Genomic DNA, 139,623 nt, shown 5'->3' on the forward strand with positions numbered 1-139,623 from the left:
GGCCGAGCTGTTGGGAGGCTCGATGGATCCAGTGTTTTCCCGGGAATGTCCCTCCGGTGTCCCACGGCACCGAGACCCAGCAGCGTGTCCCACGAGCTTCTCCCTGGCGTGGTTTTCTCCAGGTGATAGCCCTGTCCATGGAGACGATGCAAAATCTGGGTATTTAAGAGCCCTGTAGGTTGTCTATTAAATAGCAGAGTAGCGTGTGTATGTGTGTGTATGTGTGTGCATGTGTGCACTAAAGGGATGCAACAGCACTAACTAAAAATGGGGATTTTTTCCAACTTCTGAGCTGTATCTATATTTATACAGCAGGAGAAACGGACGTTTAGCAATTCCCAAGTGGACACTCAACAGGTCACTCTGGATGCTTCAAAGTCCTTTTTTTTTCCTGCAGGAAGGAGATATTTAATGGCCAGCTGTCATATATTGAGCCATTTTGACCAAGGATAAATACGCAGGGATATAAATAGCACCAGTGGATACATATATCTCTTTCCCCTTTGCATGGATTTCAAGTTTAATAATTTAATAGAGAGGTTACTCATCCTTTCTGCATTAGTGAGCCAAACTAATATGTTTATGAGTCTGCAAAAATTTTTTTTTTTTAGATTTAGGAGCTTTAAAATCAGGTATTAACTCCTGATCTAGTGTCACTAGCTTGTTTTCAGTTGAATGTTTTCAGCTGCACCTGATTTTGTATTTAATTGTTTGGGTTATGAAAACACAGACCATTGCTGTAGAAATGATTGGGCAGATTGAAAGAATAAAGAAAAATTGAGCATTGCCAAGAGCAGACTAGCAACTGAGAGACCCTTGAAAGATTAACAGTATAATCACTATTGTTTTAGACTGTTGACAGAAGTTTTGCAAAAGCAATGAGAATATTTACTGAAATAAGTAACCCATGTTTCTGCTCTGCTGCCTGTCTTTAGGATATTTTAATGCTTTCAAGATATACATGCACTACTTATTGAAAGAATAGCTATAGTCCTTTTTTTAACAAAGCACTGAATAAAACCTATTTAATATGTGACAGATTATTCCAAAGTGTCATTTTTTGGCCTCTTTTACACTTCACTGCCCGGTGATCTGTGGGAATGAACATGATGGGGATAATCCTTTGTATTTAAACCTATAGATCTGCAATAAACCTATATCTCTTTTTCCTGTTTAAAGGCCTTTTGGCTTTATCGTAGCTTTTGTGGGGTTTCTTTAGGTCTTGGAAGGTGACATCATTTATTAGCCACTGATTTGAGGGATTGAGGTTGTACACAAGATCCCGTTATTTTTCCCGTCTAGGCAGGGAAGAGCCTTGCTCCTGGAAGGAGGTGGGGAGGAGGAGAAATCTTCCTGCATGTGGAGAGGTTTACAGGCTTAAAAGTACCCTGTTGATAGTAATAGGAATTATTAGACTTTTTCATACTTTTCCTTGGAATAGTGCAGCAATGTGTGTATCGAAAGGAAATGTAACATCTGTGGCTGTTGCCGTCCTGGCCCGTTCTCATTGCCTGCTGCAGAGGGGATGGTTAGGTTTTTTTTTTTAAATTGCGGCGGTAGAAAGAAGCCAAACCTTAGAAATGAGAATTTGGGCAAATTCTTTATTGCCTGTTGCAGTTACCACTCAACCCCTCTCGCCGGGGCTCGTGTCACCGAAATGGGTCCCCGCGCGGGGCTGGAGAGCCTGTACGAGCAGGAGCATCGCCCAGAGCAGAGGTCTCCAGATGTGCGCGGCGAGGGGGTCTCCAGCCCGTCGGCTCCTGTTCGAGGTTGCCTCCAGGAGCACGTTTTCCGCCATTGCCCCGGGGCTGAGAGGCGAAGCGGGCACCGTCCGCCGGCAGCACTGCTGCTCCGCGGTGGTTTTTCTCTTTGAGGTCACCACGACTTGCACGAGATGAGCCCACCAGGCGCTTCGGGGAAAAAGAGGTGGTTTTCTTGTTTTCGCAGAAGTCACCCGGGGTGGCAAGGTGGAGAGGGCTTTCCCTTTTAGGGAAGTACCTAGACCTCGGCCGTACTCGGCCCGAGAACGGGGCTCCCCGTGCTGCAACGGCCACGGCTTTCCTTGCGGCGACAGGGGGGCCGGGGGTGGGATTGCTCCTCATGCCCCCCCCCCAGGGGCAGAGGCGTGGGTGCCCTCCGTGCCGGAGGGGGACACTTGCTGCAGTCGGCTCGCGGAGCCTGGAAACCCCAAAAGTCACGTATTTGGCCCCCCTTGTGCTGCTCCGGGAAAATCTAAGCACATGGAGGAGGTGTTACCCACGGAAAGACCCAGCTCGAACAGCCTATATATTAGATTATGAGGCGTATTTGGGGGGAAAAAAAGGTTTTATAGAGTGCCGGGAAAGCTGTCGGCATGCTGGGCATCCCAAATCAGAGGTCCCGTGTGGGAGACTGGTCTCGGCCCCCCCAGAGCACGACCAGGCCCAGGGGACCCCCTGCTCCATCCTCGTCCCCAGGGCTGAGCCTGGGGGTGGTGCCCCGTGTTGCTCGGGACTTGCCCACCTCCGGGCAAGGCCGTTTGCACGGATCCAGCCCGGCTGGCTGGAGGGAGGAATGCTTTAGCTGGGAGGGGGGAAGCCAGCCGCGCCGCTTGGCTCAGCACCAGCCCCCGGCCGGCTTCGTTTGCTATCGGAGCTTGTGGTGCCCTTCCCGGCGCTGCCTGGAGCTTGGCCTTGGGCATATCGCCTTGTCTGGGCTCCCTCTCCCACTCCGGGCATCCTCCCGTGGGAACTGGGAACGGGCTGCTCAGACCCGGGGCCACCTGGAGGTTTTGCTCCCGCTTCACCCTTGCCGGGGAGGAGACACAGCCGACGTCCCGTCCCAGGGCGCAGGAGCAGATGCTGCTCTCGGCCCCTGGGTGACCACCCAGCAGTGCCCGCGCTCGGCACCGTGCCACAGGGGACCAGCCTGCACAACCACACTGCTAAACGATTTATTTGCCCTTTCTAAGAAATATGCCTCTACCAGCTACGCAGTGACCTGCCGGTGCTGTCCGCAGGCTGCTGCAGCGATTGGCGGGTTGGTTAGCAAAGTCCTATCAACCGGCTTTCGCAGGAGAAAAATAAAAGCGCCTACATGCTATTTTATAAGGTGAGCACAGACCACGAAGCCCTCAGAATACCTTCCCAGCCCACGGTACTGAATCCCTTTTTTCCATGATGTTGTGTGCGGCAGCGCACGGAGCACACGCGCAGCCTGGTCCCGCGCGGGGCAGAGCCCGCTGAAGGGTTTGGTCCTTCTCAGGCAGGTGGCCCTGGGGGCAGAAAGCCCTCAGCAGGTTTGAGAGAGGCTCAGCATTTTGCAGGAGCTGGCCCAGTCTGGTTGTTAGCTGCTGTGTGAAGGAAAATGTTAAATAAAGTGGTCCATCACGAGGAGCAGATCTGTGTCTCGCGCGGCACGTCCATGGCCGGTGTCCACCACGTCCTTCCTGGGCTGCAGGCAGCACCCCGGGGAAGGCGGGCAGGGTCCCCAGAGGACCTCTGCCCCATCCTCACCTCGCCAGTCGCGTGCTTTGGTTTGGGGGAGGTTGGCTATGTGCTCTACAGTGAGCAGAGGGCTTTTGGGTCAGGTCCAGGGAGGGCTCAGCGCCGTGCGCAAGAGGGGCCATGGTTTCCCTTGTCCCCAGCCGGTGCGAGGTGGCAGGAGGAGCCGGAAGGACTTACTGCTTGTGGACGCGAAGCCGCAGCCTCCTCCGCAGCCCTGCGAAGAGATGCTCTCCGTCACCCGGGGACCCCCATCCCAGCCTGTCCCCCTCCACTAAGGCCGCCTGGAGAGTCCCAGCATCTCCCCTGGGGGCTACAAAACCCTCCATCATCCCTCTGGGGAGGCACTTCTGGGGCGTTCCCATGGCCCAAACCGCTCCGGTTGGTGGGGACACCCTCCAGGGCCGGGGGGGAGATGCTCGTCCCGCTCCTCGCCCTCCCAGGCAGATGCCCCCCCTCGCTGCCCCGTGCTTACGGTGAAAGCGATGGCCGGCGGCAGCCAGGCAGAGCAGCAGGATGAGGGCACACGCGGCCAGCGGGGCCCAGACGAAGGGGCTGCAGGAATCTGGAGCACGGGAAGGAAACGGTGCGGCATGGTGAGACACTGCCTCTCGAGCTGGGCACCCGGGGGACCAATCCTGCCCCCGCCAGCCCTGCTGGGCTGACCCCCACGCACATACTCAGGACTGGAGGGCATCGCCAGCACCTCGGAGTGGCCTTTGGGATTGTGGTAAACCCTAGATCATCACAGGGAACGTAGCCATGAGCCACGTTAACGTTTTTGTGGCGTCCTCGTCCCGTCCCAGGGATGCCAGACACGTGTAGGCCTGCCACTGCCACCATGGGTCTACACACCAGCACTTGCTGGTCCTCATTCCTTAGGCAGAGCTAAATGGACATGTCTCCCGGCCCCATATGCCAGGGCCTAGAGCCCTGTGTACCCCCGGGGATCTCTCCTCAAGGGTGAGACCTGCTCCACCCTGAGCTGTGGGTCGAGATGGACCTAGGTGCCCAACCACATGGGGTCCCGTTGCCGCAGCCCGCTACCCTCGCACAAACTCAGGCTGCACCCCAAGGATCAGTGGGGAGCCAAGCACACAACAGGGCCCGAGCCGAGCTCGGCTCACACAGGAGTCCATCAGCCTCAGCGGTGCCGTGCTAAGGGCGACGAAACCCTCTTGCAAGGCAGCTTGAGCCAAGACGGTGCGTTACCTCTCTTGTCGGCGGGTTTGCTTTTGGTGATGGACCGTGTGGGCTTTTTGGAGGGTGGTGCTCGAGTGGGCTTCGGAGGCAGAGGCAAAACATCAACTGGTTGATAAAGAGGTAGAAGTTTGTTAATACTGCACTGAGCACAGTGGAGGTTTAGAACAGCAGGCAGGAAGGTCTGGAAATTTTAGCTTTTAAAACTATCCCCTTCTCCACCGAAGGAGGACTTTCAACACTGAAGGAGGTGAGTCTTTGCACACCAGCATTTCTGCCTGCGTTGGCTGATGTTTCCAAAAGTCGAGATTATACATAATGCGATCCAAGAACTTCTGGAGCTAAGCCAAGGCTTTCTGCGTGGGGGACCCAGCCTGAGACCCCTGCAAAGTGCAGGGTCTTCTGCAACCTGCCCTCTGGCTCGGCTAGCGTGTCTCCAGGAGGAGATCCCTCGCACTTGCTAACAGCTCAGTCCCCAAAAGCTTCTGAAAGCCTTGGCCTTGAAAAGAGTATTTCAAACAGCCTAAAAAAATTAGGGTGATAATTTGTGACTGCATGGACCGGATTTCAGGAGCTTGACCTGAGCCCTTCGGTGGCCACAGAAGTTAACAAGGGCCTTTAAAAGCATTAAAGCAACGGCATATTAGGCAAACAAGGGCAGAAGACTAAGCCAGAGAAAAAGAAAACTTTCTCGAGCTACATTTACTGCCAGACACAGTCTCATTAGCGCTGGCCGACAGCCAGTAATGAGCACGGGCAGGATTTGTTCTGAGAATGGGATTACTGTGTTCTGGGATATTTCCAAATCAGATTTTGTATTGCTCTGCCGACTAGAAACGCGGAGAGAGAGTTACTAGAAAGTTCCCGTCTGGTCCTGACAACGCCCAAAAACCCCCTCCTCTCCCGCTGTCTTTGCTCTTAATGCAGCCGAGCAATTTCCAAGCTGCCCATTTGTTTATTTGAAGGTTTTGCATCGCTGCCCGTTGTGCTGCTAACCACGCATTCGTTACACAAAATCAGAAGTAACAGGAGATCTCAATAGTGCTGGGAGGTTTTTAAGGGCTCCCTGGCTCTTTTCCATATTCGAGTTGCTATAATATTTGCTCAGAATTGGATTTTTTTGCTGATAAAACACGGCCACGATTTATTGTGGTCGATATGGATTATAATATAACACATTCATCTGTCTATCAAAGTTGGTCAGGAAAAAACCCCACTAATCAAGATGTACAGATGTACATCTGACTACTCATACTCCACTTACCCAGGATTCTGGGCAATTCAAAACTGATTTTTGTTCTTCTGTCTGAGACTGAAATTCCTGTGGAAACCACCGTTAATTTAAACAGAAAAGGCTCCAGTGTTCCAGAACTCATCTGAGACAGGAGGTAACTGGGGTTTATCTGGATTACTTCTCCCTTACTTAATAATAGATTTTAAAAAAGGGAAGTTAATGACTATTCATTTTATCCTGCATACTAAAGGGAAAGAGAAAATGTCCAGTGAAGTCCGAGTTCTCCCAGACCATCTGTTGGGATTTAGTTTTAAATTGCAGTGTCCTTGACCATGTTGAATTTTAGCCGTGTTTTTAATGCTTTGCTTTTGGGACATAGATATGTCTGTAGCTGATAAAAACAATACTCCTTTATCTCAAATTGGTTTTTCCTCAAGCCAGCAAGAATCCAAACAGGATTTCTGAGCCAGCTCAATGAATGCAAGTTGCAGGGTGCTATTTGCAAAAAGAAATGTACGGGCACGAGCGATGTTTTAGAGCCAACTCCTGTCACTGTGGCTTGGCTAAATAGGTTCTTCATCTCCCTCGCGAGCAGCAGAGAATGGGTTGAAGCCTGCTTCAAATACATTATTTTTTCTACCACCAACCCTCTGCTCTGTGATCAAGGGAAATGGGCTGAAAAGAACAGCTCTTGCTGTGCACGAGGTCCCCAGCACGTCCCTCCCGCAGCGGGACCTACACGGCAGGCCTGATTTCAGATTAGACGGTGAGCTGACAGCCTTCAGGATTAAGTCCTGATTTGGGTGTAGAACAGGCTTGAAACTTGCAGCCAGAGCCACTGGGCAGGAGAAACCCACTACCCCCACAGCAGCGATGCAAGGGGTGAAGTCCCCCAGTTTTGAAAGTATTGTAATTTGGAGAAAGGTAAGGAAGAAGGAGAATGTGGAAGGACCTGTGAGCCAAACAGGACACACATCCAAAGTGTCATCAGAGGTACCACAGGGGACTAGAAAAATGCAGGGCATCCCCATGTTTTGGGTCGAGTGGCTTCCCTTGGAAGTCCTAAAATGACAGGACCAACGCTGGGCCCAGGGCATGGCCAGCACAACCGCTGGTGGCAGAAGGACTGCCACATGCAAGCTGTCCTACGGTATAGCCGTTCGTTGTATTTTCTGCCTAGTCAGGTCTCTTCAAGGAAACCCCGGAGCCCAAACCTTTCCTGCTCTCCCTGCCCTCAAAGCTGGGAGGATCAGGGCACCCACTGACACCCACGTGGCTCCTTGAGGACCCCCTCACACCAGGCCATTGGCATGTCCCCGAGCCTGGGGCCAGCCAGGGCGATGCTTACCCACGCTGAGCCTCGTCCCGCTGCCGAAAACGAGCTCCGCGAACTGGGAGATGGTGCAGTAGTACGTGCCGTTGTCTGAAGCCTGGAGGCTGCGGATCTGCAGATTGTAGGAGTTCTGAGAACTTCCCCCGTGGACACTAAACTTCTCCCTGCTGACGCCTGTGCCGTACGCGCTGTTGCCCAGCGGGTTTGCAAACACCAAGAACTGGAAAAGTTGCCTCTCCTGGTTCCATCGGTACCAGTACACCCCAGACTGATCTTTTTTTATGTGACAGGTGATTTCTGTTTTGTTGTTAGTTTGGGCTAAAATTTGTCCTGGAGTCTGAGACAGAAGTAGACTTGTACAGAAACCTGCAAAAAAGACAGAAATACCTAGTTATGCTTTAGCCATTGCTTTTTTCACATGGTAAGCACATATTTCCTTTGAAGGTTAATAACGTCAGTAGTCCCAGATCGGGGGTTGCACCAGTGAGAGACGGGGGAGTCTTTATCAGGAAACCTGGCCAATATTGCACTGAAGGCCTTTTTGGGTCCCTAGCTATTTTTTGGCCAAAACTGAAGTATTTGTTGTCCCGCAGATGTTCACCTAGGAGGAAATTAAGTGTCCTGCAAATGTTCACCTAGGAGGAAATTAAGATGGAGGGATGTTCCCTAGGGTGTCCATGGGCCTGTGTGCTCGGGGAAGGGGCTCTGACGTCGTCTCCAGTGGAGGTTGCTCCTACCCTCCTGTTTCTCTACCATTTTTCAGAAAGGCTTCGCTTCTCTTTGACCAGATCTTTTTGAGCCTCTCAGCTTGTTCACAAGATATTTTTCTCAGAGAAGCAACACGCGGGATGAAGATAAACTTGAGACCACATCTCAAAGGCAGAGACAGCCCAGCCGTGCCAAATGCGACTGCAGAGGCACACAGGGCGGGGGGACTGACCAGGGGGTGCAGAGCCTGCATCTGATGCGTTAGACTGCTCAATTTGGTGTCCCTGGGAAGAGGACCCTCAGCTGGGATGAGTAACGGGTGGTGTTAATGCAGTGGGGCAGGTTTCCTGGGGGATATTTCTCCAAAATGCCCATTTTTTGCAGCTGCAGAGCGACAGGGCAACAGGCTTCGCCCGCCGTGTTGCCAGCTCCGGCCAGGTGACTATGAGTCTGTCCGTAGCCGGAGCTTCACTCCTGAGCCTGCGGCTCCTGGAGCTGCGGGATCACACGCCAGCCCCCTCTCACACACAAGCACTGCTGGTCCTCAGAGGTGCAGGAAAAATTTGGAAAGGGCAGCTCCAAAACAGGACAGTAAAATTAATATGAAGATAATTTCAAAACGAGCCAATTTTTTTTTCTATGAGTTTTCAGATGGCATTATTTTTGTACTGATTTCATGCTCTGGGGGAAGGAGAGAGACTTCGGGGTAGCTGATGGCTTTGAAAGCTTCGGTTTGGCATCCCCACGCTTGGTGGAAATTATCTCTGTTGTTCTCTGCCTCGGCGGACACCTGAACGATATCTGTGTGAGAGAGGAGAGCACTAACATGTCCTTGCGAAAGAATAACAGGGGCCTTACAGTCCTTCTTTTTTTTTCTTTTTTCCAAAAAACAATCCTACAAGGCTGTGAATAGTCTGAGACCAAGTGAAAAAAACTGCTCTGCAGATAAAGAGGGTCCCTTTTCCCCCGCCTGTTTCGCAGGTGCGTTTAAGCTCTTGCAGGAAGCTGAACATAACACATTTTTCGCTTCTTTGCCTTAAAATGTCCACATTCCTTTAAAATAAGTCACGTCCATGTTTTAGAGCGGCAACCTTCCAAGCTTTGCTGTGGGAAAGGCCTTGGTGTGCCGAGCCCCCGGGGCGATACCTGCCCGCGCTTGGGGCACGCTGCGGCAGGGGCCCTGGCTAATGCCGCGCGGTCCCGCGGCGCCGGGCTCCCGCGGGAAATTGCTCGGCTCGGGTCTAAGCCAGTGGTCGAACTCCAGCAGGTTGAGTTGGGAGAGGGTTAAAACACAGCTGAAAAGCTCAGGCTGCAAATGAATTCCCCATGCTACCCAGGGGAACGGCCAGGGCTTTGCCCCCATGCTCGTGGCGTGGGTCCTTGCGGGGGACCGAGGGGGGCTCGGGCGCAGAGGGCTCGCGGGGACACCCCGCCGCGTCCCTCTCCCTGCGAAGAGTCAGCCACGCGCCTCGGGCCAGCTGCTGGCAGATGTGCCACGATGCTCTGCAGCTGGATCAGCACCGTGCATCAGCATGAAGCTGCAGCGCGGGACGAGCCCCTGGAGCGGGCTGTGCCGGGATCAGCTCCCCAGGGCCGGAGAAATCTGGGAGCAACAGCTCGAGTTGCCGACCCAATATATAGGTTTCACGGGTGTTTCAAGCTCCCGGCACTTTCTATCTAAGAACTGATCAGGCTGAATATCGTACTGGGGGGGGGACACCCTGCAGAGCACAGTCCTGCATTAATCACACACACTCAGCCCACACTATCCACGATCCATCTGCAGCACTGCGTATTTTTGTAACACGCTAACTTTTGCTATGGCCCTTTGGAAACACTCAGTCCTTGGATGCAGCTGGAAGCAAGTCTAGCCGTATCGTTATCGTCTTTGCATTATGGAGACGGTGGAGATAGGTGCTAGCTTAACCGGCTACAGCGTCTGCACTTTGGAAAGTGGCACATGCTTCAACCAGGAGCTCCCCAAAGCGCGTCGACACTAAGGGAGCTACGGTGAAAACCAGCCTCTGCAGCGTCTATACTGGTATAAACTGGTCTATAAGTTATCAGGTCGATAGGAAATAATATCCTGCAATGTATACCATGCCCATATTTTTTAACCCAAATAATCCAGATGCTCTGTGACACATCTCACGGGATATTGTGGATAGATGGGGTGGCTGGGAAGGGTCTAATGTGGCTTTAGCTGCTCCCAGCCGCTGGTGACCTTGGCAGCGTTCCCGGGGGATCTTACCTGGGACCTGGAGGCAGAGGTAGAGATGGAGCCACTGCCGTGCCATGGCGGTGCGGGGGGCCGGGGACGCTGGCGGAGCCGGGGACCGGTTCGGTGTCACCAGAGGCCTGGGCGGCCCGGACGAAGGTGCCGGCCGCAGCTTTTCCCGCGGGGTCGGTCCTCCGTCGCCGTCACGCCGGCGGCAGCGCCGTGAAGTTCCCCGCTGCGAAGGAGGTTTGCACCCGTTCGGACGTGCCGGCGGCGGGGAAACCCTCCGGCTCGCTCCGGCCGCTCCCCCCGCTCGCCTCCAGCCCCCCGAAACGCCGGGGCCACGAGCCCCCGGCAGCCCCCGCCGCGGCTGGCGCCCGCCTCACCCTGCCCCAGGAGGTTTCCCGTCTCGGCACAGATGTTTCCCCCGCAGCCCCATCCCACCGCTCAGCCCTCGCCGCGGGGCCCGCGGGTCTGACCTGTCTCAGGGCGACAAAGCCACCGCTCTTCCAGCTCTGGAGCGCTCTGGATCACCGCTGGGGAGAGAAAAACGAGAACTCATGCAGCGTTTGCTTCCCGGAGCTATTCCTCCGCATTTCACCATTTGTGCTTTTTGAAATCTAGTCAATTAAGAAGCAACAAGCTGATTTTGGGGCTTGACGTTAAATAAACAAAGAAAAAATAAACTAATGAGCCCGCGCTGTTTTCTCCTCTGTTAAAAATCAGAATTTATTCAAAAGAAGGAGAAGATGCATTTTTAGAGGCGAAGTTGCTCAGCAGAGCCCAAAGCAGTAAAATACTTGAATGCAGCTGTATCCATCAATACAAAGCGACCAGGCACCTTTCAATCATTTACGGGAGGCATTTTTTGGGGCCTGGAAAAACGCCGAGTGCAGAGCGAGTTCTCCATAACGCAGATACACGAGGTATTGCAGAATTACAGCGAACTACAGAAAACAACAGCAAGAAACCTCAAACAAATTCAGTGGGTGACAAACCACAAAAGTAAGGAAATTGGGCTACAGCTCATCGCTTCGTGTCCGGGCGTTGCTCTGTGAGCTTCGATACCAAAAGTTTTATGCGCAGAAATATTTAAGTCATAGATAAAATATCACAGTAGCTTCTTTGAACCACTCAGGCTTTACAATTTCAATAGTGAAATACATAATGTGAAATTACGACCGGAGGAGACGTCAGCTGTTGTCACCAGCCTTCGATATTTCCATGTTTGGGGAAAAAAAGCTGCTGTTTGGTGTAATTTCCTTTATACACTGCCAATGACATTTTTGGTTCATTTTTGGTCCATGCTCCCATGCGCACACGCTCGTGGTCCTGATAAAGCCTTATGTCTCCCCGGGGGACCCTCGGCCACCGGCGGAGCGGGGGATGTCCCCTCCGTCCCCACGCTCACCGGAGGGAGGCCAGGCTGCTGCGGGGGCACCGGGAAACACCCCCACGCGGAGCCCGCAGAAGGGCAGGGAAAGTGTTTTGCTCTCTTTAAGAGCAATTTCATTTTGCATTTTTCACCAGATTTTTCCACGCTGCTATCACAGGGTTTTTCCTCCCTCCACCCCTCAGATTAAAATAATTTCCTGACTGCGGCAGTCCTGCTAACCACTGAAAACGCTGGTAAAGTGGGCGAAATAGCTCCTTAACTCTTCCCTGGCCAACCAGTGCCACATCCTGATGGAAAAATTGGGCAGGACAGGAGATGCTTGGGAAAGGGACGCTTGTCCCGAGCTTCGCTCTGCTTTTTCCTCTTTGTTTAGGTCTGAGAGGGGAAAAGGTCTCAGTGGTACCCAAAAGCATCTCGTATCCCGCCTTGCCTACGCTGAAGGACAAAGCCGAGGGGAGATGAAAGGAGGGGAAACTGCCCCAAAAGCTCAGATGATGCAGGGAGCAGATGGGCCTGACTCACTTTTTCTTACCCCAGTTATGTCCCGTTTGGTTTTCCCCTTTTGTTTCTGGGGGCTTAAGAAATAACCACCGTGAGTGAATTTGCTCTTTCACCCTTGGAGCAAACCTGGTGAGCTGAGCCCACCATCTCCTCCTGTTGCAAGGGCTTCTTCCCCCCCTTTTTCTCACCGTTTTTCCCAGCAGCAAGGGAAAAAAACCAAAACCGGGAGCAGACAGCAACAAGATAGCGGGCTCTCAAGGCCGGGAGTGGGAGGTGTTTGCAGCCCGCCCGGGCCGGCGGCACCGCTGCATGGGAGATACCCCCATGGGAGGGCTGCCAAAACTCCGCTTTTTCCCCCCGGGAGCCCTGGGAAACGCCAAAATGCCCCCTGAACACCCGCTCCCCGCACGGCCCGATGTGCAGCTTAATGCCACGGGGTAGAAACAGGTTTTGTCCGGGCCGCAGCGAGCTAAAAGGCAGGCGATGCCCCCGACACGGGGGGCAGCTTAATGCTGGAAGAGCAAGGGTTATTTCTTTGAAGCCGCTGTTTACACCCGCTTCGGCCATTTCCCGAAGGTCGAGCGCTTCTCGAGAGCGTTGCTCCTGCTGGAAAACATTTTGGAAGCGGCACCCCTCTGTCTGGCGGCCGATCAATAACAAAAATAAAAGCCCCGTGGGAACCCGCCGGCCGCCAGCTGCTGTTTGTGCCTTCCCCACGCTGTTTGGGGTTGCTCGCCTGGGAAGAAAGTAGCAGGGGGGGAAAGGGTGAAGCTGGGCTGATCTCGCTGCCAGCACGAGCGGCCCCGAGCCGCCCGTGACCTTGCTGCCTTGCACGGGCGCCCGAGCACGAGCGACGGCTGGGGCAAGTGGGGCATCCCCTCATTGCCCGGGGTCTTGCCAACTGCATTACACTTTAGGCTTTATTTTCTTCCTTTTTCCAGCTTCTTACGACAAAGTGTGTGCTTCGGTTGGAGGAAAGCATCGGGGAAGGGGAGAAAAAGGGGGTTGCAAACGCCGAGCAGCTCCCGGCTGTGTTTCAGCCTTCGTTAAATTCCCGTTTGGGCGCAGAGGCGCCGGCCAGGCTTGGCCCTGAGTGCAGAGGGCTGGAAATGAGCCAGCGCGCAGGACGGCAGGTCTGGTGTGCCGCGCGGGTGACTGCAGGATGAGCCCCCGGGATGCTCCTGAGCATCCAAAAATGCAAATATACAAATCCCGAGAGAACAAAAATGCCGTAAAAATAAGGGGAAAGCCGTGCCCTCTGTTGCAAGGGCTGGATTTCTGGATCAGGGAGGGCTGCTCCAGGTCCAGACACTGAGTTATTTTTCTACTACAGAGTACTCAGGATTTGGGGGAAACCTAGGCAATACAGGTAAAGAGGATGGAAGCACTACCCCTGTAGCTGTTGGACTCATGCTCATGGATAAAACTTGCATTTCTGCCTATGTGCATGGCTCTGGATGGGCCCCAGGCGCCGAGGAGCCTCAGCACCCAATGCACAAGGTCTGCAGGGAATTGCCCAGTTTCGGAAGGAGACCCCAGCTAGATCCTGGCTTCTTTGGGCAGTGGGAATTCAAAAGGGATCAAATGAGGGATGACTGTCTGAAAATGGGCATTTTTTGTCCTCTCTGATCATTTGAAATGTGCCCTTCTCAGCTGGCCACATCAGTGAGCCGCTCTGCCCCTTCAAACGCAGCCGATAGCGCAGAATCGCGGGAAATAAGGGCCGGTGTTGGGGAAAACCGGCCGGTTTCCAAATGGAAACTCCCTGGAGGCCAAGGAGACGCAGAGGAACGGCGTCGTGATCTGCAGTGTGGTTTTCCAGTGTGACTGGATCAATTTCCATTTTGCAGAAATGGCAGACTGAAAATTCCCGGTGGCTCTTACCTGAAAGCTTGAAGTTATCACGCTCATTTTTTTTGGATGAGTTTATTCCCCTGAAAGGTGTGGCTTTGGGGAGAACTGCAGAAGGAGGAAAAGCAGCAATCAAAACGACAGCGCTTTTGCTTCTCTGGATGAGTAATAGCTAGATGAGTAAAAGATGAGTTTTTTCTTTGTAATGGCATAAAAAAGAAAAGAAGAAAAGAACTCAACCGTGGAGTTTTCTAAAGCGCTCTTAGCTCAAATGTGGTTTTCGGGGCGAGGCTGGGAGGTCGTGTTTGCCTTCGCAGGTGCAGCTGCTGTTGAGCCCATGCGACACCGGGGTCTCGGCTGCCAGCAGCTGACACGGTCTGACCCAGATTGCGGGGGGCACAAATCTGCACCTTCAAAGGCACAAGGAGAACTGGTATTTGAGGCCCAAGTGCAGTTCTTTAGGTCCAGAGCTGGAATGGATCCTAACCTGAATCGTGCATTTTCCTGATGTCTTGCATCGACCTGGCAGGCAGATTTCTTTGCTAAGGCTCTCGAAAGCGCCCGTGCCTGCTCACGGGGGCCTGGGCCGCCCTCCGCTTGCCGGTGCCTGTTACAGGTGTCAGGTGCGAGCGGCACCGGGAGCTCTGGGGCGCTTGTGATCCCCCTTCAAAGCCCAGGTGCTGCCGTGAACATGCTGCAAACGACGCTGCAAACGGGGGAATTTGGGGGCGAGGGGTCCTGGCAGGCCGGGCTGCGGGGATACCTCCAGCTCTCCCTCTTCAGGCCAAGCGGCGTGCACTTGGCTTGAGCAAGAGTTAGCGTGAGTGCCTTGGGATGAATCCTGCCCCCCCGCCCAGCAAATAATGAGAAGAGCAGCTGCTCTTGTGTGGTTTCAGGCTCCCTAATCAGCACAGGAGAGGATAAGGAAGGGCAAGGAAAGTGTCCTTGGGAAGATAGGGGAAGGAATGTAGCACCTGAGGGAGGAAGAGCTGCCGAGGAAGTAAACAGCAGCACTATCAGCCTCAAACAAAGACCTGCAACGGCTATAAAAAGTGACCGGCACAAAGACCCTGTTAACACCTTGAACCCAAAGGTGCCGAATCCACACGGACTTCCGCAGCGACCCTCTCCAGGTTCCCGAGACTCCCAGGACGTCTGGCCAACGGATTGGTGAGATCTTCTTGTTGGGGGCCTACAAACCTCTGCTTCGCTTTGCCCGCTTGCGTGCGTACCCCGGCGAGCTTGTCCGATAGACAGACCACCATCTCGGGTGCTGCCGGCTCAGCTGCCTGCGGCCCCGGTTTAACGCTGCCAAAAGATTTGGCATCCCTGGGCGAGCTGCTGAAGGTTGAGCACTCGGAGATAGACAAGCTTTTCGGGGAAGATTAAAGGGCTGCAGCCTTCCTTCGGGGGTGGGACAGAGGTGCTGGTGTTATGATAGCTTTGCTTTGAGGCAGCATCGTTCGATCTCACCCCTTGCTATGATGACCGATATTGTCAGTAACTGGAAGCTGGAGCAATTCGTGCTCCAGAAGTGTCTCCCCCCTATCTGGTCCCCGGGAGCTTTCCAGGGACCGGAGGCCTACCAGCAGCTATGTCAGCAGTGGGAGAGCTGGTCAGAGGAATCAAAAAAGCCCAAGCCCACAAACAAGTGTAAGAAACGAGCTGCACTGCAGGGTTTGCTGATGGTGGGCAGGGAGTTGTCCAAATTGCTTAAGGAGGCACTCGAGAGTGTGCAAACACTGGAACAGGCTAAGGGCGAGCTCAAAATGCAAGTGGACAACTTGCGGGCGGAGGTGCAGGGCTTGTGCGGTGACTCTCTGAGGAGCGCGGTGGAAATAACCCGTCTAGAGAACAAGCTGGGCTACGAAAAGCTGAAGACTGAGGAACTAGAGAAGGAGGTTGGCAAGTGGATAGGCGAGACGCACGACGCGCAGAGCGCGGTGCGGGCGGTGCTGCAGGACGTGCAGCGGGACCGCGGCACGGGCCCCGATCACAAGGTGTGCCACGCTAAGATCCAGGAGCTGCAGGCAGAGCTGGGGGTGTCCAGGGGCATCGTAGCTGCGATCCAGGGGAAAAGGACGAGGTTTGGTAACGGTGACAGTGAGGACGGCTTGGACCAGCACCCGCCGCACTATGACTATGAGGATGACGTTTGGGGAGCAAATAGTCCTACCAGACCTTCTCCTTATGCCCCGCTGAGGGAGGAGATGTGTCAGCTGCAGGGAGCAGAAGTGGAGGCTGCTAAAACCAAAAAGAGCCCGGCTGACGAGCCGACCGCCCACGTCCCGCTCCAAGCCATAGATACTAACAGGGCTCTGCTGTGGTTCACCCCCGAGCAGCTAAAGACGGTGGGGAAGATGCTGGGACCCCTGACAAAGGAGACGGCCGTGAACTGGCTCTCCAGAGCCCAGCGGCTGCCGCGGTGTCAGAACGGCAATTCGGTCAGTGACCTGATAGACGTAGTGAGAAAGTGCATGAAACCGGACGACTTTGCGGCGCTGCCGGGCGACGTGCAGATGGGGAACGTGCAGGACATCGGAGACGTTCAGTCTGCCGTGCTGAAGGTGTTCTTCCCGGAGGTTAACCCCTTAGTGTTGTTCCACCAGGAGAAGCAGAACCCGGAGGAAAGGCCGGACGCGTACGTTAACAGGAAGAAGATGTTGTACCAGATGGCAGGGCTGCCCGGGTCGAAGGACTCCCCCCTTGACTTTGACAGACCCGAGTTCAAGGAGCCGCTGGTGGTGGGGCTAACCCCCCCGTTGCGGGTGATAGCGGGCGGTGATGCAGCCAGGAAACCGCTGTCTGAGCTGGAGCAGATCCTTACCCAGAATTTTGAGCTGCAAAAGCAGGCGTTCCCGGGGTACATGCTGGGGGGGAAGAAAGGGAAGTCAGCGGCTATGGCCTTCCAAAACGCGGGGGTGAGGAAAATGCAAGGAGACAACCGGAAAGATCCCGAAGGCAAGAGCAGTTCAGGGAAGGAAAACCAGCAAGGGCTGAGATTTCAAAAGTCCAACCCTTGGAGGGCCGAGCTGAGGAAGCGCTTGATAAAATACGAGAAGCAGGAAGACATCGACGGCTTGCCAGATGCCGAGCTCTTTCGAAAGCTGGCGCTGCACGAAGCCAAAAAGCACAGCAGCTCAAACCCGATAGACCCGGGGTCTAAGGCTCAGCAATAGGGCTGCCAGGCACCTGCATCGCCCCTTTTTGTGGCACCGATTAAGACCGATTCGTGGGGGCGCCTGATAGTTGATGTAACTATCGGAGGAGGGGTGCTTGGACAAGTGATGTTAATTGATACTGGTGCCTCTTATTCAATTCTGAATATGACCCCTGGTGAAACTGGGCTCTTTCAAACGTGTGAAATTATTGACGTAAATGGTTCAAACGGCCAAAAATCCTCCGTGCCATTTACAGGGCCCATACCATTTGAAATTGGCACTGCCAAGGGGTCAGAAAAATTTGGTAAAATGGAAATGAAAGGAAAGCCAGGAATTTTAGCCGTCTCCACACTTACAAAGATGGGGGTGGTGGTCGACCTGGCAAACCAAACGCTTTTACACTGCCCCCAAGGAGATGTACAGCTAGTCCCAGCCAGTCACAGAGTGATGTCGGTAAAAGCCCCCGAGCTCCTGGTCCACCCCGAATGGGAACCCCGCGTGAAACGGGTCACGGAGCAGTTCCCACAGGTCTGGGCAAGGAGCAAGCTGGACTGCGGCCGGATAGACGCCGTAGTTGTGATAAAGGGGCCCGACCCCCCGCCTCAGCAGCAGTATCGGTACCCCGCTGAGGCTGAGGACAGCTTGTGGGACACAGTGAAAGCCCTGCTGGAGCAAGGGGTGCTGGTAGAGCAGCAGAGCAGCAACAACGCGCCGGTGTGGCCCGTGAGGAAGGCGGACGGGAAAACGTGGAGGCTGACGGTTGACTACGCTGCCCTCAACCACGTCACCCCGCTGAGAACATCAGTGGTGGCCAAATACCCCGACGTCATGGCAGCCATCTCTCGGGGAGCCAAGTGGTTCTCGGTGCTCAGCCTGTCCAGCGCGTCCTTTGCCATCCCCCTGCACCCAGAGTCCTGGTACAAGTTTGCGTTCACCGTCCGGGGACGGCAGTACACCTTTGCCAGGGTGCCCCAAGGGTTTCACAACGCCCCTGCCATCTGCCACACGCACGTGGTGAGGATGTGGGATAAGCTAGGGCACAAAGCGAATGTGCTGTCCTGCGTCAGCGACATCCTCATCCACGCCCGGACTAGAGAGGAGAATTTGGAGGTTCTGGCGGAAGTGCTGGAAGTGATCCAGAAAACCGGGTTCAAAGTTAGTCCGACAAAGGCCCAGCTGTGCTGGAAGGAGGTGTCGTATTTAGGGGTGACGCTGGGGGAGGAAGGGCGGTCCCTGGAGAAGCAGAGGGTGGAGTTAATACAGAAGGTGTCGGCGCCTGCAGACGTCACTACCTTACGCTCGTTTTTGGCGCTCGTGAGATTCTCGCGAGAATTTATCGAGGGCTACGCAGAGAAGGCTGCCCCACTGTGCAAGCTCCTAAAAAAAGACACCTCGTGGGAATGGGGACCGGAGCAGGATGAGGCAGTTAAAACCTTAAAGGAGAGCCTGGTGCAAGCCCCCGTGCTGGCACATCCCCACGGGGACAGGCCCTTCGAGCTGCAGTTGGACAGCTCGCGGAAGGGGCTCCGGGCCGTGCTTAGTCAACGTCGCGGCGCCGAGCTTCTCCCCGTGGCGTTCGCGTCGCGGCTCTTGACACCGACAGAGCAGCAGTTTACGGAATACGAAAGAGAGGTTTTGGCCTTGATCTGGGCCCTGCAGCACTGGGAGTACCTGGTCGGGTCGGCCCCGGTGCTGCTACGAACGTCGCACACCCCGGCCAAGTACCTCTTGTCAGGGAAGGGCAGCGCAGGCCCCGTGTGTCACCCCAGGCTGGCCAACTGGGCCCTGACCTTGCTCCACAAAGAGGCCGCGGCGGAGACCCAAGAGCTGTCTCCCGGCGCCTACGGGTTGATAATCGGCGGGGAGAAAGGTGACGAGCAGGGCTGCGCCCTTGCTGAGCCCAGGGCACGGCAGCCACCCTTGTTCGAGAGCAGCATTAACCTGGCCGAGGCGAAGGCCGGAGGATATGTTGTTTGGTTTGTGGACGGGTCGAATTACCACGAGGAGGGAGTGCCTTACACGGGCTACGCGGCCGTGAACAGGGCGACGGGCGAGGTGGTCAAGGGAAAGTGCCTGCCGCACTCGATTCAGGCTGCCGAGCTGGTGGCGGTGACGGCAGCCTTGGAAAACACGCCGGCGGATCAGCCGCTGGCCATATTCTCCGACTCGGGCTGGGTGGTGAGGGCGGTGCTGGAGTGGCTGCCGCTCTGGAGGGAGAGGGACATGCAGTCCGCGGACGGCAAGCCCGTGACGTACGCCAAGAAGCTGCTGTACCTGGCAAAGCTGGCCGAGCAGCGGGCACAGCCAGCCCAGATAGTCAAGGTCAAGGCCCACAAGAAGGGAACCGAGGAGGCAAAATGGAATAAGGAGGCTGATGCGAAAGCCAAGCAAGGAGCTAAAGAGGGCCAAATGTGGAAGGCCAGCAAGCCCTCGGAGAACGTCCCGATTTCAGTAGCTCAAGGCAGAAACAGAGAGAGCGTGGACTTGCTAGGCTTGCAGGCGCAAGACCCAGCGCTCCGAGAGTTAATGCAGGGCAGGGAGTATAAAGGGTGCAAAGTGTGGAAGGATGTCTCAGGACTGATACTAGCACGGAGGGACGGTGCGGACTTCCCAGTGTGGGTGGTGCCTGAACTGGTCCGAACAGAGTTAGTAGCCCTGGCTCATGAGCAGGGGCATTTGGGAACGGACAAAACCTTGGTGAGGCTGCAGGGTGCTGGGTGGTGGCCCGAGATGCGAGATGATGTGGAGAGGTACGTTAGCAACTGCCTGACTTGTGCAGCCAGCAACCCAGAGGCAAAGGCGACCAAAGGCCTCCTGGGCTACCAGAGGATTTCTGGACCATGGAGCAAACTGCAGATGGAGTTTATTGGCCCTTTGCCCCAAACAGCGCAAGGAAACAAGTATTGTCTAGTAATCACTGACAATTTCACCAGGTGGGTAGACGCATTTCCAGCGCGAAACAACACAGCCAGCGCTACTGCTAAGATCCTGGTAGAGCACGTGTTCTCCCGGTGGGGAGTTCCCAAAGAAATTGATTCAGATCATGGCCAACGCTTCATCGGAGAGGTCACAAAAGGGGTGTGCCAGGCTTTAGGGATTAAGCAAAAGCTTCACATCGCGGGACATTTCCAGAAGCCTGGATCAGCAGAGGGGCCTAACCACACACTGAAGACAGCGCTGAGGAAACTCGTAAACCAGCAAAGGAAAGACTGGGATCAGAAACTCCCGTTAGTCCTGCTGGCGTTGCGAGGCACCGTCGCCTCTCACGCAATTTCTCCCCCCAAGCTAGCTCCTGCAAGAGACCCAAAGATGCCGGGACACTGGTGGCAAAGAGGGGAACCGCCGGACGAATTACAGCCCCGCGTGCTGACAGACAGGTGGATTCAGGAAACGTTGAAGACGGTGTCGGCCACGTACCACCAGCTGGCCTTGGCGCACGACGCCAGCGTCCCCAAGATGGACAAGCAACTGGGAGCGTTGCTGCGGCCCATGGAGTGGAACACGGGCGACCTGGTAATGTACCGGGGGGTTAGGGAGAAGAACCAAGTGCTGGGACCCCAATGGATGGGGCCCGTTAGGATCGTTAACAAGGCCAGCCCCACTATGTACCAGGTAGAAATAAAAAAGGGGAAGAAAAGACAGGAGAGGTGGCTCCACTCTTCACAATTAAAAGCATGGAAGGGAAATTAACGGGGCTGGAGAGCCCGCCTTGTTTGTGTTTTGCAGATAAAGAAAAATGGAAGGAGATTGTGACCGACGGGAAGGGCGAACTTCGTGGCATCACCAGCCCTGTTTGCACTACGGGGAAAATGCTTTCAAATTTGTGGTTGCAGGATTTGCTTTGATTTCTGGTATGTGTATAGCACTGAGTATGGAATGTGCCCAATCAAATTACAGAAACTTCAGAGAAAAAGTTAGTAGTTCCCTCTTAGAAAGACACTTTGACAAACGGGCCACAGCCCAGCACAGGGTTAGAAGATACACAAAAACTGGCACGGACTGGCCCTGGTCTCAAGCTCATGTAAAATACACAGGAAGCATGGGATTAAATTCTAACAAAGGCCTAAGCCTGTTGACAGTGGTTATGCATGGGTCTGAGGTTTACCTGGAAAATGAATGGAGCTGGGATAGCACAAACAGACTTCCTCAATTGCTGGGAAAGGTAGGACAAGAAATAAAGGTAGGATGCAGGGTAATTAACGGGTCCACTCACGAGCGGGTAACTCAAATCTCTGTAACCGAAGTAAAAACAAAGAAGAGTCAGAAAAAAAACTGTGCCGTGGAAAAATTGGATTGTTGGTGCAATTTCACATTGGTCCAACCAGTTTTTGTGGTCTGCCTCTGGGCCCATAACAGCGTGGGGCTATCCTTTAAATTCAAGATTAGCACCACGATACGCTCATTTAGTGCCGTTAAGATCTTGAAGTGCCATTTTTTGGCCTGGCACGCAGTCCAATATGCTGAAGTTGGAAACCAAGTAAAATTAGAAATTAGATACTCTCAAGAAAGTGTAACGGATCCCATGCAAATTAATGGTGCCACTGTGACTATCACTGCCCCTAATGGCCACAAATGGATTGTATCAGTAAACTGCATCCGCGAGAGCAAAACATTTAATAAATCTCAATTAAGCGCAGAGGGTGCATGGTATAATCAAGATTATGGACACTGTCCACACTCAATCATAAATCTTCAGGTGTGGTGTCGAGGAAATCTGAACGTACAAATGTCCTCAGAGCTTGGAGGAAAATGGCTAATAGAAGGCCCTGAAGGATTTAAAAAAGAGTTTACCATAATTGCTGTCTTGCGCCCCTTTGTTTCGAAAATAGGCCCGTATGTAGTGAAGCAAAATCACATCCAAGAGCTATTAACTGGGCCTGTCCGGTCACTTAAGAAGGTGGTATTATCCTTGTCCACCGTTAATGTTTCGTCAGTCAGGCCACACTGTACCCCCTTCCTATCCACCCTCTATACAGGATGGTTGGCTTGGCTTCACAGCCGGTCCATCCATGAAGTCCGGACTAAGCGTGACCTGCTGTCCATGGCCCTGGGAGGAGGAGGAACTGGGCTTGGAGTACTCAACAGCATGAACGTTGAAGTCCTTGCCAACAAGTTAGAGGCTGTAACTTCTGGAGTGCAAGGCCTTATAAATCCCATTAATTCGTCACTAGCCAACCTAGGAATGGGGCAATGGCTCGTGTCAGATGTGTTGCCTACCTGGGAACAAACAAGTGAGAAAGATCACCAGGTGTTGCTGCAAGCGTTGGGAATTGAACAAAATAACGTATCCCTTGCTCTTAGTTGCATCCAGGCCCAGACGTGGGTGCAGAGTGTCGTTGCAGGTATACTGAGAGATGGAGACAACGGCGTCCTCCCCACCGAGATCCGAAAGATTGTGTGGGACGCGGCCACGGAGAAAGAGCGCCAGCTCCAAGCGTGGTGGAGACTTGTGAACTTCACCCACGACCAAGTCCTCAATGCGGTCATCGCCTACGTACTGACCGTGGCGGATGCCACCATCGAAAAGGTGTACCCGATCGTAGCCCTGGGAATTAACACAAACGAGTCTGTGGTCTACCCCCTAGACCACAGAATGTGGGCAAGAGTGTCTGGTAAAAAATGGCAATCGGTAGATCTAGAAGCCTGCATTTTAGAACGGGGGCTGGGATTCATATGCGAAGATGATGCCCTTAAGGCGAGCGATGTTTGCTTTGACACCAAAGAGGGGGTGTGCCACTTTGAGATCAATCCGCAGAGTAATAATAAAACTGTATTAGCTTATGTAGGGAAAGGATGTGTGTGTTTTAGAACAATGTGTAAATACGTGCTAATTAATGAAATTTATAACCAAACTGTGTTTAACGACTCTAATATGTGTGCTTGCAATGTAGCTATTATTAGAGGCTGTGATTTTGTGTATAAGCCGCCTGTGTTTACTAGTCAGTTGCTAATTAGAAACTATACCCTATATCATAGTATAACCCCGACGCCAATCGGCATGGATTTGTCGCTTGTAAAAGAAATGTTAGAGCATGCAAATTTACAGCAGCTGTTAGAAAATGCTAAGGCAGAAGCTAAGAAGATCCTAATAACTGTGCATCATGATGGCAATGTTATAAAGCAGGTAATGGAACGAATTAAGAGGGTGGGAGAACACCACTGGTGGGAAATTTTCTTTGGCTGGTCACCCACAGCAACCGGCATCTTCAACGCATTGTTGCATCCTGTCGTAGTTATACTGCTAATGCAAATCTGCGTGTGTATTGCCATGGTAGCGACTTGTTACTGGATAAGGCAGGTGAGATGCTGCATTGACAACCAGCTAAAAGGACTGGGTCTGGCTAAGCGCCTCCTACCATAGTCAAGGGCAAGACTGGGTTGGCCGCTGTGTTTGCCACCAAGAAGAACTTTGCGCTCCGCTCTTGGCTGCAACCCATTAGGCGTTGAGCGGTGGGGACACATGCCATACCAGACCTTGATGTGAGTGATGGCCACCTCTGTTATAAGAGGGCCATCCAGGAGGGGAGTGTAGGCCAAGCAGCCTGCAGTTGGCATGAGTGACAGTTAGCATAAGTAACCTGTGATTGAACATCCCACCCCCAAATGATCAGAAGAAGATGCTGCTCTTGTGTGATTTAAGACTCCTTAAGCAGAGCAAAAGGGGATAAGGAAAGCCCAGGACAGTGTCTTTGGAAGGAAATAGAAAGGAGTGTAACACCTGAGCTAGAAAAAGCAGCCACTGAAGATGGTGGAGGTGTTATCAGCCTCAAAACCTTCAAAAGACGATAAAAGATGACCAGGAAAGAAAACCCCGGACTTAAAGGAGCTGAATCCACATGGACCTTTGCAGCAACCACCTCCAGGTTCCCGAGACTCCCAGGACGTCTGGCCAACGGATTGGTGAGATCTTGTTTTTGGAGCCTGGACACCCCTGCTTAGCTTTGCCTAGTTTGCATGTATTCAATAAAATTGGTCTGTTAAAAGATGAATTGTCTATTCAGTTGTTGACTGCTCAGCTGCTTACTGCCCAGGCTTGTAACTTTGGCTACGCTGGCAAAAAGAAATTGCAGAATGAAAAATATATTTTCTTCTTCTCTAGGTCAGTATAACTTGCTTTTTTTGTTTGCAGACTATTCACTAAAACACAAAGATGTCTGCTCCCTCTTCTTTAGTCTGCCTCTCCCGTCCTGCAGCCCCCTCCCCTTCCCCTGTTCCTAGCCAGGACTCTTGCACACACAGCCCCCGTACACACTCGAAGGGAGAGCAGCATCGAGAGACTGCCTCACCCAGACTTCATTTCGGTGCCTGGGGATTTGGGCACTGCAGAGTAGATCTGGGCCCTGAATCCAGAAGGAGCCTCAAAATAAATGAAGGTGGTGCCAAACTATTTTAAAACAGTGGTAATAAAACAAACAAACAAACAAACAAACAAAAAAACCCAACCAGCTAATTTCCAACCCATATGTCTGATCTCAGCTCCAAGATGCTGCTCTGTCTTAGAGTGTGTATTGGGGGGGGGTCTGTGTGTGCAAGAGTCCTGTCTGCAAAAAATCAGTCTGCACTTGTGTAACAACACGTATTGTTACTATGGTCCAGGTAATACAGGCAGTACCGGCTCTTATATGGGATACAATATATTTTGCAGGTGAAAAGCCCTTTGCAATCCAGACTGAAGTTAAAAGATTAAAGAACTGGTCTGGAACCCAAAAGACAACTGCGGGGTAGATCTAGAAATGAACTAAAAACCTACTCTTCACAAATACTGAGCTAAGATGTGCAAAGAAACTACATATTGTCCCACCAAACTTTTTTTAAAGAAAAACAAAAACTTAATAGACTGATTTGCTAAAGACACTTCTCCTTAAGGAGCACACATTATAACTAAGCCAGTGAAAACCTGAACACATAAACCCTGTTTTTCCCACTCCTGAAAAAAAAATCATCATCCTAAGGATGGGAGGTTAAACACTTGCCCTGTACCTCTCCGACTGCCTGGGAGAGGGCCTGTCACTAACCCCCTTTACACTCTGCTTCTCTGTGTATTTTACCCATATAAAAAACCCACAGAAACTCCCAGTCATTTTGGTTAAGCGGTGCTGACAAGAAAAATAAAGCACCCTTCTTACTTGCTAATGCCTTACAAAGTTCATTATAATTAATTTCCCAATGAATAATTACCCTGTTACACAAAACCTCTGCCCCTCTGTTTTGGGAGTCCATAAGGAAAAAAAAACATAGAAAAATTCACACATGTGACACATTCCCTATTCTGCCGCAAACTTGCTCTGGAAGAGAGCAGCACAGCAGCGATCAGCCCAGCTGTGCTGTGATACAGCCACACAAAAAAGGGGTTTCTAAGCACATAAACCCCAAGGGTTGAAAGGGAAGGGCTGCTCCTGCTTTTGCATGGTGCTCCCTGGCAGAGGAAAAGGTAAAACAGACAAAGATAACCGCCAATAAGAGAGGGAGGGAAGAGGGGTGGATTGCATTTGCAGTATCGCTGCTGCTGCCTAGGGCAGCTGAATGCGGAGGGCCCACACGCTGCTAGCAGAAGAAACCCACACCACCACGCTCTGCAGCTGCGACCAGCTGCTGCCCTCTGCAGCGCCGGCCCAGGCGTGCACGTGGCTTCGGAAAGCTGGTGAAACTCCAAATTCCCCCCCTTTTGGTGTCTGGTTTATCACAGCAACCTAGCAGGGCTGTTTTCAGGGGAGCAGCTGTGCTGCTGTGGTTGCGATAGACTTTAGGCACGGGCTGATGGGGGGACCCTGGGCCAGAGTTCTCATCCGTGGTGGCTTCAGTAGATCTGATAAAAGATCTTGCCAGGCCTCGTCTCCTTTTCTGAGGCAAGAGGTTAAGATGATTATATTTATTCCCTGGTGCTTTTGAACTGTAGCGGTCTGCAACACAACCATGTGTCCCTCTGCGACCTGGAGAGGAGAACCCGTCTGCTCATATCACACAAGCTGTGAAGGTCCCCTTAGACGGTAGCAGCCCCATGCATTTTGTAAGGCACCACACGTCACAGAAATCCCATAAAATCAAGAGTAATGACAGTCAGACTGATACCCTGGAGGATTTTGTCATGCTGCAGCACAGAGGCTGCCTGCTGCAATTCTCTGCTTTTGACCCCTCCATAAGATAGCTTTATAGTTAAGAACAACCCATTTATTCCTATCAGCCCTGCTTAGCAGCTAGACAAGCCATCCCTTGGTTCCTCCTACTCCTAAGTATTTTACTCTACCCAGACCATGCCCATGATTTACAGTATTTATAAAGAAACCAGATACCAGTTCCCACCTATTTACAATCTGTAAATTTACTGTAGACATGACCCAGTGTAACTGAGCAGTGAGGAGAGCCGGTATGAGAACAAAAAAGCTGGGTAGCTTATGCAGGATACAGGGACAGATTCCGGCTTGTGCTGTTTTTTCTGCTTTGTGGAGTCCCAGAGGAATTCTGTGACGTGCCAGCACTCAGTGTGAAGGAAGATGCTTGATTTCTTTCTCGCAGCAGACTGAGGAAGTGATCAGATAAACATCAGCCTGGTTAAGAGCCATCTCAGTAGGGAGTTGTTTCACTTTTAGGGGTGTTGAAATGACTGATGTTATATGCTGAAGAGGGAAATACAAGGAATACTTATGTGTTCACACATTTTCATGAAAAATCAAACACAATGGAAACAATTTCCTGTTTTGAGAGACATCTATCATTGGCAACAACTGTCGAGTTTAGCAAAACTAACAAAAATGCATACATGGTTTTAATTCATACACTGTAACTAACAATTAGGCTTTCTTCTACAGCATGGGGCAATCAAAATGCCCGTGCTCCTCCAGCTGCTCTCAGCAGTTTCAGTATCGGACAAGAATCACAGGGACCTGAAAGGAGAACAGCAAGATGTTACCTGGAATACGGCAGGTTAAGAGAAATGGGGAAAAAACAACCCCATGACCTTCTGACTACCTTTCCCTTTCTTCACAGCATCTACAGAAGTAACACAAGGCTTTATTCAGTCATGAAGCAGGGAAAGTTGGTGATAGCTCAACGAGTGAATGTGGATATGCCACTTGACCTGAGACAGGACGAAACTGTAGGGCATGGCTCTACGAGCTGAGTGATGGTGTAATTTAACAGCACATCAAATGCTCCATGGAAACTGCTCTCCTCCATATTCGTACTGCAGGGCACGCACATCTCCCTCAGACTGGGGCACGTTATTCATACTGGACCTGGGATAAGAGTACACACTTGGCCAGTAAACCCATGCCCCATCTTGCCTCCTGGTAACTTGTTTGTGCGACTTACAGGCCTGGTCCTCCCAGCTGACCTGCCCTGACGGGCTCTGTCCCCTGCATACCCACGGATCATGCTGCACTAGTCCATGCACAGCCACCAGCAATGCAGGAATGAGCGTCTTGGCTGAAGCCACACGCGTTGTAGGTATGTTACTCTCTCCATGCCCCAATCAGACGAAGGCTGGTCCAGCACAAGGCCATTAAGATCAAGGACATGGCTGATATCAGCATAGTGAAAAAGGGAAAAGAGAAGGACAACAAATTTCCTTGCCATTGGCTATATATTGCTTTAATATAACCCTTTGTTTAGCTTTTTCATGCAATTCTAGCAAATTATTCTAGCATAAGCCTAGCAAATGCATTCAAAGGACACATACAGGCGTGGATGGCAGTATATTCTGCACTGTGAGTAGCATACTTTCTGCAAGACAAACAGGCTTTGCTGTGCATGCAGGATGAACAGAAACATTCTCCGAAACCCAGATGCCATCAGGCATTACTGGGGACAGAAGAAAACAGCAAATCACAGGCTCACCTCACTGTAAGAGTCACATGTCATTTGGGGGGAGAGAGACAAACTGCAGTTGCTTATGCAGCACGCACTCCCAACGGAGAGAGGGTAGAGGCCAAGCTTCATGGATTCCCTGAGCAAGTAAGCAAACACAAGTACCATCAGTTGGTTTAGTCACTGCAGCATTTCCACAGCCACCCTTAAATTGATTAAAGATCAGACATTTCAAACCTGGATGCCTAATGCAAGGCACCCAAATCTTTTTTTAGGCAGTTCATTGGACTGTCTTTGACTTTTAGTGTTATTGAGCTGCAGATAGTCAGCCCTTCTCAAAACCAAAACACTTTGAGTTGCCTAAAAATGACATAGGTGTTTTTTATTAAAATTTTTAAGACTGCTTGGACAACATTGGCCTAGGCTTACATTTGCTGATCATCTTTAAAGTCTCCTGTACTTGTCATATGCCACATGAGCACACGCTGAAGCATAAACAGAACAAATTCATCTTGCTGGGGTGTTCCTGTTGCTTTATTCTTGCTCTCTGTTAGCAAATGTTGCAGTAATGCTTCAAAGAAGCCGGTGTGCCTCTGCATCAGCTTACTCTACAAAACTTTATTAAAAAAAAAAGGAAAAAAAGACTTATTTGCCTCAATAGCACATCCACCGATGCACAAGAAAGTATTTCCAGAACACAGCGTTACATTTATATGTCCATCCTCACTGTCTTTGTGCTTGCTCATAAAGCTGATCAATAATCTCAACGCAGTTGTTAGGGGAAATGTGGAGGCACATGTGAAAGTCGTAACAGAAGATGATGTAGAAAACGTGTATGAGTGCTGGAGAGTGGAAAAGCCCACGCAGTGGAGCTTGAGGTGGACATCAGCTCATGGGCACGTTCTCAGCTTTCTCCTCCTCGCTGCCTGGTACTTCTGCTTTGAGCGCAGAGCGGAAACATGAAAGCAGGCTGTGCACAGATGCACGTACCCTGAGCCCGGCGAGCCCCCGCTGTTTACAGCTGCGTGGCAGGCGCGTGTAGAGCTCTGCTCATGCGAGGTGACATAACACCTTCACCACACGAGCAGAGGAGTCGGCACACAAGCACTCCCAAGTGAGTGCGGCTGGCCTATGTGGTCTGATTTCTCCATTTGCCAAACTAGAAAAAAGAAGAGAAAAGAAAACGAAGCATAAGGCAGTCAGCTAAGGATCTGGCATAACCTTCCCCTGAGATTTGAGGATGATAGTGGATTAGTCCATGAATGAGTAGGTTTTATGGCTGTAGGACACAACTCTCTTATCATGCTCTTGATTTCACATCTGCTGCCCAGACTTCCTTTTCCACACTGTGCACAGCTTAGTGTGGAGAAGTGAAGGAGCTCAAGTGCAGAGGAATGGCTGAGGCACTCTCAAATTTGACCGCTACATGCAATAGGGGTGCAAAAGGTGCCCTCCTAAGGGGTGCTGAGGCCTCTGCATTACAGACACCATTGACATGAGCTATTTGGCCCAGGAACTTCAGGGAATGTGCAGATATCGCTGCTGAAGGCAAGTCTAGGTGTCAGCTGAGATAAACCCATTCACACTGGTTTCTCTCAGCCAACATGAGCACATCCTACACAGTGCCTTGATCTGGACTCTTCTGAAGTTAGAGCAATAAAACTTCCTTTGGCCTCAAAGAGCTGGGCAAAGAGCCAAATCTTTCAAGATGCTGAAAAGTCTCACGTTTCAGTGGTCAACACCTTGTCTGGGTGACGCATTTGACCACAAAGAGATGGAACTGGTCATCTGGTGGTGTAGCTACAATGGGGGAGCACAAGACAGAAGATGGGTCATTACCGGAATGAAGCTAGCAAGGCTGACTGACTTTTTTTAAGCACAATAGATGGATTTGAGAAAGGTTGAAGGCAAGGTAGGAAGATGCCAAGCTGATGCAGAAAGCCACTACAGCTTTTCCCACTGTGCTCTTGAAGCATGGACTTCTAGGCACAGATCTTCCTGACAACTGGCTCTCTGCAGGGAGGAGAGCTACAGCCAAACACTGCATTTTAGCATGACTTTGGACTAGAGAAAAACATTCAATTTATTTCCTCTTTCCCTTCCCTCCCTTTTAATAATTTGGGGAGATCTGTACTATTTGCACTAGCTCCTTGCTTACTGAAAGACGATTTGATTTACTTCTGAGAGAATGAATTAAATGCATTATGTACAATCTAACTTGCATATAAGAATACTAATAGGTCTATTAAAGTCAAAAAAATGTAAGGATACATACTTTGCAGTTTTGACTAACCCTGTGAGGAGAACTAGTATAAATACCATGGTATTTCAATGTGTTCTTTACCACTGACATATTAGTAGCATGAAGGAGTGAAAAGATGTTAAAAACTGGATAAATAAAAATTGTCACTTCTGCTAACTTGTACGCAAAGGGAAGGTTTTATCACTGTGGCTCAGAAATAGCATCAGAATAGGGAATGATATAATGCAGTTACAGGAGAAACATTCTCAGAGAAGAAGCTTGGCTATGAACATGAAGTATCGTATTTAATATAATATTTCTTATTATAGAAATTATATACAATATATATTTCTCTTATATTATATAGCACAGTACTACAGATGAATGGCGTCCAGTCCATGCAGCTACAATTTGTAAAACACATAATTTGGAAATGCCTAGTACTAAGCTTTGACATAAATAACCTTGAACTGTTTGTCAGATATCAAAAGGACTGAAGTGCAGCAGCACTAGCAGCATTCAGAACATTGCTTTGAACAGTTTCATTGTTAATTCTAAGAACTCCTGCTTCATTTTAGTTAATTTTCATTTTCATTTTGTTAATTCTAAGAACTCCTGCTTCATTTTACATTTCTTTTAAATCTCCTCCCTCTCTCTCTCACACACACACAGATTTTCAGTTTTCCCCACAAATATTGGAGAAAAATGCAATATGCTACCACTTTCATCTTTCCCCCCCTTGAGTTTCTGGCTTCATTTCAAGCTTTCATGTCTTCAGTGGAGAAACAACTAGGATCTGAGCCTGTCAATGCAAGAAGAAAAGGTCTGTGACTTGAAGGTCCGTATTTTTGCAAAATAGTGCTGTTGGGTACCAATTCTATAATGAGGCCTGACTGTGATGCAAGTGGTATTCAGTACATTGTGCAAAGTAGGCTCCTGCAGATATCCCTAACTTGGGAACTCAACACATCAGCCTCTTCTGGAAATTTAGATTTATACCTGTGCCCCAGCCTTGCACCCTTGAACAAGAGCGATTGCCAGCACACAACACAGTAGCAAGCCTAGGTAGGAAGTTTTCTTTCTGTCTCCGAAATCCAAGTACGTTGTTTACTTAAAGTTCAACAGGACTTACTGTCTAAACCTCACTTTGCTCTGCCAGAAAAAACTGCTCAAATAGCACTTCATTGCTTTCAGCTGTAAATTGAGCCCCTCAAAATAAAGAACACAAGCTTATTTGGAGATGGGGAAATACTGTTGCTTGCTTTCAAAGACTTCCTGCAGAAAGGCTCATGGCACTGCTCCTGTTTATGGTTTCTTATCTACACTGACTTTTGGGACCCAGATTTCTGATACCTGGATTCTTCACCCACTTTAAGGGTATAATTAGAATTGCTCTTCCTGGCCTGGCTTATAAAGATACTGCACCTAGCTGCTCACCACCTCGCCCTGAAAACACAAGCCGCACATTAGGAATATAAATATAAGAGGCAGGACAGGAAATAGGTACAGGTAGAATGATGCCAACAGATCTGACAGGGCTGTGACCTCCTCCCTCAGCTAATTCCCACCAGTGGATGTTAAGAATAGTCAGAAGTTGTGACATGTTAATGCAAAAAAAACTGCAGCTGGAAGAGCTCATCTGGCACCATGTTCCCAGCAAGTTGTAAATCACACTAGAAGGCTGTGGAAAAGCTGGAAGGAGACTCCAGATCTTCAGATCCTCACCCTGGTGCTTTAATCTCGGCATTCTAGCTGATAAACATAGTCATTAAACTGTCAGCTTCCATCTTGTAGGATGCCAGTATTGGCTGAGAGCTCTATTCTGAAAAACACACTTTAATTAAACAGTAACAGTCCTCTTAACTTGCTCAAAGAACAGTTTTGTAGTGTAATCCAATTCTGTAGAAACCTGGTAAACTTGCGATAGCTACAGGCACTGAATTCAGGTCATTTACACTGCTTTCAATGAATGCCTCTCAATCTTTACAGAAATACGCTTCAACAAGTTAGCAGATTAGATTTAAGGAGGATATATTTCATAGGCCAAGGGTATGGTGAACTGGCTTGCCAGGTGTTAGCCTTCCCAGCGTGCCTTGCCAAAACCACAGCCTGAGTTCGCAGCACGCAAGGCAACGTCAGTGGCTCTCCTTTCTATGGGAAGATTTTAAATGAGATCCCTCCACAGCTAGACCGACCTCTCATCGCATTACAGGATGCAGAAAGAGATGCCTTGTTTCAGCTATAGCCTTTTTCAAACATATCCAGCACTAGGATCTCACTAAAAATGTTTTCACACACTGCAGCCAGTCATAAAAAGCTGATGGCACAAGGAATACAAGCCCCAAAAAGGGACAGTGTTTTCCAGGCACAGCATGTTCATGCCCCTCTTCAGAGGGCACTGAACCCGGTAGCTGCTTTCAGAAGTGAGCACTGGGGCTCCCATCTGTGTTCATTGAACAAGCAGCTACGGCACTTTCAGATGTGGCTGGTTAAAGCTGATCCATTTGCCTGGGAATGAGAATAGCTGAGGCAGGGACACAAGCACCGGCTCCATCCCATCTCCGGGAGAAGGGAAGAGGACTGGCAGCGGCAGTGGCCTCCATAAGCGGTGGCATAAACAGCCAGGGTTAAATCTGTCAGAGTCCCCCTCTATACCACCAGAGACAAGGTGAAAAAACAGGCCTTAGAAGACCTAAGTACTTGATCTGGCAAACCAGGGACAGAGCTAAAACTGAAATGCAGAAGTCTTCACTCAGGCCCTTGTTTTAACCAGCAGATTGTGCCTTTTTTGTGCTCAACTACACTTACATCATTTAACTTGGTGATGAAGTTTTGTGTTCGGAACAAATGCCTGGCTGTAGCTCACATCAGCCTCTGGTGATATCCAGCAGCTCTTTCTTTGAAATGAAGCAACATGCAGGTTTACTCAAAGAGGAGATGGATCAAATTTAGTGCTGTTGGTCCTTCACAGATGAACCCTCATACCTGCATAAAACACCACTGCCTCCAAGGGGTCTCCAGGAAGATCTCCCAGTCTATCTGTTTGGATGTGACAGCAAGATCTGTGACTGTATGCAACTCAACTCAGCATCGTAATGCTTTGGTGGTTTTAATGAGAAGAACAGATGAGCAAAAATCAGCTTTCATTACAGCATGGATTCCTTTGCTACTAAGCAGAGGGAAGCAAACACTTAGAGTAAAGGGTAAATAAAGTCGCCAATCTTGGTACCTAGTATTTTAAAACATCTAGCACGTAGATAACTTGGCAAATATGTTAAAAGCTAGTAACAAAGCAATCAGGAAACATGTGAACAATAATCATTATTTATGACTTCAGAGAATAAGGTATCACTTATCTAAATTAGAGCTCTATGTCACATATGCCAGATGAGACAATCTGCTATGTCTCATTTGCAGCATTTACACCACAGATTAATCATTGCTTAATTACACTGTGGCAATAGCACTCCTTTTGGGATCTTACCATATTTCATGTTTGACATCAACAAAATTTAGAGCTATTCTACAGAGCTTGAGCAAGCACTTTCCAGTGGGTGGGGCAGGAGTGTATGGAGGTAGATCACTGGTTTAGGAGTGATCATTAAAGAACAGAAATTCTGTTCTGCCAACTTATGCTTTTAACATATTTTCAGAGCTGTTTAATCGCCTTCTCCTCACTTCCAAAAGTGCAATTCTCATTTGAAAAAGCAATTAAAGACACTTCTTTCCCTTCAACAAGTCTGTTCCTTGTATACGTGCAGAGTCCTACGTCATGGCCTTACTATCTACTGGAGGTCTTATTATTTTCTTAGACTGACTTTCTAAAGAAATGAAGAATATATGACCATATGGAGCAAGGGTTCCCTACTAATAATTCTGAAGGACGCTGGCCATATTTATACAGCCCTATTTGACAGGGTGTTAGAAATATCAAAGAGATCTTATAATGTCCCAAGATTTGTTAAACTTGGTGCCCTGGGAGAAAAGGAAGTCCCTACTATTTGTCTTCTGTAGGAGACAAGCTGCAGTGTCAGTCATATGTTATTCTCACAGCAAAGAGTATATGTAGGAAAGAGTGCTTGAAAATGGCCAAGCAGCCTGCAGCTGGCATGAGAAAAAGTTAACATAAGTGACTTACGACTGAACCTGCTCTCTTCCCCAACAAACGATGAGAAAAGCAGTTATTAATGTGTGACTTCAGACTCCCTCAACAGAAGAGCAGAGGATAAGGAAAAGCCAAGGAACCTGTCCTTGGTAAGATATGGGAAGGCATGTAATTCCTGAGTGGGGAAAAGGATCCACTGAAGAAAGCAGAGGCATTATCAGCCTCAAAGACCAGGGAAGATTAAAAAAGATGACCAGCACAAAGACCCTGTGAACACTTTGAACTTAGAGCTGAATTCCCATGGACCTCTGACTCCAGGTTCCCGAGACTCTCAGAACGTCCGACCAATGAATTGTTATTGGAGCCTATGTGTTCCTGCTTAACTTTGCTTAGTTGTGTATGTATCTAACAAACCTAGTCTGCTAGAGGATGAACTAGGTTACTTGACTGCTCAGCTGCCCACTACACAGACTCATAACTTCAGTAGCAGGGAGAAATAAAAACTAAGACCAAGGTTGCGATCAACCACACAACGCAAATCCTTAGAAAAGCAGCCTACATTATTTTCAGGGCTTATCAACCTACTCATTATTCCTGCAAAACTAGAACAGATCAGAAAGAATTCAAAGCTGAGGGCCATGGACTCTACTCCATCCCACCACACAACAGAAAATTTTAGTTGGACAAATTTACTTAAAGCAGCAGCTCAGCACAGTGGGCTCTACAGACGCAGACTACCCAGTGGAAAGTGTAGTCTGAGTAGTGTGGCTTGACAATATGATGGCTTTCAGATCCTACATCAATGCTAAGAAAAAGCTTTCTTGCAACCTGAATACATTGCTTTTAAATGATCACTTCTCAGAGCTAAAGTGATTTACTCAATCCAGCAGCTTTCCATAAGACGTCACACAACCCTCAAATCCTCTACACAACCCCAGCTCTGCACAGTGCAAGCAGACACATTACAACTCTCCTCTTCCTCTCGACCAGCCTGCCTACCCCCGGGTCTGTAAAGGCTGAAGAACTTCTAGCCTTCATGGCTCACTGAAGGTCTCATCTGAGAGTCCTGGGAACAACACAAAAGCTTTAACCCCATCATCTAAGTTTCTCGATTAATCTCACATATGTAGGACATCAGTTCTAACGCTACAACAATATGATCCGTATTGTGAATGGAGGTCTGGTGACATTGTATGTAAAACGGAAACACAAAGCTGTTTGATTTTTTTCAGCGTATTGTTTGGATTACAAATCAAGCATCACTAACATTCCTGGTTTGAGACTTCTTGTAAATTGCTATGACTGAATGAAGCAGAAAACAGCCTCATTTTAAGCAATTCATCTTGCATACTGCGCCTTTTCTGTGTTGCCTAAATTAAACTAAGAATTTGGACTGCAATAAGAAAAATGTACTAGACAATGGATATCTGACAACCAGTTACATGTTTAATAGAGACTCATTTTTCCACTCTCAGAACTGGGTGAAAAAGAATAACAATTGCAAATAAGATCTGGAATCAAAAGCCTTTGACATTCTCCTTTAAAACCTGTCAGTGAAACAGTTACAGAAATAGCTGGGAACACTGTAGTGCACTTATCTTACAAATTTATGTACTTTCCTAGAAGAATGATAGAAACCTCCATAGTAGGCACCATTAATATTAGAAAGAAGCTGTACATTTGGTGAAATTCCAAGAGAATTCTGTAGGCTACTGACTCATTTTTGGAGCATATTCCAGAAGAGATTACAGACTGTCAAACTTACATCACTGCAATGACTGCTGTATGTGTAAGGTAATTAAAAATGGATGCATACCTACTACCCCAAAGTCTCAGAAGACAGGATTTTTCTTGCTTCCAGATTGGAACAAAAAGTTTGTTTAAAAAAAAAAAAAAGTCATCATACAGTACACAATGGTTAAGAGAGTCTAGAAACAGAATCAGCTTCGTAAAGCTGACCAAAACCTGTATCAGTATCCCAGGATAGATTCATCCCAAAGCAGCTCCTCTTCTGTTCTGCTATCTGGCTGTGGCTTCTTTTTATCTTTTTTGTGCTTTTCTTTAAGCCTTTTGTCTTTGTAAGATTTTGATTTCTTCTCATTTATCAAGTCTATGTCCACTTTTACTCGCTTTTGCTTCTCACTTTCCTTTCCAGAATCTTCATCTTCGCTATTTTCCTTTCTTTTCTGCTTTGTGCCTTTTTTCTCATACTTCAGTTCTTCATTGATATATTTTTCCTCCTCAGCATGTTTTTCCAGAAGTTTCTGTTCTTTTCTGTAGGAGCTGATAGCAGTTTCAGCAGACACAAGTTCTGGGCCGTCGTTAGATTTGGCAACTGATAGGCCAAAGCCGTCATCTCTGATGGTGGTCACCTCAGATGCTTGCTTTTCTGTACAATATCCCACATTATAGTGACAATCAGGTGTCTTTTCTGGTGTATTCTCACAAGCTGATGACTTTTCCTCCGTATTTGTAGGTGAGTGTGTTTCTGAGCAGAGGCTGGAACACTGGGCTTGTTCATATGTAAAGTCTGAAGGTAAAACCTCACCAGGGTCACTTCTTCCTTCAACATCTTTATCTTGAAACGCTTCTGTCTTTCTAAAAAGCGCTTTAGACTCCAGACCTCTAGCTTTCTGCACTTTAATGTAATCTGCTAGTTCATCTTGAAAGGAGTCATAAGTTTTCTTTGGATTCTTCAGGAGACTGACGACCATTGTTTCTCTGCAAGAAATGGATAGAAAGGCTTAGCTATCAATACTACCTATTTGCTTATGGCCTGGTGATTTTAAAAAAGTCAGGAAGGTAGAAAGACATATATGATAATACACAATTTATATTTCCACAGTTAGGAAAAGAACATATTTCAAGTGTGTTGCTCTGTATAGCCACATGTACCCTGCTATATACGATCATAATTGTGAAGTCAGCTGAAGTTACAGGGGACAGATTCTGCCCTTTGTGAAACTGAAAATCTGGAGTAATTTCATGAAGACCAAAGGAGTTTTTTGTGATGTGGGACACAGAGTAAAACATGCTTTTAAAATGACTGCATACATTTTTAAAACTATTTTTTGAAAAGAAAATTTAACATCCTCTCTTATTAACTAATCTCTTATTAGCTGCAGATATTAAACAATTACATAACATACTGACTGTCAAGTTACAAAGATACTCATTGGTGTGGGAGGTTCATTCTATCGAACAGTTGCATTACAGTTATTTCAGGCAAACTGAGTGACTTCACAGTAGAATCAAAACAAAACGGAAGCTAAAAATCTGGATTGCCAGAAAAGATGACAGGCATGCTCCCAAGGCAAAACTACCTACCAGTTTATATTTTACTCTCCATTTCCTCAGGCTGGAAGATAGGGTGGTTAGATGACAAATATATCTTTGCTGAGAACAGCAGCTCCACAGACCCATCCCTTAAATGCATCTTGTGCTGTCTGAATTCACTAGCTTTATACATTCATTTTGTTAAAATATAAATAACCCTGTAGCATTTCCCCATACTTCTGTGTTTTTTGGGACTCTAATTTCATTGACTAAACAAACATTTAAAGTCGTACCAGTAATATGCCAGTTACATTATTGTGGTTACATTAATATTGCACCCTAGCTTAAAATATGTCTTATCAAAATACCCAATATGAAAACAATCTTGGTACTTGGCCTATGCTTACACAGCAGTCTCCAACAAGTATATCTTTACTCATCAATGGATACATCACCACAATATCCATCCTGCAATTAACACAACCTACAACCCCTTTTCTGGGCCAAAAGAAAAGTACAGAGCTATCATCTAACCCATAAATCATCTTATGCCAAACATACGATGAAACTCGGCTCTTTTCTGGATTAAGGCCTTATTTGCTGTGTCAACAGGAACCTTACAGCACAGACCACTTCCTCCTAGCCTGAGCACTGAAGTTGCCAAGAACAGATGCTGCTGTCCCCGGATAGCAAAATAAGCCGGAAACATTGTGTAGGTGTCAGGACCTTTCCTGTGGACTGCCATTGAAGATGTGACTGTGGGACCTCCAAGACTGAATTTCAGTTAGAAGTATAATGTTTAAATGGACAGTGTCCCTTAAAGCCAGCATAAAAAAATGCACAGTAACTAGTCAAAGTCACTGAACAGCAAACAGCAGGGCTAAAACAGAAGGCAAGCTCTTTCACAGAAACTTGAAAGTACAAACAACAGACGAACAGTGACAAGAGACTTACCTAGTCTGGTGCTTATGTCCTTCCATGTGGGACTGGTACATTTCTATAGATGTAAGTGTGATGTTACATATAGGACATATGTAATGACCAACCCCAACTGCTGAAAAGAAGGGAGCTGTAGGTTAGAGAGACTTCAAATAAAAAGGCAAAACTCAAAGCACATCATGTTCCCTCCCCATGCAAAAGTCATAATATAATGTCCCCATAAACAGCTTCTAGAGACGGATAAAGTTCTCTGCTATAATGTACAACTTAATACAAACATTAACAAAGACAATATTTCTGATGACAGAAATGATCCAAAATAATTCTTGTACACTGTTATCAACTTCTGATGAAAATGAACTATACTGAAAAATTAAATGCTATTGTAAATACCTGACTCAGGGCAAGCACCCACAGACACCAATCCTGTCAAATCTGAATTTAATTCAAGTAAGAGCAGTTTAAACATTAGCTGCTCAAATGTTCATGCAGTGTTAGTTTAACCCTGGGCAGAAGATGCTGAGGGAACTGTCAATACAGTACATTATGAATACAGCGTGCAGAGCCTCAGGCAAATATAAGATAGGAGATGAGGAAAACCTTGTGTCATTTCCCCCCCCTCCTACAACCTGTGCCATCCATAGATCTAAATATATGAAAACCAGTGAAACTTCCCCCCCACACAAACCCAAGAGCTTCATCCATTAGTAAAATGCAGCATGAATTCCAACAGGCTATTGTTTTGCAGCAAAATGTATTATTTTGTTTAAGTTACAGCAGGATTTACTTAGGGAGAGGTGGTTTACACTAATGACTTTTGATTAGCAACTAGGATTCTCAACTCCCTGTTAAAGAAAGGATTAACAGCTCTGTCACACAGGACCAGATGATGGTCCACTGAAGTCGATGGCAGTGACACTGCTACAGGAACAAAGTTTAGTCTTTGGACAATGCTTCAAGAAAGATATAGACTAACCAGAGACAGTCCTCAGGGGTCCTCAGGGACTAGAGGACAATGACAGTCTAGAAAACATATTTTGCTTATGTGAGAAGACCGAATTATGATGATCAGTTCGGTGAATAAAGGACTAAGGTAGGACATGATACCCGTTTTCAGTTATTTAAAGAATGTGAAAAGAGAAAAGGAAAGGAATGATCCATTTCCTGTCTCTATTTCTTGCTCTGTGCACAGTGAAGAGACATACTGTGGTCAGAGAGAGTAAGGTTAAATGTCAGTAGAGGGTTTTAAGATCGAGAAGATAAAGATTGAGAAGTCCTGGGATATGTTGCCTGTGGAAGCAGTGGAGTTTCCACCACAACCTTACACAAACTTCACAGATACATATATACAGATACAGTTGGTCAACCCTTGGGTTGGGAGACCAGGCTATTTTTTATGATCCTTTGAATTTGACTGCAGAGCTCAGTGAGGACTGGATTTGGGTCTCCAAGTCCATAGGAAGTATTTTCCAACCTAAAGCTGTCAGAGACAGATAAGTTTGGCAGTGCACAGAACAAACAGAAAAAAAGAAATAAATATGTTCTATAGCACAGGAGCACTCAAGTAACACTCAAAAGTCTCTGTAATACTTCTTCATGTCCTGCTTACCATTTGTGTTGGATTCTGCAGGGACAGCTTTGTCTCCCAGCTCCTCCATCATCTTTTTACGTGCTTCATTTCTTCTGTGTTTCTTACCAACATAGTGCTGACGGGCCATCAGTGGATTATTGAAGGGAGCACAGCAGAGCTTGCAGTACTTGTCTGGATAATTTAACTCTAAACTTGTGTTGGAGGATGATGAAGACTCTTCAGCTTTTGAAGTCCTCAAGGGCTTCTCAGCTGAGGGCTTCTGTAAAGTTGGAGACGTGGAAGTAGAAGATAAACCTGCTGATAGCACAACAAAGTAAAGGCTAGAACAATTCCATGGAACAAAATAGGTGACTGCAGAACTACAGGGCTGGAAAGCAGAACAACTTGCAAGAGACTATAAAATCTCTTGGTTCTTGCAAGGATGTGAGAGTGTAGACTGATAAGGGACACAACTCTGGAGTATTCAGAAACCCCACCATTAGACAACAGTATTAATCAGCTGTTTTTGATGACTGGTCACTTTAAGGTCCTTATACAGTCCAAGAGGAGGGATTCACCTTGTATAAAGTGATTCAGAGCACCTACGCTATGCTCCATCTTGTTCAGCATCTTGTACGTGACTAATTCCAGTTAAGGGTTGCTCATGGACTGATTGTTTTTTAATTTAACATATTAGTTTATCAAACAGATCAACATCTGCTTTGGGTTGCAAGGAAATTCTCAGAACAACAACAGACACTGTTCATTAATAAAAAATTTGAGATATTTGCTTTTAGTTTCGGTCAATGAAAAATGAGGAATTGGAAAGCAAGGCTCCTTTGTTGCAGAACTACACAGAGCAATGTCTTTGTTTATCCATCTAACGAGTTCTCACATGGCAGCTCCACAACTTTAGCAGAACAGGAAAGCATAGAGACATAGCAGGTGTAGGAAGATACTTCACCCTATTTGTTTCAAAGAGTGACAGGCAAACACATGCACTTGTAGGACCTAATCATTTAGTTCTCACCGGAGACAGGCTGCATTCGCTGAGCTGATATCTGGGCTTGGTCTCCTGAGAATTGCTTCAGCTTTTTAGCATGGATTTTTCCCAAGTAATGAGACAAAGCAACAATTGGGGAAGTAAAAATCATGTTGCAGAGATTGCAGTACTTGTTTTTGTCCACTACTCCACTTCTATCCATCTGAAACCAGGCAAAGGCAAGCTCAGTTACAGGCATTCGCTGAAGTACAAGGAAGCATTTTAGTGAGTGACCTGAAGGGGAAGAGTCACCTGAAAATTGATACAATTCACTGTCTTCTGTTTTCCAAGCTCCTGCCTCTGTTCCTTCTCACCGTGCATTTGGACGTAAAGCCGAACTTTCTGAGCATGTTTCTTGCCCTGGAAAGAGACTAGAGTTATCCCACTTTCATTAACAAGGAGCCAGGCACTGGTACATCCAACGACTGGGATTTCGTCTGTCAAAAACTGCTTTCAGCACTTGCTGATTGTATTTGTATAAAGCAGAGCCACCAGCAGATAAAGACCAGCTGCTGTAACAATCCTTTTTAGTCAATTATATAATACTTAGCATTACTCTTAACATTTTGCCTCAGGCAGCCCTCAGAGTCATCTACACTCATCTCTTCGGGGAACCAACAAATTCAGACATGTCCCCCTAAACAGTGGTTGAGACGACTGCACCCAAGCCACAGAGCAAGTCTGCTGAGCGTCCTTACCACAAAACCTTGGTGCTTGACATCAAGGCCATCCCATATCGTGGCACAGAGGACTGACAGGCAGCACAACTGAATAGGAAGCCTAGTCTGCCTCTACAGTGAATGGAGAGAAACTGCTTTCCCTTCTAGGTGAGTTAGAGTATTTCCAGCTTTGAATGACTCCAGCTTTTCCAGCTGAGGTGATTTCAACACCTCTCTACTGAGGATACCAGAGTCCACGTACCTAAAATTAGGTGTTACGTACACTTCCTTTAGTTGCAGTTAATTCTTAATTCTTAGATGCTCCCCCAACCCATAACCTTCAGACTCCTGCACTTCTACTTATCCACATGCCACAGTATACGCTGGTATCCTTCCAAGCAAAACAAGTAACTTGTCTTCCCTGATCTGATGCTTTCCAAGTGTCTTTTAATGATTCTGAGGTGCACTCCAGGGTAGTATAGCAATACTATCAAAGAGAACAAGGTCCTATATCACACCTGGCTAGCCAACGCAAACATGACTGAGGAGAAACAGTCAGTTATTTCCATATCAATTATTTCTGTAATGGTGAAATCAGGTAACTTTACAACAGCACCTATTACCATCAACTAGATTCAGATCCAAGAAACAGAAATTCAAGCTGAGGGTATGAACTCTGTGAAGTGCTGAGAGCGTAACTCCTGCCTAAGTTAAATGGAAGAAAGGAAACACTCTACCTTGCAAGACCCAAGTTCTAATTAATACTCTGAATGGTAAGAAAGATCCCCAAGAGCAACTGACATTTTAAATTTTAATTTTTACCAGAAGAGAGAGAAATATCTGTGCCTGCAAATCTGCACACACTCAAGACCAAGCTTCAAAATAAAGCATGCTTTCCCACATCTCTGGCAATATTCCAAGGCACACATTTGCTCTAAGAAATGCCTTCGGCATGATTCATACAACCTGCCTCGTGCAGACACAGATGCGCAGAGAGCAGCGTGTGCATCCCTTGGTGCAGAGTCAGAAAGCATGGCCTGTCTGCTGCATCGAGCATCGCCCACGCCATCCATACAACCTGGGTAACATGGTGCAGATCTGCTGCAACCACATCACGGCTTGCAGGAGTTTGGTTTCTTCTATAATCATGCTGCAATACACAGGTGACGACCCTTCACCACCTAACCCACAACTTTCACAACATTCAGTTCTGGGTAACGTCTAAGCCTAGGACAAGCTTCGAGAAATTCACTATTAAAAGCTGTAAATGGTCTTTTATAACACAATGTAAAAACCCAAAACGAACAAAAAAGCCCCAGTGCTTGCTCGGAGAGACCCTCCCTTGCTGCCTACCTCATAATGTGACATCCTTTGGGACTCAAACTGCAGCACTGCCCCGCAAACTTTACAGAAAGTGTCGGTAAAAAGGTCTTTCCTTGTTGCCTCATCTAACATGCCATCTAAATGCGAAAAGCAAAGGGAAAAACCATCAGTAGTTAGCACACAATATATTTGCACGTCTCTGCTTATACAAGATATTAACCACCGGTGAATATCCACACGCACCGCGAGATGAGAGAACGGGATGAGGTTCATCTACTGGATCACACTGTGCCTGGTTGTGGCTTCAAAGGAATGCTGTAAAGCCAACTAAATCTTCCTAGTTAAAGAAATATCACTCTTATGGACTTATAAAGTATTATTATAAGTGTACCTGGACTTTAATAACCAAGACAACAAAGACTCTTCATAGGATTCACAGTCCACTTCAAATAGTCAAGTATTTCTGACATTCTGCCCTGAAAAGAAGGATTTTAACTGAACTATGTCACACAGTTAGCTAAATATGGAAAAATTCACTTTTTGGCATGCCCTGCTCTTAAAAATAAGACAAAACTAAACCAGTTTAAATAAAATATAAAGGAAGCCACAGCTTTAACCAGGCAGTTTAACTAGACAATGTTCTTCAAATGAAACCAAGGTCCAAAGAAAAAATACAGGAGAAAGTATCATGTTGCCTTAATTTAGCCTAATCCCTCTAAGTTTATCCAATGTATGAAGCTGGCCTCCATCCTTGAAACCAGATGTGGAGTGGTCTCCAAAGGAGACCCTCGGAAGTGTTTCGCTGTTCCCTGGAGAGATCGCGGGGCAGGAAGGCATTGCGCCCCTCAGTCTCCTGCCTCTAGGTGCCAAGAGGCACCTAGACATCCACAGAGGCAATCAACCTTTACCATCATTTCTAAAGATTACTCTCTTGGCCACCTGCCAAAGGCACATAAAGTCCAAGGGAGCACGAAAGAGAAGAATGAAATACTGTGTAGTATGTCCTGTAACGCCAGGGTTGAGAAGAAGAACGGTGCTAAGCTGTGGGACGATCAGATCACAGGTGATTAAGGAAGGACGAGGTCAGAAGTGCAAGAGCTAGGAAACGATCTGATAAGTGTCTAGACAGGCCTCCACTCTCGCACTGGGCATGTAACTTCCATCTGTGCACTTCCACACAGCCTCTTAAAAAAGGAGCATGAACTTAAGTACAAGCTGTATGACGTATGCTTTAACCAAGCCAGCACCACCCCAGGAAAGAGATGCTGCTTGTGGCTCAGTAAAGTGGAAGCCTGGAACAAGGAATGTAAAATGGCTTTGACAAGCCAACAATTCCTGATACACGTAGCCTAACCCTTTCAAGCAGAGAAGGGAAATACGGGCACAATAAACAACTTCAGCAGATCCACACAAGAAAATCCAGTGAGCTGGTTCTGGGCGTTAGCCAAAAGCCTGCCTTGCACCTGAAATGCATGAATTTTCAGTGTCTGTAGCAGAAAAAGCCACTTAAAGAGGAGCCCATTGGTGTAACTTCCAGCACACCAAACTGCAAACACTTGGCTACCCAGCAAAAAATAAATGAAGCAATCCTGTCTCTTTAAAAGGAAAAAAAAAAAAAAAAAAAAGGCAAATTGCAGTGCAAGTAGGCACAAGTCTATGAAATACCACTACCATGGGCAACAGTCAGGGTATTTCAATTTGCATAACAACTCCTACTTACTAATGACCTAATGGTAGTATTTTCTCACGTGACTCTTAGGCAGTCTCATGGTCTGTCCTTGCCTCAGTTTCCCCAGCTGTATTACGACATCTATGGTGCCTCATACTGCCACAGACACGCTGTGAGATTTGGGGCTTCAATAATCTTTATGGTGCCCCGTTTACATGAAGATACATGACCACACGAGGCTGAAAATAACAGTACAATACTTGATTTCCAAGTGCCTAGAGGCACCAATAAGGATTAGAGCCCATTTCTGGTGAGCATAATACAAGCATTAAAAATCAGAGTTTCTGTTCCAACCTAAAAAGGCACTGGACATAAAAGGATGCACACACAAGGAAAGGAGCCAGGATGGCAGGTGACAATTACAGAAACACAAGGTTGCACGTATTAACTGTGTGCAATTACACATGTCTTATTTCAAGCAAACATTTGAAGTTATCAGCTCTCACACACGCTATCTACCTCGCCTGTACCATTTGCATTGCCCCATTATCCTCCATAAGCTCGTGAGAAATACATCTTTTCAGAGGAAACTGGGCTTGGGTAGGTACATGTCAGAACTGAGTTAGACAGAATGGGAGACATCACTTTGGACAAAATTCTCTACATATAGTGACATTTTAAAGGCTTTCAAGTGTTCCCAGTGCCAGAGATGCACTGCAAAACTGCCTTCTTAAACAGTCCATAGGATGAATAAACCATCGCTGACTTTGCAATAACATGCAACCTCGCTGTAAACAAGGCTCTTGGTCTCCCTGCCCGTTCAGTCCTTGTCCTCTTTACTGATACTACCAAAACGAGCCATTTCATTTCTGGTGCTAACTTGAGAACAATCTGCACGTTAAATACCCCATTTCATGCATGTCTCATGTGAAAAGGACACATCAGTTCTGGCCACATTTCAAATGAATGCAAAGACTGCTTGGTATCCCACGACTAACTCCCTAGCCATCCAAATCACTGTGTTAATAATGTGAATTTATAAACATGTACAAATATTGATCTTTATGGATGACTGTGTCAAATCAGTGTATGACTGCAATACAGTTTGTTCAAGACCAAAGGATAAAACTAAGCAACTGAACACCAAGTCTGCAGATAGCTATGGAAAAGAGGACTTAACTGGTAATTGAAATGTCATTCAGTTGCATCCAAAAATGATTTTAAAAAGTGTTTAGTGTGGAAAGTGGAGACCATGGTTCTATTCTCAGCTCTGCTACGGACGTGTTAAACTTTGGTCAACATCTCTAAACCTACATTCTCAAATGCAAACAAGTTTAACTGCGGCTACGTTCATACTGTATTTAGATATTTAAGTGTGAAGATCCTGGCTTTCATTTCTCTGCACCCCTTATCCTGCAACAGTGCTGCGGGAGAAATTAGTTACCTACTGCAAAGGGATGAGTTGAAACTAATTCTCAGGAGCACGAGTAACTGTGTGGAGTTCCTCACTTGGATGGGGCTTTCAAGCATTATCCTAAGCAACAGAATTAGCATAAGATGATTAACTTGAAATTACTATTTTTAGTTAGGTTCTGAATAATCTTGGCTTAAGTTCCTTGGTTTTCTTAGAAAACAAGTGTTACCAAATAAATGTTTTGTAAGTGATTCCAGATGTTCATCCATCTGCCAGCATCTTGCTCTTTAAGTACAACATAAGTAGAAAAGGTCACAGGTGGACTGAGTACCTCCTTCCCATCTAAGCTGGATATTAAAAATTACAAATTAGGTTCCGAGAAGCGTTCAGCGTGCTACTGCTAGCAAAACATGCCTTCTGTGTAACTTCTTACTGCAACGGTTGCTCCATCTTTGCATGGGAGACCGTAACCATTCCTCTTGCTAAGGGTGGTGTGGCCTAAAAAGACTACAACTCCCACCAGGTCCTGCTCAAATTAATAAACGCCAGCTCAGCTCAGCAGGGAGCAGTTTATACTGAAACCTTCAGCTTGGTGAGCTCTGGCTCTAGACAGACCCCTACGGCCAGCCCTGAGCACCCGCAGCTGAGGCAGCCGCCTTTGCAACCATCAACCCCACCTGGGGGGAGCTACCATCTTCACATTCCAGATGGTGAATGTAAACCTAAAAGGGAAGGCACAAGATCAGTGTAGTCTTAATTTGTAGCTAGTTATGGAAAATGATATAGTTCTAGAGGAAAAAAATAAGTATCTTTTTGGATGTCTGCAAAGAATGGAGAAGCAAGCAATGGAGAAGGATATGACGTGTTCTACTCTTATTCTAAGACATATAACCACATAAGAAAAAAACCCCACTCTATTTGCTGATTAATCACTCCCTCTAATTCAATGCCCTGTTATGGCACACTTGGAGTTCTGCTACTTCACAAGTCTTTTCCTATGTCCTAAGATGCAGATCAAAATGTAACCTAATAATCTGAATTCAGTCTCTGATCCAGATTTAATCTGATCCAAATCTAATGCTTTAGCAAGTTAGTCTCACTCTAAGTTCCCCATTAGTGAGGCAAGCCACAAGGTAACCAAAAATTTAATAATTACTGAAAACTGCTCACACTTTACAAAGACTGATGCAAGAAAACAGTTTCCCAAGCACATCTACCCTCACTCATAAAAACAACTGTTTGGTCCTATCTCCAGCAAAAGCAACTTATAAAAATGTCTTGAGTAAATGAAAACAATCTGTTACTAAAGCAGAAGAATATCACGGCCATAAATGTATGTTAAGAACCCAGCATACTTTTTATTTGTATATATTGCTAAAATTCAGAGCCTGCCTTTTGTCTTTTAATAAAGACATTTTAAGGGAATGCACTGAATATCTTTATTTTAAAGATATTCACAGAAAATATTAACAGATATCGTAAAAAGATCATTCATTTTATTGTAGCACTTTTCATCTCTGTAGAAAGTTGTGTGTGCAAGGGCAAGCTAATCCCCACTAGGATCTCCAGATCTCCACCTCCGTTTGGGAAGCTGTGGTGGAAGCAGCAATGCCGTGCATGGTATGACAAGTTATCATTCTGAAGAACGACTTCAAATTAATTTAAAGCAAATGAAAAAAAAAAACCCCAAGAGAGATACCCAACTTCCCTCAAGCAACAATATGTGAGTAATCAGTATAATCCTGTATAAATCCAGTAATGGGTGATGGAATCAACAGTTAATGACACTAACAAACAGCTAGTGGGCAGCTGCTAGCCAGGCAAGCAGACAAAATTATTGGAAATTACATATAAAAAAAACCCAAAATTGTCTTTTTCTTTTCTAATGACCAGTTAGTTAAAAAAAAGATATATTCTCTCCTAGTTTATAGCCCCAGATACTATGCAGGCCACCAATATAACCAAAATCTCCCGTGACACCACCACCTTTTCATAATTAAAATCACTCTCAACATTTCCTCCTCCAACAGGCTTTCTGAATTAAAAAAAACAAAAAACAAAAAACAACTTCTCCGTTATGACTACTTTAAACACTAGTATTCCATTTAACTCCATTTCTGTGAACTGCCTTAGTCAAGATTACCTTTACAATCTGATTGAGCAGATTGAGTGCAGGGTATCTTCGGTAACTGGTGCAGAACTGAAACCACATACGCGTGTTGCTATATGCCACTCGGGTTATAGACATTTGAAAATAAATTAAACCTTTTGACTAGAGTCTTTCGAGGACATTTAGAAAGAGCACAGAAGCGAAATGCTTCAAGCGAAGTTATAAAAGTGACCTTACATAACAGTGAACAACTTGGGTGAAAATGGAGAACAACAAATATCCCCTGAATATGAAAATGAAAGCAATTTTAGTTAAGAAATCAAAATCACAGAGGTGCATATCGGAAATCTGAAGCCAAACAAGTTGTCTTTAAAAACAAAAAAGCAACAACAAAACCCAGTTAGTGTCTGAATTGAAAGCCAATGATTTATTTACTGATTTTTGATTCTCAGTTACCATCTGAGAAGCACACTGAGCATTTTTCTGTTTTATTGCTTTAAATCTTCTTCACTGACACAGCAAATCAACAAAGCCATTAAAACACTGCTGCGAGAAGGCTCAGAGGCATTTTAACATTATTGCACTTTGATATTTTGATACAGGAGTGAAGTTCTAGGATGTTTTTCCACTTCAAACTTATTTTTTTTTCTGTGTTAATTTTAGAGGAGTCTTTGCAACATGCCACACAGGGAAGGCAGGGAAAAAAAGACCTCCCTCTAAGCAGGTGGTAGGAGAAGGTGGCAGGAAAAATACTGACATTAATTAAAATATCAGAAAGCAGGTTATTTAAAAGATAGCCTGTTTAGCCCAGGATTTTTTACCACTCCATTAAGAAGAAAGAGGAGGTGCATCCAGCCTTTGTCTATTATTAATTTTTCTTTCCTAATTCTCAAGGGTAGAGAAGACAGAAAGCAGAATAATGTAGTAAAGAAAAGGTATAGGGTAGACAAATCCATTAAGATGAAGATGTAAAGTTTCAGGTTCAAGGTGCTAATCCCACGTAATGACATAGCCAAATTCTGCCCTCAAATGCCAGCAGCAAACATAGCATTTTAATGAGAAATAGATGGATATGCATGAATTAAGTTCGATAACTACAAGTCCTCAAGAGCAAGTACTGCCCCACATATTTTCTTGCTGTCCGAGCCCTCTCCCATGGCTATCTCCAAGGCATATCCGCGCTCCATACCTGCACAAGTAATGGGGTTAGCGCGTCTCCCAAAGTTACCACCGGTCAGCCTCAGACACGGTAACTGACTGCATGCATGCTGAAGCCTGTCCCGACTGCAAAGTAAAACAGATTAATTTAAATCGCATGCACTGCACTAACATGCTTTACCCTGCAACCACGGAAGGCTAGAGCCCGCACGCAGTCAGTAATCTCATCTCAGCTGACAGGCAGTAACTTTATACCATGTGCAAACTCTACTGCTTGTAATTATGTGGTCGTACCCCTGCTAAATAACAGGGGGAAAGACAAGCAAAAGCTTGAATACACAAGAGTATCGCCTGTCCGACACTGCAGGCAAACAACATCGCTGCAATCCTGGCATTTTTGGTTATGGTACAACAGGCAAACACGTACCCCAGTCACTGCGCAGGGGGAGGCAGAAAGCAATCTTATAAATAAACGGGAACAGATATCCATCTTAGAAAGGCTGGACAAAGATAATGAACTTGAAAACCTGTATCAAATAAACTCAAGTCTGGTATGACAGCACAGGACTCCTGTGCGAGAATGGGAGGCTGAACCAGATCAAAATTGGTACCTGCTATTAGATGAAAGACATTTTTCCAAGGGAATGATAATGTAGTACTAGATTTCAACTTTAAGTGATTTTAGATCTTGAATATCCTTTTGAATGATTTTATCTTTCTTTTTTTCTTTTTTTTTTAATGATCAGGTGATTGTTAAAGAATGGAATTACCAAAGTGGGTTCTGCTGCTTGAAAATAAACGTTGTTAAGCTGAATTGCCAGTATTGCATGTTCTGGTAAACTAGTTGCATGATCAAAACTGTAAGATTGTGATGGTCTTCCACAATGTTTTAATATCAGCCTGCCTGCTTCTGTTGAAATCAGCATTAAAAATGCAGACTTGCACTCAAAAAAAGAATAAGGTATGGCAGATATTTCTAATAACCCAAAAAAACAACTGCACAAGTTCTGTTTTTATGCACTGACATTTGTAATAGCAACCAAGTTAACCTATAAACACTCACATGCATCTTTGAATCCTACAAATTATCGCAGACTTGTGCAAGACACGTGCCTAAGTCTGTACATCAGTACAACGAGGCCTTTGGAGCGCAGACCTACACTGCCAAAGCAGGAGTCAAACCCAGGGCTGCCCAACCATTCTCAACTGCACAAACTAAATCAAAACTCGGCTAAAAGCCTTTTATGGCCAGATGGATCTTTGATCTGCTTTGACACACAAGGGAAAAAACTTGCATTTCATCTGAATTGCAAAGCTCACCCTTCTCACGCCCAGGGTGAACAGTAACAAAATGCTTTGCCTGCTCCCTTAGAAAGACTCAGACTGGAAATAGAAAGTGTTTTAAAGCATCAAGATGGAAATACAACACATCAGTCATTACTCCAAAAATGAAGATGCCCACTTTTCACAATATAGTTCCTTGATTCTCTTTTTTTCCCCGTTTATTCCAAGTCCTCTTTTTTCCACCACTGTGCCTCTGCTGAGTATCACACTGGCCTCTGCTCCCTGCAGCCTATCACACCCATTGAGAGCTTGACCAGTATTTCACAGCTGAAGCAGACTGAAATCAGTTATTCTGCTTTTAGCAACACGAAGATATTAAAAAGTGTCAGCTCACTTTTGATGCAATAAACTGCACAGGACTTCAGATCTTGCTTTGAATTTTTTGAATTTCCCTGGGCATGGTTTGATCCAGCTGTCTTTTACATCTTGAAACACAAAGTCAAAGGATGCAACAGAAGGCTGGTTAACGTGTATGTGGGGTGACTAGTTCCTTTTAAAAAGGGAATCTAGTGCATTAGACTTCTTAAACATTGCACGGTAAGAGTTACTTCCCTTGCCAAGCATTCCCTTGTTTCCTTAAGGTAACAGACCCATTCTCCTTTTCATTTCTTGAGTCTTAGAAACACATAAGAAATACACCTCCCACCTCCTGCTTTTGTAAACTCTGAGGTAGGTTAAGACAACCTATTTTTATGCCCTACGTCTTCTTACACATAAGTGCTCCTGTAAGACTATATTGCAGTAGTTTGTGCAATATTATTTCTCAGCCTGCTTTCAGTGCTATTGAAGACTGGCTTGCAGAAAGCTGGGTGAGAAACATAAAACATGAACTGTTACCTGGCTTCCCCCTACCCCTGTAAGTGGAAGATGGAGATGTGCAAAATAAAAAAAGGAAGAAGGAGAAATAAATAATTTATAGCATGAGCAAGCTATACACTGAATCTTTGAAAAGGAAGCAGATTAACTATGTTCTTTAGAGGTATAAAGTGTTTTTATCTTTTGCTACTGAGTAATAAAAAAAGAACCCTTTAGGCTAAAAACAACAAGTTGGGGTGGAAACTAGAAGTAATGCTTGCCCAGAAGGTTTCCAAAAACAAAAGTCATTGCTTACTTCTTATTTAAGAAAAGGATGCCCTCCATCCCCCAATAAACTATCAAATCAAAAATTACAATATCCAGTTCCATAACACTGTTTGGCACAGGTATTAACTGAAAAACATAAATAGCAGCCCTTGCTATGTTTGGCTCAGAACAGAACCTCTATCAGTTATACGCTAAACATAAGGGTATGAGCTACATTGAAAATTTAAGGGTTTTGAGGGCAATATTTCTTAAAAATTCCTTGAAACTCCTGGGTGGGGAGGAGAAGCAAAGCATTTTTACATCAAAGGCTTTGGTGTTATGGCACTAAAGCACATTTTGAATTTTAGGAACGTGACAACTCAGTTCATGAAGTATGCATGAAAAACAGAGTTTAAACCTAAACATAACAAGATTGCATTCATACCTTTCCCCAAGTGTACTCCCTCGAAGACTGTACATACTCATGTTGCTTTTTCCTCCAAAAGCTGACTGCTTAACATGGCTGTCAGCTTTTTAAACAGTTAAGAGTGCCTGATTCCTCCAGTTATTTCTGTTCAACAGAGCACTACTAAATTTAACTGACAATGGGGAAATCTGCTGTCAATAGATGTGTCACATATTTAACAACAAGACCATGTTTATATAACAAAGTATGTGGCTAGCTTTTTCTAAACTTTATTTTCATTATACAACTGAATAGTCAATGCTTTTAAAACATTAACTGAAGCCCTTCAACATGTAAATATTTTATATCCATTATGAATGGTTTGGTGTTCCTGGAAGTACGCCACTTTTTTGTGCCATTTGCTAGATTTAAGCAGGATCCCTTCGGCATGGAAGAGTTTTATACCCATTATGAATGGTTTCTGGGAAGTAAGCCACTGTTGGGGAGGCCATTTGCTAGATTTTCACAGGATGATGTCCCACAGGAGAGATTATCTGGGAAGGAGAAGACATGGCAAAGTTCCTGTCACTTCTCAGTCACAACTTTAATACTCTGTATCACTGGACTGGTGCATAAAAGTACCCTGACATCTTAATATTCCAGAAGTATGGTGTTTCCTTTTCGGACAACAGGAAGACCTCTTTGCACCTAACAACTAAATGTAAGACTACGTTTCAAGAGCTCAGTATCAAACAGTTTGGACCTATTTTAGATAACATACCTGCTCCTTTCACATGAAAAATACATTTAAACTAGTCTCTCACTGCATTTTGCTCCTAAATTTCTGCTTTTGATTTCAAATTCCTATTGCTTTTCAACACAGGCATCAAGAGAAAATACTTTATTGCACAGAGGGAACTGCACTCCGGTATTCCTGCCACTTCCATCACCCTGGGAGTTATTTGAGCGTGTACCATGACTGCTGCAACCTGTATGTGCAAACTGCCACAAGACAGACACAGGAGGCATCTGAATCTGTTGGTAGACGTCACTGTAAGAATACCAGGCAGAGAGCATATAAAACAGTCCCCTTTTCAGCAGCAAGAATTTGACCAAGTGAGATTTTAAATGTCTCGCTGACACAAGCGGCACAACCCAGTCTCACAAGGAAGAGACTTCAAGCTCCAGCAGAAAATGAATAACTGAAGAGTGTCTCTGTCACCGCACTGAGCGGCACTTGGCAGGCTGAGAGGGGATATTTCTGCCTACACCAACTGCAGGATGGGTTCGCTATGTCCCCAGGTCAAGGGACCTACTGACAAGAGTCCCGTCCGAGGGAGGGGAGGGGAGGGGAGGGAGTCCCCGGGGAAAGGGTCAGGTTTTGCAGCAGTGCTTGAAATTTCTCCCTTCCTGAAGAAAGGTTTTGCTGCCTGAGTTGCACCGAGATTTAAGCTCTCTCTCAAGTCCTGCTGCCCGAGAGGCCTTGCAGGGAGCAAGCCCAGGCGAGGTGTCCAGGAACCCTCCCTCGCCTCGAGGCCTCCAGCCCCTTTCCCGTTGTTTACCCCCATCCCTACAGACCCTGCAGGGCCCCCCAGCTCCCAGGGGTCCGCTTGCCATCTTCCCTTCACTCCCTTGTGCTCCCCCCAGAGAAACCTCCATCCCCCCACAGACTTAAAAGTTCTCACCCTCTCCCCATGGCCCCCAGACCTCTCCAAAACTGCCTCTGCCCCAAAACCCCCCTACAGCCCTTCACCATCTCCCCATAGCCCCCAAGTCCCCTCCAAGCCCCAATAACTGCCCCAAGGACCCCCTACAGCCCCTCACCCTCTCCCCACAGCCCCCAAGCACCCCCTGGACCCCAATAACTGCCCCAAGCATCTCCTACAGCCCCTCACCATCTCCCCACGGCCCCAAAGTCCCCTCCAAGCCCCAATAACTGCCCCAAGGACCCCCTACAGCCCCTCACCCTCTCCCCACAGCCCCCAAGCACCCCCTGGACCCCAATAACTGCCCCAAGCATCTCCTACAGCCCCTCACCATCTCCCAAAGGCCCCAAAGTCCCCTCTGAACCCCAATCACTGCCCCAAGGACCCCCTGCAGCCCCCCACCATCTCCCCGGTGCCCCCCGCAGCCACGCGGGGCCCCCTACGGCCCGCTTCCCCCTCGCCGCCGCCGCCCCTGCAGGCCCCGGCGGCCCCTCCGCGGGCCGCACCGCCGCCGCCGCCGGCCCGTACCCGCCGCGCGGGGCCGGGGAGGAGCGCGGGGCGGCGCCGGGCCCCACTCACCTTCCGCGCAGCCCGCGGGCAGGGGGAGCGGGGCCGCCGCCGCCACCGCTTCCTCCCCGCCCGCCGCAGCCCGCCCCGCCGCCGCCGCCATGACCCGGGCGCCGCCCGCCCACCGCCGCCATTAAAGGCCCGTAACGGCGGGGCGGGACGGCGCCGCCCCAGGGGGCCCTGCGGCCTGGTCCGCGTCCCCTCGAGCACGGCCCCGCGGTCGTTAGGCCAGTTTAATTATAATTAATCATAACTACAGCGCGGCAGTTACCTGGCCAGGGCAAGTCCCAGGAGTACCGGACTACTGCACCCTTTAAAAAATTTTTTCTCTCTTTTATTCATGACTTTTGCCAATACTGCGGAGGGTTGCAAGGCAGCCCAGAGCCGCGGATCCGGCTGCGATTTAGTTTGATAACGTGCTGCTTTGGATAAATGTGCAGAGGGCGGCAGATGGTGCTGTTTGTTTCTGTTCTCCGGTTGGGAGAGCGGCGGCAGCCGTCGCTGCCTCCAGCTTCGGCCCTCGCACCGGGCCGTGGTGTTTCCGAAGCGAGAATAACTCGCTGTTAAAGGTCGGCCGTGCTCGGCGCCCCGAAACCCGTGCGCCTGGGCAGCTCGCGCTGGAAGTCACCGCGTTCCCCAGGGGCTGAAAGGAGGCTCGCTGAGCTGGAGAGATTTAAGCGGGAATTCCCATTATCCAGCCTCTTTTAGCCCTCTACAATTTTCCTAGTGATTTTGTTCAGATTGATAGTTTAACGCCTTATTTTTGCAAATAACGGGGTATCAAACCGCAGCGCGGTGGTACTGAGCATCCCAGTGCTTGTGCTTGTGCCAAGACCGGACGCAGCGTCCAGCCGGACGGCTGATCCTCTCCCGCGCGGCCGAGCTGGGCACGCACCCATGGGGCATCACCTGGGGTGGAAGGAGAGAAATGAGCTTTTTGGTACACCCCATCCCAGCTGAAATGGTTTTTTTTTTTTGGATTATACTAGATGCACAACTGCTGCCTGCTTGTGCAGAGAGTTGGTCTCGTGTAATTTCATCCTACGTGGAGTCTGATGTTTTGTTGTTAGCTTGCTGCTTTGAAAATATGTAAATGTTTTCTTTGTTATCCAGGAATCAAAAACAGCATGTATTGTTTAACGACAGGATTCGATATAGCGACACTCCAATTTCTGGGGGAAAAAAAAATCAGCACCCAATTTTGAGGTGCTGACACCCAGGGGAATTAAACACGGCTAGCAGAGCATCCCAAAATCACATATTATATAGCACACAGGTAGAGCACTGTGATTAAAATTGTGATCGCCGTGCAGCGTAAATGCAGGGAGGTTTGTGCTGCCGGCTCTGCCACAGCTCCAGCCCTCCCCAGTGAGGAACGGAGGAGTCTGGTTTTTTGGGGAACACTGCTGATAATCACATGAATACTCACATCACCCTGAATTTATGGAGTTGCAGAGTTATACTGTTCATGCTTGGCACACTCAGAGAAGCTGTAACGCAGGATATTTCTTCTAACATGTGATACCATATTTTTTTGTAGGAAAGGAAAATTGCTAGCAGCTTTTAGCAGTGGATGCTGAGCAGTTCTGTGACTGTCCTGAAGATGACAACAACACTTCCCCCTGCCTTGGCTAGGTAAAGTGTATCTAGGGATGCACAGAATTATCTTCTTTACCTCCCAGCACCTCGTGTTCCTTATCTGTTAATCAGCTGTATTTCTCTGTGCAGCAAGGAGGTGTGGGAAGAGGTTTGCAAGCATTAACGCCTGCAGAGTGCTTGGCAATCCAGGATGAAGCAAAATCAGGTTTACTCGTGGTGGAAAGGTGAGATTGCCATGAATTAGCCACACGAAGTGTTGCTAAATGATAATAAAATGCCAAATGACAATCTGGGCTGGGTTAAATTTCCACAGTGAGATTGTCTGTTATATCTGGAGGCCTTTCGCTGTGCCACCTTGAACTTACAGTGGCCACTGGGAACAGTGAGCAAAGCAAGGGCCGGTGTTCCCATGGGCTCGATCTCTCCAGTGTCTCCTCCTTTTATATTAAGGTGGGCCAAATTCCCCCATCTCTTCTGCGGTTGTGTTTTGGAGGTGAAGAGCACCCTCAAATGCACTACAATCTCAAAGAGTATAGTGCATCCAAAATTGCGTGAATATCTAAGATGTCCTTCTTGCTTCTGCAGCCCGTGCCAGGCTGCTCTGTGAACTCTCTGCTGGCATTTGGGAAGCGGCTCCCCTTTTCCAGGCTCCGGTGGCAATGGAGGAGGCGTGTGTTTCGCTGTTCTCCCTGCCTCAAATCATGGGCCATCTCCTCGAAGGTAAAAATAAAGCAGCATTGTTTAGTTTCTGGAAAAAGCCAGATGACAGTAGAAGGGGTCAGAAATATGTGTTCCAGCCCTCCCCGTCCCACTGTCTCAGCTGTTGCTTCCTGAGAGACAGAAGCATGTGGTTGCTAAAAATACCTTGCAAAGAGAATACATTCCCTCTCCAATGGGAGAGCATAAATTAATCTCTGAGTCCTAACATATACAACCGCTTGTGACTGCAAGAAACAATTCCAAACGTGGTTTTTGGAGAGGGGTTTCCTAACGCAGCAGAAGTCCCAGCCCTTTGATTTCCCTGCGTCGGTCGGCACCGTTGTGCCGAAAAGCTTCGCCTCCTGCTCCCACCCCCTTGCCCTCCTATGGGAAACGGTGGGGGTAGGAGTAGGCCAGCTGCTTATAAGCGCGGTCCTGTGGCACGCTGAAGTTGACGGGAGTGACGGGAGGTTTGGCGCGCTCCGAGACACCCACCTCCCATGCCACAGGGTCCCTGAGATGACCAAGGGGGGAATGGAGTCAGTCGAAGTGTTCGTGGCTGAAGGCAAAGGCCGCGGCTTGAGGGCGCTGAAGGAATTCCTGCCTGGGGATGTCATCTTTGCGGAGCCAGCCTACGCCGCCGTGGTTTTTGATAGGTAAGAGAAGACCACTTGTAAAACAAAGATCAGAAGCTGTCTCGGTGCAAAGCCTGATCTGGCTGGGTGGGTAGAAGTTTGAGAGTGTCTGGATAGCATCAGCGAAGGGTGCGAAGGGAGATCAGAAACACTTCTGTAAAGACGCATCTGCAGCTTACAGTCACTGTCCTTCTCGCAGTTAGATGAGGCTTCTTATTTTTAATAAGGCACAGATAGTTTCCAGGATGCAAGCTTGCAAAGTGCTCGGTGCCCTCAGCTTTTACCAAATGCAGTGGAAGTTGAGTGTGTTCAACGGCTTCCCAAACTAGACCCACGTTGCTCTCCAGTGGGCTGCCAGGACTAAGTGTGGTTCAGTTACAGCCATCTCTGGCTTTGCTGAAGCCCCCACTGTACAGCGTGGGATGAAGGGGAGTTATATTGTGCTGTGCTCACAGGTACGACCTCCCAGATGTGTATTCTTCAAGGGCATCGTGATAAGTCCTGAGACTGTATTTTGCCCCAAATTGCCAGTGACTTTAGTGAGTGTTCTGCAGACTTAACAGGGTAATGAGTGATTCTGCCTGTCTGAGCCTTCCGTGAATGAATCAGCTCTGTTAACGAGGTCTAGGATGGAATCGGATGAAGTTGATTTGTGCTACTGTGTGATCTGTCAATAGCAGAGAATTAGGGATCAAATGGACAGAGCAGGTAACAAGTATTTTTGTGTCTTTCATTTGCTTTTTCCTTGCCTTTATGGTAACAGTGGGAGAACATGTTCATGAACCTGTACAATAGCAATAATGATATTGTTTTTAAATTTAATATGTCATTGCAAGAGCAGACCATTAAAACTGAGTTTTTTTCAATTAAAAATGTTAAATTCCTGAATAATATCTGGAACTGAACTGAGTTCAATTACAGTAGTTAGTGACAAAACCATCTCTCCTTGACGTGTCCTTTTAGCTCCCGCTCTTTAGTTTCCCTTGTGCCACTAGCTGGAAGCTTGCTGTGATATGTGTTTGCTTCAGAAGTTCCTGTTGACAGTGAATTCAACCATATGCTGTATTAAAAATAATAATTACCTTTAAACCATTGAAAACATTTTGCCTTTTGATTCCTGGATGACATTTTTTTTTTCTTCTAAATGAAGCATTGCAAGCATCATGTATATAGTAGAGCAGCTCATTAGATCACGTTGAAGAGCTACAACTTCCCTGCATTTTCAAATGTCACTTGTGTAATGTGAGATAAGGGGAGAAACTATCACCACACCAGCCCTTAGACTCCAGACTGTGTCCCAGGCTTAGGTTTCCAACTGAAAACCTCCGATGGGGAGAGGTGTGTTTCCCTCCCTATGCAGGCTCTGTTTATTTAGCTTCCAGAGGGCAGATCCAGACACTCAGCGGCAAGGAGGTAAAGTAAACACATCACTTCTCCGTGACTGCGGCGGATGGGGTGGTTTCAGTCATTCTTATCTCTCTGCTTCTTCTTCATGCTGCCATGCAGTAATAATGGACTCTTACCCTCCTATGGCATATTTCATCCCAAAGCACTTTATATATGCCAGTGATGAAATGCATTCCTGACATTGCTGGAGCAGAAGGTGCCGACTCAATACTTGTTGCTTAGCCCTCAGCAGGGAACATCCTGTGCCTAAGACCTAGTGGAAACCTACATTTTTCTTGCAAAAACTACTCTGAGGTTTTTCACACGCACCCAGGACTTTGGTTTTGAAGGTACCTTCTACCCCTGTTCCAGGGTGTTATCCCAGGGTATTTTTATATGTGTTTTTCTATGCCCACAGACAAACATGCATTTGGAGACCAGAGTTGTCACTGTCTCTGTATGGCTCAAAGAAGGATCTAAAATTGGTGTTGAGCCTACAGTATTAAAAAGGTGCTCACCCTGCAATGGGACATCTAAGTCCAGAGTCCCTCACCCTAATTCCCCTCAGCATGTTAATCTCTTGCTGAAGGCAGCATGTATGTGTACTATGGGAAGAGAATTTAAATAGGAGTAATTGGTGGGCTTAATTTTTGAAGTATTTAGATCAAACCTTATCACTCAACTAGATGACCAGATTTTCCACAGAGCTCAGCTTTCTGCTTGTGTGAAGGCCACCATGGAAGCAGAAAGGTGCAGAGTGAAAGTTTGGCCCATACCTTGCAGCCCGTTTAGGAGCTCAGTTCTTTGGGAAGTCTGGATGCTGGATGCAATGTGGATGCTGAGCCCTTGAAAACCTGTCCCTGAAAGTGCTGTTGAAAACACAGTCCTGCATGTGATGTATATGGATGTAATGCTATAATGGTCACACTGCAATCGTCTGTGTGACTGAATGTGATGTGGCGAAATAGCGGATGAAGTGAAAGCATGCTTTTTGGATTAGTGGGAACAGATCTGCTGAGATACAGCGTTGTTTTCTTGGTATGGCCGTGCTACAGGATGGAAAGCACCTAGTGTTTGTGCCCGTGATAAGATAGGAGGTGTTACTGCCTGGAAATGTGGAAGCTCCAGAGAAGCCGATGGTCATTTGACTTGGTGAAGAACATGTCTATGGAATGAGAAATTAACATTTTCTGCTGGAGGTGTTTAACTTTCGGTGTCTAAGTTAGAAACCCCGCAAAATCCCTGGAGACAGCCAGACCCATCCAGAGGGCTGTTCAGCGCGGGAACCTAACTTACAGGCTCTGAAAGGCCATAAGAGGAACACACCTCTTTGCCCTGACTATATAGGGAGCTAGGGAGCCTGAGCAGCTCATCTTGGCACCCAGCATTAGGTGCTCACAGCGGAAAGTGCGGATAAACTACACTGCAGCTTAAGTAATGCAGAGGCCCTATTCTGCAACACAGTGGGGAAAATCACTTGCCGTAAATTGTACTACATATTGCTGCAAGGGACTGCAGAAGCAGTTCTGACCTGAGGCTGTCACCCTATTGCTAGAGTTGGTATGAATGTCTGTCTTTTAGTAGGAGACTGAGTTTGAGGAGGTGTTGCGAATTTATCTTGCCAGTAAAAAAAGAAATGTTTTCTTTGACAAAACTTTGCAATCAGCCATCCTTCTGTAAGGAAATGAGTCCCATCATTTACACTGGAACAATATACAGGGTGATACGATGGCTTATCCAGTTGGGACTCAGCTTGCAAATTAAGACACCCAGAATTAATGTCTATATGTTTCTCACAGAGCTAAGGTCAGGATTCAGTTGCCTACACGCAGTGTCTAGTGTCATTTGAGATGCCCCGAGGTGTCTGAGATGTCCACACAGGGCTGACAGGTACAACACAGGATTTATGAGAATCACACAGCATTTCACACCGGGCGAGTGTCCCTGCAGAGCCTAAAATAACGCTAGGATCCTATATTTAGGCATGTGAATCCAGGCCTAAGTGCCTAAGTGCTCACTGTAGTCAGTTGAGCGCTATTCTGCACAACCAGACACAGACACGTACCTTGGTGAGCTGAATCGCTTTCGAAACCTTGCTGAATTTTTTGGCTGGATCTCTGCTTAGATGCCTAGTGGACACCATGTGGGTGTCTTAATCTGCAGACTGCATCCCTGCCCCTGGAAGTCCTGGAGGTTCACCCAGAACATAGCTAAGGCTGGCCAGGACTCATACTCTCCAATCCGGCGATGGCCATATGAGCAACAGTTTCTTAAATGATGCCGGGGTGCTTCTGGTCCAAAAGTACAGAAATCTCAAAGTGAAGCTAGAGTAGTCAGCTATAACAAGCTCGTAGCTTGTTAGATTTTAAGGCCAAGGTATGACTGTCAAAGCTGACTCTTTTCTTTATATGCTGGTTACCTGGTGATGACTCTTGCATCAAGCCCATTCAATCCCTCCAAACTAGAGGAAACAGCTTAGAGAAATAGCAAATACTGATTTAAAGGGGGTGCAGAACTCAGTGCAATCTCAGGTATTTCGCTATTTGGATAAAGTGCAGACACACTCTCTGATTCTTGTTTGAATCAGCCTTGCTGTTATCAGCTAAAATAACACTTAAAAAACACCAGTCAGTGTCAGGCCTGCTTTGCCCTAAAATAGATGCAGAGGGTTGGAAACGCTTCCACTTGAGGAATTCTTTGCCTTTGGTGGGGTCCTTTTTCAATGTACAAATCCCCTGTGTGTTCCCATCTGCCATCGCCTCTAATTGAAGCTTGTTCTAGTCCTCTCCTTACCTGCTGGGGTTTAATACTTCTCACTCTCCCTTTTCACTTTCTGTTTGAAGACCCCAGGTCTCCTTTCCTCATGGCCATCTTCAGGATGGTGGCGTTCCTATTGCCTTGGCAAAATGTACAGTATGTGACCTTCTCTTCTGGCATGTCTGTTGGCTCTCAAGCCTGTAAGAGTTTACATTTTCCACAGGCATGGGAAGGCCTGATATATCTCTGTCAACCTTCTCTTGATGGGTTTGCTCTTTAACCAGTGGGGTTTGAGAGACAGTAATGGAGGCAAACAATATCACGTGGTAGAAAGCCAAGATCACCTGAAGAGCTGCTTGATGAGTGATCTGCAGATTGAAAAAAAACTGAGATCATGCTATTTGTGTGCTTTTTTTGGATGTATTGAACAGGCCCCACAAGCATTTTCCAAGGGAAATGTAGGGAGCTGTGTTATTGTACCTGTGATGACCTAGGGATATAAGAAAGCCAAAATTTTCTGTAGCGGTATGATTCTGAAAATATTATGAAAGCAATTTCTTTCAGTTGCTATCCATAAAACCTGAGAACCAATTTGATTGTACTCACACTGTTTAAACTTTTCTAGGTTTTGATTTTATTTGGCTATCTAGTTCATTCAAAAGCTTAAACAAAACTTTGGAGAAAACCCAGCTTTTTGAAAGGAAACCACACTCACACCTCTTTAAAAAAAGGCTGAGAAATCTTGTAATAAAGGACTAAAAATTAAATAGTCTAAAATAAATCTTTCACCCAAATCAGGCAGACTAGAATGTGTCATCCCTGGTTTTTCAAAGATAAAAGTACTAAGCTCCAGCCCCCTTTTTTTAAGGAGCAAAATATCCTGCTGCTAATAATTCACCATTATAGGTATCCCCAGTAGAAGCTTACTACCGAATACCTCCCTTTTCCTTTCACTGCTGAAAGAGTAGGTAGATTTCCTTAGGCCGTTGTGTTTAATGAAGTGTTGCAGCCCTTGCTTCAAAAGCCAAGTGGACTTTGGTTATGTCTTAGGCCATCCTTGTAGGACTCCGAGGAGAGAGATGCCTAGCCAGCCAATAATAAATATGAAGCAGATGGATTTAGATGTAAGTTAGATCATCTGTGTGTGTCCTGCCATATGCAGAATAGAATAAGCTCACTTCAAATAGTTTGTGAGCCTTCTCATCATGTCCATTTAGCTGTTCGGTGAAATCCTGATCTATTTGTTCACACTACAGCTGTCTCACCTTGCTTTTCCCGATCAGTGAGTGAGATGCTGCAGGGGCTTGATGGGAAATGGTGTGTGTCTCAGAGATGAAGTGAATGCATGTTGTACGGCCGTGCTCACCCTTCTGTCTTGGCAGGTGCAGCAGATCTGAACCCATCGAACTTGCAAGCAGCCACAAGAGCTGTCTGCTCCTTCTGGTTTCATGGAGAGCCATGCTTAAGGGAGCCATGCTTTGGTTGATAGTGCTCTGTCAGCTCTTGTATTCATTAGCTGGCGTGTCGAGTCACTGCTTTTGTGATTGTAGCCACATCTGGGATTGGCAGTAGTTGTGCATCTCATCCAAGTAATATGAGATCTCATGAGCCCCTGAGAGTTCAACTTTGTTGACACTTGGATGAGCGACCAAGGAAACTTGAGGCTCCCCAAGAAGTCATTTAGTGAGTCAGTCAGTGGCACCTGGCCCTCCAAGTCGATCCTAAATCTCTGGCCTGGCACGGCTTGGACAGGCTGGGGAAGTCATTGCGCTAATGAAGATCTTGCTTTTAGATGGGATAAGAAGAGAGGTCCTCACTGTTTGTGGTATGTGAGCACACAGGGAATGAATGAACGGCCAGAGATCATGCCAGAGGCCATGGTGTAAGCAGAAGTGGCAGAAAGCAGTTATATTGTCTATGTTAAAGCAAGGGAAGCCAAGCACTGAGCCTCTAAGGGTCCGAACCTCCAAAGCACATGGATAGCTGCCATATGTGTCTCCAGAAACTCTCAGCATTGCCTAGCCATGTGGGCGTCTTGGCCCCAGGGCACGGGCTGCTCTCTTACAAGGAGAGCAAGCTCTGTCTGGCCGACTGCAGCCATCTCGGGTTATGTTAAACATTTGCTAGGTCAGACAGAGACGGTTTTATAGCCCAGTGATTTCCCCAGGCTGTGAGACTTGGGTTTAACCTCAGGCTGCTCCCCCTGTCCTTGAGGGACCTTAACCACTACGGAGGGAGGACAGAGGGACTGAGGACCATTGCATGCCTGTGGTGTCCTCAATGTTGGCTACCTCCAGGACAGGTGGTATCAGAGCATGTCCTTGGCCCTGGGGCCACGAGAGAGCTCCACTTTGTGAGCCCCATTCTGGGTGTCCAGCTCTGAGCACCTCTGGGATGGCACGAGTTTGCATGATTGCCGAGAGACAGCTGGGGGATTTAGGTGTTTGCAGGGCTGGGCAGTAGCTGAACCATGTTTTTTTAAAGATTTAGGGAATCATCTCAAATACCTCTGTTCCATCATTTTTTATGGTGCCAAGAACTGAGCCCAGGCTCTGAAGGCCTGGTAATGCACATTAACAATAAATCCGTTCTTCTTTTAGGCCATATCTGAACACAGAGGATCCCACAGAAGTTTTGTGACAGAAGTGGTAGTTCTTACACCTGGCAGTCTACTCAGGTTACCTGTGAGTGGTTGTATCTGCAGTTTCAATGCCGTATGAGCTGCTCCTTCACCTTCTCAGGAAGTCTCACATGACTTTTTTTGTGCATTTTTGCCTCTCCTCAGAAATCGTGGCTCTCCAGGGCTGGCAATAAGTCCCAGCAGTTGGGTTTCCTTTGGAAACCCTGGGCACCCTGTACAGTAAGTGACAAAATGCAAAGCCAACATTTCAGTATTTTTCTCTTCTGAGGGAGGAGGAGGGGAGACACAAGCCTCTATCGCAGGACTCTGGTTCTGCTGCACTATTTCCTCCTCCAACCTGTCATTCCTCTGCACAGGGAAACTTTTCTTACTGCCTTTCCCCTCTCTGACTGCCCTCAAAATGTGCAGGCGGCAGGAGGGAGCCCCATTCCCTGAGCAAGATACCTCCCCATGCTTCCCAGCGCAATGTAGCCATGTGGGTTTTATCAGCTCCCCGGCTCTTCTTTGCCTTACAAGGAGTGTAATCTCTCTTGCACCTCTCTGCCCCCCTGACTTGACAGCTGACAGAGCACAGCCTCACATTTCTCACCAGCGCCCAGCTCTTTCATTTGACGTAATGGAGGTGATTGCATCCCCCTTCCCAGACATGCGCTCCCCCCGCCCCTTTCCGAGTGCTTACCTTGATTCGGGCTCCCTCCCACCAGCCGGCACTACTCCCGGTCCTTTTACGAGCCTCATTTTTGCACACTGCTTTGTCTGCTGCAAGTCATCCTGCTTTAAATCAGTGGCCCTCTTCATCCTGCCAAAGCCTGGGATCAGGCTGGATTGTGTTAGCAGCTCATGTAACAGGAATGGAAGTGCATTTTAAGTGTACAGTGATATATGTAAATGCACATACATATTTGTGTATATATATTTAGGTGTATAGTGGAGAGGCAGGACAGTCTTGTGGCTGGGGACTCTGTGGCTCTGGATCTGATTGCCAGCTGTGGCACAGCCTTCTCCTGTGACCTTCAACAAATTTTTATTTCCTTGTGCTTCGGCTTCCTCATTGCGGACCGTGGGTGGTGTTGATGTTCCCTTCGCCTCTGTGGTCTGTGTGCTCTCTGCAGTGAGGATAACCTCCCTCCTGGGGCTGGCAGTGTCTGAGTGGTGGGAATGTGAATTCTCCCATACCCTCAAGCCTGGTGGGAGGTAGAGGTAAAGTGGGCAGTTGCTTGGAGAGGCAGACTGCCGAGAGCAGCAAATCAGCCAGGCAAAAGCCTTCGCCAGGGCCAGAAAGTCAGCTCTCCAGGCCTGCCCACTTCCTCTGCCCCATGTCCCTTACCCCATGCCCTATCCCTGCAAGGTGGGAGCAAGCAAGCTCCATCCAGGCCTCATCTTTGGGACAGTGAAACTCAGTTTTGCCTGTCACGTTTAAAAGCCATGAGTCCTTAGGCTTATTAACAACCCTACTGGGTCTAACTGGGTCTAGCAGCAAGGGGGAAGTCCCAAAGTTGTTTGGGCAGGAGAGAGAAGTTTCTCCCCTGCTTCCTGATGAAGCAAGTCCCAGGAGGAGGCAGCTGGAAGTGTGAAGTGGGGCATATGGTGGGGGATTTTCCTCAGTCCTGGGCCCTGGACACTCTCAGAGAGAGGTATGAGGTTAGACAGGCCTGATACTTCCTCATCAGTATCCTGTGATATATTCCTCCCCCTTGGTTATAGTTACATATATATAGTTATAAGATGCTTCATGGAAATCCCTGCTTTGAACCCCCAAGGAAGAAGCCTGCTGCTTGTGAAAGAAGTGTCCCAGGTATGCCATGAATGTCTAATTCATAGTAACCTCTCAGCTAGTTAAACTGCAGAGCCAGGAGCAGGAATACCTCGTGAGCGGCACCTATCTCTGCTGGCACCAGAGAAAGACACCTCCCATTTCACACAAGCTTTTGGGAATGATGGGTTCAGAGGAGAACTCTGCATCACTAGCTCATCTGTGTGAAAGCTATACGTGGCCTAAGGAGCACAGTGCTAAAGCTAACACTGGACTGAACGGGGAGGGACTTTATGCCCTGGGAGCAGGTTCCATCATCACATCAGGCATTGTGTTCATTGCCTTTAATATTTAACAACAGCTCCGTGGGCGGCATATTCAAGGGCCACTGGCCAGCACAAAATTATTAATATTCTCCACTCAGCAACGTACTAGCCTTGTTAAGATTAAAGATCCCCCAGATTTATTAATAAAATCTTACAGTGGTCATAAATGCAAGCACTGCTCCCTCAGCTTGGCATCCCAGCCAGCCCACCCCAGCTCCTTCTGCAGCCGGTGCTCCTGCAAGCTCTTGAGAACTCACTTTTGCTCTGTCTTCAGGTGTTTGATGTTGCTTGTCCATACCTAGACAGCTGAAAATCCACTTGTCCCTTGGTGGTGGTGCTTAGGGGCCTGCTCAATGGCTTCTCATGTGTAGTGAGGGTCCCTCAGACCTTCACTAACGCACATGACATCTGCCTAAGCATCTGCCTGGAGTCACTGGGACCAGGAGAGCGTTGAATGAGCCTGGCCTCCTGCTCTGCGCTGCTGCCTTCTGACAGCTGAGACCCAGGAGACACATGCCACCACTGAAGGAAGGAGATGACAGTGTCTCCCCATGGGTGCTCCCTCCTCTCTGCAGGAGGACCTCAGCAGGGTATGCTGCTGAATGCAAATGCCATCCAGGAGTTCCTTGGAGGCTCCCAGCTCTTCTGCTTCCCTGCTGACAAAACCCTGCAGTGGGAGCTGCCCTGCGGACTCCCCCATGGCTTGTTCAGCACAAGAGCTGCTGGTTGGCCTCCCCTATCCTAGCACAGTTAAAGGTCACCCTTACATTTTTCCACCCCAAAGACCATTCCAGATGACTGAGACGAGCTTCCTTTTGTTTTATGGAAAAACTAAGAGAGCACTGAACCAAGGCCCAAATGCCAATGGAAGTGCACCCGGGGTGGGACTCAGCTCTGCGTTGAGCCACCTGTGTTTAGGTGGGTCCATGCAGATTTCCCTGTGTGAACTAAGTGTCCCAGCAACCTCTAGAGCACATGGAGATTAATATGGTCCATGGGGTCTTGTGCATGCTCCAGCTCACCATAGGGAGGGCTCAGCATCTGTGCTCTCGGTAGATGCCCACAGGAAAAGCTGCTGTGGCATTACATGGGTCAGTTGCTCTCTGCCTGGATGGAGCTTTCTCTGTGTCCCCTGCACAAAAGCCGATGAGGGCTGCAAGCCGTAGCAACCACACCAGCATGCAACTTTGCAGAATGGTGTCCCAAATCCACAGAATTCATAAAACACTTGCAATTGGTGCAATGCCACCAATATAGCTAAGGCCTTGGCCCAGTGACAAAATAAGTGACAAGCAAAGCTGCTTTTTGATCCATGGAAACCTGTCTTGGTTTCAAGTGGTGCAGACATGTGGTGTCCCTATGCAAAGAGACAGAGCAGGTTGACTGCGCTCAGGACAAGCTCCCAGTTTAAGAAAATGTTAACACATAAGAAAATGTTAGTAGGAACCATCTCAGTCTATCGGTCTTCTTCTTACAATATGTCTCTGATCTGCTCACTATCAGAGGATTTGTGATGTATATGTTTGTGCTCATGTGCCCATGTTTGGTCCCTCTAGCCTGGTGGCTTTTAAAGTCTTTTAGTCATGGGGGTGGCTGCTGCTCCATTTTGTGCAATGGCCCATGTGAGGCCCAGGAAAGCCTCAGTGCTCTGGATGGGTTTCAGTTCAGCCAAACTCAGAGGCTTCGTGGGAGAGTGAAGCACTCAGTCTGGCTCTTTGCCTTCACATTTTTCTTCACGTTCAGCTAAGCGATAGACTCATTAAGCATCTGCTTTCTGCTCAGCAAATGGGTGGCTGATACTTCAACAAGGGCCAGACAGAAAACAAAAACAAACTGAAAATCCTATTAACAGTGGCAGTGCTGAGAAGAAGCAGAGGAGCTGCAGACAAGAGGGTTGAGAGCTGGGGAATGTTTTATTGCTTCCCCCCTTTAAACAACCTATCTGTCTCTTCAGCATAGCCAAAGAGAAAAGCAAGACCACTAGGCAAACACACAGCGGTTAAGCTAGGGCTTTGCATGGCACGTTTCCCCTTCCTCTCTAAAAGGCAGGAGGGGTCTGTCCTCACTGGGTGTGAGGAGCCCAGGGGCTCAAAGCTGGCAATGCCTTTGCTCGGTGGAGCCGGCAACCCGCTGAGGCGTTGGGCTGTGCGGCCCTTCTCCGAGGTACAAGCCAACGGGTCCTTCTGTCCTTCCAGCCTGACTCACATCATCTGTCACACCTGCTTCAAACGGCAGGAGAGACTCCACCGCTGCGGCCAGTGCAAGTTCGCCTACTACTGCGACCGGACCTGCCAGAGAGTGGCCTGGCTGGACCACAAGAGCGAGTGCTCTGCCATCAAGAGATATGGCAAGGTGCCCACTGAAAACATCAGGTGAGCAGCAGCCCTGAGGGACTGTGCCATGAGCTTGGCTCTCTGGCTCATGAGCTGGCCTGGAAACGGTGGGAGAAGACAGGGCTTCCCTCCAAAGGATGGGAAATAAGAGCTGGGTGACCTAACTGGGATGGGGACACCCGGACGTGAGCCGGACTGGGGAAGGCCAGCAGCATTCCTGAGCTGGGATGAATTTTGATGGCCCTCCTGCTGGGTTGCGGTGCATCTGGCTTGGACTGTCAGTGTGGCATTAATACGTGGGGCTCTTTCCCGGCCAGGCTGGCAGCCCGTATCATGTGGAAGATAGAGAGGGAAGGCAGTGGGCTGACGGAGGGCTGCCTGGTCTCCATCGACGACCTGCAGAACCACGTGGACAACTTTGGCGAGGAGGAGAAGAAGGAGCTGCACGCCGATGTGGAGAGTTTCCTTGAGTTTTGGCCACCGCAGAGCCAGCAGTTTGGCATGCAGTTCATCTCCCACATATTTGGAGTGGTAGGTCCGATGGGTGGGAGGGCAAAGCGATGGCTATTTTTAAAGTCATGGGCTATGCCTGCTTCACAGGGAAGGTCTCAGGCCAAGCCAACCCCAGATGTAAACTCAATTTCTCAAGCCAAGATGCCTGTATTCCTCCTCCTCTCTTGCCTTTAAGATGCTGTAGCAGCCCAGACAGCCAGGTCAGACAGTTACTGTGGGTGGCTTGAATACTGCCGCGTTCCCCACCTGCCTCAGTCCTGCATTTCCACGTGGGAAACCGAGGCACAGCAAGGTCAAGGTTTGAAACATTTTGGCTCTCTAAACATGCAGGCAAACGTCTTTCGTGCTGCATTCACATCACAAGTCCCGCTGGACATCTCTCTGCGCCTGGAAGAACTAAGAAGATGTATTTAAATGAATTTTTAGTAAATATACTTAAAATATAATACATTTATACATATACATATATATACTATATATAATTATGTATATAAATACAATATTTTTGAATATACAGTATTAATATATGTATTAATATGTTTATTATATTTTGTGTACTCTAGATTCTTACATGTGTATATGCTGATTATATATAGTTATATATGATTTTACATATATATGCATACATACATATATATGAAAATGCAATAGATAAAATATAGTAAATACATTTTATAATATCAATTTCTGATTTGACTGTAAATTTTTGTTCTCAGCGTAGCAGAAAGGAAATTCCCCTGAGACCACTTATGGCTGAGTTTCTCTGCCTGGCTCTTGTGTAAGTCGGTGTATCCAGGGGTGCGCTAACCCCTTGGCTAGCAGCACTGCCCAGAGGAGCAATGTGGGCTGAGATGAGACCCGCTCCTCTCGTGCCTCTGCAGCCGCTGGCGTGGCACGGAAGCTGGCTTTGCTGGCCTGAGCACTGGGTACGCAGCTTTCTGCTGGGAGGATGCAGAGCATCCCTCTGTACTGACCTGGCAGAGAAACTCCAGCCCGGTGGGTCAGGGAGACTGACACGCTAGTGGATGGCGTTAGTCTGCCCTTACAGAAGTCAGGAAGTATGTATGGAGCAGATACTCAGTTAAGAACGGAAATAAAGGAATAAAACAATTAGCAGCGGAGTGAGGTATTTCATTCGCTGTATCTTATCACATTTTCCCTTTGCAAATACATCCTGTGTGTATACTTGTGAGTAAAAACTATTCCTTGAATGATTTACGTATAATAATAATAACTCATAACAAACTGATATAATTGGTTTTTGAGTTCTGTGGGCCACCCAGCAGATGTGCGTCCAGGCCGAATGCAGCCCTCATGGTTAATTGCTGACACCCGATACCTGTTTTTATAAGTGCGAACTTTGCTTTCTGCAGCTACTCTGCTTAAATGGCTTCAAATTCATTTCCCTGTGACCTTTTTCTGAATTATTTGCAGAAAGTGAACGTGAGAAATCCCATGCATGGTCATATCAAATTTATCTTCAACATCAGGATGGATATTAGCAGCAAATATGCTGCAGTGTTTACTCAGCTCTGCTTTGAGCTGGTCCATCTGCTTGAGTCCTGCATCACTTTTCTTCTGATATTTAGTCTCAACTAAAGGTGTCATTTCTACAGTTACCTGCTACAATAACCTTATAGACACTTCTCCCTAAAGTTTGGAGGTGGCATGCTAGGGATATACCTCTCCTAAAGAATCAGTGGGAGCTGAGAAATCTTAATGCCAAAATGTAGCTGAATTAATTTCTTTCTCCTTTAACGCTTGCTCCTGCCTGTATTTTGGGACTAGATCAACTGCAATGGCTTTACCCTCAGTGACCAAAGAGGACTGCAGGCTGTTGGTGTGGGTATCTTCCCCAATCTCTGCCAGGCCAACCATGACTGCTGGCCCAACTGCACCGTCATCTTCAACAACGGCAAGTGAGTGGATTTCTTTCTTCTTCCTCTTTCAGCTCAGAAACAAAAAATCAGAATTTTATTTCTAAAGAGGAGCTCTTTTCTCTCATGGTTGTTGTTTTAAAAATTATGTTCTGATGTATTAAACAAATACATAGAACTTATCGGCAGGATTTGGCCCAAGGTCCAGTGAACTGCCAAAGAGTTTTTCCCTTGTTTCTGTGAGTTTTGAAATTCAGTCTCCAAATGCACAGATAAATTGGTAATTAGCTAATTAAGGTCACACCCCTATATTGAGGTTTGTTTTTTGAGTCGTAAAGGAACGATTATGGTTAATGAGTTATTATAGATGGTACTGTGAGTCCGCAGTCCAAGAGTTTCTTATTACTGAAGCCTGCAATCAGCTGTGTATCACTATCTGCTGATGTGTTTATAACCATCCCTAACACAAATCCTCGTCTTTGTGAGAGTGTACGATCTCTGTTAATCACTGATTAACTGTTTAGCAATGGGATCTTAATGATAGTTGTGACTGATGTCTGCAAAACAGAGTCATCTACAAATACAGGATACCCATGACCACTGTGCATTGCCCATTCCCACCCAAGCCCTGTAAGAAAACATCTGTGGGACAACCGTGACACAGCTGGGAGAGGCACAACGGGAAATGCAGGGACATTTCCGCAGAACTGGGAGTGGAGGCTGCCCATCTCTGTACGCTTGCTCGGGGCAGCCTGGCTGGAGGATGCTCTGCCCTTCACAGCCTCCTTCCAGGCCAGATGGACTATAAACTGCTGCTCGTCCAGCAAGTTGCATCATGTGCAAGATCCCAGCTGGGGGAAATTGCTTGCCTAAAGTCTGCACAGCCACAGTATTTCATCAAAATTTCCCACTTAGTCTGAAGATTTCATATAGTCCTGTGTTTACCAAACCTTAATGTTGAGCTTAAGATAACACCAGAGCCTCCCTTTCTTTAACTAACGCATTGCTTGTGCACTCGAATTCTTACTGCCAGTTTTATGTGATAAATAAAGTGTTTATCATGCAGCTGGGGAGCGAGCAAGGAAAGAACAAAATTGCAGTAGGATGGTTACCTTTGTGGGACACAGGGCCTGATCCAAAGTCAGTTGGAGTCTGTGCTCTGATATCCAATTGCCCTGGATCAAATCCATACTGGGAGGACTGGGAGAGCCTCTCAAACCAGCATAGGAAGTGGAGAAGGTAATTAACAGTGAGGGCAACCCTGAAGCCCGAGTTTCTACATGGTAAGTAGAGGAATTACATTTTGTTTGCCTGGCAGCCTGTTGAAGCTCCTATGTGCATCCTGTTACTGACTTTAAGCCTTGACTGTCTGGTTATGTTGTGCAATTGGCCAGGTAAAGGATGAAAGTCTCTTGTCTGTTTGTGAAAACCTGGTGGAAAAGCCTAGCTGCTCTTGCCAGCAGGACTCTCTGTTCCCTTCGGTGGGAATGGGGCCTCTCTCTGGGCTCAAGGCAGAACACTGGCCTTGAGGACCCACTAAACTCGTCACACAGAGCATGGTTGCTAGTAGCCCAGTCTAACCTCTGTTTCAAGCTACGTTTTAGTGAGCATGGCTCTGCTGATGTCAGTGGAGACACCTCTGGTCCATGCAGGAGAATTAGCCCCACTGGTGCCTGCAAAGTGTCAGAAGAGGGTTTTGCTTGTCTGCTGGCTGAGAGCATTCCCAAAAGCACCATGCCAGGATGGCTGTCCCTGAAATACGCCGTGGCCTGGTGCCGGGCATCTCGCTTACGGCAGCTGGATAGTGAAAGCGGGAGCTCTTTACACTGTCAGGCTGCAGCTGCATCCCTGTGTCCGATGCTGGGCACGCAGACTCCAGTTTCTTCTGTTGTACTTGTGCCTGTGTAAACTGCAGATGTTTGTTTTGTCTTTCAGTCATGAGGCTGTAAGATCAATGTTCCACACACAGATGAGGTGGGTCGGTCTTGTAAGCATCCTCCCTCCCCTCGGCCTCTACCCCTCATGCCTGTGTTAATAAAAAGGCCGCAAGCAGCACGGAGGGGCTCTGAAAGAGCCCCCTGTTTGCGGAGATTTTCACTTTCCCCATTTTCTGAACTTCTATTCGTCCCCCCCATGTAAAGCCCCACTAAATCCAAACCTCACTTAACTCTGCATTTTGTAGTACGTTAAAAACATGATGGTGATACTCACTGTGAGCGGCTCCCCCACTGCCAGCACCCTCCCTGCCTTCCCACCCTTGCTTCCTGCCTTCTGGGACTTCCCTTCCCCACTCCTCATTTCTCCTCCCCTAACTACGGCAAGAGCATGAAAGTCAGAACAAGGTCTCGCTAATCTTGTATAGCCCAAAATAAAACCTTGCGTATTACGAGATGAGAAATGATTGCATTACTGACATACTAAATAGTCCATGTTTCTTCTGTAACCAGCAGCGCCCTTTGAATGCATTGACGACAACAGCAATGCCACGAGATTTCATCCATTTTTATCATAATAGCTGTTTAATGGTTCGCCTTTTAATGATGCCACTGTTACCTGATCCAAACATTTCTCTCTTGTTAAAGAATTCACTAAAATGTATGTAAAAAAAGGAAAAGCTCTCTGCGTAGCTCACTGCACTTGGAACATATAGTCAGTCCAGTTAAAGGGACACTGTTGTCTTAAAACTCCAATTTTAAACAAACAGACTCAAGTAAGAGATGAAATACCTCTAAAGCGCTTTTCTCCACCATTGGTGTTTACTCCGTGCATTACAGAGAGGACCTTAAAAATGGGCAAGTGAGTTTTACTTCTGACTGCAGTTGCTAATTTTGGGTAATTTCAGTTTTGAGCTATCAGGCCCTCGCTGTGCCTCTGCCTGCGTCTTTCAAGGTCGCTGGTACTTGGTGCATGCAGCGGGGAAAGGGAGCATGGGACAAGTGTGGTGGGGGTGTTTCATAAACCCTTGCTCCAGCCACTCTCGGCTGACAGTGTCCCTTGAACTGCAGTGTTTTAAATATGCCATGTGCTTCCACGCTTGTCCAAAACCCTATTGATCTCCTTGATGCAAGGGATGGCTGCTTAAAATACACCTAGTTTGCTTAGGCTATCAGGGGCATCATAAAAATCAAAGGCTTGATTCTGCTTCTCTGCATGACTCACTTTAATAAAGATCCCATTAAGTGTGAAAAGGAATGTGTAGATATGAAAACCTTTACCTTGGAAATTGCTCTTTTTTATGCACTTTCTCCTTGGAGCAGCTAGCAGCTGGTTGCACCTCTCTCTGGCCGGCTGGCGTTTTCTCATGGGCATGACATGACTAATAGCTGCCCTTCACAAGGATGGCATGTTTAGTGATGGATTTAGCAGGAAATATGCTGTTGATGTGACCTAATGCCAAGAAAAGGTCAAGACTGGCCTCGGAGGGTAGCTTGCACAGCCGCCCTATGGCTCTACCAGGTAGAGCCACTGGTAGATGGGGGGGATCATAGTGTGCATGACAAAAGCACCACTTGCCATTGCTATTTGATGGGGCTTTATTCCACTCGGGCTAAACTCTTCAGCCAGTTATGCCCCCTTGATTGCCAGATGACCCCGAGTAACTAAGAGAGAGATTTAGCCTGCTAAAGTGAAAGAGCAAGGGAATTATTTTGAGTGTCCACATTATTTAAGACCTTTTTCAGGGAAAGGCGTGAGTGCAAGGCCAACAACAGCCATCAGGTCAAATGGGCTATGTACAAAATAGACCTTTCTCATAGGATTGTTTCTAAGCCTTCATGTAGATGCGCAAAAAAGCATCTCTTATCCGGCAGCCCAGAGGGAAAGTCTCCAAATTTTTCAGAGCGAAAATGATACTGAAAGTGGCACGGGCTTGGGATCTGGGAGTTTTGCCAGGGATGTGTGATTAGTGTGCAAGCAGTACTTAAAAAAGATCCAAAGTCTAAACGCAGCATTTTGTAATGCTGCTTGTGCATTTCTCGTCTCAGGGTTTTCTTCTGACAAATGCCCTGCGACATAACAGTTTATGTCTAGCTTGAGTCCCCATCCAGATAAATTAATCTGGCCATAATCTGTTATAGCTCAGGCCCTTTCCGCTTTCCAGTGTATCCCTGCTAGGACTGGCAGAGGGGCAGGAAAAACACTGTGAGCCTTTTAGTACGTATTTAGTTAGCTGAACGGCTGCACATCTATACATTGACCTCCCTGGAGAGATAAAGCAGTGCGCTAGGGCAAGGGCTGGGGCAGTTAGCAGGATTGGCCCCGACGGCTTTACAGCTCGGGCCCTGTACCTTTGCTTTTCTAAGCCCACGTCTCTTCTTCTTTGCAACCAGGATTGAGCTGCGGGCGCTGAGCAAGATTTCTCCCGGGGACGAGCTGACCGTTTCCTACGTGGATTTCCTCAACGTGAGCGAGGAACGGAGGAAGCAGCTGAAGAAGCAGTATTATTTTGATTGCACGTGTGAGCACTGCAAGAAGCAGATCAAGGATGACCTGATGCTGGCTGTGAAAGGAGGGGAGAACAAGGTATGGTCCAGCCACAGCAGCTGTGCCCAAACCCACAGGCAGCTGTGACCTTCCAGCCAAAGGGGGCTCTCAGTTTAGTTAATGGAAAATACAATAAGAGACAACAAAGTCATGTCCCTGCAAGAGAGCACAGCTGTAGTTCCTCAGCCCCGTGATGCTCTCAGTAGCAATAGAGCTAGGTTTTGGCAGAAGCACAGCACAACTGAAGCCTAAATAGTGCCAATGTTAAAAAGGAGAACAGAACTAAAACTTAATTAAACAGTATACCAGTTCAAACACCATGCAAGGTCAGTTTAATCCCTGTTATGCCACATTTTACATCCAGTAACTGCAAAGTTTTTCATTTAAAAAGCCCCCAAAGATGCCCCTAACTCTCCTGTGGTAAAACTAACTGAATGCATTTCCCCAAGTTTATAAAAATTCCCAGCAAACCTAGCAGTCCATCAATAGGCAGAATGCTGAAATATTGGAAAATGAGGTTTAGAGTGGAGAAAAATGATGGCATTTAAATTGGGCTTTTTGTGAGGAACTGAATGGGAACGAAAGTCCTGAACAGTAGAACAGAAGATATATTACAGATAATTAATAGTGACAGAATGAAACAGCACTCTTGAAGCCATACAATTTGTAAAACATATACCATCACATTGGCTTTGCGAAGCCGAGAAGTTCAAACTTCCAGTCCATCTTTGCAAACACCTGTCATAGAAAATTTGTATTATCACTTGACATTTCTCTGTGCCTGGTTGTTTTGGGCAGACTTACACGTTGGACCATTCATTTTTTAGTGATTTGTGCTTTTCTTGGAGGTCTCACAAGCTGTTGATTGGTAGGGTGTAAGGCTGTGTCTACCTGTTGACTTCAGGATGTGTTTCTTGGCCAGTGGCTCCAGTTTATGAACGTGTTGGTAACTCTTAAGAATTTCTTTTTGGTTGCTCTGCCCAAGGACATAGCTGCTCTTTTTTTTTTTCCTCTGTGGCATTGTTAGCTTAGGGCAGAAGGGAAGGGAAATTAGGGCAAGGCAAGAGGATTTTAATGTGTTAGCAAGCTCAGGGCTGTTGTGGGGCAGGAGCAAACGGCAAGGGTGGGATGTGAGACCATAACCTCTTAGACCAGCACTACTGGCAGCAGTGGTGGAGCAAGCTGTGCCCTCCTAAGAGCTCGGACAAGATCCTTGGCCTCCAGCTCAGCACAGCTACAGGAAAGCCAGGCTTAGCCCTATGTTCATACAGGTGGCTGTCAGGAAAAGCTGGATCTTGCCGTGTCAGCTCTGTGCTTGTCTGTTGCCAAAACCAAAAATCTCTCCCTGACCAAAGGTGTGGAAAAACAGACTGTAACTGTCAGTGATCTCCTGTCTGCAGTAGGACAAGGGGCTGGAAGAGACCCTCTGGCTTGCTGGATCTGGCTTCACTGCTACTGCAGAAGACCCTGTTCTATAATCCCATTACTAAATTTATCACGCTTCATCTTAAAACTAATCCTGACTATTGAAACTCCCCACTTTTACTGCAAAGCTGCCCTAGACTTCAGTCCTCTGATGTAAAAGCATTTTCATCTGGCTTTCTGCATAAGTGTTTTCGAACACCCCCTGCAGTGGACTGTGTAAATCCTCTAGAAATCTCAGCTCTCATTCAGCACTGGCTACCAAGCCTTGACCGGGCAGTGAGCTGCACCGTCCCCTCTCCGCGAGCATTCAGGAGGGGCTCTGCAGTGCGCAGCAGGAGTGCTTGTGCTGTCAGGGTAAGTGTTCTCCACAATCTTGAGTGCTCGCACAGAAAAAGCCCCCTTGCAACTATGCAAGGTGCATGATTTCAGCTCTTAAAAATACTCTCCATCTGCAGACAATAAGTATCCAGAGTGACCTCACCCGCAGAGCATGTCTGCTTGCCGCCTGCTGTATCACATTCTCCGAATTCAGGCTCCCTTGCCCGACAGCGGCAGCACTCACAGCTGTGTGGAAAAAGTGCTATGAATATATATATGCAAGAGTGACAGCTTACATCCTCAACAGCCGCTCCGGCCTCCAATCCCTTGCTGCTTCCACATAGTAGCAAAGCTCCCATTGTTTATAATGGCAACAGGATTAGGGGCCTCGTGAAAGCAAGAGAGGTTTTTTATTTGACAAAGCTGCTGTACAAGTGGTGTTTAGAGTGCCTATTCTGGGAGTCTTTACTCAGACGACATAACAATGTAATTTGCACTGACATTAACATTGCCTTTGAACGTGCTCTGCACGCTGGGTCATCCTGAATACTGCTCGAATTGCTGCTAAAATCTGATTACCTAAATAGTTTCAGTCTAATAGTATATAATAATAAAATGTAACACAAATATAACACGTACATACCTATCCAAAAATACATGGGGGAATGTAGCTCTGAAAAGCTATTGTTCCTTCTAACTTAACCCTTCAAGAGCCTTTCCCAACTAGCTAAATCTCACAGATTCCTCAGAAACCTCATTAACCAGATGTGAGAAAAAGACAACGGGGCAGTCCTGCAGTCCTGAATCCAGATCTTTGCGTCCTTCATTGCAATGGAGGGTACCTGCCTTAGATCCGTACCCTGAGGTCCTGCCTGGCTGCTGGGCACGTGCCTGTGAAATGACTCTCTCGTGTCCCCAGACCAAGCTCCTGCAAGCTCCCACTCCGGGAGTCAGGTGATTGTGGGCCGATTCAGATTTCCCATTTACAAAAAGGAAGCTGTCAGAGGTGGTGACAATTAGAGTACTTCCCTAATGTGAATTTTAAAGGCACAGAAAAGCAGAAGATATGTGATGATGATGGATATGATAGCTTTATATTTCAGCATCAAATGGAGGGAGTGGAGGCAGCTAATTAGGAGCTGGTTAGTTTTTTGTCAGGCATTTTGTATGTGCATCATGTCTTCCCAAATACACAATGAAACCCTTATTTGTGTGAGGTGTATGGCAAAATACTTTTCACTCTGGATGTAGCTGAAATCAGAGATCAACCATCTTGCAATGTTAGTATGTCATGGCAGCATTGCTTAGAGTGGGTGAAAATCAGTATATATAATCTTTCCTGCCCTTATTCCACCAACCTCTCGTTCAAGGGCCTCAGTTCCCTCAAGCCTAGTGCACCCTGAGCACCTCAGACACACTGGCCGGTGGCTGTTCACCTTCTCCCGCTTTCACAGTTCCTTTGGTGTCTCCTGAGAGGTCCCAGTTGTCGGTGTCAATTATGACACTTTTCCAGGGGGAGAAGTGAAGGGAACAGTCGAGAAACCAAGTTATATACTCCAGCTGTTTGTAGCCATTAGCTCGATAAGTGAACCCAATGATAGTCTCACTGAAGGGAGTGGGAATTTCACCTCTGGGTTTGGTAGCAGGACCATTTCAACCCAGACCTAGCGTGAGGGTTGGAGTGGTGGAGAAACACCTCCAGTGGTACTAAGGTAGTGATGGGTGAACATCACTCTGAGCTGATCTGGGTTCCCAGACTGATGGCCAGGTATCCCTTTAAGTGGGGCATTTCGGCATGCCGTGGGTAGTGCATTTTCCTCACCAGTTTTCCTAATGTTGTCCCCAGCCCTCTGCAGAGATGGTGAAGGAGGTTATCCAGTTCTCCAAGGACACACTGGAGAAGATCAACAAGGCCCGCTTGGAGGGAGTTTACCACGAAGTGAGTCTCGGGGCTTTTGCTTTCTCCCCCTGTGTACATGCTGCCGGGGAGTGAAGCAGGCCTGGCTACCCTCTTTGGGGCAGCTGTGCCCCTGGGCTGCCTGCAGCATGACCATGCATTTCTAACCAGAACATGAAACCAAGGGCCTCTCAGGTGAAAAACAGGAGTTACAAGGCAAGCTTAAAAGTCAGACCCACCAGGTCCTCCTGTCCTCATCTCTTTTGCTGGAGCAGTTTCACTCTGTGTGAACTATAGCAATATTCACTGATGCAGGACCAGCTCTCCACTCTAATGTCCTAGCTAGCAGGCTATAGAGTCATTTCTTCTTTTCTCCCTCTTTTTCTGACCCAGGTATAATACTTAATTGTTCTGTTCAGAGTGTAACAGCTTCAGGAAAACACTCCAGGCTGAGCAACAGCCTAAAGGTTTGAAATTACTTTGGGAAATGGCTGAAGCCTCCCAGAGTGGAGGAAGAGGAGGCTGGGTGGATGGTGCTGGAGTGTAAGTGCTCCCTTAGCAATCTTTGACAAAGCCAAGCTGCTGGGATCTTTTTTGTCCTGGATCCTAAACACTGAACTAAAAGCCTCACTTCTTCCTTACCAGTTTTATGAATGTAATCCTGGGAAGGGATGAATTTGAGCCCCAATCATTTTTGTAGACTGATGTTTTGTGACAAGTAAAAGTATTTCCTAACTTCTTCAGCCTTTGCAGGGGCTGGCTTGGCCTCTAGGACTGATATGGCTGTGCAACCCACAGGGCTTTGGTGTAGCAGCTTCTGACCTTCGCTTCTTCTCCCCGCTTCCCCTGGACCTAGGTTGTGAGGCTGTGCCGTGAATGCCTGAAGAAACAGGAGCCTGTGCTGGGGGAAACGAACATTTACCTCCTGAGGATCCTCAGCATTGCCTCAGAGGTGCTCTCCTACCTCCAGATGTTTGAGGAGGCAGCTGAATACGCCAAGAGGATGGTGGACGGCTACCTGTATGGCTGTGCCTTATTTTTGGCAGTTCTCTGTGGTCATGTAACATTAGACAGTGTGTCATACAAAGAATTTAGGGCCAGCTTTGCTCTTACTTTACAGAAATTAGTCTATTCCCATAGGGCAGTGGTGCTGGCATTCAGACTGGGACCGGATTGTATCACCAGACAGGGAAGGACCCCTTCCTAAATGAAGAGTTCCCAAATAGCCTGATTTACCAAGTTGTAACTGGCAAGGAGTTTGGTTACATCTTTCATTAGCCTCTTTGTTTTGTCTCAGAAGCATCTCAGGGCTGTCTTGGTAGCAAAACACAGAGCCTGGGTACAGGGAAGAGAGGCTGTCACTGCAGAATGTGGTCTGTTCTGCTGTGAACTGCAGGAGGGAGACGTTGCAGTGACGGGAGAAACTCTCAGGTGGCTGCACTCAAGATACCCCTTCACTCTTGAATAATATCTGGATTTTTGTCTTGGCTAATTAGCATGCCTTAGTCCTGCCTTGCCTTGGCACTGATCTGTTGTATGACACGGAGGAAATTGCTTCCCCTCCCTGTTTCTTGGTTTCTCAGTCTAAAGTGGGGACCATGATAATTCCCTTCCTTGCTTTATGACATGCCAGTGCAAAATGCTAAATAAGCCTTTAACAGCAGGTTTACAGGTAAATCCAAGCAGCTTCTGCCTCTGCCTGAGCCTTTAAAGTCAGATGTAGAGGCCTGGATTTGTCTTGCCCACCTGGGGTATGGAAGTTAGGAGAGTGATCTTGCAGTCCCTGCAGAGAGGGATGCATCACCAGGAGATGACATGAACATTTCTGGAGTTTCTGGAACCACCTGTTGCTCTCCACACATTGAATGAGAAGCTGATGATTGGTGCATTCGCAGTTTAGGCATGTCAGTTCAGTGCATGAAGTTAAGTAGGTGAAGTCTGGACCATAGGGTTAGATCTGGGTTTGTGTGTGCCAAAATAATGTGGAATTGCAGAGCCTGGATTTGTCTGACCTGGGTGTCCCGCTTTCACCATTCGCAGGTTATTCATCCTCAGACCCTGCCACATCAACTCATGTCCTCCTGTAACTCATGTCATCATGTAACTCATATTTGCCCTTTTTAAGCAGGGCTGCACATTTCAGTGGCACGAATGCAATAGGATTGTCACTTCAGCAAACAGTCTGCTCTTCAGCAAACATGTCATGTCATTGACAAACATTTGGAAACTCAGACCTTCCCTGAACTAAAATTACACAATGTTTTTCCAGGAAAATATACCATCCCAACAATGCGCAGCTGGGGATGGCTGTGATGCGGGCAGGAGTGACCCACTGGCATGCTGGTCTCATTGAAGCTGGGCATGGCATGATCTGTAAAGCTTATGCCATTCTCCTGGTCACCCATGGACCTTCCCATCCAATTACCAAAGACCTGGAGGTAAGTGTCAGGATCTCCTGTGTTGTATCCGCCGCCTGTCTGGGTAAACTGTCTATAAAGGAGTTACATTCAAGGTGTAGAAACAACTCATCTGTAAGAACTAAGAGATGGGTTGACTAATGATTGCTTCTTACTAGTGCTGTGGTTTTCTCTAGGTTATATTTCAGTTTGCTGGGAAATGCATGGTCCTTCCTATGGGAAATCTTCATCTCTGAAAAATAGTTTTTAGCCTGCATCAGGGCATATATTAAAAATGGCCCATGAGCTGCTGGATCTTTTTACTATGCCCAAGGATAAAACCTCCCATTCTTCAGACAGCCCACTTTCTTTGCTCTCAGATACATGGCATAACAATTTGGCTATATGAAATTACAAATGGTGGGCCTATTCCCAGGTTACCGAGTGATCTTCGTTATCTTATATTGGTGACCATTATTTACCACTCCCTACTCCTTCTGTCATTGATAGGCTTTATTAGTAATGAGTTGCAATGCATTTTTTCCTCAAATGTCTGATAAGATTTCCTAGCTTATTCCTTTTCTTCCTAGATTGCAGTTGAATTATAACTGCTCAGTTATGATACACTATTTGCAGTTACATCTGGGGATCTATCATTTCTTTAGGCTTTAATTCTCCTCATGTGACCTGTTGGCTTTACAATGCTCTCCTTAATTAGCAAAAAAAAAAAAAATCACATGATACCAAATGAAATCCTTTTTTGAGGTCTTAATCCCCATTACAACAGAGCTATAACCTTTTTTAGTGCAATCTTATCAGAAAAATGAGTACCTAGTACCTAAAGTTGTCCTCTCTGTTGACTGTTTGCCTCAGAGGGTGAGACCATGGTGTCTCCATTTCTATATTTCCTTTCCTACTTTTTTTCAAGAGGAAAGTAGTGGATTTATGGCACATACTTATCTCCGTACTCCTAAGCCAAGGGTCTAAGAAACTCTCAGATAGGTGTAAAAAGATCTCCTGAAACTCCTTCTGGGCCTATGCTACCGCTCCATGATACAGCACTAGGAATGACTCTGCTCACGATGAATCCTGGGATGCAAGGGGATGCAAAGATGATGTGATCAAAGAGGGGCCAAGCATCCCTCTCCTCCTTCCGTGCCTCCTCCCACATGAGGTCACCCAGCTGGAGGTGAACCCCACCGCGATGATGGGTCCCACCATGGATCAGACCCGTAGTGTGGGTGGGAATGCACCCACTCCCTGGCTCTGCACAGTGTCACCTCTGGGTCCTTGCATCTCATGTGCATCACTTGGATTTGGGACCATGAGGCCTCCCAGCAGCTTACAGAGGAGCTGGACACAAGGAGGGCTGATGCCTTCTTCTCCTCCAGAATACACTGGCAACTGGGTTCAAAAAGCACCTGACTATCTGTATCCAGTTTGGTCCTGCTGGTGGGAGACCTAGAACAAGGTGCATCACAGTCATTACATGCCCTAGGACATCACTGATGGACAGTTCCTGTGTGTAGGCAGTGAGTTATTCACTTGCTTTGAGATCCCCTGCATCAGAGGTCTTTAACCTGTTTTGTTCCTCAGGTCATGCGTGTCCAGACAGAGATGGAGCTGCGCATGTTCCAGCAGAATGAGTTCATGTATTACAAGATGAGGGAAGCTGCCCTCAAAAACCAAAAGATTCAAGTCATGCCTGAACCCACCAATGAGGCCTCACCCAGTCTCTACCACAAGAAGGAATAAAACTTGAGCTTGACCCAAATTCATGCCTGTGGGATAGCATCACCTGTGGCAGCTCCAGACATAGGGAATGTGATATATGAATGTGATATATCCATAAAGATTTTTTCCAGTGGCACCAGTCTGAGAACATGGACCTGCTGGGGGAGAGTGCTGAAAAATCTTCTGGGGGCTTACAGCAGAGGAGCTCTTTGCAGAAACAACATCTTTTTTCTATCACTAGCATTAAAAATCAAAGTAAAAAAATCTGTTATAAAATGTTTTAAATTCTTGTTCAAAGCCTGTTTCCCTCCAGGCAAGTCCTGATCCTGAAGTCCTTGGTTAAATTTTTAATTGAGTCTTTCCTAAGTGTTTTCTTCTATCACTTTCTTGTGATGACATCATTTCTTTATAGTGATGTCTATGTCTATGGGTGTTTTACCAAGGGACAGTAGAAGTGAGAAACTGGGCCCAAAAAAATTCATGTATACTTGTGAGCATTAGGTGTAAAGTGAGTAAGCCCTGAAGGATTCCATCCACAGATGGTATTTTGTGTGAAGTGACTTTTTCTGATGAAAAACCAATGAAAAATGATTCCTCAGCTGACACTGATGCAGTATCAAACTGTGGGCACTTTGCAAGTGACACAGACTAAGTGTTTTGCAAGTGACACAGACTAAGTGAAGATCCAACCTCAGGAGAAATTAATCAGGATAAATTCGTTACCTTATTTAAAATTAGGAAATGTCTACAGTGCTGGCAGCAGATGGACATGACATGGGTCCGTGCCAGAACCTGTTGCATTAGTGTGGGGCACTGGCTGAGTGGATTACCCTAACTGAATGACGGGTTTCCAGGTAGGAGCTGATCTACCTTTACTCACCTTGAGGGCGGGCTGAGTCGACTCATGACTTTCAGCATATGTCTGCTTAGATTTGCCCAACTTTGCACTGAGTAAAAAAGAATAATAAATGGATTGGCTGCCACTGGCCAGCCATGTGAGCTTAGGAAAAGTATAGGCAATGGCTGAAACCCTAGGGAGGGAAAAGAGGGTCAAAGCAGTCTAGGACACAGTCTAATTTCATGCTCTGCAAGAGACCAGCCAGAGAAATGGAGGAGTGCCAACTTTAACTAGAAGGCAGGAGAAGCTGAGCTTGCCAGGTTTCTTTGGGGACTGCTTGTTGTGGTGTCGGTAGAGGGGAGAGAGACCACTGCCCACTGCTCCACCTCACCACCGCTCCTGGTCCTCACCCAGCTCCAGTGTTGTTATTCTGACGGGGTTAGGCCCCTTTCATGCTGGTAGACCAGACTGTTTTCAACTGGATCCTGCTTTGCTACCACTGTGTTTGAGCCTTGTACAGAGACGACTGTTGAAAACATGTATGAGATGGGTCCTGCAACAAGGACAATGCAAGACATGATGGCATGGTCTGCCAGGCAGCCCACAGGCCAAGGAGTGGCAGGAGCAGAGCGGTGAGGGGCATGTGGGCTGTGGATATGGGTCAGCTAATGGTTCCACCATATGCTTTTCGCCAAATGGAAGAGGAACGACAATGTGCCATAAACTGAAGGCTCTGGCTTTACCTAGGCTCGTATGAGTACCGATATGTCTTTTATCCTTATTGTAACATAGGAGGTGTTGCAGGTATAACCACAAAACCACCCTCCTCTGCAGACTGAGCGCTCCCACCATGGCTGTGTTCAGATTTCATCTGGGGACTGGTGTGTTCTGTGTAACACCATGAGCAGGGTATGTCACCGAAGACTTCTGCTGCTTGTCTGGAACCCCACCCGCCCCCAACAGTTAAGCCTGGATTTTTAAATAAGAAAGGTGTTTGCCATCTGCCCATCCATCTCAAAGTCCAACAGGTTTGCTCCAGACCTGCGGTGACAGCCAAGAGAGGAAAAGTGATCATTTGTTCAAGAATCCTTTACCTATTCCTCAGCAGGAAAGTAAGAAAACAAAGTGAGGACTTTTCTCATTGTCATTTTTCAGTGATTTTGCTGATGCTGCTCCAGATCTAAGATGGGTTCACAGGAGTCCAGTATCTGCTCTTTAGATGCTGTTCATGAATGCCTATCTGACATCCAGTCTATCAAACTCAAATGATTCAATTCCCAAAGTGAGGATCACTTCTCCCTGTAGCACAAAAACCTCCCCTGAGGAGAGAGGAGTGATGGGAGAGATGCATATGAGGACAAATTGGTCCTTTAACAGGATGTGTTCGGGTTGCAGAATGAGGTGGGGAGGCACTTGTATTGTTTTCCTAACATGCTGTTCAGCTTTGAGAAGGCTGAGAACATCGCCCCAACTAGACATATCACATCAGCCATAAGCCCATTTCCCAGTGAAGATTCCCAGTTAGCCTCCAGGCACACAGTTTGGAAGCGGCTGCTACCAGTGAAGAATTACCTTTCCCCTGCGTGTCAGAAAACCCCGTCTTCATCCAGCCTGCCAGAGAGCAATGCCCTGCGAGGTGCTAGTGAGAGCATCGGAGATGACCGTGTGGCTCCTGAGGGCAGCCAGCGCCATTCCTCTGCCAGGAGAGAAAACCTGTATTTCACCCCCGAAGGAGGAGTTCAGTTCCAGTAACCCAAATTACCAGACACAGCTTGGGGCAAAACACACACCTAACACCCGAGGAGCGTCCAGGGCCTCCGGTCAGTGGGAAGGGATGGGGAGGAGGTGGCGATGGGTTGCCTGGAGTCTGCAGGGCTGAGTCCTGTTGCCGTCTGGGCAGAGGTGTGAGGATGGGGATGGCTGCCAGGATGCCCCAAATCCCCCCACGCTCATCCCTACCCCAAGGCACCCTGTGTCCAGCCAGCCGGGCTTTCCGGACAGGGACAAAACAGCCACAGGGTCGCTATCGTGTCGCTGTCTCCATCCATCCACCACCCTCAGCCAGCCTGTTCCTCGGCCCCGTCAGTCACCTGCAGTCACGTCAGGCCGCGTCTTTAATAAAACGGGCCAGAGCCCTTTCCCTGGCCCTACGCCTGGTGGGTGCTCCTCCCTCTACCCTGGCAGGGCAGCCGGGTGCTCCAGCTCGCCGGACGGCTCCTTGGTGGGTGCTGGTGCCTGCCCCAGGGCGGGTTGGCGAGGTGCTCACAGTCCAGAGCACGTCCGTGCTGCCACATAAATGGCACGGAGGGCTCACACTGGGGGCTGAGCCTGTGCCCTGGCCCTGCCCTCCTACCGAGGGAGGCACAGCCTCTGCTGAGCCTGCTGCCCAATTTCCACCAGCTGGGGCTCAGGTATATGTGAAGGGTAGGTGCCGTGGCCCAGGCAGCTCTCAACACCCCCCCAAAAATTATGGCATCTCCCTATAGCCACAGTGAAGAGGCTGATGATAGTAATGAAAAGGTCTTTAATATAAATTTGACTTTAATGGACACATTTTACACAGTAAAATGATAATCATGCACACGGTTTCTAGATTCTCTTGCTGATTCTCTTGTAGCTGAGATCTCCCAGGGTCATGGTCTACAAAGCAAGTGCAAAGCATTAGCTTTTCATTGTGCGTGCCTGCAAACTCTCTGCTTAGAAAGGATCTGATCCTGCACATCAGAAGACAGGATCGGTCCCCAGTCTATCTTCTACAGAGTTATTAAAGCTTTGGCTATATTAATGAATACCCCAAAGTATGTAGGGGTAATTTGGTATCCCTTATCTGAGAGCCGTTTGCCACACCTCTCTTATGTCGAAGTGTCATGTCCAGCCACAAATCTCTACCTCAGGGTGAGAACATGATCTCGTTAGCTCAGTGCCTACTGGGGACTCAGAGTACCTGGTGATCAGACTGCACAAAAGCTGCCTTCCGTGCCTGTCCGCCTGCTCAGCCTAGGCTTCAGACCCACAATGCCAGCACATGCTGGTCTTTAACACTTCGCTGAGGTCCCCAGCGTTACTCTAGGCTAGCAGTTATTGGCTCCATGGGGACCCCTGAAGGCAGCTGTATACACCATCACTCATGCCACTGCCCCTTATTTACTTACATTGGTGATGGTGTCTCCATTGAGTTCAGTGACGGATTTCAGCCCTTTCATGCTTGCCACCAGCTTGTTGTCACCTTCCATATGCACAATGGCCTGGTAGAGAGGGGAGGAGACAGAGACACTAATGTCACCGTCGGAGACCGTTTCAGCCCCTGCCCTTTGTCCTTCCCCATCATCGCTGAGCTGCCACCATGCCCTGTGCAGGCTGCTTGCAGGGTGCTGCTTCCCTGTGAATTTGGCTTTCCCGGGAGGATGAGGAGAGAGGGTTGGGCTATTGGTGACTGCAACACAGCAAGGGCATGGATGTTTACTTCGGCCTTCTATGACAGAGGTGCAATTTTACCACTGTTTCTACCTCTCTCCCTTCTGGACCGGGACCCACTCATGGCTCCTGCACCATGAGATGCTGGAGCAGCCAGCCTTGGCATCATGCTGGCACACCAGTTTTGGGGGAGGAGAAGGAAGGCTCTTCACACCCAGCAATGCTGGTGTCTCAGTGCAGCCCTGGGGCTCGTTGGGTCAGCATCTCCCTTTCCACCAGAGGCTCATTCAGCACCCAGACCAAGAGGGCCTGCACAGCTCAAAGAGTAGATCTGTGGAGCCACTTGAGCTGGGCTTGGGGCTCGGATGGGTGCCACATCGTCTCCTCTCCACAGCCTGCCTATTGCATGCTGCTGCAACACCCTCCTTTGGGAGTGGAACAGGAAGCTGTGCAGCAATGTGAGGCTGGAGCTAACCTAAATCAAGCGGGGGGACAAGATAACGAGCCTAAAGAAATACAGCCGTGTCTGGAAAGCTCTCAGTGGGATGGGCACCTCCACTGAGTCTTTGCCCGACAGGAGCTGCAGGTCTACAAAGACTCCAGCCAGCACCGACACCCCCAGGGCAGCTATCACTCATTATTAAAATTATTCAAATAAAAAAAAACAACAAAAAACATTTCTGTCCATCTCTCTGTGCAGCTATGAGACATATTCACCTGCCCTCTAATTGCTCATTTCTGGAAGGTAAAACTCTTACAATAGCCGTTCTCCCCTAACTCATGTGCTAGGGACTTCAGCGATGCTGAAAATCATGATATGGCATATGAGGCTCTCAGGGCCTGATTCACTAAGCCATTTCTTTGCTTTCAAAAGCCCCTGCAATATTGTCTTCTCCTGAGGCAGAAGTGAGAGGCAGTGTTTACCAGTGGCACCGTCTTGACATTTTATGAACTGCTTTACACAATTGTCTAGGAACTGGAGCTGACCCAATTTCCAAGGTGATAAGTTCTCACCTTGCCAAATCATCTCACCCTTTGTAAATAGGAGCAGTGGAAAAGGCTACTAGACAAGGTAAGAGCCTCTGGGAATGAAAAGGACAGGTTTATTGTTTTATGATTCATTGGCTGTCCTTCTTACACTACCTTTAAGTCAACAAAATGAAGGTGGGAGGGCTGCTTCGTGTTGCAATGTCACGGAAAATCAAACCTTTCTCACCTCAAATCTTTGCAAACTTTTGCAGTCACAGCCAGTGTTTTCTAAACCGGTAATAAAATAGCATTAGAAGTGCAAGGCCACGTCTGCAGAGGTGCTGAGTGAGGAGTTTGTACGGTGTTTTGTGAAAGCTAATGGGCAGGTAGAAACCTCAGAGTCTCAGGCTCCAAGTTTCTCAAAAAGGTTGCTCTGAAGTGGACCTGCTATGTCTGAAAATGTGCACCTAGAAGACTTGCTGAGGACCCGTGAGGAGAAGAGCGCCGGGTGCCACATCCACAGACTTGGTTTTAGAGTTCAGCCCTCCTTCCAATATATCAAATCACGCGTGCAAACTGCAAGGGACAAAACTAGGCTGGGGAATTACCCAGGTCTCCGCCCACTGTCAGCTTCAATACCTGTGATCTGGTCGTTCAGCGTTTTCCTTTGGCCCAAGCGTAGGGGGAATGTCTGGAAAGGAAATCTAATGCACCTGAGCACTCACAGCACGGGCAGATCCGGAACCGATCACTCACCTTGACCTTCTCTCCTGTCAACATCACCATCTCGCTCTCCTCCCCAATGGTGAACTCGTTAGTCAGCACTTTGCTGCCGGTGGTCACAGTGACCTTGAACTTTTTCCCATCCTGCACGATTTCTGAGGTGCTCTTGATGTCCTTGCCCTTCTGGATCTGATCATCGGGAAGCCCTGGCCAGAAACAAGGGCCATTAGATGGACATTAAAGCCATCGGTGGACAGATCGCTGCTGCCAGAGGGGGAAGCCAAATGAACACAGCAGGATTTGAGGGCCTGCGGGACCCCCAGCCGGGAGGGTTTCTCCTCTAGTGTGGAAAAGCCTTGTCAAGGTGACAGCTCCTTGGCAGCCGCACAGTCCTGAGCCTGCTGGGGTGGAAGCCTAACAAATGGTGTTATCCAGGACTTCGTGTGGAGGAGCTGGCTGGGAGCAGACCAACTATGTCCCTTGGCCAGTCATCAAAGGGAAAGAAGAAACCCTGTTTTCCTTGCCTCACCGAGTGTGGAGAGAGAAGCAAGCAGACAAAACAGAATAAATCAAGGCAGAAGGAGAGAACCAGGTGATTTTGCGATGAGATTCAGGGTCCCTCTGAACTAGGTGACTCAAGTCCTCTTCCAGGTCCTGAAGCTGGTCTGACACATAGAGCCTCTCCTGCAGAAGTAGTGCAACCCCCTTCTGACTACCTGCAGGAGCACCTTCCCTGGCCATCTGGTTAGCCCTGTCCATCATTAAACACCTAAACAAGCAGACGGTTTTTCTGATGAATAGCGGAGTCTGGAGACTTGCCCCGTCGCAGAGCGGCAGCGCAGTGGGCTGAGAGGTGGGCTGCTCGCTCTCATATCTCACCGCCTGATGGGACAGATCTGTGGCTGCCCGAAGCCAGCCGCATCCTACTGCCTTGGCACATGTTTGCGGCAGTCTGTCCTCATGTGAGCCGAAGAATTTTACCCAGAGTCTCTTGACCTCCAGTCATCAGTGAGAGAGACGCTTTTTCTTCTGTATTTTGAGATGACATCTCCATGCACATACATTTAAAAAAAAACCCTTAGCATTGTAAGGTGACAGACAGAAATATTTCAGCCTATATCATCAACTCACATATACATTTAGATTATTCCAAATACCAGTGGAAGCTACATAGGCACAAGCAGCACATGGCACATGTAGATGCACGGATCAGACACTTACCAAGGGCTTTCATAAAAGGTTCAAAATTTTCCTGGGACTGGAGTTCATACTTTCCAGTGAAGCTCATGATGCAAAGGCTCTCTGTGCTCCCAACACAAGAGACGATGCCTTGCTGGCAAGCAGAGCTTGGTTTTATAAGGACCTTTTGCCCTAAAAGTTGGTCAGAGGTGAGATGAGGTAATTATTTTATGGCTGTGTTCAAACATTAACACACGAGTGGGCAATGGTCAGTGATAAATTGCTCTATATTTTACGGATCTTGATTTACAACATGGGGGGCGGGGAACGTCCCATAAACCTGTTTTATCGAGGTGGCAACGTGGCATCCATAAACAAATGGGGGGGAAAAACTGTACAGAGAGACTGGTTATCAGAGGAACAAGCCAAATCATCTAATCAGCTTGTAGTCTGGAAATGCTCATTCGGAAGAGCAGAAAGCGGTGAAAGGTGGTGGCCCCTGGAGCTGACACCGTTCGTGGCTCTATTTGCTGATATGCACATGCTGTCTTTAACACTGGCACAGAAAATACTGGCTGTGCACTGGCAGAGGGCAGAGGCTGGCACTCCTGCAGATGTCTTGCAGGCCTCTGTAGCTGTGGGCTTTGGTATAATCCAGGGATATGTAGCACTAGTCACAAATCATCATGGTCTGCTAATGAAAAAACAGGACTCAAAATCAAATCCTGGGCTTGACCTACCCCAACTTGAAGAGCACATTTTGAGTGCAGGCTCCATCCCTCTGCCTTTGCCTCCACGAAGGGGCTTGGCATGGATAAACGCACTGGCACCGTTAGTGACTGAGACAAGGCTGTCATGAGGAGCCGCTGCTACAAGTCCCTCTAATCTCCTTGCCCCAGAGCAGGCACAGTTATTCATCTACTGACGAAGCGTCTCTTCCCTCGCAGCTGCATTTCTTGCACATACTGCTTCAGAAGTGTCCAGGCTGCTCCTGTTTCATCCGTCCAAGGCAAGGCTTGGGTCTGGGCTCCTTTCCCAATGTGCCCTCATGCCAAGTGTCCCAGCTCGCTGTGCCACCTCCGAGTGTCTGCCCTATGGGTCAGGACCCATCGAGCTTGGCTTCTCGCTCTCACCTCTCCCTTGTCCTCCGGTGAATTCCTCTTCTCTCCCAAAGCCACCAGCTGAGGTTTCTTCTCCCTTCTCGCCCACCTGCCTTCTCCTCTTTGCAGTTCTTCCATTCTCCCCCTGCGCAGCAGCTTTGCTTTTTTTTTAGTGGAACTCCAGGTTTCATGCCTGGCTCCCTCCAACCTCGAGATGCTCCTCTGTCAGAAAACAGAACAGAACAAAACAAAAACTCTCTTTCCTCTCTCCGCAGACAACAGCCAGACAGTTTTGCAAGAAAAAGTCACTGCCCAGCTGCACCGCCAGCACGTCCCCCTCTCCCCCACCTCCCAGGACGCTCTCCCTCTGCTCCCTGCGCTGCAGCGGTGTGCAGGATACATCGCCCCGTCGAGATCCAGCCTCGATTTCTGGTTATTAGTACAGCTGGTGGCTGCTCGCAGGGGCAGGGCGGGGAGAGCCCCTGCTGCTGGGGAGGGTGCAGGGGTGTCCGACGGGGAGAGAGCCCCTGGGTGCTGAGCCCAAGGCCGGGCGAGTTTGCAGAGCGGCTGGAGCACTGCTGAGTCAGCACTTTCTCTGAGCCGCTTTTCCCCACTGCTCTTTCCAAGGGAATTACATCCCCTTAGGATCTGTATTTCTTTCCCCCTCCCTGCAGTGTGGGTAAATACCCCCGGAGTCATGACGGGCTGCAGCACCACATGGGCCCTTTGCAGTGTCTCTTCCGTGTGCAGGGTGTGAGTCTGACCTCAGCCGGGGCCCGGCCACCTCCGAGGGCAGCACACCGCCAAGGCCAACCACCCTGCGGCAGCCAGAGCTGGCAGGTCCCGTCTCTCTCCAGGGGACGCGCGCCCAGCATGGGCCACCGAGACCGCACTGTGCCTCCCGGGCACCTGTGCCATGGGCCTCGGGCTGATCCCCCAGGCAGTTTGGGTCCCTAAGGACCCTCACTCTTCCTTTGCGCATACGGACGTGAAAAGCTACCTGAATATTTTTGTCTCTTACTCAGGAGCTCAGTGATCCCAATGCCCTGTGGTGCATTCACCATGGGAATATATTTACACTGCCATCGTAGCAGCCTGCAGTTCTAGTTTCGTTCACTGCTCAGCGAGACGTGCTGCGGACCAGCCACGTCTGACCACGTCCCACTGCCGGGGTGGATGCCCAGTTCTCACCCATTCCCACACGCAGGCTGGGGACAAGAGGGACGGACTAAACCAGTAGGGAGGGACTTTTCTCATCTAATCTCAGCCATGTGCAGCGCAAGCACTACCCCTGAGCTCCTGTCTAGACGAGCCAAAGGAGAGACATGTCACCAGCAGTGTCCCAGGGCTCCCTGGGTTTCCGACCAGCCTCTGCAAAAGAAGCATACATGACCGGGTCATTTGCAAACAATTAGGCAAAATGAATCCAACCTTAGGTGCCGCAAGCAGCACCTGGAGTCTTCCCCAGCCTGACATCCCAGCCGCTGCAGGTGTCCCTGGCACAGGCTTCCCCTGTGGGACCTATGCTCAGCTTGGGAGGAGGTGCAGGCACCAAGCCTCACACTGCTGGTGGGACTTTGGCCTGAGAAAAGACTCCGCAACCCCCCAGGTTTTGGCCCACAGACTTTGAAATGGTTGACGGAACAAAAAACGGTTTAAATGCAAGTCTGGAAAAGCATCAGGGCTTTCTCCGTCATTCCAAACTTACGTATTTCCAAACATCATTCCGTTCCAGCGTTTACATCCAAGCTGGAAATTTCTTCCTCTAGACTCAGAATGGGGAAGGTATCTTTTAAACCAGGCAAGAAACATTTTTGCTTATCTAATTACTTACCCGTTGGTGCAAGATGTTAGTGCTCCCTGCACTAAGATAGCTAGGAGCTGAGCTGTGAAAACGAAGCTAGCAATTGAGCTTGCTGGCTGAGACAGTGAAACTCTGAAACAAACCTTGGTTTAAGTGGAATGACTGTAATCAGATGCTTCAGTCTATGTGATGCCTAATGTAGTTAGCTGAACCACTTAGAAAACCATTGGGAATTGGGTGAGAACTTCCCCTGGACAGGCCAGTCTCATAAGATCTAGGTGTCTCCCACCAGTGTTAAATAATTGTCCAGGATCCTCTTGGTTGTCAGCACAAATGGGTAACTCATGATATAATTGACCTTACTTCAGATCTAAGTTGTTTACTGCACGTATCCTCCTCTTCTCATTTATTGTGGAGAGATATATGATAACCACGCTTCATTTATTGTGGAGACATATATGATAACTGTGCTTCTAACTACAGTGTGTTGGGTAGGTATGGGCGATGGAGGCAGGAGAAGTAGAAGCAGACAGCGAGTACACTTAGACGAGCAGGATTCTGCAGAAATGTCGTCTGCTCTTGGTGTCTGCTGCAGTAGGAGTCATTCTCCTTTGGATATCTCTGAGCTGTTTATCGCGATTACTGCTGGCAAGTTTGGAAATGCAACCAACTGATACTTGTTATAATTTACTTACAGTTATCAATGGTCAAAAATAAAACCTCTCTGTTTTGTTGCCAAGTGCTCAGCGGATTCACGTTCTTTTATTTTCCCTAGTAAAGAAATGCACAAATACTTATAAAAAGGAGAAGAAACCCTCACTGAATTAAATTTGGCCAGGGTAATTATTATCTAGTCAGGCTTGCTGAGCAAATGGCAGGTGAGATAAACTTAATCTCAATAGCAAAGTTCAGAATACCTGTACATCCCCATCAGAATACGGGCTCTTTTAAAACATGAGGTCACTTTACCTTTCCAGGGTCAAGAAACTGCACCTGATTTGAATTATCACAAGGCTGAGCCAGCTGGCAGTTTGATTAAAACTTGATGCCTAGCCCAAAACTTGGATCTGGTTTGTAAAAAGAGAAAAGGCTCAGATCATTTTCAAAAATTATTGATGAGGCTCTGTCTTGCAGAAAGCCAACAGGCTCCTTGGAGCTGTGAAAATAAAGCTTAGGATCTTCGAAGCTTGCTACGTGAAAGGATCCAAGTGTGCCATTTCTGCTTTTTGCACCTGAGTCAATGATATGGTCACACAAAACTGCTCAGCTCCCTCCTAGCCTTGGAGGTACCAAATTCTCTGTGTCCCAAGGCTCTGAATCACAGAAATGCTCTTTGGGAGGGACCTCTGGAGGTCTCTGGCTCAATCTCCTGCTCCAAACATGACTGTCGCTGATACGGGACTTGCTCAGCCATGGCTTTGTCTGGCCAGTCTTGACGCTCTCCTCCTTCGCGTCTTGGGGAACCCGTCCCAGGGCTGCACCACCCACCTGTTGAAGACTCCTCTTCACCCAAACCTCCCAAAGTGCAGTTTGTGGCCATTGCCTCTTCCAATATCATCTGCTGTTACCAAAAAGAGCTTGGTTCCATCATCCTTGTACCTGCCCTTGGAGAAGCTGCAGGCTGTGATCACCTTCCCTCACCCTCTCCCTGGCGATTCCCAGGCCTGGCTCCAACGAATTAAGCACTTGTGTCTGAGTGTCCATCAGGGCAGAGATGGGAACCCAGGTCTCCCTCTAACTGGGGAATAACATTCAACCTTTTTCCTCTTCTTTTCTGGAACCTGATGCGTGCATGTGTATCCTTTGTCCAGCAAAAGGCCTTTGTCCATGGGGGTTGTGAAACTACCATCTCACATGTCCTGCAGCCTGGCAATTCGGACATTATCACAGGGGACAGGATTTTGACTCTCCCCTGACTGAGTAGTGTCCCCATGAACCTGGCTATTGCAGGGCTGGCCAAGCAATCTGGCTTCAGGGCTACTATGGAAAAAAAACACGTTCTTGCCTCCTCCAGTTTGAACCAAACCTCTGATGTCTGGAGCTCGGAACTCCAGAAAGGACTTTACAGCTGGGAGTGCTGCATGGAGAGAGACATTCACTGTAGCCAAGGACAGGGAGCCTGACAGCCTTGCAGAGCCTTTGCACACCTCTGCATCCCCTCTCTCACCTCTTCTTATCTATCCTACCAGTGACTCCCCAGACTTCATGAAACCTTTTCTTTCACTTCAGTGCTTTGGGAAGCCGGGACTGGGCACTGCACTAGGGTTTACTTAGCCAAAAAAGTGAGGGGCTGCAAGCCAGGGCTTTTACCTATTGGGTTCCTTTAGTGCGGACCCACTTGGGCATCCGCAGACCCATAACCATTTTTGAAGAGCTTGGTCACCAGCTTGTCAATCACAGATCCACTGCATGAACTTCTGTGTGTCTCAAGCCATATTATTGCTTGGGTCTTCACATTTCTGTTCTGGTTGTACCTGGGAACTTGGTCTCCTGCCCAGTTTTCCTGTCTTTGGTCTGGTTATTTGTAACTTCAAGGAACAAAGGTTTCTTTAGCAGGCCACATGGCTGCATTGCTTTGAAAGGTTGGACGGGATGGGGATAGATGTTGCTGCTGCTTTCAACCCCCTGCCCATCTTGGCTTCCACTAGGTTTTCATTGGGCTTCATTACCAGGATAGCACTGACATGAAATACGGCACAATTCACAGCTTTCTCTCTCTTTCTCTTTTTAAAATGGCCTTGACAGTCTCCTGGGATCAGCATCAGGCTGGCTGGCTCCAAGCTGTAACTTTCCAGCTGTAGACATGCAAGCACCAGTTCACATTGTTTAAGATTAGATACGCCATTATCAGAGCTCTGATAAGCCTGCCAAAAATGGCAGCTTCTACAGAGTACTGCCGCTTGATAACACCTTCGATTAATGCTGAAATTTACTGAAGGGCAGCCCTCGGCTCTTGTCATCTTATTACGAAGGTCCCAAAGGGAGCAAAGGCCCTGTACGGCTTCTCCCAGGGCAAGGCAGCATGAGATTTTTTTTTTTTGCCGCCTTAGCTTTGCTTGGCAGTGATTGCCTGGAGAGCAGAGCTTACAGAAGAGCTGGCCTTCACTGCTAAGGTCTTGCCTCATGGCACTAACCCAGCAGCTGACCAGAGCTATCTTGCCTGTGGCCGTAAGTAAAAGAGGAAGCAATCCTGTCTCCTAGAGATTAACTTGGCTGGTCTGAAGCCCGCTGGACACTGGAGCTGCCGTTACTGCCCAAGGACATGAAGAGCTGCGAAGACCACAGCATGGTCTGACTACCGTGAGTTTGTCGTGAGAAACCTGGGCTGCAGCGACAGGCTGTGCCACTCGCCTGGCCCTGCCCTCCTGCTCTCTTGCCAAACCCCAAATGTTTGCGGTGTGGTGCCGTGGCCTCTCTCCTGGCGTGTGACACCTGCCTACCTGGACACATGGAAACCTCCATGTGAAGGAGACCACTTAAAAGTCACGTTTTGCCCTTGTAGCCTGGCACTGATCCCTTTTACGTGACTAGGCTGTCCTCCATCACACCACCCAGCTTACGGAGTCCGGAGACAAGGACTGAAACCAGCGTTCATTGCTTATGGAGCTGTTTGTCCCAAGGCAGGGAAACAAAATGTTGGGAAAGAAATGGAGCCGTTAGCGGTTACATTCTTGAGTGAGAAAGGTCTGGAAGAGCCCCCCAAAATGGAGTAGCACAACATCTGAGTAGTGCAGATGTGATTATCTCATTCTGCTTCACATGTCTGCAGTGCAGATGTCTCCATCTGAGCCGGGTACCCTAGGAGCCCCTGCGGCACGGGGGATAGGCAAGCCTTTCGTCTGATCAAATGGAGACTCGTACCTTAGGATGCAAAGAATGGCACCCTCAAAGCACCTACGAGCGGTCGGATGAACTCCATCCTGGAGTGACACCTGGCTGTCACTCCGGGCGTATGCTCACCTCTTCAGCTGGCCGGCCCTCTCCTTCATCCTGACTTATCAAGCATGGAGGCTCATTTAATGACTACTCACAGTGGATGACAGCTAGTTAGTCAAGGATAGTTACTCGGGCTCATACAGGTGTGAGGAGGAGCGTGTGTCTGTGTGCCCTGCCGCTCGCACGTGGGTCCTGATGCACAACCCATCTTATCACAAACATGCACTGCATGAACATCCCATTCCTTAATCTGGCTTTTAATAAATGTCATACAGTTGACTTGGTGCCCCACACCCACGATATCTAAAGGATCCTCATGTGCCAGGGCGATGATCACCTTGATATCTTCACACCTTTGGCACAAAGGGACACCCTCCAAAACAGGTAAAGCCCTTCAATGCCAGAGAAAAATCTTCCTTGAAATCCTGGCCGAGACAGAGGGACAGAAGACAAGAACCAAGGGACACCCCAATGTCAACCTCTTCTGCTCCAAAGTGCACGTGCAGATGCTCCGTGCCAAAGACCAGTGTTCTCATCTCTTTCTAAGCTAAATGCACATCCACAATGTGTATTTAAAACAAATGTAAGGTCCAAAGAAAGTCCCCCATGACCTTCCCTACCAGATGGTACTCCTCGCTGGGGAAAACAATGGCACAGGAGTGATTCACAAACCAGTGGCTTAGTGCTCAGATGTGACACTGCTGTGAGGAGGGCAATGTGACAGATTGCGTGGGCACCTGAAAGCATCAGAGTTTTCACCAGAAACCACCTCTCCAGGGCTTGCTACTAGTGAGATGTTCCCCAGGACATGAATATAATGCAAGTACGACCAAAGCTGTTGACAAAGTCCAGGAATGCTACAGTCCATGTCCCACTTGTTGCTGTTGCCTTTGGGCCACACCTGTACTCAAAACACCTCTGTGGGCACAGGTATTCCCACTTTACACATGAGGGTCAAGTGCACACACAGACTGAATGGCTTGCCCAAAGTCACCTGGGAAAACTCTTGAAGCAGATATGCTGTAACTACTTAACCATAAAAACATCCTCCTTGTCAAGTCTCTGGTGGTTGGCAGTAGGGCCCATATTCCTGTGTGATTGCAGATTTTGAGATAAAATTTGGCCCTGGGGTTTAATATGATCTTTGGCATATTGGGACCAGATTGCACAACCTTCTCTGGGCAAGACCGTCTTCAGTGTCCCATCACCGGAGCAAGCATTGCACAATCTCATCCTCATGTTCCCCTTCTGCTCTGCCTTTACAAGTGGGTCTTGCACTTTGGTCTACAAGACCTAACCACCACATGGATGTCCTTGGAGCCTATTGTGAAATGCCTTGTGGCAGGAACCAGTGTCACACCCAGCCATGGCGAAAGGGCTGACGCGCCTGCTGCGGTGTTTCAGCTGTGGGTGTTCCTTGCCCTGCCAGATCGCTAGAGGTGAAGGTGGAAGTTTGTGTCTGTTGTACTTGCATATGAGGAGAGGTGTCATTGCACGTGGAAGTCCTATCTCAGAGATCGTGTCAGCTGAGTTACCTAGAATTTACCCTGGATTTAGAAAGAGGGGAGAAGAGCCACATTCACCATTGCAAAAGGCAGCTTCTTGCACTTTGTTTCATGTGCAGTTGCATACTTCTGCCTTATATTTCCCTGACATGAGCCATTAACATGATTCTGGATGCATGTTTGTGTGTACAGCTGCAGACCCACTCTGCAAACTTCTGTGGTTCCCCATGCTGCTACGGATCCTGAACCTCACCAGCACGTGGGCCTGCTGACCTCTGAGAAAGGCAGAATTGAAGTGTTTTGGTTTCCAGCCAAAACATGACACTTTTTACCTACAATCCTGTTTTCACTGGTTCATTTCATGAACTTTCATGGAAGTTCATACTTCCGTGCAGAAGAGGGGAAGGGACAAAGGACTTCTTCAACTATCGCCAGTGACAGGCTTATGTACTTTTTCTCAGACAATATAACATGCTTCCCCCTGGGAGCGTACGCTGTACAAAGCAGTAAAAGGCATTGCAAAATACCAAACATCCTTATCATTTGCTTACTGGATCTGCCTAGAGTTGGTTCAGTCGTTTATAGATCTGGAAGCCTTTGTTTGTGTACAGTTTGCAAACACCGGGCAGCTCGGGTTGAGGCACAGCATTTCTCTATCTAGTAGGAGAGAGAGACAGGACTGGGAGGCAGGGGGGACATTTTTGTGTCATTCAGGCTTATGTGATGAGTCTCCATGAAATTGCTGTGTTCTGGCTCTGGTTGCAACCAAGGAGTTTTTGATCTTCAAACGAGCTAGCTCCTGAGCAAGGCAACTGCACCACAGGGGACGGCACGGTGAGAGATACCCGTGTGGTCAAAGCCGGCCCCATCCATCCGTTTGGCCATGCCTGTGTTGATCTCTCCATGGTGACGTGCTGAGTTCAAGTCTGGTGGGGTCTGGTGAGAGCCACAGTCTCCACACAACGGCTGTCCCCGGAGGCGGTGGCACAAACATCAGCGTGCGGCAGCCTTGTGCCTGCGCTGAGCTGCTGAGCCTTTCCCAGGGGTGCGACTAAAGGCTCTGTCTGAGGCTCACGCCTTTTCAGTGGTCAGCAGGGTATTTTCATGTGCCCCTTTCTGAGTTTCTGTCTTGGGTGTAGGCCCCCAGAGACCCACTTGGGCTTGTCCTGTTCAGTCCTTCCCATTCCCAAATATCTGAGCACCATTTGCAGTTCCCAAATATCTGAGCACCGTTTGCATCTCAGCAGCGGCCCTCTTGCAGATGAGACAGCTCAGACCTTTCAGAGTGAGCTTCATAGCATGAAGCCCAGCCGCAGGGGCGGGAGGTGCTGCAGGCTAGTGCTAAAGCCCTAGATGACTCACCTGGCCACCACGGCTCCTCTCTGGGTCTTGCTGTGGGACATCTCCGTGCCTCCTCTTCCTCAGCACTAAATGGGGCTTTGCAGAGAGATCAGTGAGTCCTGGACGAGCCGGGCCTGCCTGGAGCTGAACGGCAACGGAGCAGACTTGTGCAGGGCATGCCGCAGAGGGGTTGGGCGTGTGGGGAGAGCCGGGGAAGGAAGGCAAGACCCATCCCTTGTTTCCTCCGGGGCCCAGAAACACTGGGTGGATGGTGGGGAACCAGGGCCCCCCGGAGGCTGCAGCTCGCCCTGGGCCACCTCGGCGCTGGTGCGGGGCCTTGTCGCCATCTAGTGACACGGGGATGGATTGATTCAGGGCTCCGCGGAGGGACGTGGCTGAGCCTGGGGTCCTCCAGGCCCTTCCTTGCCGGAGCCGTGGGGCGGGGACCCAGCCCCGGCTCTGTAACTACATCTGACTTCTGACGGGCAAGTCCAAAGAGCAGCTGTTAAGGAATAAACAGGGGCCAAGGCGGAACTGCAAATCCAAGCAGGAATACGGAGACACCAGGCAAGATCACGTTAATTAAAAGCTGTTAAATTTTCCAGCTCGTGATCTGCTGCCGAGGTTGATAAGCCCCAGCGGTTTTGCAGCTGGCACACAGCAGCGCAGGTGCTCTCCTCCCTGCTCCCCTCCGTTCCTCTTAAATTCGAAAAATTAATTAAAGAAACAACAGCCCAGAAATGAATGCGTCAGGCTTGCAGGGCTGAGTAGGCGAAAACCCTTCCCGGTCAGTGGCTATATCATACTGGTGCATGTCCCGGGTGCTTCCCCTGCGCACTGTGCTCACGTATGACCTCCGCATCAGCGGTACCTGCTTAACCAATTTACTCAAATAGGGTGGCTGAGAATGCTGGCACCCATCACAGCCTTCGCAGACGATCTCGTTAGCAAGCGCTATCGCCGCGGATTGACGCGGGGCACCGATAAAGCTGTGTCAACAGCCCTGTGGCTATTTCTGTCTACGAGCTCGGAGGAGCAGGATATCCCGGTGCAACGCATTTTTTTGCAGTGCTCCTGCATGCACCCCAGAGCGGTGAAAAGCTGAAGTGATCATCAACTTGCTTGTAAGCTCTTCTCTCCAAAAATATGATGATTTTTAGATGAATCAGTGAAGTTATCTCATGAGGCAAATGCACACACTACCAGTAGTGCTGGTACAAGGAAGGGGTGCAAAGGGGTGCAGAAGGAAGGGGTGTATCTTGAACCTTGTGCCGTTTTAGTTCTTAAACCGGCATTATCTGGGATTTGGGGGATTCTTTGGTATCGGTTTAACCTGAACTTGAGTGCACACTTCCCAGCTGGACGCTGGCATTTGAACTTTGATTAGCAGCCTGGGCCAAAGTCTATGTGAGAGCCTGAATTTGAACTCTGCAACTCCAGTGAAAAACAAGCATTGCTGTCTTCACCAAAATCAGAAGGGCTGTTCCCCATGTTCTGCTATAATTTAGCATTCAGCTGGTGTGAACCAAGCCGCTGAAATCATTCTGTCCCACTTTCTTTTCATAGTTTAGCTCTACCTCCCGGACCGGGAGCCAGAGTGGCTTCGATAGTCTTGTTGACCGTCTTTGCTGGTGTTTTTTTTCCATGCCAGAAATCAGACGCACGGTAAGGAAATGCCGGGGGCGGTGAAGAGCAGAGCAGCCCGTAGAGGTGGGGCGAGCAGGGCACCCGGGTGTGCTCCAATACCGCCGAATACTGCTATTATTTCGGTGCCTGGTAAACACGGGATTAATCACTAACCTGAGTGTGTATTAAAGGGTCATTTACCTTCTGAAAATGCCCAGGGAATGGAAAACGTGCGGGGCTGGAAACAGCTCCATGCGTGCCATTTCGCCCTCGGTCCTGCGGGACTTGCTGGAGAGGTGGGGACCAGCCGAGGTGAGTGGCCGAGGTCCCCGACACGGGCGCCTTAGGTGACCCCGGGGGCTCGCGTTGACTCAGGTGCCCCTGGGACGCACCGGGGGGGGGGGGGGTTCACCATCGCTTTCAGCCCACGTGAGTGCAAGCCACCCCCAAAAAGCTGGGTCCTGCCCAGCCGCCCGCTCCCGCAGCCGGTTTGCTCTTGCCGTGAGGGGCTCTGCTCAGATCCTGAAATTTAGGCATCTATTTCCCACCGCAATAAAGCCCTTTTGGACCTTCAAGTCTAGGAAAGCCCTTTCCACACTGGTGCTTGGGGAAAATCCCTTTGCTTGAGGCCGGGGAGACCCGCGGCAGCACAGCCCTGGGGGACGACGTGGTCTGAGCTTCAGCGCTTTGGCAGGTCCCGCGTCCCTTGTTGCAGACATGATGCCGTCTCCTCGGCCAGGCAGTATCAGCAACCCTTTGCACCTTGTCTTGGTGGGTCGAAGTCCCCACGCGTGCTGCAGCAGACCGCTACAAAGCGCCCCAGGTCCGCGCGCAGCCTCCGAGGGTGCATGTCCCCCAGAGCGAGCCTCTCGGGTGGCTTTACTGGCATTTTAGGCCATTTATACCATGCATGTTTCTGCGGCGCTGTGCACCCTCTTGCTTGTGCCCTGGCCACACATTGGCATGCACAAACACACAAACACCCCTCCAGTCTCTTGCAAAACATCCCGGAGGTGCAGTAAGCCACTCTGTGACGCAGGAGCGCGAGTCCTGTGCTAGTCTTGCCCTGCCACTCCAGAAAGGGAGGCAAGAAAATGGACTAAGAGGTAAAGAAAGGACTGCACAGCCCTCCCCAGCGAAGGGAGGCCAGCCACTGGCTTTTGCTGAGCCCTGTGCAAGTCGCCTGCTCATCCTGTGCCTCAGTTTCCCCGTCTGTGGGATGGGGATGGTCCCACAGCCCTGCCTCGTAGGTGGCTTTACGTGGTTCCGTTATAGGCTGATTTCTGCTGGGAGGGACCTCTGGAGGTCCCCGGGGCAAACACTGCTTTAACCAAGTCCAATCTCAGGGTTAAATCCAGCCTGAGAGTCAGACCAGGTCGCTCAGGGCTCGTCCAGCCTAATTTTGAGCACTTCCGCGGTGAGAGCAGAGCTAAGAAGCTCTCGCTGCCGGCCCCTGTCCCAGCGCCTGATCACCCAAGCTGTGCAAAGACGTTTCCCGATATCTGTGTGGCTTTTCCCTCGCTGCAGAGCTGGGAAGGGCGGCTCGGCACGGAGCGTTCCTGCTGCGGGACTCTCGTGTCCCTCGGCCGGTTGCAACGGGGAAGGGTTTCCGCGAGCACAAGCGCAAGGCTGGCTTGGGAGCCAGCGAGGGCGGCAGCCGCTCGGGCAGCGGTCCTTGGGTACCGGCTCGGTCCCGCCACCCCTCCATCCTTCCCCGCGGCTAAAACGCAAAATCCCGCCGGCTCCGGACGAGCCGAGCAGCCCAGGCGGGCGCGAGGAGCCGCGGTGCCGGTGCGGAGCAGCGGGCAGGCTCAGCCCCACGGCGGCCTGCACTGCCCCACACCGCGCGGGGCTGCCGGGCAGCGGGGTTCGGGGGCTCACGCGCCCCTGCCGCGGCTCGGGATAGCGCCGGGCTCTGCTTCCAGCCGGGACCGAGCGTGGGCATGCGATAAAAACGGGAGCAGGCAGGGGAGGAACGAGCTTATCAGGCTTCCAGCTGTTGCAGGAGCCAGATGTTGCATCTGGGCTGTTTAACAGCATCAGCCTGCAAATTTCTCTAGCGTCTTTTTTGGTCCTGGGGATATTTTCAGTCTCTCCAGCCAGCTCTTGTTTACCTTAATTTAACCCCAGCTGGACCACAGAGCTGCTGCCTAGAAATTGTGTCCCGATGTTTGTGGGAAATGCTCACGAGTGAACACTCGTTTTTTGCTCGCTGCTTCCCGGGCGTGATTTTATACATCAGTCTGGAAAGCGCTGCTGGGAGCAGCACGGCTCAGGCAAATGCCGTGCCAGGCCTTGGGAAATGGCATTTGAAATAGATTATTTTTGAGGGCTTCTGGTTAGCCTCAGAGGCATTAGAGGTGAAGCTTTTAGCTTTATTCTGTGATTGTGATGGCTGGAAAAAAATTGTACCCGAAAACTGAAATTGTGAGGATTTCACATGACTCCAGCAGCTGGGGCTGCATGGAAACATGGAGAATCAGAGAAGGAGGCAGCAGCATGCAGGCGATAGCAGGATATAAACTTCATGAAAGAAATGTTTTGTTCTATTTAAAATTATGCAGGTTTTTGTCTTTTGGCCTTTTTTAACTCAGTGGGTTCTTTTTAATTGCACTTTTTCCCCGTTTTCTTCGATTTCAGTCCCCTGCACCCTCCAAGAAGGCAGCAGGCATAACGACAGATACAGACATAACGGGGCACGTGCACAGAAGGGTTTCTGAGTTTTAAAATTCAGCAATTCAAAATCCAGTGGGCGACCCAGCACCCGGCGGAATTGGGGCACTGCTGGCCGTGCCTCCCGCGGCCCCATGGAGTACGTCAGCACGCGGGGAGGCCCGGGCGCCGTGGACTTCGAAGGAGCCCTCTTCTCCGGCTATGAGCCCAACGGGGGCCTCTTCATGCCCAGCGCCTTGCCCCGGCTCGACGCGCCCACGCTGCGCCGCTGGAGCACCTTCTCCTACCCACAGCTGGTGAAGGAGCTGTGCTCCCTCTTTGTCACTGCCGAGCTCGTCCCTAGGCGCGACCTGGACGGTAAACCTTGCTGTGGTGCCGTTTGAGGGGACGCAGGCGAGGGGGTCGGGGCGTCGAACCTGCTGCTGTTCTCCCTGCCTGCATCCTCCTCATCCTCGCTGCGCTCTGCAGCCTGGCGTGCAATTGCCCCGCTCCTTTCTCTACCCTTTTCCCCCCGCTGTCGGCTTGCTGGGGCTTGGTTATCCTCTTGGAAATGTGACTCCCAGCTGCAAACAGTGATTCTGGGGATTGCTGTAGTGATTCTGGCGGTTGCAATAGCGACTCTGGGGCTTTCAGTAGCGATTCTGGGAGTGCAGTAGCGATTGCTAATGCTGCATCCCTGCTTACTGCCGGGGTAGAACTGCACAGCCAGAGGTGCTGGGCACAGCTGGCTGGCGGCGGCTGCAGTGCCTGCGGGTTTCTCTGCTCTTTCTGGGCATTCGCCTGTACAAAAGCGCATGAAGAGGAACGTTTGCTGCACGGGACATCACACATGGAAAAGTATTTTGCCCCATTTGGGCCCCCCAGCATGGAGGTGCCCCAAGGTCGTGTGCAGCAGCGGCAGGCGCACGGTGAGCAGCACCCGTGTGCTGGTGCGGGAACGGGGCTGGGGTCGCCTGCGGGGGAAGAGCTGCCCTCCGCATGGGGCTTTTGGCTGCTTGATGCTCTTTCCGATTTTTAATCCGATTTTTAGTGTTTTTAACATTCAGCAGCTATTCCTTCCACCAGAGGGCAGCTATAACCTCTATGCCCATCAGTGAGTTAGGATAAAACTTCTTTTATTTCAACATAGTCACTCTAATTGTGTCAGATTAATCTGGGGTTACTCAGTGAAGAGCTGTTGCAGGCATAGGCTGATTTACACCAGGATCAGATTGCTAAACAACTAAGAATAACATGTCAGATACCTGCCTGTCACCTCTCTAGCAGCAGAGTCTTGGGTTTTGCAGTGCGGCTCCTGGGAGGAACATGGCCGATGGAAACCGCGGTCAGGAATGTCCTTCTTGACCTATTCTAACCATCCCTCCACCCGCTCTCCCTGCAGACCTGATTGACAAGGCCTTCAGCAGGTTCAGACACAAGGACGTGGTCCATCTGTCCAGGCTGAAGGATGGGCTGAACGTTTTGGAGCTCTGGCATGGGCCTACTTACGCTTTTAAGGACCTGTCTCTGTCCTGCACGGGGCAGTTTTTACAGTATTTCCTGGAGAAAAAGCAGAAGCACATCACTATCCTGGTGGGTGAGTATCCCTCTGGGGGTGGGTAAAACTTCGGGGGTCTGTCCGGGCTGGGAACAGTTTGGGGACAGCTCAGGGGCCATCCGCTGCCAGCCTGGCGCTGGCATGTCACCGAGTGTCGCTGGCCGGAGCAGCCTTGGGGATGCACAGGTGCATGAAGTGTAGGGCTATCTCTGCTTTGCTGGGAGAGCTGCTGACCCGCAGAGGCCAGGGTGACGTGATGGTGACATCATCTCCTAGGTGGCTGGTGGGACAACTCCAGGCAGAATGCCACTGGTGCTGCTCTAGCCGAAAACATCCCAGGGAGCATCTCTGCACCCTTTTTTTTCAAAGAGGGTGGTGATGGAGGTTGACACAGCGACATTCATTTTTATTTTTTCTCCCTCATTTTGATATAGGGACATCAGGGGACACGGGGAGCTCAGCAATTGAGAGCGTGAGAGGGCAGAAGAACTTGGACATCTTTGTTCTGCTGCCCCACGGACTCTGCAGCCAGATACAGGAGCTTCAGATGACCACTGTCATTGAAGAAAATGTCCACGTCTTTGCTGGTTGGCATTGCTGTCTGCTTTAGGGCCCTGTTGTGTTGAAAACATGCCTAAAGGTCTCATGGACATAGTGGCACATGTTGCTCCTTTTATGGCTGAGTCATTAATGTTACAGGCAACTGGATGCCTGGTTAAAGGTGCCCCGGCAGAAGTTATTCTGGCCTCGATTTGGGGTTTTTGAGCCTAAAATATCTGTAGGTGGTTGGGATTGCAAATATGCCAAAAGCAGAAACCGCCCCGGCATCCATGCTGTGCTCCTCAGCCTCTAGCTTGCACAACCCTGGAGCCAGACCTGCAATTCGGAGTGCCCCTCTCTGCAGTAAATCCTCAGCCTTGTTTCTAGACCTGCTCCTGAACAGAAACACTTTGTGCCTAAATCGCTGAGGTCAGCAGATCTCATCTGTCCTTTCTCCTTTTGACAGTTCATGGGACCAGTGATGAAATTGAAGAGCCGATCAAGGAATTATTTGCCAATGCTGATTTTGCCAGAAAACACAACCTGATGAGCTTGAATTCAATCAACTGGTCGAGGATTATGGTGCAGCTTGCTCACCACTTCTACGCTTACTTTCAGTGCGCACCATCCCTAGACACCACCCCCCTGCCCGTGGTGGAAATCGTCGTGCCAACGGGAGGAGGAGGAAATATCACAGGTGAAGGGAAAAAAGTAGATTAAAAAAAGTTAGATAAGGAAGAGGGAGAGTGCATTGTGACCTCTGGACTAAACACACCTTGCGAAAGCTAGGCATTGCTATTTATTAAAATTAAAACACCCACTCTCCATTAGGATTTCTTCAGAGCCACTTATATTTTATTACTCATTTATGGTTATTACTCATTTAAGCATCAGTGATGATTTGCAAGATACAGAAAATCTGAAACCATCCTTTGGTGATGACGGTAGGTCTCCTGGGGATAAGCACACTAGAAGTGGGCAGAATGCGTTTGACCCTGAAGAGAGAGAAAATACTGTGATTCTGATTTCTTAAGCGAGACCTTAACAGGGCTGTGGAGTCCCGGCTGGTACTACCCCGGTTTGCACAGCAGCACGCGGTCAGGAGAACCACTCACTCCTGACTGCATAGCTCCAGCCCTTTAAAAGTGAGTCCTTGGTTGCCTTCATCTCAGAATAGGTATATAACTGTATTATGAAAGCCATAAATGATTTTATTCACGCAAGTGCATTCGCTGTATTTCCAGGCCACCCATATGAGGCAGTATTACTAAGCTGCAGGAGCCCAAAAGCTTCACCTCTCTTGCCTGAATGCAGGTGCCTGACCTCTTGATCCAGACGTGGAGAGGCCCAAGGGCTGGGGTCCAGCAGGCTGGCTTGGCGGGAGGAGCACTGCAGCCCAGGATTTTTAATCTCGGGCTCTACTAAAGTGTTAAAGATAGGATATGAGAGCTGTAGCAGAGAATGTCATTTTTGCTGCTCCTTAAACAGATGCTCGATCAATTTGTGACTTCTTTGCCAAGTCTCCTTATCTCCTTTGCGTGTTTCTTCCTCAGGCATGCTTGTAATGTTTTGCTTGTTTTCTAGCTGGCTGTATTGCCCAGAAAATGGGTCTTCCGATCCGACTTGTTGCCGTGGTTAACAGCAATGACATCATTCATAGGGCTGTTCAACATGGAGATTTCTCACTGTCAGGGGGTGTGAAGGCTACGCTAGCATCAGCCATGGATATTCAGGTATTTAATGAATTGGTCAAAATGGGAAGAGATTGAATATTATATATTTTTATATACTTGTTTCTTGCATTGTGTTCTGCCTAGTTTATGAGAACATAATTCTGCCAGTGGCTCTGTCTCTCATCAGTGCATTCAGAGGTGTGACGCGTATTCAACATTTATGCTGCAGCCTGCTGAATTAAGACAGATCAAGCACCTTCTTCCTAGCTTTTCAGAGCCTGACTTTGTAATCGTCATTGTTAATGGTGGGGCTTGTCAGATGTAAGCTTAGAAAGAGATGGACTTTTCCTCAAGGCTTCTGTGACACTCAGAAAGGTATAAATCCTGTCCCATCTCAGGGGCTCTGTCAGTGCTTCTGAAAGTCTCCACCAAGAGAAGAGACTGGGAGGAAGGTGGGGTAGCCCCGAAGAAATGCCTCATCAATGGCCATGTGCAGTTTGCTCAGAGCAAAACATGTCCGGGCAGGCAGGCAAAGGCCTTAGAAATGAAAAGTCATGGAGGGATGGACAGCAAATGCCTGGAAGCAAATGTCTCCATTTTATAGCTACCCTGTGATCCATGGGCATTGGATGTGCTTCCAGAAAAATGACCGAGATGTGAAATACTTGGTGTCATATCACTAAAGGCCCTAAGCTGCTTGGATTTTCCAAATGCTGTTCAAACATGAATTCCTAGGGCTCCTTATGGATCTCAAGGGATGGCTGGGTTCCTCTCCTGACATGTGTCCCTTCAGCAGTCCTGGTCTGGTGAGGCCCTTCAGCTGTTCCAGGGTTTGAGATGGAGAGTGGAGGCAGCTGGGTAAGGTGATATCCAGAGCTGGATAGGTATATCCCTCTTTATAACCTCCCCATGGCTACGTGGAGTGTCGTGGTTCAGCCCAAGTGTGAAATGTCCATGCAAAGTCTTCAGCAGCTCAGCAGTTCATCTTGGAGCGGACCTCGGGAGGTCTGCAGTCCAGCCTCCTGCTCAGAGCAGGGTCAGCTGTGAGGTCAGATCGGGTTGTTCAGGACTTGATCCAGTCAGGTCTTCAAAAGCTTCAGGGATGGAGACTGCACACACAGCCTCTTTAGGCTGTCCCTTTTGCACACTAAATTAAAGCAGAGAAAGCTTTCCATTTAGTCACTAGCAGTAGAGGTAAAGCAGAGTCTTTCTAGCATAGATGAGCCTTTTAAGGAGAAATTCCAGGGAAGTGCAACTGAGACATGGTGTGTCTACGCAGCAAATGAAGCCAACCGGGGACTGTTTTCTGGCCCTGAGAAGAGGTAGCACCACACAACTCATTCTCACGTGCCTGAACTTTCCTTAGGAACAGTCATCAGCCTGAGCTATCCTCCAAACTGGGCCCAGGCAGTCTGCTGGACAATCTCAGCTGGCATGGGATGAAAGCAGAGCAGAGAGCTGGCTAGTAAGTAAATGGCCAGGCTAGTGGTCACACCAGTTTCCTGGCCCTCTTTGATTTACTGGTGTAGATATAGCTATCCATAAGGGAAACCCTAAGGCTGGCATGACTGAAGGGTCAACAGGAAGGTCTGGATGTGGGAGCAGCAGGAGGAAGGGCAGGAGAAGGGTTTCAGGACAGGTGCTGGAGGCACCTACCATGGCAGGTCACCAACTTCCAGGCATGCTGGCAAGTAGCTTCTCAGGACACCCAGATCGGGCGGACAGCCTAAAACAAGGGACAGCCTAAAGCAAAGGGCTGACTACACCCAGGCTGGAATGAAGCTAACAGGCTGGAGGCCTTAGGAGGTGACGGTGGGAAGATGAAGAACAGGACTAGAGCCATAAGACACCCAGATAAGGACGTGAAAGGCTAAGTCCTAATGACTCACTGAGGTTGGAGAGGATGGAGACACAGAAAGTCACCGTCACTGTCAGCTCCTAAAAGCAATAAAGAACATGTCCGAGACCAGCACATGGTTGCAATGTAGAAACAACTGAAGAGACATGATGAGGACTTGATAGCTGGTGTCCCTTGTCTTCTCTGTCCCTACCGCCTGTCCTGGCCAGACCACCTGGACACATGTTTCTTGGTGCTTTTGAGTATGTGGGAATGAGACTGTGAGGTGTGAAATTGGTTTTGCCTTAAAATAGAATCATTTTCCCTCCTATATGGTCTGGTGTTGAGTTCTGCTACAGTGTCGCAACACTGCTTGCTACATAGCCATACAGACCAGTCAGGTCCTATATGTGCCTTATGAGTTCATAAAGATTATCAGTTAGCCCTGCGGGGAGCTGAGTGTCTTATGAAGCCACACAGGGGCACGGTGACTCACAGCAGCATCTGCAACACTGGGTAAATAGCTGAATATTTCTGTTTCGCAAGTAGGTCGTGTGTTACTAGCCTGCTTTCCTCAAGGTAATTATACAGGTGTAGTCACACTGCCTATTTGTCAGTTGTCCCTTCATTAAGTTTTTCGACCTGATGGTTGCTCAGAGAGGTCAGAGGTCTGAGAGACATCAGGTGCCTGCAAGGCTTGAGGATGCATGTGTCCAGACAAATCCCAGCACAACCTCCACTGAGCAAATAGCTGCAACAGGAACTCAGCCCTTATTAGACATCAGAGAATCCACACAGGTGCTCCCCACTGAGACAGAAATTCACTGTTCTGCTGCTCATGTGCTGCCCCGTTATCCTTTCTAGGAGCCTTACAACATGGAGAGGATCCTCTGGCTGCTTTCCGACGGCGACAGCAGCCTCATCAAAACTCTGATGGAACAATTCAGCGTGTCCAAAAGCCTCAAGCTCCCGGAGGATTTGCACAGAAAGGCAAGTTCCTTTACACACACGTGCATGCGTAAGGAGATTTACTGCTGCCAATTGTTTCCGACTTGTTTCCAAAATATAAAAATTCAGCTTGCAGTGGATCACGTTGGAGAGTTTCCAACCTAAAATGTAAGTGTGCGTTAGAAGAGAGGCTAGAGGAGAGGTTTTATATCAGCGCGTGAGCCTGGAGATGTTAAAAAAAAATTTAAAAAAGATTTTTTTAAAAAGAAAACACTTTCTTCTTGCAAAATTAATTTTAAAAAGCCTAGAATTATTTAGGTATGATATGAAACCACCCCTTCTTTAGAAATACCAGGCAGGTAGTAGCCGCATTAGCAGTGCATCGAGCACCCTGCCCGGGGCTGCTCCCAAAGGGCCGTTTCCTCCCCTTGCCGCAGTGGTCGCCCCTATTTCCTCGGGCAGTGGGAAGATTGCTCTGCAGCTTCCAGATGCCCCATTTCTAACTCTTTTTTGCCATCTGTCCATGCTGCAAAACCTCGCTGAAAGCTCTGCTGAGCACTGCACGTGGCCAGGCTCTGTGCCGTGGCGCGCTGCCGGCGGTTTGTCCCCGGCGAGCATCTCACCGTGTTCCCGCTCGGCTCTCCCCAGCTCGTGCAGACTCTGGGCTCGTGCGCGGCCTCTGACGAGGACATCGTGCGAGCGATGAGGCGCTGCTGGGAGGAGAACCACTACCTGCTGTGTCCCCACTCTGCCGTGGCTGCTCACTACCACTACGGGCAGCTGGGCTGCGGGAGCCGCAGGTGAGCACCCACCCCCGGGGAGCACCTCGCGTCGGCGGCTGCAGCCGCCCTGCCGGCTCCGGGCGCGCTTCCCTCCAACGATGCCTTGCTTTTTTTGCAGCACGCCTCGCTGTTGCTTAGCCCCGGCCTCAGCGGCCAAGTTTCGGGATGCCGTGCTCAGCGCCGGCCTGGTTCCCGACGTCCCTCCGGAAATCAGTGTCCTGACAACGCTGGAGACCAGGTCAACCCCCCTGAAGAAAGGGGAGGATTGGGCAAAAACCCTCCGGGAGCAGATAGAAGATGTGACCCGGCGGAGGAAGATGTAAGTGGGGTCACAGGACACCGCTGCGTGGCAACTTGCCTGGATGTGGCCTGGATTTGTGCTATAAAGGCAAACGCATACTAAGGCTCATTTTCCATCTTGAGGAGTGATATTTCTCTAAGAGGCAAGTCTACGCTCTCTGTATGTTTAACTAGAGAATTATTCATACGCACGTCCTTTTAACTTTTTGAATTAAATAGAATAATTTTGAATTAAATAGAATATTTTGAAAAATGTTCAGAAAAGAGCTTTCTAACTGTTGTCTTTTTCCTCTAATTTCATTAAAGCCTATTGAAGCTTTCAAGAAACATGTTTGTCCGATGGTTGCTAGCCTCATAGAGCACTCCTTTAAAACGATCCACGACCGTTAGCTTCCTTCAGTGAGTCTGATCCCGTATGTCTTGATTCCTAGGAAAACCCACCTAAAAGCCTATTCCTGCATTACAGTACAGAGCTGTAATGGCTTTCCCCTGAACAGCCACTTGGTGGAAATAACAAATACGAATTACAGCAATAAAAAACAGAGCTGAACTGCAGTTATTAGGTCATATTTCCATGATGTTTTTATGGGTGACAGCTATTCTTGCTTCTCCAGCAAGTGCCTTGACTTGGACATCTCTGTTTTCGGCAGATCATAAAACGCAGGACCAGAGCGGTCTGAATAATTCAGCTGAACAGGCAGCTTAACGCCTGCTTGCATGTGGGCAACTCACTTTTAAACATGGCTTTGCCAAAATAGCCAAAAAAAAAACCCCACCAACAAAAAAAAACGGAGCAGAGGGTAGCAAGGGACCTGTGGTGGGAGGTTTTTGCAGCATCCCCAGAGGTTTGGGCTGGGTGTGGGGACGTGTGGAAGCGCAGTAGGGTTTGGGGGCGGCGCACCCCAGGAAGGGGCTTTTTGGCAGCTTCTGGTGTCAGGTAAGGTTGAAAACTGGAATCACTGAGGAAGAAATGGGGATCACCAAGCTGATTTGCAAATCTTTGCAAGTGATGCAATAGTCTTGGGTCAGCTCACATTTAATAGCCTAGTGGGGTTCACACTGGGAAATGTACCTCTGTGCAATACCTACTAATACATCTGATAAAGCTTTCTAAAAAACATACATTTATTTAGCACCAGCGCAACATTTTTTTCCGTGGTGCATCAGCTCCAGTCCCTTGAGCTGGGGTGGAAGGCTGCTGACCAAAACTCAGCACAGCTTAAATTTGCAATAAAACTAAATAGGATGGGCATATGGAAAAGTGGTGACAGGTTATCTTCCATGGGGACTGTTCACTAGCAGAGATGTAGCCGTAATGGCCACGCTGGGGACAGGCGTTATTAGGTAGCTGATACTGAGCCAACTTGAAGCCGAGTGCTGCACGCGGCCGGCGGTGCCGGAGTGGGCGTCCACGACTGTAGCTGCTTCCCGGCCTCATACCTTCCTCCCACAAGCCAAAGCCTGTAGCAGGCACTTTGTGGGCAACTTCCACTGAAACGAACAGGAAATGGGAAATTCCCCTTATCTGAAGACCGAAACTTCAGTCTTTCAATACCACGTTCCCATCATACACATATAAATATATAAATACCTTGTGGGGGAGCTGCCTCCACAAGTCATGCAGCTGGCAGGAGTATCTTGTACCTAAAAAGGAAAAAAATAGGAATAATTACACCAGGGGGGAAAAACCCCCTCTTGCCATCAAAAAAAAACAAAACAAAAACCAAAAACAAAAAAAACCCTTTGACATCAAAGGAAGTCCCATAATGAGAGTATTAACTTAAGGGTTAGTGGCATTTAGCAGGGTAAAAGTAAATTCGGCAGGGTGAATCAGCACGGGGTTTTTCAGACTGCGCGGGAAGAAGGGGGAAACTTTGCCTGGGCCAAAAGCTTTCTTCCTAGCACCTTGGCAGCCTTTTACGCAGCTCTTGGTGGAGAACAGCCCAGGCTGCCTCCCTGCTCACGAAACCCCTCCGGGAACGGAGGTATCCGTGTCCCGGTGCTGCAGGGACATGGCTGTGCTCACTGCGGCCGCAGAGCTGGGGGGCCCATGTCCCACTCGCCCAGCCTGCATAATACCACTTATTTCAGCCACACTGCAGCCTTGTCCCCAGGAAAAACGTTATTCCTCCCCTGGAAAATGGTTTTGCACGGGGGGCTGTGCAGCAAGCCTTTGCGAACGCTGCCAGTGAGCAGCCCCCAGCCACGCTGGGTCTCCACGGCCGCATCCTCCTCCCGCTTGTGTGCACGTTGTACGGGTTAGACTCCGCTGGTGTTAACAGCTGCCTGCCCAAATCTTGTGTTCTCCAACAGGGATGGTTGCCCGGGGTTATTTAGCTCTTGAATCATCACCTAAGACACTCTGTGAGTGGGGGGAGAGGTCCAAAAGGATGCCTGGCCCCATGGACGGGAGGGATAGGAGGGCAGGAAAAGCTGCGGAGATGTCTTGGAGGGTTGCAGAGAGGTTTCCTTCCTGCAGAGGGCAATCCTCGGTCGCGTTTGAGCTTGTCCCGTCACGGCGCTGCCCGGTTTTGGTCCTAACTTCACTTTGGTCGGTCTCCCAGCATCTGGGGAGAGGTGCTGGAGAATCTCCCGGCCTGCTCCGACTCCAGGGGTGGCTGCCAGAACGGGACAGGGCAGCCCACCACCAGAATATTTTGCTTCCACCTCGGCAGCCCCCGTCAGAGGAACTCCAGCTTCAGCTGGATGGAGAGGTGCAAAATGCATGGAGAAAACTCATGCAGAAAGACCGTGTGCTCAGTGATGCCAGGTGCCTCCTTGGCCGCCACCAGGGCAGGCTGCGGAGGGCTCTGGCAGCTGGACGTGCTCCTGGCTTTAGCGAAATATCACTTCTGGGCTGTTCACAAGCTCAGGCTGGACTTGTCCGGTAATTTTGTCCAGAGAGAAAAGAAGTGGGAGGGAACTGGTGCTCACGCCGCAGCTGGAGGGCAAAGCTTCGTCAGCGCTTCTTCATCTCATACCTCGATGGCTCGTGTTTTTCTCCAGCAAGGGGAAAAGATCCAGGTTTGTCCTGACTTGATTTGAGCCGTGTGTCCCAGGCGACAGCGATGCTCCTGAGCCTGTGGCCATCCCCGACGGGGACCCTGCGTCTCGCCACTTTTGTCCACGCCGAGGCCGGCCGAGGGAGAGACAGGGCGTGCTGGCCGAATGGCTGCTCATCCGTCCTTTCTTCCCACTTCCTCGCCGGTGTGGTGAGAGCAAGTACTCTGCAGGAAAATGCACTGCGGGATAGAGGAACGGGGTCCCCCAGGGCTCAGCACAGGTTCTACCCAATAAGGTGACTCAGGCCACCGGGACGGAAAGGACGTGGCATCCCGTGGCTGTTGGTTGGCTTGTCCGACTTGGGAGCTGGGATGGGGACACTTGTCCCAACATGCGTTGGGATCCGTCTGACTAAGCCTGGGCCAAATGGGCTGAGGCTGCGGGACCCTCGGGGACCCCTCGTGGTGGCACATCCTCCTGACTCCAGCATTGCCTCCGGAGACCGGAAAGGAGGAGTCCGCAGCCCAGCGAATTATAAGCCAATTCCTTAAAACGGCGTTCTGAAGGTTTGGGAGTTGAATTATTATTTATAATTCCCAGGGGCGCTGTGTAATTTATGGACAGGTATGAAGACAAGTAGGCGCTCAGACATGGGGACGAGCCCAATGTAAATGCCGAGGTAGAAAGACAGATAGATGGATAGAAGGAGATAAGCTTCTTGGCCAGGAGAGTTGGAGATGGAAGGGCCTGCTGCTATAGATCTTTGCTGTCCTAGGATAAGACCTACTATCCCAGTACTCCCACTCTGTAAAAAGTCATCTTGAATGTGGTGCAAATGGTTTGTTTACTCTTTTTTAAATTAATTTATCCCAAGTGTAAAAAAAAAGAAAAAAAAAAAGAGTTGCTTTGTTGTTGCAATTTGCTGCTAGGCATTCCTATGTGTGCTAATGATAAGTATTAATTAAATAGCTTGCTGTTGTCTTTTAAATGCAGTTCTTTCAGGCTGTAATTAAACACAGACACCCAGCCCTTTCTGTCTGCATAGAGAGAGGCAGGCAGGCCTCTGGAGCTCTCGACTGCTTCCCTTTTAGCAGGAGAGAAGTGGAAAATGAGGCAAAACCAGTTTCCATTGAAAACTCGCCGCACCGGGCATGTCCTTCATGGGGAAAGCAACCAGGTAAAGGAAATTAAGGGAATATGACTTCCAACATACCAGCCCTGCAATCAAAGGAAGTTTATATGCCCTTAAGATTTTGCAGCTTCATACATTTTAAAGGCAGAAGAAATCACTTTTTGTTTGATCTCCCATATCATGCAGGCTATTGAATATCAGTCTTCTGCTTTCGTGAAGCCCAACAGCCTATTGGCTTATGAACATTTCGGTTGGACGAGATCCAGAGACAAAGTCCTAAAGACCTTAAAATATGAGCCTGGCTCTTAAAACATGAACTTAGCATAAAAGTGCTCTAGAAATGCAGATAAAAATACAGATGCTCCCGTGATAGACAGCAAATCCCCTGATGCAATTTGCCGTACATCCATAATGTTGAACTATCTCTACACCCTGTCCTCAAAAGCAGTCAAACTTAATTTGTCTGAAGGACTGCTGCTGCTGAATAAATATGTGCGCTTATATTGGGCATCCGGCTGTATTATTAGACAAGAAGAGTGCCAGCTGGCTCGCACGTGAAGACATCGCTGCCCTGGAGGACCCACCGGTTGGCACTGGGCTGTGATGGCATGATGGAAGAAACGTTTCTCTCTCCTAGCTGCTGCGGGGAAGCGTGTGGACATGGGGACAGCCAGAGGGAGAAAAGAAAGCTCCAAGAGACTCAAGTTAACACCTGCCAGTCACCCAAAATCCATGTGAACAACCAATCGCCATACCTGTTCCTCACATGGGCAACCACACAGACAGTGACAGCGAGGAGCTTCGCCATGGAGGAGGCGTTTGGACTGCGTTCCACAGCTATAAAAATGTATTTTTTGAATAGAAACATTAAAGATTGTATTTATGTGATTTCTAACCCAAGATCTGTAGAGTATGTGTAATAAAGACCATAAAATAGGCAGGACTGTCCGTGTTGCCTGCCAGTGAGGGGATCCTGGCCTTGGGGCAGGGCAGCTCTTGGGTGCCTCAAGCGATGTCTCTCAGCCTTTTGCTGCTCAGAGGGTCCCCAGCGTTGCCCAAAGATGCCCACGGCCCCGCTGGGCACTGATTTACAACCAGACAACCACAAGGCTGAATTTGCCGTGTGCTTTTCCTGGTCCTCGGGTCTTCACTCTTCCCTCCTCTCTCCAGCCCAAGGAGAGGAGCTGCAGCCAGGGTGAACGTGAGTCAGGATGGGGCTAGACAAGGCACCCATGGGGCATGGACAATGCGGGGACGGGCCCGAGGAGGCCTTTCCACCCACCTCCACTGGAGCATCTGTTGCGCCTGTGGAGCTGGCAGCGGTCGGACTGGATTTTTTTCTTTACGAAGTGAATTTTTGCACTTTTGAAACAAAGCAGTGGGGAGGAAAAAGAAAAGCTAGCTTCTCTTCAGAAATACAATATGTAGTTTAAAGAGAAGTCAGACTTGCACAGGACTATTTTGAGCAAAATACTTTGTTGTGCCAGAAATTCATTAATTTTGACCAGCAACTTAAAAAAAAAGTTTTTGAGTTTAAAAAAAAAATATATTCTGAAACAAAACCCACTCATTTGTAGTCAAAAATCCCTGAAAATATGATTAATTTGGGGGAAAAGAAGCCAGGTTGATTCTTTAGAAACCTTGGAAGTTTTAGGATATTTTAAGACAGACTATCCAGGGATAACAGCATCTACCCTTGACTGGTATCTGCCTCTGCCAAGCTGGCCACGTGGCATGTCACTGCCCTCCCACCCCCGGGATGGCACCTGAGGACTCGAGGATGGCGAGACAGGGAGCACAAAGCGTGCCAGATCCCAGACCAGCGTTTCCAATGTTTCCTGCCCAGATGAGGAAAACCCCGGTATTCCCGGAGAGCTTCTCCAGGCTGGCGTGTCAGGCCAGCGGGAAACCTGGCTGGTGCAAAAGGGGGAAGCATGGGAAAAATCGAGGTTGTCCGATGTCGAAAAGCGCTCGTGTTCATAAGGGTGCGATCACCGGGGTCTGGCAGCTGATTCGTGGTAGACTCTTTACCACCGGAGTATTTCCCTCAAACCTGCTACCCCTCTTCTGCCCTAAATCTTAACCTGGAGATAAATCCGGCAGGAAAAAAGGGAAGCGGGTCAAATACTAAAGCAAAATAAGGGTTAGGTTGTTCCTGGGTGCTGGTGGACGAGAAGTTTTGGACGAGGGTGTGTGACTCAGCGCCACGGTCCTCCCCGCGGGGCTCAGCGCTGTGTCCCCCGGACGCTTCCCCTGCCCCGTCCCTCCTCCCCTAACATGACGCATTGGCAGAGAACTAAAATAATCAGCTATTGCTTTATTACTTTCCACCCGCACTTCCCTCACGGGCATCTGTATTTCTGCAAACGTTTTTAATATTTGCTAATAAAAGCGAGCTCCAGTAATGACATGCTCGCTCCTGAAGACAGAATTGCCAGGGCCGGCGTTATCTAACAGGCTCATTTTGGCACAAGCGCGTCCGCATGTGAGCCGTTTCTGCCCATTCGCAGGATTATCAGCCATCTCTGCAGCCAGCCACAGCCCTCGCCTCTCATTCCTAGTTAATTGGTGTGAAATTGGAGCAAGTTCTCAGGTGATAATGTGCTTGCATTTGCTGCTTCACTGAACCACCCTCGCCGCTCCATCCCGGCTTCATTAAATCCGCAATCTCAGCTTTTGCTCCTAGCTGTGAGCTTCAAACCCTATTTCCTGCGCGGCAGACAGGCCGCCCAGCCCGCGGCATCGTGGCTGCCGGGAACGAGCGGGGCTACAGCCCAGGCAGCGCTCAGGGGAAATCACGTCGCCTTGGAGGGAGGCAACGTGATTCGGAGTCCCCGCGCTGGCCTTCTGGGACGCTTCGCCTCCCCTTGCTGGCTTCCCGCACTTGAAAAGGCATATTTTGCGCCCTTTAATTATCTTTGATTAATGAATTAATTTTTTTTTCCCGTAGCGCTTTGAAGATAAAAAGCGTTCCTGTGAATTCTGTGATTAGTATTTAAAGACTCAAATGAAGTATTTGGAGGCAGAAAAGACCCGACCGAGGAATGCCTGCGTTCAAACATTCGGCAGAGCCTATTCCACGGTTATTATTAGCAATAAGGTTATCTTCGGCACAATCTTTTCATGCACAACATGCTATTGGATTCCACCCTCCCGTTTCGCTCGGGCCCAGGGGCAGAAAGTATACAAATTCGAGCCGGTTCAGGCCTCGCAAGTGTTGTTCACGAAACCCGAGTTTGCCTTTGGCGAGGTCTGACGCAGGCATGTTTAGGACCATCTAGAAAGATTTTGGGTGCCGGTGTGGTTTGGGGCCAGAAAGGCTTGGCCGGCCGAATGTCCTCCCGCGGCTGCAGCCGTGCCTCCGCTGCCCGTTTCGACGCCGCGGGGAGGTTGGGGAGCCGGGTACCGAGCGCGGCTCTGCTGGCATCCACGTCGGCACGCCGGGGCTATGGCTCCGTGAATAAATTATGGACTCGTGACTAATTCCCACGCGTGTCCTTGTGCAGAGCAGTGATTTTCCTCCCAGCGTGGGAAGCTCTGCGCGTCCGGCCATGCAATGGGGACATGTTTAGCACCCGGGGCAGCGGATGAGAAAGGGGCTGCCACGCAGGTCACCCTTCAAACCAGCAACGCTGCAGGAAGGGACGGTCTAAGGCGTAGGGTTGGCACTGCCCCGAGGGATGGACAGGGGTTTCAGCAGCGTGAGAGCGAGACCTGGCCGCGGAGCAGCGCGCGGCGAGCACCGGCTCTGCGAGTCTCCCGGAGTGGGAGATTTGACAGGCCTGGACACAAGTCCAGGCTCGGACGAGTCCAGACAAGGCTAGGGCTAGCAAAGCCCTGCCGTGGGCACGGTCACATGTACTGCTCTCCCGAAAGGCTCATTTCAGGGAGGGAAGAGCCTCTCTGTGGGGTTCAAGGGATCCCGCTCCGGTAGGGAAAGCACATGGGATCCATGGGTTTTGAGATCCGTGGGGCTTGCCGGCTTGTAGTCTGCCCAAAATTGGCTGATCTGGGCATGAAAGCAGAGCGCGCAGCTGCCGCCTCGCTCTTAATTTGGTTGTGCTCCTAGCTTTGGGTGAGCTGCTGAAGGCTAGAGGTGGGAGTTGGGGTTTTGCTGGTGTGTGCGCGTGTGATTTTTTTTCTTTAATGAATGGTGGGTGTGATTTTTCAAACGCTCCCCGCTCTGGCACGTCTCTCCCGTGGTGATGTCAGTGAGAGCCCCGGGTCACCTCCGCCGGAGCCGAGAACCACCTTCCTTTGAAACCCACCCCAAATAACCACCTGCAGCCCCAGGGACCCGGGCTTGGCTGCAGGCGGGCGACGTCTCCGGCAGCTCTCGCGCCCGCCCGGTGCCTCCGCCGGACCCCTAACGCGACCGCTGAGATTGCGGCTGGGTCCTTCACCCAGCCACCCGGCTACAGCCCCGGCCGTCACCTCGAAATCTCTCCCCAAAGTCCCCAAATCCCCACGCGTGCATCCCGGCGCTGCCTCCCTTTCGCCTGAGCGATGCCCAGCTTGGGTGTAGGCAGAGCCTACATTAAAAAAATAAGTGCATAAAAGGATGGCCAGTGCGGCTTTGAAACAGAGGCCCTGTAGCCTTGTTTTTAGAGAAAGCCTTTTGTAGATGGTTTTTCTCTTTGTGACTAAACGCAGTTATTAGGCCCCGAGTGCATCATTAAGCCTGTTATTAAAAAGAAACATGTTAAACAGAATGCACTGGTGTGCAGCTAGCTCATCCAGGGCACCGGACCCTCTGGAAAAGTCATTATCATTTGTATTTAAAGTGAACATAGTTAAGAACATATTGGACTAATTCAGGGCCTTAGAGCTATTAAAATGACTGCCATTAAAAATAAATATATTAGGCAGAATATGCTGCATAATTAGAATTATTACTGTGTTTATTCAGATTGCCTTCTATGCTAACCTCTCATTTAAGAAGTTATTTGTATGTGTGTGTGTATATATATATATATATATACATATATATATACACGGTAATATTTCTAACTAGATACATTAGGTTATTTATTGTGTGAAAATGTCTCTGTAGGAAAAATTTGACTTCTCTGTTGGAGGATGAGACAGAAGCCCTGGCGGGATGAAGCTTTGGCTAAAATCATAAGGAAAAAAAAAATCTTGGCTCTAGGTACGTTTTATGGCCTCAGTCCAGTGTCCGTGGAGTTCTTCGGGAACCTTTCGTTGACTTGGTGGTGCTGGGTCATCCCTTGGGAACGTGCCTCCAGCTTTGATGGTTTTGTTATTGGTAGATCAGCTCACAAAATCAGAAAATCAGGAGCTTCGTTTTTCCCCAGCAGTGGGGGGCAGATCTGCCATCCCTGGATTCGCCGTCCTCCCTGAGCACCCGGGGAAAGACCAGCACCTTAGTCAGTGTGCTTTTGTGCAACTCAGCGAGCGCTGATAACGAACTTTATGGGGAAAGGAAGTCATTGCTAAAGACCAAGTTAGAGCAAAACCTTCTCAGAGCCCACCCCAGCAGGACAGCAACCATCTAGTACAATACACACACCTCAGAGAGATAAGAACTGTGTTTTTTTCTTCTGGGACATCTGTGGGCATCTATGGGGTGCAGGGCTGGCAGTGCGTGCCAGCCCTGGACGCGCAGCGTGGAGCGCGGTGGCACCGGTGTGTCCTGCACCACGCCAGCCTGGCCTCCATCAGCGCTGGGGTGAACCTGATGCCTCGCCGGTGCGGAGGAGATGAGCATCCGGCCCTTCGCTTTCTAGGAACAGGGTTATTCGTGTCAGCAGGTGGCACTATTTCTTCTGCGATAGACGCAGATGGTTCCCACCGCTGCTCTGCACGGTGGATGGAGAAGTGCCCAGCTGAGGGCAACCTGCTGCCCAGGCGAGGTGCACCCCGGGGTGGACCTGCTGCCCCATCCCCAGGGAGCTGGGGATGGAGCCCAGGAGCCAAGGGTGGCTGATACGTGGAGCCGGTAAGGGTCTCCAGGGCTCCAATGGCTCCAGCGGACGCCTGTCCTACTGGCTCCTTGACTTTGGGTTTGGTACCCAAGCGTGAGCTACTGATAATTGTCGCAAACCCTGCTCAGCCCTGCCCCATTCCTCGGGGCACTGCAGGACCCCGGGGACGCTGCCTCCTGCTCTGTGCCGGGATTCGCCGGCACGACTGCCGAGACCTTCTCCCGTAGGCACCAGCATGTGCCTGACCAGCTCCTGGCCATGCCCGTACAGCAATGGGTGGTTCGCGGTGACCCCCTGCCTCACTGAAAAAACCCTGCATCTCCAAGAGGTGCTACCAAGCACAACTGAATATTTAAACAGTAAAACGAAACCCTGGTGGTGGGAGTACAGCTGCTATTACACTTATTACTCAACTGTGGTGGTGTTTCAAAGCCTTAGGCATGCACCTGGACCCCTCGTGCTAGGTGCTGTACAAACAGGATGGAGGAGAAGACTGGCATTTGAAGGCACTGAGTCATTCCTTTGCCTTCTCATCTGAAACCTCAGCTTTGTCTAAAACCTTTAGGATTTTGTTTCATGGGTGCAGCTAATGGTGAGGTAATCAGGGAGCCTTTCGACACAAACTGAGCAATCAGAGGGCTGGATGCCTTTTGATCTCGCTGCGGAGCAGAGGCTTTGCGAGGAGAAGTCATACGGCAGCGCATGGGGAGATGCATCGCCTCCATTTGCTTCCCATAGAAACTGCGGCGAGAGGAGAAAGTCCCTGCCGGTTCCCACCACCCTTTGAGGCACGGGCGAGGTGGGAGCTGGTTTCTCCGGGACTGTTGAGCCAGGGTAACCCAAGAGGTCCCTCCTGCGAGTGTGGACATGGTGCGGGGCCAGGGCAGGAGAAGCCCTCTTGGCTTCACCTCTCCTGAGGATGATTTCACCAGAAACATTTGCTGTGTGGCAACGTCTGGTAGGGGCGTGATCTGGGGTGATTTCTGCAATGACAAAGGCCCTAAGGTAAATACATGAAGTTATACCTGTAGATACATTCTTTTGCACTGATATTTTGCTTGACAAGCTGGTACAAGCTACACCTGCAGGACACCTTCCTCTTCCTGCTGGTGTGAGCTGTGCTTACCTTGGGAGATCAGCGATGGAGGGGACTCCGGAGCAGTGCTGCTCCTCTCTCATCATTTGGCCTAGACAGTGTATTGTAGGGCATGATGGGCCCAGTCTACAGTCTCCTGAGGTCCCAGGGCAAGTCTAGCCCCATAGAAACCACCCCTTTTCTGCTCAGTGGTATAGCTAGGAACAAACACTGCCAAGCTGGTGTTAGCTGGATGAGCGAGCTGATCCAACTTGCCATCTCCCTGTGTGGTCACCAGGAAGGGGACAAGAGACAGGTGGTCAGGGCAGGGGACAAATGGGTTTGCTCTGAGCACACACAGCTTTCTCCTCAAGGCTCTTGCTGTTCATGAGTAGGCAATGTCCTTTGCAAGAACCTTCGAGGAGGGTGTTTAGAAGTGCTGCACCAGGTGTGGTAAGTTGAAGGGTGCCTGTGTCCTTTTCAGGGGCTGCCAGCTCATGGGACAGGGAAAAGGGAGTGATGGATGTAGAAGATCTGCTCCTGATGATGTCAAGTGAGGAGGCACCGTCATGTTTAGGAAGTGTAGTATAAAGAAAAACTTGCTCCCAGACCTCCCCTACAATTGTCACAGCTGACTGATAACCAAGCATAAATTATCATCAGGAAATGGAACAAACTGAACAACGAAGAGAGTAATCCAACTGCTGATCATGGCCAGAGCTATAACTGAACACAAGAGCATTCTGTTCAGCACCAGGAGAGAAGATTTGCTGCTCTGCTTTGCATTAATCATTGTATATCTGTGACAGAGAGACATCAGGCTGGGAGACCAGGGCACTCATGAAGATGCTGCTCCAGCAAATGTCATGGTCGTCGTGAAAATTGACATCTCTTTTGGGCTGACACCAGCTCTTGGGAGGCTGCATGGCGGGTTACACTGGTGTGGTGGTAGGTGCTCCCTTTATAGTTGATGGAGATCTAATCTGCATAGCCAGGGGAATTTAGGGTGCAGTTCATCTTGTCTTAAAGCAGTTGAAAGTCGGCTGGATGAATTGCACCTCCAGAGGGCCTTTGGTGACTGCAAAGGGAATGGAGGTACCCGCTCAGCTCCAGAAGTCAACACTACAGAGACTGAATGGTGAGTGATGTGAATGCCTCTTGGGTCTCGCCTTGCTGCCTGGGCTCTTTCAAGAGTAAGTGGAGAAAAATATGCACAGCCACAGGGCAATTCAGTCAGCTTAACTAGAGATGGCTCTGAAGATGGAGCAGGATGGTCCTCTGGGGCGTCTTGCCACAGACCATAGATGTGCCACTCATAGCATCTAGGAGGTAAGTTAGGAGTTCTCTTTCAGTCTAGTTTCCCTGACTCCCACCAGTCTGGGCATGTCTGCAAGGAGAGTCTACGAGTGTGGGCCCACCGCTGTGGCTGCAAGAGGACTAACACCAGGGCAGACCAGGCCAGGGCTGTGTGATGGCCTCCTCCCTGTGCCCTGCTGCATGGCATTCCTGTCTGCCCCCTGCACCCCATCATCAAGCCCAAGGGATCCCAAGTGGGGCTGTGGCTCTAGCCTGAAAGGTTGTGGGCCATGGGACAGCCAAACTGTAGCGATGGTGAATGTGGTTGTGGGACCAGGGTGGAAACCCTCATTCAGAGGGAGGAACCAGATCTGGGCCTGGCATCTCCAGCAAAGAAACCTTGGGGAAGAACATATGCTTGTGGGAGATGACATCTCACATGGGGTTCTCCCTCATGTTTCCTCTCTGTGCATGCAGCCAGGTGAAGCTTGGTGAGTTTTTGGGAGCAGCTGATCATCCTCAGCTCCCTTGCCACCAAGGCCAGGGCAACTCTATCCACATCTGGGACCTGTCACAGAAACAGCAACTCACATGTGTTCAAAAAGGCTCTGCTCTGCAATACTGAGCTCCTCTTTGGCTTTCCATTGACATCAGCAGGCTCTGGGCCAGCCCCTAATAACAGGACAAAAAAAAGATCTTCAGAACTTTCCAGGAAGAGAGAAAAGAAAATGGCCCAACGTTAACAGATGCAGGTGGTGGGATGTTTCTCCTGATGCAACCCTGGTTCTCAGTGTCTTCTCCCTGCTGTGGGCTGAGTATGAGATGCCAAGTGAGTGTCCCAGCGCCTGTGCTGTGCTCTCCTTCCCTTTATCTGCAGATCGCTTTATGCTAACGAGGCACACGTACAATGTTTGTGGGTGCATGAGAGATACAGTGCTGACTCCCAGCCAAGGGAGAAAAATCATTAGTTACAGGCTCTGCAGGACTGAACTTGACGAGGAACTTAGGGCCTTGCCCCAACAACACTAGGCGCTGGTGCATTATTCAGTTTGTGGCTATGTTGATTTGCAGATCTAATCACTCCAACAACACCTACAGAAAATTAATTTGGATGCAGGCCCGGTTTCTAGAGAAAGTTGGACCTAAAGGCGGGAGGTTGGTCGTGTGGCTGAGGCAAAGGCCCCGGCTGGGGCATATCTCATTCCCAGCTCACGAAGGAGAAGGGATGGGTATGGAGGGACTGGAAGGAGAGGCAAGGTGCCACTGAGGTTAATGGTACTGAAGCATGTCATAAACGAGACTTCATTCCTGTTGTGTCTTCCTAAACAAAGCCCTAATCTCTCAGGCCTGGCTGTGGTCACACGTCTTGTGCTGGTGGGACGTCAGCTGGGTGAAGGTGTGACACTCTCCTCTCCCCATCATGACCCCCAAAGGTTATCAATTCCTCAAGTCTGCTGGCATAATTCCTTGCCAAAAAAGACATCTGGTTAGAGAAATGTTGCTATTGAGAGTCTACCCTGACTCCCAGACTGTCAGAGCCTTCATCCCCTTTCCTCCTCGCTCAACTGTTCGTTCCTGCCCCCATCTTTTCACGGAAGAGGAATGGACAGCCTCCAGTGCCAGGTACTCGCCTGACGTGACTCCACCCGGAAAGGATCAGGGACTGACTCGGATCTCTTTGCCCGCAGTCTGGCCTGGGGCCATAGAGCTGGAGTCAGCGTGGTCAAGACTTGCGCAGGCAGAGGCTTGGCTCCCCGTAGGAAAAGGCGAGAGTGACAGTCTTTGCTCACCTCCACAGGTGATGGGTTGCTCTGTGGGTGACACCAGAGATTTAACTAGGGCCCATGAGCCTTGGCAGCTGGCCCTAAAGGGACTGGGGCGTGCTAGCTGGTGCTGCGATCATTACCTCTCTGGCAGGGATATCTAGCCAGCGAGGTCCCAGTGTCAACAGACTGTTTCTATGCAAAACAGTGCTATTGCCACTAGACTTAAATTCGCTCGAAGGGGGACTATTGCTGGGGAAGGTCTAAGGCACTCAGAGAGGTTGAAATCAGCTGCTTGCAAAGGCAGGGAGAGGAATGTCCATACTGATTTCACACCGTTTCTGCCAGCGTGTCAGTAGTCCAAGAGGTGCTCAGCGTTGGTCATCTCGGACCTACTCCTTCTCAGGCAGCATCCCAGACTTTTCACCGGTGGGTGGTACAAAAAGGGGAGCTCTGTGGGGTGCATGCTGAGGATCAGTGCTGAGAAGGGTCTCCTCAGCTTGGGAAGGAAAAGCCACGGTTCTGGGTCCTCCTCAGCAGTGGTGGGGGGATGCTCCCAGGCAGGAGAGCTAGTACCCACCACAAGCATCCTGGCCGTCTTGAATTACCTGGTGAGCACTCTCTCCTTTTGATTGTGGACCTCTTAATGTTGCCTTCAGCCATGGTTGTCTCAGCCCTGGGTGTACTGAATGGCTCCCTTTTTAAACGGGATTTAAGAAGGCATTAGGGACTAATTAGGTCTAATCAACAGCAGTGGCTGTTTTAGACCCGGTGCCTCCAGTTGACATCAAAGGGCGGAGGGGGGAGGCTGGAGGGGACGAGCGAAGCCGGAGGAAGCGTTATCAGCTGCAGGAAAGATTTAGACACTGCAAAATCCCTCCCATTCTTTCCTGGCAGGGGGTTTTGTATCCCTAATCCCTCTGGGCCCGCCGGGCTGGTAGGCGGCGTGGTCCTCTCCCGCTGGAGACAGATGGGCCAGATAAGTCGCAGTGGGAGCCCAGTGTCACCACCCGTCTCCAGGGGCTTTTGCCACCTCGCACCCCCCGTGGGCTGGTGTGGGGGGGCACCACCGGTGCTGCCTCCAGGGCCGTGTGGATGGGGGACCCTGGGGAAACTCTGAAGCCTTTGCTCCCCTCGGAAGCAGCCTGGGCGGCGCTGATGAATGTTGCACCAGCCTTTTTGCCTCTGCTGGCTGGGGGAAAAGACGGCAAAACCGACCCTTGCTGCTTCCTTAGTGCTGCACCACTGAGACCACCTCAACCACGCGGGGGGTGTGGATGGCAGCCCTGGTGGGGGGAGGATGAGGGGGAAAGCAAGAGCAGGAGAGAAGAAAGGGTGGTGAAAGGGGCACGGGGGCACATTCAGAGCCAGGGAAAGGAGAAACACAGTTATTTGCCTCTCCTGGTGATGTCCAGGCTGCTCGCACGCAAAGCTGCTCATCAGTAACGTTGAGTGGAGAGGAGGGATGTGGGACCCCGAGCAAGGACTTCTTTGCCCCCGGTGCTGCTGGTGCAGCAGTAACAGCCAGTTCTCCGCAGCGCAGCTGAACCACTTTGTGGTGGACTCACACACAACTTGCCTGAAAAGCGAAAGGTTCTCGCCATTTTTTGCCTGCCAGAGGGACCTATTACTGCAGTCTCTGGGGTGCCTAAAGCTGACGGTGCCAGGTGCCGTACAGCCCTGGCATCACCTGCCTCCCACTCAGAGCAATACCAGTTATCTCTCTGACGAGGGCTGCGATTACCGGGGTGGTTTAGCCGCTGCTGGGAAGCCAGGGGTCAGGTTCAGCGCAAGCGGAGCCGTTTCCTATGCTCCGCAGAAGAGGACAGGCCAGCACGGGAACGGCGGAGTTTGCTCCCAGTAACCTCCTAATCCTCCCCCCGATCCAGTTTACACTGCCATATCGAACAGTGGTTTAGGCAGTGGGGATGTTACAGATAAAAAATCCTTTTAATGAAAAGTCAGATCTCAGCAGACAGCTGAATCCACGGCCTTTTGGAGAGCACACAGAAAACAACAACTGTTTACAGGGTGATGGACGTAAATGCCCTTGAATGATACAAACCGTCTTAAGGGGAATTTTTGCGGCTGATTAAGTGTAACCACAAAGCTTCAAGAAAACATGTGTTTATTTTAAGTAAGTAATGTTGATTACTAATGGGAATACTTAGTAGATATGATCAAAGGTAGCTGAAGTGCCGTCATGATATCAAAGCCTGGGATGGAACGCTTAATTTAGATGTTGAAAAGCCAATCTAAGGTGAGCGTCTTGAAGGTAAATATCATTAACAATATCTAGATTAGACCTGGGTATAAAAAGATTTGGAGGTAACAGCTTTCAAAGCTCCCATGTAAACAGGCAGGTGATGCTGGAGCTGGGGGAGGTGAGCCCTGGGCAGGGGATGGGGCAGTGTCGCCCCCCACCTTGCTCCCAGCTCTACCCGTTCGCATCCCGCAGGGAATGGGCTCTCCCGCCCCCGGCTCTGCTCCACATCACCTGGGTCCAGCAGTGGGAGAGGCAGAAAAGTCCCTGTCCTTAGTGTCTCCGGTTTGAGCTTGGTCGTACTGCTGATTGATTCCCGGATTGGGAAATGTGTGTTCCCCCCCGCCAGCTTGCCCTGGGACAGGGACCGCTGTCCAGAGGACAGACGGACAGATGGGCTGACAGCACGGCTTGGTGCTGTGGTGCCCAGTGTGTGGCTGCCTTTGCCTTTTTGGTCTCTCAACCCTGTCGCATCTGTTAGCTGGGCAGCACCTGAGCAAAGGGCTCTTTCCCCCAGTGTCCCCAGTGCTGTGGGGGCCTGGTCCTGGCTGGAGCATCCCCACGGTAAGGCCCCGAGGGGATCTGGGGCTGGTGGGAGCATTGCGTCCTCTCCTCTCGCCGGCTGTGAGGTGCAGGACAGGGTGCTTTTCTCATTTACTCTATTCATCCCCAGAACTTGAGCTAGAAAAGCAGCCAGTATCAACTGGAAAAAAATCAGGACCGGACAAATCCAGTCCTGTGGTGCCATGGTTAGTGCTCTCCTTTGTGTGCCCGTCTTCCCTGCAGGTCTGGGAGAGCACCAGCCCCACGCGTTTCCCCCAGAAAGGCCCAGGCAATGCAGTCGATCCCCTCCCCATCGCTGCTCCCACAGACTAGGAGGCTCCTCTCCGGCCCCTCACTGCCCGACGTCGGACGTGGACCATCCCAGCACAAACGCCGTGCCCTGCCGATGCCCTGCACCCCCGTTGCGCTTTGTGCATCCCCAAAGAGCTGTCTCAGGACTACGTCCCGCTCAGCACGTTTGCCCAAACTGAGCCCCTTTGGTTGAGCACAGGGCAGCGAGCGGGTGCCAGATTTTTGCCTGGCCTTGGTCAGACGGGAGAGCTTTGGCTTGCTGTTTGGTGCCCAGCAAGGGCAGCAGGAGCCCCGAGAAGAGAGAGGCCACGTGAGCCACGGCTCTCCTCCCGGCAGGCTAGCGGTCCCGCGCTGCTCCGGGAGCACAGGCTGCAGGGCAGCGCTGGAGCCTGGGAGATTTGTTTCCCAGGGAAGTGTCTCGGGGAGGATTAAGAGAGGCTGGCCTCAGAGGCGGGAGCATCTTCGGGTAGTCGCGGGGCCAGGCAATCATCCAAGGAGCTGGCAGGGTCGGGCGCTGGTCCCGTGCGAGCTGATGCGCTGCGCCGTCACTGCGAGAAATCACTGCGCTTCACTGCCTGCCCTCTGTGCAACACAACCGGGTTTGCTTCTCCCTCCGAGAAAGCCTTAAAAGGCAGCGGGGTTCTCCAGAAGAAGATGCTTTATAGCAAAATAAACCTACTGTGCCTGAGTTTTGCTGCCCAGCCTTGCAGAGGCGGCAAAGGTAACGGGCACTTAGGGTTTTTTAAAGGAACTGTGTCTTCCCTGGCCGCGTGCACCACATGCAGGCGTCAGAGAGCGTCTGATGCCCTGAGCTGCTGCGGAGAAGGGCCTGAAAGGCTCAGACGGGACGGTGGCATCTCAGCTCCCATAGCGGCGACGTGCTGCTGTTTTAACAGAAGTATCTTTTCTCCCAAGTGTTTTGCAGGCTCTTGAGTTGTAACAACAACAACAGAAAGGCACAAAAGGCGGCAATTTAAATAGCTTGAGTACAAATCACTTCCCTGTTTACTCAAGTGTCACCTGTTCAGTATCTGCTTCGTGATATGAATGCACTGTTTTCTCTTGAGCAATAAAGATCTGCATTTTTAATACCTTGAAAAAAAAATCTAGCATGAACAAAGTGACTTCTGGCCTTCTTTGCATATTACAAAGGAGTGAGATGGGCACGGACCCAGTTCCTTTGTTCTTTTCAGATCTTTGCTACTGTGAGCAATATTTGTCGAGAGATTGGAGACTGCAGATGAAAAGTGCTGCCTACGGACCGAGTGTTATTACTGCTTTAAACTCGTGCCCTTCAAGCCAGCTGCCCTGTTCCTGCTAAAAGGGAGGCGTGTGGCCGAGCAGGTAGGACCGACCTTGGCTGCCCGGGGGCCGGGGGCCTCATCCTGCCTCCTCCACTCACTGCTCGGCAGCCGTGGGCACGTAACTTGCTCTTTTGCTTGCTCCGTCGGGACACAAAGCATCTAGGCTGACAAAACCCTGCGGTTTTGGGGACCGGAGGATGTGCTGCCAGCGGGGGCCGCTGAGCTGGAGCCGGTGACCGGGGCCACCATGCCCAGAGCCCCGCAGGGGCGAGCGCCCCACAGACAAAGAGAAACCCATCCATGACATTACCTGCTGCAAAAGCAGCAGCTGGGATTAAGCAGGGTTTTCTTGAGCTGGAAACTCCATGAATAAGAATGTTAGGAATTGGCTCAAGCCCCCAGTGACATAATTAGAAGGCTTTTGATATGCCAATTTGGCTGATCTCGGTTACTTCCCCCTGGTGCTGGGGAGTGGCGGTGGAGGGATTAGCCTCCAGTCACTTCCTGACACTCTGCAAAATCTTCTCCCTCTTTGTTCTCCATCCAAGACGGAGGAAAAAGGAAAAACAGGGAAGGAGCTCGGCAGATTCAGAAGCGAAGCGGCGTGCCCCGGATCCCCGACCTGCCTGCAGTTTACACTGCAGCCTCTGCTTACGGGTGTAATGCAATTACGGCCGTAACCGGGTACTATACATTTTAATCCCATTAGAAACAGCCTTTTAACAGCTCCTGACCGACTATAATATGTAATCTCATTAGAGACACTACCTTTACGCCTTGTAGAAGAACATCCAAGCAGGAATCAAAAGACGGGATGGGGCAACATGTTTTCGTGTCTTTTAAAGCACTGTCTGCTTTCCGGCTTGCGTGTGGGGCACTGGTGCATGAGGGCAGCGTGAAGGGCAGTACAGGGGCACGGGCTCTGCCCGCAGAGGGGCACGGCTCTGCCACCGTGCTCTGGGAGGGTCCGCAGCTCTTTGCCCCATGCAGCTGGTGTCTGCTGGCCTGGCACAGGCAGGGCTGTGAAGTCCTCCTCGCAGAGCTCCGGGCTGGCTGCGTGCAAGCTCAGGACAAGTACTGACCAAGGCTGGGCCGATACTGCAAGAATTTCTCCTGCCAGAGCGTGTTTCGCTCCACCGCCTCCCACGATAACGCGCGCCGCGCTGACCAAAGCCCTCGCGTGTGGGTACAGCTGTGTCTACACCGCTTTTGCTTGTGTTGCTATGCCAAGGGGGGGAAGGAGAAAGGGAGGGGTGGTTTTTTAGCTATTTTCCTAAGGGTCTATCACCTCTCAATCCTCTCATTCCACAACAATCGTTGAAGCTTTGGGCCAAATTCAGCCAAATCTGGCATGGGGAAAACAGTCTTCAGGACATTTGGTTCCTACGTCTTTCATGAAAATAGACTCCTGGGCAGTTTCCAGGTGAATTTGACCTCTGGAGATCAGCACCCGCATGGGAGCGAGACCGCATGAAAGCAGGGAGACTTCAATGGGTGCGTGCTTCTTATTAGATACCCGAGAATCCACCCGCAGGGCTACACCTCCCGGGGAAACCCACCATCCCACTTCACACGCACCAGCTGTCCCACCACGCTGGCGAAACTCTGCATGGCCTCACCCCACATGTGCTGCAGACCCATCTCCCGTCTCTGCCGAGAGCCTGGCTTCTGCTGACTGGGGCCTGAGTTCAACTCCTGTCCAAATTCAGCTCAGACGATGTCGAAATAGCAGCTCAGATATAAAAGCTGGGAGGGAGAGCGTGAGGTGGGAGCTTGGACAGGGCAGCAAAGGGCAGGGAGGGAGCAGGACACGCTGGACCTGTTGCGCAGGGACCGCAGGTCAGTCCCCTCCCCATTGCCAAAACCCCAAGATACTGGAGCTCAAGGCAGGCAGGAACCAGCCCCACTCTCTCGCTGAAGGGAAATCAGCTGTCTCTGGCCTAGTCTTCATCAGGGTATGGGTAGACATGGACCAGAGTGGGAACCAATTACTTGGTCGCAAGTTATCAGAAAGATGAGGGAAAGATGGTGCTGTTGAGCTGAGCTGCACATCAGGCCAGCGTTTGGGGGTCATGGTGCTTGTCTTTCTGATGGGACTTGAAAGAAGAGATCTTGATCTTCGGGATCTTTAATGACTGCAAAGACACTTATTTTTGCAAGGGGGAGATGTTAATCCCAGCAGATTCAAAGGGGCGATAAAGCACTTTGTTTCATGCTCTACAGTAATTGCAACTTCTGACAACTCTGATAAACGAAAATGAGGTTCTTGAAAGCATCCACCCAAGGCTTTGTGGGGCTGCAGTCAGGGTTGTATTTAAATGCTTCTAATGAGTACCTACAGCAAATGGGAAAGACATGCAAATCAGATGTCTAATTGAATGGCCCTTTGAAGGAATATCCCAAGCCAGTGGGTAATTGATGGGTTATCTTTCCACTGGCTTGCCTTGATTGCATCTTCTTCCGCATTAGTCTTTCCTAGGAGTCTGGTTTAACAGGAAAACTGGTGCACCAGAATTAAATGCAGCTCTTCTTCACAGACTAAATGGGAACATTTGCTGCCCAACAGTAAGACCCTTTTGCAATGCTGTCTTTACTAAAATCTTTCTGACAGGTGTTTCTTGCAGGCATGGAAGTGCCTTATTATATTGCATCTGCACATTTTGCTCAATAAACCGACTTACTACCTGTTTTGCAAAGTGAAGTCATGACAGATGAAATAGCTATCGTGTCAAGTTTCTTGGGTCCATTTCTCCAGCAGGTGTAAATCAGTGTAACTGTGTTCATTTGAATGCAGTGATGCTGATTTACGACGCATGGAAATGTGACCCCTCTGACCCACGGACTGAGTTGCAATCTTGTGAGGATTTATGAGTATCGCATGCATGAATTTTTGCTTTGCTTAAGTGCTTTGTGTCTTGCCTGTACAAGAGCCGTTTGGAAATAACTGTTGTTATAGCTGAGCATGGGAGCAAGCTTGCTGCTCAGGAACGGGCAGGGAACACATTCCCTGTTTGGACTGTGGAGTTATTCTAAATGTGCTGTAGGTTTGGACTCAGAACTGGGGTGTGAATCCCTAACTTTGGGGAAGTCTCTATGGTAGGTTTTGTGGACCATATGAGCTGGTTCTCTCTCTAGCATCCCTCCAGGCTCCAAGGGCCCAGTCTGGTCAGCCATGGGCGGGCACCTGGGGTCGAGATGTGTGGGGGTATGCGAGACAGCCTTATGGGTGAGCTTATATGACATTGTCCACAGGAGACTGGGGCTCTTCTGGAGCGGTACTTAGAGGTTGGGGGTGTTTGAGGGCATCCTGACACCTCTGTTAAGGCAACAGAATTTTACCCAATTTTACCTACTTCTCACCTGAGGTTAAACAGACTTTGTTGTAGTCCCTGACAGTGACAGAAGGGGCAGATTTTAGCCATATATTCAACTTTCCCTAAGTGTTTTTCTATCCAATTCACAGCAGTTTTGGGGATGCTGAGCCAGGACTGTCCCTTACACTGAGCTCATCGCTCAGTTTATCTTCAATCCTTACTGGTGCAGAAAACCCCAGCTCGGACCCCTCTCCCAAGGGAAAAACACCACCCTCAGCTCCCCAAACAAACCAGTGTCAGGATCCTGGGCTGTGACTTGTTGCATTCAAAGGGCACAAACATGTTCGTCAGCCTCCCAGGTCAGCCCCTGCTTTGCTTTGCTTTCCTTTTCCTGCAGCTCGTACCTGGACCCGCTGCTTCCTCCTGTCTTTAGCTGCCTTTGTCATTTGTCATCTAAATCATCCAGTTCCTGGCTACATTCTTGCCCATTATTCATTCTGCCCCGCACTTTCCCACTGTGCCTCCGTCCCCCTCACCACTCCCCTGCTTTCCCTCGGTCCCGTGTTTCCTATCGCTCCCGCTCCTCTTGCCTCCTGTTTTGAGCTCTCTTTTTCTCCCGGTGCCAGTGTCCGTCTCGCACCACAGCCTTTCTGCTGCTGGCCCCTTTCCCGAGGAGAGTGCTTCCCACGCAGCTCTGACTCCTTCACCAAGGCTTTCAGCCCCGACTGTCCACACACAAGCTCTGCGAGCCTGGGTTAATTCATGGTGTGAACCTGGCCCTACGCCTGCCTGGGCGTATAGGTTACAGCCTGGGTTTCACTTTAAAGCAGGCTTTGACCTGTCTGTTACGCTGCAAGGATGGAGTTAAAACCTGGAGAGAAACTCTGATTTGGGCAGCTCTCCAGTGCCAACCACCATTCCCTGGGACTGTGTTTCTGACCATTACACCTCTTCCCTTGCTTCCCAGACAGCAGAAATTGCTTGCTGTTTTCTACTGTCTTCTCACTCTTTAACTCTCTCCCCACCCTGTCTGCTCTGCTGCTTCACTACTTCCTAATTCTTTGATGTGGGTGCACAAGGACCAAGATTTCCAGAGATGTGTCCAAAGTCAGCATCTCCGGGAGGCTGGAGGGGATCCCAAAGAGTTCTGACCAGTGCTACCTCAAGGGGACCTCCAGCAAAGGACACAGTGCATATCGAAGTGTGGCAGCCCCTTGCCCAGCTGCCTAACTTCTGAAGAGCTGTCTGGATGCTCACCGTTGTCCTGAGATGGTGGCATTGCTGTTGTCCTCAGAGACAGACCTCAGAGCAGAGACACTCACTTTAGATCAGGGGAAAAGCCAGCCGGGGAAAGAGCCCTCAGCAGAGAGGGCTGAGGAGAAGGGAACCAATGCAGTGGTGAACGATGCAGGGACTACTCCAGAGCTTCAGCCCATGGCTCTTTTTGGAGACAGGTCTCAACATGGCTAAGCACATATGGTGGAACCCACACTGTGTAGGTCCCTACCACCACCCCTGCTCATGTGAGGAGGGCAGTAGCCTGGAGTGGAGGTACTCCTGGTTAGAAGCAAGATAATACTGCTATGGATGCCTTGAGGTGGCCTTCATGGCACCTTCCTTTGAATTCTTCGTACCCATCATGATATAAGGTGGATGCCGTGGGGGGAGGGAAGGGAAACACAATCTTTCAGCTGTTGACCATGTTGAAATGCTTCCTGGCTGGGAAAGACAGAGTGGGGACTGCAGTATTACACAAGGGTGAGCATTTATTTGCTCCTCTGGGGGAAGAGAGGTAAGGCATTACACCAAGACTGCAACTGCAGCTGTGCCTGGGCTGATAGGTCTCAGTGGAGGGAGCAGGGAAGGTTGCATGGAGGTTTCCTGAGGCTCCCTGTGCAGCAGTGCCTGAGGGGGCTGGAAGGAGGGAAAGCAGTTCTGCCCCAGGCTTGTCTCTGCGTCCTGCTTCAGGACCCTGCCAAGGTCCAGCTGAAGCGTCCCTGAGTCTTGGCTGCAGTTCAGCATGGGGAGATCTTGGGATGAGCAGTGGCAGGGCAAAAGTGTACCTCCGCTCCTATAACTCACTGGCCCTCTCCGGTGATGTGCTGGCTCATGAGTAGGTGAGGAACTCTCTTATGCACAGCTATCTCCCTCCAGAGCCCTTGGAAGGGTCATTCCCTCTTCCAGATTTGCCAGGAAATAAACACTGCTCAGGACCCCCAAGCTATCAAAGCAGGACTGGCTGCAGGCCCAGAGGGATTGTCACAGCTCTGTCCCAACTAGACTTGATGATGAAACGTGAAATTCCTACTGCAGTGAGCTGGCGATGTGCCAGCAGCCAACATCAAATTGGTTAGCCATCTCCTGTAGCCACTTGGGGTGGCCAGCTCTGAGCTGTATTGCTGTGGTCTCCCTCATCTGCATGTCCCAGCGCTGGTGAGCACCTCCTTGCGACTGTCTCCTTCCAAAGCAGAAGTTACGGAGATGCTGATGGTGTCCTGGGGCTCTATGTCTTTGTGATTGCGCCCTGGCGTGCTCCCTGTCCTGCACTGCATGTGCCTCTCCAGAGACAGAGAAACCCAAATATTACAGCAAGCATCAGTTGTTTCCCTCTATGCTGGCTCGCATGATGCTCTCGTGTATGCTATATGGTATGTGTATTGGAACAATTATTGTTGCTGCTTCCTAAAGAAGGGCTTCATTTCAGCCATTAATTTCAGCCATCAAAAAGTCAGATACAAGTCTTAGGCAGAGTCAACTTCCCTCTGGACCTGCCTCTCTCTCTGCACTGGCTATAGAGTGAGTTTAGACTTCTCACTGCCCTGAATGTGCGACCTTGCCTCCTGTGCTCTTCATTATCACTCCACTTCTAGTATTCCTGTCCTTGGAGTTAGATGCTTTTTCTGGACTGATACTTATGTCTTTTTCCAAGCTGATGATGTCTTTCCTCCCTCCCCCAGTTTTTGACATCAGCTGGTTATAACCTGCTGCTTCTTTTTCTCCTGAAGCTGTCAGTGAGAATGTGAGATAAGATAATTTCCACCACGGTTCCTTAGGGAGGCCCATTAATGATCTCCTTTCTCTTTAATTGATCTGTCCCTGCACAGGTCACTGGTTGCTTGTCCTTAGCTGGGTCCTTACTCCCTCACAGCTCATGGTAGCCCTCATCTCCTCCACATGAATCTGCAATGTCCTGGGTGGCACCCTCCCCCGGTGCTTTAAGTCTTTTCCAGCCTCGAGAACGGTTGGTGTGCTAAAAATCAGGCAGACTGTTAGCAAACCCATATTTCACTGTTCCTGTTTTTGAGACCCATCCATCTCTGCGGGTGTCTGGGGGATGTCCTGACACTTGTCATGCCGCTGACTGCAGACCAGAGGGCTTAGCTGGCTGCGTCACTGTTCCTCCCTTAAAGCAGGGACTCTGGGCTACTCCTCACTTGCAGGTAAGCTTCACTTGCACCTTCCCCACTTTGCCAGCTTTTCCAAACAGCGGGATGAGACAGTCTGCTTGCTCAGACCTGGGCATCTCATCGCACTTCATTAGAGGTGGCCACTTTCTCCTCCAGACTCCCTTTTCTGGAATGCTCCACATCTGTTCCCTACCAGGAGCTGAAGCAAAGAGTCACTGGAAGTTTGGGGAGGGCTTGAACTAACCTCCACCTTTACCTGCCCCTCACTTCAGCCCTTCTTTCTCCTTCTCTTTTTATTTAGGTGGGTAAAAGAGTCTGTTATTTATTGTTGCCTTTGCAGCATCTCCAAATTTTTGGCTTTTCTTTTCCCTTTGTTCCCTGTTCTCTAAGATGTACCTTTCTTTGCTGACCACTCTCCTTTCTCCTCCTTCCCTTCCTTCCTCTCTCCATTTCATATCCCTTTACTCCTAACACATCTGACACCTGCCCATGGCTTCATACAGTAACCAGCTAAGTACAGTATCTAGCCTGCTTTTGTTTGAAGGTGAAATGAAGCACCATTTCACCCGTAAAAAGTTCTGACTGTCAAGCAGTGTGTTATTTAGGGCTGATGAATAACTTAGAGGAGATCAAAAGATATTAAGCTGAAAGAATTATTATACAGGAGCCTACAGGACCACACAGATCTCCTGTTCCAGCTAAAAAAGTCCCAAATTAACCCCCCACACCTCTCCCCCTGAAAAAAAAAAAAGCGTGTGTGGTCTTGAACAGCCAAAGAAGCAAGCCATTATTTGTAAGTCTGCTATATAAAGCATAATTATTATCCTTTTTATCATCCAAGTTATGGGGCAGGCTTTTCCATCTTTACTCACGCCAAGTAGCACCTCGTGTCAGAAATAGCCTCCCCGGTTTGAAGGGGATGACTCATCCTGCAATCAGGTAGGAGTAGAACAAAGATAGACACGACTTCCCGGACTGGATCATCCCACCGCTCTCTCCGATTCATGATCTCGCTCCATAGCTCCTATCAAAGAACAACCGCCGGGAGTGTTGGTGCAGGCGTGCCTTGCCGATGGCCTGCAGGCTGGATACGGCCCACCAGAGCAATTCATCTGGTCCACAGCTCGCTCCTTCTCGCTCACCTTCCCGACAGCGCCTCAGATGTGGGCAGAAGCACGCTGTGGGCTGTATGAACTGTTCTGGCAGCCCGCGGTCCCACTCCTACTTGCCTTCTTTCGCATAGCCCCACAACCATCATGTGACCATCACATACTGGGAGGACGCCAGTTTGGTTACCCAACACAGAGGCTCCTCTGCAGTCATCGGGGGGGCACTGGCACTGTCCCACCACAGCCAAAAGGACAGGCTTGGAGCAAGGCAAAAATAAACAGCAGTGACGTGGCTGGAAAAATGTGTATAGTGAAAGAAAGCCGTCCTGCCCAACCACTGCAAACGGCCAGGAGGTGCCCTGCAGCTTTTGTCCGTGGCCCAAGTTTTGTCCCCACTCAGAACTTACACGCGCCCTCTGGAACCAGAATTCAGTCTTTTGACTCTTTTGCCATTTTTTTAATTAACAAAGGAATTCCAAGGATGAAAAGGGCTGGTTATTTCCTCTTGCTCAGTCTCACTGTTACAATTTGAAACCTGCATATGGAATTCAAAGTGCTGAGAATAACTCAGACCGAATGGATGGAGCTAACGAACTACTTGGGGTTTGGGAGAATAAGTTGCTTGCCCAAATGCTCTGGGATAGCTCGCTTAATATCCCGGTGGAGATAACACTGCTAAAAAAGGAAATTTCACTAGTACATGTTTGCTCTTGTAAAGGTTCCTTTGTTCCTGGGAGGACAAGACCTTACACATGGCTCCTCGGTCATTATGGGTCTTGTCTCGGATGGTTCTGACAATGAAATCAGTACTTTCAGAGCAATTTTATTCACAGCTATCCCCAAACATCTCAGCAGCTCCACGTAGTCACTATGACTGATGATTAGAACAAGTCATTCTAATTTAATCAACCAGTCTGTTCACTGTGGCGAGCGCTGTGCTTTGAAGTTACATTAGAGAACACGTAGGGAAACACTGAGTAATATAAGAAGATAAGCAGCTGTGTTTGAAGCTGAGGATCCAAGGAACCATGGAGGAATGCAAAAGGCACAGGAAAAAATGGTGTCCACCCTGCTCCCCGAGGGAGTCCCAAGGGCCTGCTTGGCGCGAAGGCCCGTCTCTTCTCCCTCTGGTATGTCGGCTACTTCACATTCAGCACCTGGCTTTGCACCCCGAAGTCAAGT

General features: G+C 49.0%; 6 protein-coding genes across 30 annotated transcripts; 3 read left to right on the forward strand and 3 right to left on the reverse strand.

The window, feature by feature from the left end:
- Window positions 1-1,619: 1,619 nt before the first annotated feature.
- On the reverse strand, window positions 1,620-11,314 carry CD8B (CD8 subunit beta). 2 transcript variants are annotated; one of them, XM_064511595.1, is made up of 7 exons: window positions 11,017-11,314; window positions 10,655-10,711; window positions 10,209-10,410; window positions 7,265-7,615; window positions 4,695-4,790; window positions 3,958-4,047; window positions 1,620-3,699 (listed from the first exon to the last, which is right to left on the reverse strand). In XM_064511595.1, the coding sequence occupies exons 3-7, from the start codon at window positions 10,252-10,254 to the stop codon at window positions 3,659-3,661; spliced, it is 624 nt and encodes a 207-aa protein (XP_064367665.1). In that variant the 5' UTR covers window positions 10,255-10,410; window positions 10,655-10,711; window positions 11,017-11,314; the 3' UTR covers window positions 1,620-3,658. The 2 variants fall into 2 exon arrangements, with proteins under 2 accessions (XP_064367665.1, XP_064367664.1); XM_064511594.1 differs by having other exon boundaries at window positions 10,655-11,314.
- A 3,387-nt stretch (window positions 11,315-14,701) lies between these two features.
- On the forward strand, window positions 14,702-24,073 carry LOC112990743 (uncharacterized). The gene is made up of 2 exons (XM_026112670.2): window positions 14,702-15,093; window positions 20,811-24,073. Exon 2 carries the CDS (start codon window positions 20,821-20,823, stop codon window positions 23,443-23,445), a length of 2,625 nt encoding a protein of 874 aa, XP_025968455.2. The 5' UTR covers window positions 14,702-15,093; window positions 20,811-20,820; the 3' UTR covers window positions 23,446-24,073.
- A 2,310-nt stretch (window positions 24,074-26,383) lies between these two features.
- KRCC1 (lysine rich coiled-coil 1) lies at window positions 26,384-54,769 on the reverse strand. 21 transcript variants are annotated; one of them, XM_064511601.1, is made up of 11 exons: window positions 54,492-54,658; window positions 43,074-43,180; window positions 41,314-41,421; window positions 41,050-41,224; window positions 40,059-40,337; window positions 38,465-38,564; window positions 36,051-36,955; window positions 28,878-29,046; window positions 28,317-28,503; window positions 27,918-28,026; window positions 26,384-27,600 (listed from the first exon to the last, which is right to left on the reverse strand). In XM_064511601.1, the coding sequence occupies exons 1-7, from the start codon at window positions 54,580-54,582 to the stop codon at window positions 36,205-36,207; spliced, it is 1,611 nt and encodes a 536-aa protein (XP_064367671.1). In that variant the 5' UTR covers window positions 54,583-54,658; the 3' UTR covers window positions 26,384-27,600; window positions 27,918-28,026; window positions 28,317-28,503; window positions 28,878-29,046; window positions 36,051-36,204. The 21 variants fall into 21 exon arrangements, with proteins under 21 accessions (XP_064367671.1, XP_064367669.1, XP_064367667.1 ...); XM_064511599.1 differs by having other exon boundaries at window positions 26,384-27,316; window positions 27,445-27,600; window positions 28,317-29,046; XM_064511597.1 differs by having other exon boundaries at window positions 26,384-27,316; window positions 27,393-27,600; window positions 28,317-29,046.
- Window positions 54,770-55,452: 683 nt separating this feature from the next.
- Window positions 55,453-83,691, forward strand: SMYD1 (SET and MYND domain containing 1). Its single transcript, XM_026112669.2, has 13 exons — window positions 55,453-56,114; window positions 56,208-56,302; window positions 56,664-56,798; window positions 57,287-57,433; window positions 68,471-68,647; window positions 68,926-69,139; window positions 70,910-71,040; window positions 72,934-72,972; window positions 75,327-75,519; window positions 79,070-79,162; window positions 79,977-80,140; window positions 81,390-81,558; window positions 83,113-83,691. The coding sequence occupies exons 4-13, from the start codon at window positions 57,297-57,299 to the stop codon at window positions 83,269-83,271; spliced, it is 1,476 nt and encodes a 491-aa protein (XP_025968454.1). The 5' UTR covers window positions 55,453-56,114; window positions 56,208-56,302; window positions 56,664-56,798; window positions 57,287-57,296; the 3' UTR covers window positions 83,272-83,691.
- A 2,904-nt stretch (window positions 83,692-86,595) lies between these two features.
- Window positions 86,596-90,570, reverse strand: FABP1 (fatty acid binding protein 1). The gene is made up of 4 exons (XM_026112662.2): window positions 90,416-90,570; window positions 89,228-89,400; window positions 87,241-87,333; window positions 86,596-86,728 (listed from the first exon to the last, which is right to left on the reverse strand). Exons 1-4 carry the CDS (start codon window positions 90,480-90,482, stop codon window positions 86,678-86,680), a joined length of 384 nt encoding a protein of 127 aa, XP_025968447.1. The 5' UTR covers window positions 90,483-90,570; the 3' UTR covers window positions 86,596-86,677.
- A 10,912-nt stretch (window positions 90,571-101,482) lies between these two features.
- Window positions 101,483-112,302, forward strand: THNSL2 (threonine synthase like 2). 4 transcript variants are annotated; one of them, XM_026112786.2, is made up of 9 exons: window positions 101,483-101,724; window positions 104,326-104,715; window positions 105,740-105,934; window positions 106,330-106,482; window positions 106,902-107,132; window positions 108,020-108,168; window positions 110,810-110,935; window positions 111,542-111,693; window positions 111,794-112,302. In XM_026112786.2, the coding sequence occupies exons 2-9, from the start codon at window positions 104,493-104,495 to the stop codon at window positions 111,996-111,998; spliced, it is 1,434 nt and encodes a 477-aa protein (XP_025968571.2). In that variant the 5' UTR covers window positions 101,483-101,724; window positions 104,326-104,492; the 3' UTR covers window positions 111,999-112,302. The 4 variants fall into 4 exon arrangements, with proteins under 4 accessions (XP_025968571.2, XP_025968573.2, XP_064367687.1 ...); XM_026112788.2 differs by lacking the exon at window positions 101,483-101,724 and adding an exon at window positions 101,887-101,997; XM_064511617.1 differs by lacking the exon at window positions 101,483-101,724 and adding an exon at window positions 103,256-103,364.
- Window positions 112,303-139,623: the final 27,321 nt, after the last annotated feature.

This window comes from Dromaius novaehollandiae, chromosome 4, assembly GCF_036370855.1.
Source record: "Dromaius novaehollandiae isolate bDroNov1 chromosome 4, bDroNov1.hap1, whole genome shotgun sequence".
In the NCBI taxonomy this organism is placed as follows: Eukaryota; Metazoa; Chordata; class Aves; order Casuariiformes; family Dromaiidae; genus Dromaius; species Dromaius novaehollandiae.

What these genes read in the sequence shown, in the direction of transcription:
- CD8B (XM_064511595.1), bottom strand. Translation starts at nt 10,254, where the DNA reads ATGGCACGGCAGTGGCTCCATCTCTACCTCTGCCTCCAGGTCCCAG. An exon ending in CAAACCCGCCGACAAGAGAG is followed by an intron (nt 4,048 to 4,694) that starts GTAACGCACCGT and finishes CCCGTGCTCCAG; the next exon opens with ATTCCTGCAGCCCCTTCGTC. An exon ending in CGCCGGCCATCGCTTTCACC is followed by an intron (nt 3,700 to 3,957) that starts GTAAGCACGGGG and finishes ATCTCTTCGCAG; the next exon opens with GGCTGCGGAGGAGGCTGCGG.
- LOC112990743 (XM_026112670.2), top strand. Translation starts at nt 20,821, where the DNA reads ATGGAAGGAGATTGTGACCGACGGGAAGGGCGAACTTCGTGGCATCAC.
- KRCC1 (XM_064511611.1), bottom strand. Translation starts at nt 54,582, where the DNA reads ATGGCGGCGGCGGCGGGGCGGGCTGCGGCGGGCGGGGAGGAAGCGGTG. An exon ending in TGAATTGTATCAATTTTCAG is followed by an intron (nt 41,225 to 41,313) that starts GTGACTCTTCCC and finishes GCCTGGTTTCAG; the next exon opens with ATGGATAGAAGTGGAGTAGT. An exon ending in GGACATAAGCACCAGACTAG is followed by an intron (nt 36,956 to 38,464) that starts GTAAGTCTCTTG and finishes CATTTCTTGCAG; the next exon opens with AGAAACAATGGTCGTCAGTC.
- SMYD1 (XM_026112669.2), top strand. Translation starts at nt 57,297, where the DNA reads ATGACCAAGGGGGGAATGGAGTCAGTCGAAGTGTTCGTGGCTGAAGGC. An exon ending in ATGTTCCACACACAGATGAG is followed by an intron (nt 72,973 to 75,326) that starts GTGGGTCGGTCT and finishes CTTTGCAACCAG; the next exon opens with GATTGAGCTGCGGGCGCTGA. An exon ending in AGGATGGTGGACGGCTACCT is followed by an intron (nt 80,141 to 81,389) that starts GTATGGCTGTGC and finishes ATGTTTTTCCAG; the next exon opens with GAAAATATACCATCCCAACA.
- FABP1 (XM_026112662.2), bottom strand. Translation starts at nt 90,482, where the DNA reads ATGAGCTTCACTGGAAAGTATGAACTCCAGTCCCAGGAAAATTTTGAA. An exon ending in ACCTTTTATGAAAGCCCTTG is followed by an intron (nt 89,401 to 90,415) that starts GTAAGTGTCTGA and finishes GTTTCTGGCCAG; the next exon opens with GGCTTCCCGATGATCAGATC. An exon ending in TGACAGGAGAGAAGGTCAAG is followed by an intron (nt 87,334 to 89,227) that starts GTGAGTGATCGG and finishes CCTCTCTACCAG; the next exon opens with GCCATTGTGCATATGGAAGG.
- THNSL2 (XM_026112786.2), top strand. Translation starts at nt 104,493, where the DNA reads ATGGAGTACGTCAGCACGCGGGGAGGCCCGGGCGCCGTGGACTTCGAA. An exon ending in CCCTAGGCGCGACCTGGACG is followed by an intron (nt 104,716 to 105,739) that starts GTAAACCTTGCT and finishes CTCTCCCTGCAG; the next exon opens with ACCTGATTGACAAGGCCTTC. An exon ending in CATCAGCCATGGATATTCAG is followed by an intron (nt 108,169 to 110,809) that starts GTATTTAATGAA and finishes TATCCTTTCTAG; the next exon opens with GAGCCTTACAACATGGAGAG.